This window comes from Haliotis rubra, unplaced genomic scaffold (assembly GCF_003918875.1).
Source record: "Haliotis rubra isolate DU_JTF1 unplaced genomic scaffold, ASM391887v1 Scf605, whole genome shotgun sequence".
In the NCBI taxonomy this organism is placed as follows: domain Eukaryota; kingdom Metazoa; phylum Mollusca; class Gastropoda; order Lepetellida; family Haliotidae; genus Haliotis; species Haliotis rubra.
In genome coordinates, this window is record NW_025767308.1 from 179,750 (window position 1) to 308,752 (window position 129,003).

The 129,003-nt window shown below is 42.2% G+C and overlaps 4 protein-coding genes across 4 annotated transcripts; 1 reads left to right on the forward strand and 3 right to left on the reverse strand.

Annotated features, from left to right (window-relative positions):
• Positions 1–2,765: 2,765 nt before the first annotated feature.
• On the reverse strand, positions 2,766–33,295 carry LOC124255666 (cell wall protein DAN4-like). The gene is made up of 4 exons (XM_046689562.1): positions 32,863–33,295; positions 11,172–11,265; positions 8,769–9,410; positions 2,766–2,845 (listed from the first exon to the last, which is right to left on the reverse strand). The coding sequence occupies exons 1-4, from the start codon at positions 33,142–33,144 to the stop codon at positions 2,766–2,768; spliced, it is 1,098 nt and encodes a 365-aa protein (XP_046545518.1). The 5' UTR covers positions 33,145–33,295.
• Positions 33,296–73,385: 40,090 nt separating this feature from the next.
• Positions 73,386–86,373, reverse strand: LOC124255667 (putative ankyrin repeat protein RF_0381). The gene is made up of 5 exons (XM_046689563.1): positions 86,138–86,373; positions 85,874–85,979; positions 84,919–84,981; positions 84,367–84,598; positions 73,386–74,692 (listed from the first exon to the last, which is right to left on the reverse strand). Exons 1-5 carry the CDS (start codon positions 86,371–86,373, stop codon positions 73,386–73,388), a joined length of 1,944 nt encoding a protein of 647 aa, XP_046545519.1.
• Positions 86,374–105,984: 19,611 nt separating this feature from the next.
• LOC124255679 lies at positions 105,985–110,550 on the forward strand. The gene is made up of 2 exons (XM_046689572.1): positions 105,985–106,471; positions 108,616–110,550. Exons 1-2 carry the CDS (start codon positions 105,993–105,995, stop codon positions 109,535–109,537), a joined length of 1,401 nt encoding a protein of 466 aa, XP_046545528.1. The 5' UTR covers positions 105,985–105,992; the 3' UTR covers positions 109,538–110,550.
• A 2,839-nt stretch (positions 110,551–113,389) lies between these two features.
• LOC124255668 lies at positions 113,390–116,129 on the reverse strand. Its single transcript, XM_046689565.1, has 3 exons — positions 116,072–116,129; positions 114,929–115,115; positions 113,390–113,570 (listed from the first exon to the last, which is right to left on the reverse strand). The coding sequence occupies exons 1-3, from the start codon at positions 116,127–116,129 to the stop codon at positions 113,390–113,392; spliced, it is 426 nt and encodes a 141-aa protein (XP_046545521.1).
• Positions 116,130–129,003: the final 12,874 nt, after the last annotated feature.

Genomic DNA, 129,003 nt, shown 5'->3' on the forward strand with positions numbered 1-129,003 from the left:
AATATTTATGGGATTGTGTTGTGGAGCGATTCATGAGCTTATTGCAGAACAGCGAATGTAAACAATGCAATGACTAAGCAATTATACTCTCCCGTAAAGCGTTCTTTGTGTTTGCTTAGTTGTAAGAAAGTCAATCAAGCTCACACATCGATATATTGCCAAAACATTGTTACTGAAATTATTCACTATAATAAGGGGCGGTGGGGTAGCCCAGTGGTTAAGGCGTTTGCTCGTCACGCCGAAGACCCGGGTTCGATTCCCTACATGGGCAAAATGTGTGAAGCCCATTTATGGTGTGCTCCGAAGTGATATTGCTGGAATATTGCTAAGAGCGGCGTAAAACTAAACTCACTCACTCACTATCTAAAAAGTAGACATTCTAGTTTTAGTTTATTCGGGAACGAATTTGTATGACAGCATAAGGGATTAGAAAATGGTCATTCCATTCCCAACGCTTTCAATTGTTTGAGCTTTAGCATGGTCGGGGAAGAATTGAAGTAAAACGTGCCAGTGTGTGGCTGTACATATCAGTAATATAGAACTAAACTGTTTTGGGTTTTATTGTTTACTTAATTAAACATAATGGCGAGGAAAACAGACGTCTATCGTCTGTATTATTTAACCGCTGTCAAAGTAGCTCTCAGATTGGAGATGAGCTTCCTAGAAGACCACCGATACCGAACCTCGTCCAAGTGCCTGGTGCAGGTATGTTCCAGCATCAGAGACACTAAAGATACTGTGTACTTGTGTGGGAATTGTGGACAGATATATAGTGATCATTGTGTTGAGGCTGTCGTGCAGTGTGATAACGTACTCTCTATGAGAGATCAGCTGTGGTGTGAACTGATCAACATTGGCCCTGTGGACTTAAGTGTATGTTTCCATAACTTGTCAGACATTGAGATGGTGTTGTATCTTCTCTCATGCAGACCTCATTACAGACTGAAGACGGTAGACTAAATGTGGCTATAAAGTACATTCATCTGATGTACAGAGAAGTCACACAGCACCAAGCAGTGCATCCGGCTTTCTGAGAGGCGTTATGTTACGTAACGATGTGACAGTGGCGTAAATATTATCTCTTTCAATTTGTATTTTACTCTCCCAACTTGGAGGATAAAAAAGAATATATATATATATATATATATATATATATGTGTGTGTATGTATGTATGTATGTATGTATGTATGTATGTGTGTGTGTGTGTGTGTGTGTATATATATATATATATTCGACATCCACATGTTATCTCACGATTGACGGAACGTCACATTACTGCGCGTCAATAGCAACCTATCTCTCAACGAACTAGGCTCTCCCATGATATCTGTGGTGCATTTCCCATTGCATTGTTACATGTTGTTACCTTTAGTAACGCAGGTGCTTTTGGTTTTCACTCTCTGTATTAACGTCAATGAGTACAGTTGCCTAATGGATGTATAGATCAATGGAATATGTTTGGAGCTAATGACAGAAAACTTTGTGTGACTATTAATTTTTCTTGTTAATTACATATTCCAATTAAGAATTCCACCCATTTGTTACGGCATGTGGTTTTTCCATTTGATACATGTTTTTGAGAATTTTTAAGACAGCAATGAATGAGACTTAAAAGACATGCAATGGCAACATGACTTATTAGCTGAATGAAAAGCAAAACGTAATTAAGGCATTAGCAACTTGAATAGTATGTGGACAAATACTGTTTCTGACAGGTTCTAATTATGTTTTAAAGCATGCTTTTTTCAGTAGAAACAACAAAAACATAAAAATGTATTAGCGATTCATTTTCGATTTCACAAAATGATATTTAACTATTGTATTGCCAGTGTATACATATCTGTATATATACCAAAAGGCAAAAGAAACGTCGTAATATTGGAAATGAAATTTAAGTATCAATGCAGTATTTGAACCAATTTATTTTTTTAAATATACACAAGAAGTCAATTCGAGGAAACATGAATCGTGGTCGTATAGCCTGTTGTGCGCCAAAAAGTATTGTTTGAGATTGAGGTTAGAAATGTTTTTGTTTGTGGAAAGGGAACAATTCGTGCAAACACAACATTGGAATCGAGATGCCCATGCAGCATGCATGTACTGAGGCATAATTGTAGCCTTGAATGGCAATCGTTCACTTGATTTCTGAACACAGCAGCAAAGCAAAATGTAAAGTAAGCGAAAAAGCATGCGGCAACGATCACTATAAAAAGGAAAACGTGGGGGGCGCGGTGGGCGATCTGGCTAAGGCGCCAGGTTAGTGATCCAGCGAGCTTGAGGTGTCGGGATCGTGCCCACCTGTGACCGGGTGTAAAAATCCTTGGAGTCAACTTTGTGCGCAGACACTTTCAGTGTTGTCACAACCTCTAGTGTACAGTACACAACCTTGTGCACTTAAAAGAACCCACGAATCCGTTGGTATATGACCAGATGGTGGCCACATGAATACGTGCAAACACCTAGTTGCAGGTACAGCAACGTGCAGTGGACTGGGACACAGTACTGTGACTATGTGTTCCAGTCCACCCAGCTGTGAATGGGTACCTCGTTAGGATGAGAAAGCGACAATAACTCGGTGCGTCTAGTGGCTGCAGGAGTTGTATACCCCCCAAGGAGTTGAGATTGATAATACGATGTGGCGTTGAGATTGACATTCAATGATCGATGGAAAAATACCAGTGCCTTGAGCATGCACTAGTTGCCTTGATATGTGCGCTATATAAATATCCTATCATAAAAAATAAATAAATAGTGTTTAATTTTCTCATTCATCATCATGCCACGACTGAGTGCCGCCAATCGAAACATCTCCATAGGTTGCCTTGAAGCTGAGGGGGTCGAAGTCTGCAGTTGCCCAACATTTCAACGTTCATCAGAGCACCATATCTTGCCTTTGGGATCGTTTCCTGAACACCAGTTCCGCCCAAGGTCGCCCGAGAAGCGGCCGTCCAAGAGTTACCATCCAATCCCGGGACCGCTACATCTGTCATCGCCTTGCCACAGCCATGGAGACTGCACAACGCTTACCTGGTTTGAGAAGAATTTCCGATCAAACTGTCAGGAATCGATTGCATGAAGTGGGGATTCGACCAAGAAGGCAGGTTGTCTCCCCTGGTTTGAGAGATTTCAATCGGCACAATCGCTTGCGGTCGTGTGCTGAACTGGAACCTTAGAAACTGGAAGCGAGTCTGCTTCAGTGAAGAATCACGATTTCTTCTTCACCGGCGAAGTCAGGGGAATTTAGCAGCAAATTGGAACATCAACGAAGTCATTGTACGTCCCATGCTTTCGACTATGGAACGACAGATGGAGTTGTTCCAGCATGACAAGGCTACTTCACATACAGCACGCATCACGGCCCGCTACATTGCCAATTCAAACGTCATGGCCTTGCCATTAGCTTCCCGATCACCAGATCTAAACTCAATAGAATACCTATGGGATGAACTCAATCGACGTGTACGTCAACGTCTAAACACGCATCAGACACTTCCACAACAGACCATCGCATTGCCGGGAGAGTGGGGAAGAATTCCACAAAAGCGACTTCGTCAAAGTATCCAGTCTGTGCCGAGACGGTGCCGGGCAGTAACTGCTCCCAATGGTGGCCATAGAGTACTGACTTTGACGCTATCTTGTGTACTCAAGGAAACCAAAACACAACAATAATGGCTGCTGTTGTGTTGGCGAACTGTGTCTCTATAGACCTGTCAAGTGTCACCTTTATACCTAACCATTGCAATTACATGAAATAATGGCTCTTAAACTAACGCAATAAATCTTCCAATAATGGCTTATGCCTTCCTTTTTTTTGAAGCGTGTATCTCTGTAACCTGTTTTTGAGCCAATCCAGATTGCTTTAGTCCTATCTATATTTATCCTTAACCCTGACATATTGTAAAGGGTATTAATGGTCCCAATAACAGCAGACAGCCTTTCATCTGAGTCATCCAAAAATAAGTCGGTATCATCAGCATATTGTGGGAAATTATATTCTTGATCATCAATTATAATACCCTTTATATCATCATTTTGTCTCCATACATCCAAGGATGTACAGCTACAAACAGAAACAAATATTGCGATATTAGATCGCCATGCATGCATCCCCGCTCATTAGGAATGAGTAAGTGAGCTATGTTCTGAGCCGCCTTTAGCAATCTTCCAGCAATATCACGGCGGGGGACACCAGAAATGGACTTCACACATTGTGTCTATATGGGGAATCGAACCCGGGTACTCGGCGTGACGAGCGAACGCTTTCACCACTAGGCTACCACACCGCCTCCTTTTGGGAAGAAATCAGAGAGATGTCCATTCTGAATACCACATGAAGTTAGCAGATTAATCCAGCGTATAATCTGTAGCCCGTAACCAAATTTTAGTGAGACAAAATTGATAAAATCTTAGGAAACTGCGTCAAAAGCTTTTTCGAAGTCGATTAAAATCTCTTTTCTTAGTTTCAAACATAAGATCATATAATAACCTTGTATTTTTACTGAGTGATCTACCCGGTATAAATCCAGTCTGGATTATGTATCAAAGAATCTAAGGTGATTTTTAACCGGCTGGAGATACATGCACTAATTATTTTTATACAGAGCATTTAGGTAATTGGTCTCTAGTTCTTAATAAGGCCCTATTTTTATTAGCTTTAGGTATGCAAGTGATAACTCCTCAGTTCATGGTAAGAGACATCTTTTTCTTCTAGAACTAAATATCTTTGATAACTATAAAAATCCAAATGTTAAGTTCTTTCCAAAAGTACTTGAAGAAATCTATAGGAAATTCACCAATTCCAGGGCTTTTGTTCTTCTTCATGCTTTTTTACTGCCAATCATATTTCATTCATGTGTATCTCCTTTTCCGGTTTGTCTTTCAATTGGTCACGCAAGATTGGAACTAACACACTTTCTAAGTGATCATCATTTTTATTTTTGTTTATAAAATTCTTTCAGTTCAAAAAGCTTAAGATCGATTTACTGTCAGTAATTCCCTCATTCCTATCCGCACTAATTCTATCTATTGATTTGCTGACATGATTTCTTATCTATTCTTCTTTAATTTGTTTTAAGAATAGATGAAGAAAAGAAAAGATTTTCCTCTGACTTTTGGCAGAAAAGCTTCCAAGGATAAGCTATTATCAATCTTCAGTTTAACATCAGAGTCATCAACATTTTCACCATTAGATTCCGTTTCTAAGTATTCTTCAACTGTATCTCTCAAGATGTTACACTTTCCATTTTGTTCACAAACATGTTTCGTTCACAAAGGTAAAACCCCAGTCATCTTCTGTTATGGGTTGTTATGGCGTTTCCAATCACATTTCCTTACATCGGAAACTCTTGAACCGATAACACCTCGAGCACGTGAGCTTGAGGTCTTTTTGTCTGTAATACCCAAAGGAGCAATATCTGGATTCAGGCATTAGACGTGTTTTTTACGTTGATCAGTCACGTGTTTCACATGCGGGTGTCAGGTGCACCATACTCTCAGCTGTAATCGCACAATGTCGGCCAGTGGTTGAATGTTTGTAACAGTGGCATTCTTCTGCGTATCCACATTAGTGTCATTACGTCAACTAATATCACTTTAAATTGAAACACTGAATTTATAAGCAACTATGCAATATGACAAAAGCATGACGTCTAACAAAGAAAGGACACACGTTCCGGTTTGAACTAGACAAGTGTGTGAGTTAAGATTTATAGTCACATTAGCAATAAGTCAGCCATATCGTGACGAAAACAATTTTAATTTCACCATAAATACATATAAATTATAAAAAACTGTCAACGAAGAATAGTAAAACCAACAAGAATATCACAGATATGAATATAAAACTAGTATGTAAATCTACAAGACGATGCAATATAAAACAAACAGGGCATAGAATGCCAACAGCTGAAGGTAGATCACCATACTAGGGACCATGGGGACTTACAGTACCTTTGTTTCCTGCATGGACCCTAGCTGGAATTACACCACCCTATCAGCTGTTAGAGCCAAGTACTGTAACTGTCAGCTTTATGTAATTTGCTTTCTGTGTCCCTTGGGAATGGGCTCGTGCGCTGTGATCTAGTAAAACTACCAGTGTGAAAGTGAGTGGATAACTTTAATATTCGTGTGCGTGTTGTGCTTGTCTGTGTGGGGATGTATGTATGATGGGATGTGGTACTACTAGTGTTAATACGCAACCGTTGTTTTTCTGGTGGTCCAATGTCATTATCTAAAGTAGTTTCGTGAACGTCTGGCATGAACCATATATTTAACAGCATATTGAAGAATTGATCTTCCACCTTGTCCGTTAAATATTAATGTGCTGCATTCGATTATTTCAATGTGTTGGTCTGAAGCTATTTATTCTGTTGTATCTGTATTAACTTTTAGGTCTGCCTTTCCTATCGATTTCACTGTTCAGCTGAATTACTTGTCGATAATGAATCGTTTTGTTAAGCAGTTGTTGTCTTTCTGAGTTTCAAATAGGGTTCCTACACTTGTTTTCAACAATCCATCAGCAGTGATATATAGCAGTAAAAACAGGCTATAGATCGCCAACAACTAAAGGTAAATCACCATACTATGATGTGAAGAAATGTCATGTGTATTAAAGTGTAAGAAATCATGTGCAGTGCAATGATGCATCAGGTTTCATATGTATTGTAGTGACGTAACAAATACCGGTGGCGTCATCTGTGGTGAAGGCGGGACTGTCAATGTGTCCCGTGTTGTGTTACACACACAGTACTGCACCTGCAATGTATGTATCCTAGTTATTGGGAGCGTGGAGTGCAGATAGATATAGAAGCTAGCATGTTGGTGATGGTGCGAAAACGCACGTTTTGACGTTATTGTCCCATTCTAATCCCCCTGCACACGTCATCTCCACCAGACCAGTGACAGCACAGACAACGTATTTGCTGCAGGTTTCGCAGTGCGGGTGCTTTATGTTTGTCACCTCACCAGTACAATCGTCCAGGCAGCTCTCTGAAACACGGAAAGTTCAAACTGTACTGGACACACACGCTACTATCATAAATGCAGTGTTTTCTAGATAATGCTTACACGTACTTAGATATCTGGAATTAGGGTTCATTAAATGTACTGTACACACACGCATCGGTCTTTTACACACTGGTCACTAAATGTGGGGAAAACACACGCAACTTTTGGGTACACAATGTTATGTAAGCACAGTTTTCTGTTACAAAGTCTGTAAATGAGGTGGACACATGCAACAATCCGTTACATATTTTTTGTACACATACGGGTATGTAATAAAATGTTTTCTATGCAAAGTGTTCACTTCTGGAATTGTAAAGTACATGCACGCAGCTGTGTGTTGCACAGTGTACTTTGAATGTTTTATACACAAACAGCTGGTACACCGTGTTCTCTGGATGTGGTGTTCACATACATGGCTATCTGGTACACTCTGCTATCTGTATGTGGTGTTCACATACGAGGCTATATGTTCCACAGTGTTCCCAGGATGTCTTCACATACATGGCTGTTACACAGTGTTATGTGGATCTGGTGTTTACATACATGGCTATCTGCTACACAGTGTTCTCTGTATGTGGTGTTAACATACATGGCTATCTGTTACAGTGTTCTATGGATGTGGTGTTCACACACATGGCGATCTGTTACAGTGTTCTCTGTATGTGGTGTTCACACACATGGCTACCTGTTACACATTTTTCTCTGATTGCGGTGTTCACACACGTGGCTATCTGTTACACCGTGTTCTCTGGATGTGATTTTTACACACATGGCTATCTGGTGCACAGTGCACTGGAGTGTTTTCTGGATCTGTTACACAATGTTTCTGGATGTGGTGATGCATATGGCTATCTGTTACGCAGTGTTTTCTGGATCTGGTTTTCAGATGCATAGCTATCTGTTACGCAGTATTCTCTGGATGTGGTGCTCACATATATGGCTATCTGTTACACAGTATTCCCTAGATGTGATGTTCACAAAGATGGCTATCTGTTACACAATGTTCTCTGGATGTGGTGTGTACACACATGGCTATCTGGTACACAGTGTTTTCTGGATGTGATATTTACACACATGGCTATCTGTTACAGTGTTCTATGGATGTGGTGTTTACACACATGGCTTTCTGTTACAGTGTTCTATGGATGTGGTGTTCACACACATGGCTATCTGTTACAGTGTTCTCTGGAAGTGGTGTTCACAGATATGGCTACCTGTTACACAGTTTTCTCTGGTTGCGGTGTTCAAACACATGGCTATCCGTTACACCGTGTTCTCTGGATGTGGTATTCACATACATAGCTCTCTATTACACAGTGTTTTTGAGATTTACTGTACCCACACGTAACAACCGGTTCACAGTGGAAGAATACAGTGCAGTAACAAACCTATATCTCTGAGTGTAGTGTACACTAAAATAGAGTGTTCGCACATATCTTTGCAACAACTTCACCAGGTACAACAGAGGGTCTTCGCTTAGTACTATCATCCCTGATTGACTGTGTTCTCATGTTAGTTCAGATTGTACTTTAGTTGGTCACTTTTACAATTGTGAAGGGGAATCAGCATGAATACTGAATTAGCCTATTTTGTAAGTTTTCACCACAAACATAAATAATTAATATGTCACAGAAATTACTAGTCTTCATTAATAATGTAAGCAGTATTTTTTTTTAATTAAATACAAATAGGATAATATATATTATTTACTGTAAAAATGTTGTCATCGATATATAACCAATGCTTTCGAAGAAATACATACTTTTACTGAGAGTAGTGGGTGTCGTTGTGGTCGTTGAAGTAGTCGTCGCAGTAGTCGTTACGGAAGTGGTTGAAGCCGCCGTACTGGTACTAGTAGCTGTAGTAGTAGTAGTAGTAGGTGTAGTTGACGTAGTAGTAGGTGTAGTAGACGTAGTAGTAGTAGTAATAGTAGTACTAGAAGGAGTAGTAGTAGGTGTAGTAGTAGTAGTAATAGTAGTAGTTGCAGTTGTAGTTGTTGCAAGGACTGTAGTTGTAGTAGTTTCTGCAGGTGTTGTCGTTGATGAAGGCACATCTATTGTCGATGTCGTTATCGGGGGTGTTGAAGTTGAGATAGCTGTAGATGTTGCCCTTGTAGTTGGAGATTCAGTCGGAGTTGTTAAAGACGTCGCAGTTGTGGTTGCTGTTGTAGTTGTAGCAACTGTAGTTAGAGGATTTTCAGGTTGCAACGAAGTGGCTGTAGTTGTTGACTGAGATGAGGTTGTGGAAGCTGTAGTCTCTTTAGATGACGTTGTCACAGAAGAAGGGAGGACGAATCCGTTAGTTGTAGGCAACGTTTCTTGCGCAGTAGTTGACGTGATGGTCTGTTGCTCAGATGTGGCATGTGATGCGGCCGAGGATGTTAAACTCAGCTCACGTACCGTACCTAAGATGCAAATATGTAAGAGTCATGTATGGATGATAATATTGATGAAAAAAGAAATCATGGTGAGGACGAGCAAGAACAGGTAGAGGACGAGCAAGGTGTGGGCTGAGGTGAAGCCTATACAATGCGAATCCAACATACCTGACCTTGTCTTTTTTAACAAATCTAATGAAAACACTTTCATGTATCTTTTGACACGAATTTAATTGGCAATACACTGGATATACGTCAAATATGCTGGTTTCGCTTCCAAGTTGTCCGACTCCCCAATATTCCAGCTGACTTCGAACGTCCCAAACTGTCGATGGACATTAGTACACCAGTAGGGTGTGCTGTCACGAACACAGCCCTTCTCACTCTCTGGTAAGGCAGGCGGATGCAGCGTTGAGGAGTCTACGCATTTTCCAGAACGTTCTAAATAGGTTCGTCTGGGCAGCGTATCTTGGAAAGGTCGCTGCCTGGGGTGCGTTTCAAGGGAACAAGGGCCCTGGGCCCCGTTCCACAAACCGATCGTAGTGCTACGACTGTCGTAAGTCTATGTTAAAGTATGGGGTCATCTTACGCTACGATCGCTTTGTGGAACGAGACCCTGATCTGTTGATAAACCAACTTGACTGTGGCAGGATCCAATGAAACCTCCCTGTTACATGTATGGATATATTTCTATCTGAGGAGATATAACAATCAAGAGCGCTGTTTAAATTTTCTACCCCTAAGAAAAAGGAGCTTAGAGAAAGAAGCATTTAACGAATCTATGAGATTCCAGAACTGCCCTAGCCAGTGTCGCGCGGGTAACCCCCCATTACCCCTACATGCCACTACCCCTACAGCTTATAACAACATAGTTTAAGGTCTGTTGCACTGTTAATCCACTGCCTGTTACCTATTCCACACAATGGACTAATCCACTTAAGAGACATAACAACACACAACTAAAAGGTTGAGAGAATGATTTTAATGAAAAGTGATCATCATTTGTCATCATCAAGATTTTAATAAGAATTAACAATAATTCGTCATCATGATTCTTTGATGGACATTAACAATTAATTGTTAACATTCAATGTTAACATAGTCATTTGTGTCAAGTGTTTCAGTCTATGAACATTCAGTGTTTCAATCTATCCCAGCTTAAGCAGATAGCCGACGGCGTCCAAGAACTGAAGAGGTGATTTCTGTCCAAGCCATGTTAGTTTGTTGTCAACAGCTATATACTATACCGAACTATTTCAATTTACTTTCTCGTCTCACCTTCTCATTTCCCTCCACTTCTCAATAATACTGTGTATCTTATATCATGGCACTAAAACAACTTAATTTCAACATTTAACAACCTACACATTATCCAATTTGTAAAATTGTTCTACTCACTAGAGGTTTAACTTTCATCATGAAACTAAAACAACTTTTAGCTAACCCCAAATTTCCTTGACACAAAATACTAAAGAACAGTTTAATCCCTCCTTTGATCTCATCTGTATACTCTATGCACTAATCTCTCTTTGGGTCAGTTCATTATGCCAGACAGGTAAATGCCGTGTGTTGTTTTAACTAATTGTAGGGGTACTGGGCTGTAGGGGTAGTGGCATGTATGGGTTATGGGATACAACCGTCCCGCGTATATCTACCGTTGATTCCACTCAAACCACTTCCAACCATAATTCATTGTCAGCTCCTTCATCTGCATCCTACCTCAAATCCACACCTTTCAGTATGTGTGTAGAACACTGATACACATATATGCATCGCTATTGTTCCTACCTCCTTCCAGACATAGGTGCCCACTGGCTGCAGCTACGGGCACACACACCTCACCTACATAACACGGTCGTCGTGCACAAGGATGGGATTGCTTCTGGAAATAAAGAAACGTTTGTGCTCAGAACAATATACCTTTATAACTATAACACAAGTCAGTACATTGTGGCTAAGGTTTTCGTTACGAAATGACCATAAAGAGCGGAAGATCAAAATGTGCAACAGCAAATTGTTCAAGATTATGGCAAAACAAAAAGATAATATACCTAAAACACTGCCCTTCAGTGAAATAAAACGGAAATCAAGCATGTGCAGAAATGCATGGATAATTTCCTTGCATTAAGTAAAACTCATCTTTGCAATGTTCAGGAGCAGCCGCCATATTAACAGCTCTTAAATACATAAATAAACACCCAAAAAATTAAACTCTATATAATATCTTACGGATTCACTTTCGTGCCTTCAGAACATTAAAATTGTCTTGTAAACATCCACTTTTTACTGAATTATATACTTCTGGAATAAACTAGCTGTGCAGTATTTGATGTTATGCCAATTTTAATGCAAAAAGATAATAAAATGATGTGTTAAGCTGGTGTGTTCCGTAACCACTGTGTAAGTGTTGACAGGATAATATCGAAATCCGTATGATTTAACACTACGCATCGTGACACACCCTTGAACAGGTGTGGTGTCAAAAGTCAGTTCACAAATTTAGTATCGTGTGTGTCCACCATTGGCGTTGATGCAGGCTTGACAACGACGACAGATAGACGACACTAGGCAATAGAAAAAAGCTTAGGAAATGTAACGTCAATGGCGATATGTGAACGGGCATTATCTTGCTGAAGCGTGAAGTTACGTCCCTGCCCTCGAATGAACGGCTACACATGAGCCCCATTAATCTCATCCCTGTATCGCAGACCTTTTAGATTGCCATTGATAATGCACTTAGATGTTCACCTCGTCCGTTTGGACACCTCTTGCCCTGTCATCTGAGCTGTCCAGATGAAATCTCGATTCCTCAGTGAACAAAACGGCATCTTAATCTTATCTCCTCTACCGTAGATGCTGTCTGCACCAGGCAAGACGTGTCTGTGAAATCGGGACGTATTGTAGGCCGTCGAATCCAGATGTTGTGATCCCTCAGTCGGTTCCGTACAGTGCTGACTGGACGTAAGCCAGTAATTGGTCCGAGCAGTCAAACTAGCAGTCTGGAATCGATTCCTTACATGGGACAGCCGATTCTAGTCGACTTACTGACGTGACGTCACGCGTAAACGGCGGTCTGAGGCAAAACTCTCTTGTTCCCATTGTGTCGAAAACATCTCCATCGACATGGACACCGAAATGTCTTCCCACTTCATTTTAAGCCATTCCAGTCCCCAGCATGCCCATGGAACGGAAACTCTGATTTTCTGTAAGAGATGGCATGACGTACGCGCTGCATAGTTAGAAATGAACGTGTTTTCCACAAAATTCAGAAGCTGGAGAATAATCAACGGTTCTTCAATGTTCAATATCAGGTATGTGAACTTCAGGATACGTGACATCAGAGTGCTTCGCTACACGTTTATTTAGGGTTATTTTTATAACCTTTGGATGAAGTTTTATTTTATGCAAAATAATGTTATGAACAGTTACTTTTTTCCGTGAGTATACACGTATAATGATCTTGCTACTGGCCAATCCAGCCATTTTGGAATTTCTGGTAACACTATGGCCAATTCTGCTGCTAAAGCAATATTCAATACATCTGTGACACCACTTCTCATCGCAGTCTCCGAACTGAAAAACCGTATTTAAATCTAACGCAGAAGACGTGGGACGCCCAAGTAGGTACCAATAAATTACATCAAGTAAAGCCAACTGTGGGTTACAGTTATTGGGACTGTCAGTCCAGACTTGATGAGGTCATTATGTGACGATACACTCATGATAATTTATTAGTTGAGTTGAGTTGGGCTTTACGTCACATCGGCATTATTCCAGCCATATAGTGACGAGAACAAGTCTGCATTAATATACATTGTAAGTACAAAGTGGTTTCATTTCAAAGACACACATTCGTTACATTGTCATTTTGGAACAGAATGTCATAGCACTAAATTGAAAAGCAGGTAAATTCGTTAGTGACATTACACAATTACAATTTATGATATAGATCAACTTCCCTCAGGTAGTTCAGTATCAGATGAGCGCTCACGCTGGAGAACAGATCTTTCAGATTGGTTGCGTGATAATGCGAGTCCCTTGCAGATGTAAAGTCCACACAGTCAAGCAGAATATGCTTGACGGTGAAAGCCTCATCGCAGGAGAGACATATGGGGGGGTCCATCCCCATCCGTTTTTTAGCAGATAGTCATGTGTAAATCGACTGTGGCCAATACGACATCGTCGTAAAATTACTTCATCACGTCTTGACTGGCATCCCAAGTAGGTATAACCGATTGTTGGCTTCAATTGGCTTCAATTCGATACATTTTGTATCTCTTAAAATTGTGATGAAAGAATCACAGTCAAGCATGTACTTGTTGACTGTATTGATATTTCTATTATTAGGGATCATGCTTCTGATCATCATATATGAAGGATCTTTTCACTGATATTTATTCTCATATAATTATTTTTGTGTAAAACAAATTTATTTACTGATAAATTTTAATATGCATTGCAATTAGTAAGTGTGTATTTATTTGTAAGAATGAATAAAGAACTTTGACTGACAGTGGCAATACCGTCAAAGAGCATAGTTGCCACCCTTAGAGGGCATGTATGTCCCACTTCATTTTCGTTCTGATTGTAAAACGGTATGTGTTCTTTTGTTGTATAGCTAATTTCCTCAAGATCACAAACACCTGAAGGATGATGTAAATTCAGCAGGAACCATCGGTACCGAAAGTCCCCATGGTCCCTAGTGTGTTGATGTATCTTCAGTTGCTTCTGTAGCCCGTTTTTATATTGTTTTGACCTATATTGTTATATAATGTTTTATGATGGCGGCGCCCATAGGGCGCGGCCATCTTGGATCAATCACTTCCGGTCAGGGGAGATCACTCGGGTTCCGGTTCCGGTGCTTCCGGTTCCGGTGGGTGCGCACGCATCGCGATGACGTCACGTCCGGTTCCGGTGGTTGCGCGCGCATGACGATGACGTCACCTCCGGGCCAAGATGGCGGACGCGTTTCAAGATGGCGTCCCATCCGGTGGGATCGCGTGAGATCTCGCGGGATCTCGTGGAGTCTCGCGGGATCTCGCGAGCGTAGACGCCTTTCAAGATGGCGGAACGGACGAGCGGCGGACGGGACGGGACGGGACGGAGAGGAAGGAAGGGAGGAGAAAGGAGAGGGAAGGAGGGGAGAGGGGTGAGGCGGACACGATGGCGTGGCTAGACAGTGTGTGTGTGTGTGTGTGTGTGTGGTTAAAAAACATTGGATGGAGCATTCTTTCGAGCGAGGTGGGTGGCCCTGAAAAGGGCCGTTGGTATGAGTGGGTGAGAGATCACCGAGACATCTATGGTGGTGATGGTGGTGCACTGGAGGCAGTGCTACTGGAATCGTCCATGGGTTCGACAAACTCCAAGATGCGTTGAAGTAGAGAGTACATGGTGTCTATGCGATCTTGAACGAGGGAGGACCTTGTCATGGAGTAGAGCCAGTAAATGTTGGCTTTCACGTTTACTCACTTTCTTTGGCGGTTCACTTGGCTGGTAGGTGGATGCTGGACGTTTCTGGCCCTTGTTAGAGCAGTTCATACTCTTATGGTCCTCTTGACCACAGTGACGACAGGGATGTGGACAGGCGTAACTGAGATGACCTTCGTTTTTTCCACAGTTGTAGCAGGTGTTGTTATCATGCTTGTTGTTGTCCTTGGTCTTCTTGGGACATACGTAATAGCGATGACCTTGAGCACCACACTCGGTACAAGTCACCTTGGGACAGTGTAGATAACTGTGGTCATCTGTTTCGCACAGGCGGCAACGGAAGGAGGCGGAGGCGGAGGGGAGACGTCTGCATGCTTCCAGTTTCAGTGAGCAACTGATGAGGAGTGCTGGAAAACCTTGAATTTATATAGCTGGGGTTGATGACGTCACTTTGACGCATCTGGTTCGCACCGGTTGCATCCGGTTCGCACCACTCTCCTCCTGACTCAACAGGCTAGTGTGACGTCATGGGGTATGACATCATTCCTATAAATAACACATGAGCTCATGGTGCGCACTGGCACGACCTATTGTGACGTCATAGGGTGACGTGATGTATATAAACCAGGCTCAGCGTGGGTCTTACCAGTTCTCACCATGCCGTCACCACGAATGAACGAAGATGAACTTGAAGAGGAGCCTGTGCCCTACGAGTTGGAGCGGACGACTCAAAAAACAACCAAGAAATTCCGGACTGGTACCCAGCGCTACCACCTGAAGTTCAACCCTGTTTGGCTGCAGCGTCAACAGCCTGAAGACCTTCCCGTCGTTCTCAGAGAACAGTTTGATGCCGTGTTAGCAGATCTGAGAGACGATGTGGGTGGCCAGGATGGTGATCGCGTGGGATTAACCCTGGAACACCCGCCCTGGATACAGACATCCGAATCACGTTTCGGCGGATGGGTGACCTCCAGGGGGAACACATCATGGCCGAAGTGGAAAAAGTACAACAAAGCAACCACGACTTACATATCGATGACACCATGGACATTTTCTTACTGCATGTAGAGGATCCTGATCGTATCGGTGAGGGACACGGCCGGCCAACACACCTCGTTGGCTTAAACGCTTTCCTGGAAAAGAAACAATGCATCGTCCAAATCAAGAATGAGGATCAGCTCTGCTTTGCCCGTGCCCTGGTCGTGGCCAGTCACCACGCACACCAACCCGATCCTGTGACCAAAGAATGGACGAAGGAATGGCGGTACCTGTGTGACCATCGTAGACCAGCGCAGTTGAAGGCTGCCAAGGGCTTATTTCGTCAACTCAAGATCCCGAAGGTCCTTGTACAGGGCGTGCCACGTGGGAGTTGTTCAGTCAACGTTTGGCCTTACTATCAGCTCAAAGTCTACTCCCAAGAGGTGATGAATCGACTCCTGTACAAGAGTGAAGTGGCTCAACCCACCAAGATCCTTCACCTCTATCATCACCATCACCATTACGATGTCATTACCTCCATGCCTGCTTTTACAGGGTATAGTTACTATTGTGAAACGTGTGACCAAGGCTACGACCACGCTGAAGATCATCGCTGCACCCGAATTTCGATGTTACTGGTGCCAATGTCTTGGATACTGTGGCGACGTGGTCAGTGAAGGACTCTCCTGTCTCCAATGTGGCGGATGGTTCGAAACCCTACCTGCTTTCAACGCCATCGGACGGCCTCCGCCAACCATCCAGCACCTGCTCCACCATCCACACCTGTCATCGTTGCTATGCCAAAGTCAACGTGAGAAAAATCCAGGGCATGGTCAACCACCAGTGTGGCACGAATCGGGACTGCAAGATCTGCAAAGAACCCTTGAAACCCAACCACCAGTGTTACATGTCCGTCATCGAACCACCGAAACAAAATGAAGACGGTGAAAAAATGGATGAAGACAAGAACGGCAACAGCGTCAGTTCATCTTCTATGACTTTGAATGTACTCAAGATCAAAGGGACTCATGTTCCCAACTTGTGTGTGGTGCATCTAGGATGTGGAAAATGTATTTCCGAGGCCTCGGATCAGTTGTGTGACAAGTGTCCCTGGCGTAAGGAAGGAGAAGGGCCTAGCCGCATCAAAGTGTTTCGAGGGGATCGACGACCTTGAAGGACATGGGCGACTGGCTGATGTCCCTGGCGGAAAGAAAAGAAGCAGAAGAAGAAACGTAAGGCATCCCAGCAGCAGCCGTCAGGCCGTGCCTCGAAACAACCCAAACTGGTATCACCAGAACCCGATGATGATGATGATGTAGAGAACAAGACAACAACGACAAAGAACAAGGCGGCGAAGACGACATTTCCCCTACCATTGATGATGACGACGTGTTGGTCATTGCTCACAACTACCGAGGGTATGATGGACACTTGCTCCAACAGTACTTCCATCAACATCTCGTGAAAGCACCCCAGGTCACACTTCGAGGGAATCACATCTTGCAGATGACCGTGGGACGTCTTGTTTTCAAGGATTCCCTCAACTTCCTCACGATGGCTCTGAAGCAGTTTCCAAAAACGTTTGCATTGACGGAACTCAAGAAAGGCTACTTCCCTCACTTCTTCAACACCGAAGCTCACCAAGGCTATGTGGGTCCTTATCCTCCCGTGTCTACTTACGATCCTGACAGCATGTTTTCTGCCGAACGCAAAGCTTTCTTGGCCTGGTACGATGCACGGGTGGCTGAAGGGACTGTCTTTGATCTGGATGAAGAATTGTTGACTTACTGTCAGAGTGATGTGGACATTTTGCGTCGAGGCTGTGCTGCATTCCGCAACATATTCATTCAACAGAACAACGTGGACCCTTTCTATGAAGCAGTGACTCTACCCATGGCTTGCATGCTCACCTTCCGAAAACAGTTTTTGGAACCCCGCACCATCGCCATCCTACCTACTCAAGGTTATCGTCCCCAGCGTCGCTACTCGCTTCAGTGTCTCCACTGGCTCAACTGGGTCATGCATCAACACCCTGGGGTTCACATCCAACATGCTCGGAATGGTGGAAGTAGGCTTTGACTGTGCTGACGGAAGTCGTTACATGGCAGATGGCTACGACGCCAAGACACGCACCGTGTACGAATACTTGGGCTGTTTCTGGCATGGCTGTACTCGCTGTTACAAGACGGACCGATGTGAACGCCATGCTAGCTTGGGTACCACCCTTGGGAACGATACCATCATACCATGTACCGACTGGGTGTGTTACGCCAACATCCGACATCGGCCAAGTGGTGACCCTCTGGGAATGTGATTTTCTGAAACAACAGAAAGACAACGGTGATCTGAGAGCCTTCCTGACTACCCTGCAAGGACCCCATGCCTACATGCCTGACCGTTGGATCCTAGAGATGCTTTCTTTGGAGGTCGTACCAACGCCACCAAACTGTACTACTGAAGCCAAAGAAGATGAAGAAATCAAATATGTGGACGTTTGCTCGCTGTACCCTTACATCTGCAAGTATGGTACTTTTCCGTGGGACACCCGAGATCAAAGATCATCCTCCGTGTCTGACTTGTTTGAGCTCCACGGCCTGATCCAGTGCCGAGTCTTGCCACCCACCGACCTCTATCATCCTGTTCTTCCTTACAAGTGTCAAGGCAAACTGCTCTTTCCACTGTGCCGTACGTGTGCTGAAGAGCAGTTGGATGCTCCTGCCCCACGGGGATGAAGACCGGGCATGGATCGGTACCTACGTCAGCAAAGAGCTTCAGTTTGCTGTTGAAAAGTGCGGCTATCAAGTGCTTCACATCTTTGAGGCTTGGCACTTTGACACGCTTGCCACCTACGACCCTGACACCCAAGAGGGAGGACTGTTTGCCAAGTATGTCAACAATTTCTTCAAGATCAAGCAAGAGGCCAGTGGCTACCCGAAGGTTGTCCAGACCCAAGCGCCTACATCCACGAGATACAGCAGAAGAGGAGTCACCTTGGATCCTGCTCGCATTCACAAAAACCCAGGACTACGTGCCTTAGCCAAGGCCTGCCTGAACAATCACTGGGGCAAGTTTGGTCAGCAGCGTTGGGTTTGCCAAGGCGGAATATATCAGTTCCCCTGAGGAGGTACTTTGCCCTCCTCCGGGATGAGCGCCGTGTGGTGAAAGACATTAACATCATCAATGAAGACCTCATCTGTGTCACTCATGAACCTCAGGCAGACTTTCACGACCCTCATCCAGCCCACAATGTGGCCATTGCAGCCTGGGTGACAGCACAAGCCCGTCTCAAGTTGTATTCTTATTTGCAACCGTTGGATCGACGTGTCCTCTATTTTGATACGGACAGTATCATTTACATTCACCGTCCACGAAGTTACAACCCGCCACTGGGAGATACCTTGGGGAGCTGACTGATGAACTGGGAGGGGGCAACAGCATTCAAACCTTTGTCTCGGCAGGACCCAGAATTATGGCTACAAGCTGCGCCATCCTCAATCTGACGGCAGTGTGGGCATCAGCAAGGTCCGAGGATTTACTTTAAATCACAGGGCGAGCCAACATGTCCACTTTGACAGCATGAAGAACCTCGTCTGTCAGAGGATCAAGCCAACATCACGGTCCCGTACCCACACCGCATCATTCGCGGAGGACTTCGTCAGGGCAACGTGTTGCTGTCCAAGGACACCACCAAAACCTATCGCTTGGTCTACACCAAACGCCGAGTGCAGTACGACCCCAAAGGCGTCCCCAGGGGAAACTCTCCCCTATGGCTATAAAAAGAGTGAACCCATCCCTCCATGGACTTTTGATGTAGACATGCTCTGATCGATTGATGTTTAACCCATAAAATGTGATTGCCTTGTTCATTTGTTGTTCTATCATTCAATAAATTGTAATTGTATTGTACTCTTGTGTTATGTCGTCTCTCTCTTCAGGGCCAGACCTGGTGGAGTCCATGGTCACCCTCAATCCTGTTGTACCCTGTTCTTAGACTCAGACCTGGTGGAGGCCATGGTCACGTTTATCATGGCATAGGTACTGTCACAAAAAAGGGAAGAGAAGGGAGAGCAGAGTGGCGCAGTGGAAGCGTGCTGGGCTCATCACCCAGAGGCCCGTGGATCGAAACCACGCTCTGCTAACGACAATTTTTTCTTTCTAGTTTGACGTCACACACCCTATGACGTCATCACGACCCTGTGTGTATATATAAAGAGACGTTTCTGTCAGAGTCATTACAGATTCTGTTGTCTAAGAAAAGAGAAGGATGGAACCCGTTCACTGCGATAGGCTTAGGGAGAATCGTTGTGGTCTCGTGCTCGCTATCAAGCAGGTCGAAGCCGTGGTCGACAAACTGATGACGTTTAAAGTCCTGACCATCCTCATGAAGGCAGAGATTATCGAAAAACCTCGGACCTCCTTTGACCGTGTCAGAGAATTGTTAGACATGCTTCCCCGACGTGGACCCCAAGCTTACTCCCTCTTCTGCAAAGCTTTGGAGGAATGTGGAGAAACAGAAGCCATGACCTTGCTGGGTCTCAAGACTCCCACGGACAAGGCACAGTCACAAGTGACACTCCCTGGTTATTCTTCTATGGAATCCAGTCACCGTTCAGCAACTTTCATCCAGCAGTGTTTACCTTGGATGGTGTTACATTTAATTGTGTTGAACAGTGTTACATGTACTCTAAAGCCATGTACTTTGGAGATTTGGACAGTCGCGGTAGCGTATTCTGCAAGAGGCTGTTCCAGCAAAGCAAAACGTCTGGGGCGATGTGTGAAGGCTTTACTCAAACAGTGTGGGACACGGTCAGTCTTGAGGTGATGACCAAGGCGATCACGGCTAAATTTTCCCAGAACAAGGACTTGAAACAGAGATTGATTCAATCCTACCCAAAGTCGTTAGCTGAAGCTAGCCCCTACGATCAAAGATGGGGAATAGGAATGGGTGTATCTCATCCGAATATTGACAAGCCCTGGACATGGTCGGGGAAAAACAAGTTGGGAAAAGCGCTCATGCATCTTCGTGACACGCTGTTGTTGTTGTGAGTGACGTCATCCATGGACCAACTCCAATGACGTCATCCATGCACGAGCCACGTGACGTCATGGGCAAGGCGCCACGTGACGTCATCCATGCACGCGCCACGTGACGTCATCCTGTGTATCTCTATAAAAGACTCTGACCCCATCGTGGTTCGTCATCATGCTGTTCACGCTGCTCTTTGTGCTTGCCACCTATCTAGAAGAGAGACACTTTTAGAACAGTTCAGAGAAGCAGTGCAAGAGGCCATCCAGAAACAACACGATCGTGACGTCATTTGAAGTGACGTCATTTGAAGTGACGTCATAGCTCGCGCTGCTGGTGTTGCCTATAAAAACGCAGGATCGATTGAGCGGGTCATCAGTTGCATCAGTTCAGTCGTTGAAGATGGCATCTCCAGGCAACCTCCCTTCTTCCTTCGTCAACTTGGCTTCGCAGGCAAAGGACCTTGCTTCTGACATGGCCCATCTCCACAACACCATGATGACTCAAAGCCAGTTATACAAGACCAACTACATGGATCTCCAGGACCGGCTGCGTGTGATGGAACAAAAGTTGCCGTCGATCATCCGCAAGCTGGCAGATATTCATCCGAAAAGAAACACTGTATGGCATGATGGGTCGCTTCTGTGAGTTGACTGAGGAAGACTATTACTGGATGGCGTATCACCAAGACCACTTGCGTATCCTCTCCGACAGCGCCAACAACTCTGTTCGCTTGATCCTCATCGGTATCAACGATGCTTATGCCAAGGAAAATGCAGGGGAGACCTTCCTCAACAAGCTGTTCCACATCGTGTTCAAGTTGAGGAATGGACGTCCTATGACCTATGACCATGGTGTGCTGTACAGCAAGCTGCTGGACAAACTCCAGGTGAAACTCTGGCCTCACCCACCCAGCTATAGTCTTCGATATGCCACCTGCACTCTACCTTTGTTCTCCAATGATCCAGAGGTCACCGACATGACGCCCAAGCCCGTGCCTCGAAAAAGAATACCTCCCAAGACCACGCCTGCCAAGACTTCTCCAAAGAAGAAGAAGAAGAAGGTCTCCACCCCACCCCTTCCCAAGGCACCCACCAAGATGACGTCACCTCCCCAGGGGACCCTGACCCCGGCTTCTCCAAAGAAACAGAAGAAGAAGTCAAACAAGGAGGCCCCCACCAAGACAGTCACCAAGAAGACGTCCCCTCCCAAGACACTCACCAAGAAGGCACCCCCAAAGCCTAAGAGTCTCAAAGCACCCCAGACTCCGAAGAAACAGTTGGAGATGACTGACTTGTGGGAGAGCGAGAAGGGTCAAGGGATCAGTCCTGCTAGCCCCCAAGAGATCCCCAGGCAGAGTTACCTCCAGATCTTCAAGACTTGTATGATCTACTCCCGATGGCTGTCACCATGGAAGCAGAGCAGACAACTCCAGAGAGGGCTCCAGAGACGACTTCAGTGACGGCTCCAGAGACGGATCTGGTGATGGCTTCAGTGACGGCTCCAGAGGAGGAGCCAGAGACTTTTGCCGACATTCCCATGTTTAACGATGAAAACCATTTTCATCCCGGTCAAATGGACTTTTTACGGTGTTCGACCTGCAATCCCGAGGATCACCTGAACTGGTGGTGATCTGTGGATGACCTGTTGTTGTTGATCTGTTAATGCATCATTATTGTTGATCTGTTTGCCATGTTGATGTTGTTCCTCAATAAAATGTGAATTCCATGTCAAAGGGTTGTGTCTTCTATATCTTCAGGGATCTTAGCTCTTAGAGGTCATTTCCGGTGCAACCCGCAGGGTGGTAAGACGTGTGTCAGTATGTCAGGGACACTATCAGGGACAGTGTTAGACTCAGACCTGGTGGAGGCCATGGTCACCCCACTCACGTTACGTCATCCCTTTACCATGTTAATTGCAGGCCCTACAGGGTCAGGTAAAACATCGTTTGTCAAAGCCTTCATGGAACATGTGTTTCAACCGGGGATCCTTGATCTTCCACCTCAGGGCATCGTGTGGGTGTACAGTGAATGGCAACCCATGCATGAGGACTTGGAAGTTCTGACTTCGAGGTTAGGGATACCCCTGACGTTTGTGCAAACGATGGGGGGAAGCCAACACGCAGTTACCTGCAGGGTCTGGGGCTAAGACCGAGAAGGGTTTGCCTACGCCCCATTGGTTGATCATTGATGATTTGCTGGGCGACAATACCAAAGAGGAAGAAGCCGAAGTCCTGCGATGGTTTACCAAGAAAAGTCATCATCGCAACACGTCCGTGTTGTACTTGACACAAAACCTCTTTGCTTCATCGCCTCATCATCGCACCATTAGTTTAAATGCCCACTACATGGTGCTGTTTAAAAACCCCGAGGGACGCCTCGCAAATGGATCACTTGGCCAGACAAATCTTTCCAGGACAGACGGCCTTCCTTCGGGAAGCCTATGAGGATGCCACTTTGGCTCCTTATTCCTATTTGTTTCTGGACTTGAAACCGACCACGGCCAAAGAGCACCGTGTACGGTCCCATCTCTTTCGTAATCCCACCATCCTTTACATTCCCAAGTCGTGATAAATAGAGATGATCGTCTACCCTACGGCCAGTTGACCCAGAGCTGCCATGGGAGACAGACGGAAACAGACCCAGCCCCGCAAACGTGCTGTTGCCACAGGGTTGTTTAAACCGATCCATAAAACACTCCTGACCACCTTGGGTCGTGATCCCACCGAACAACATCGGTCGGGTGTGCAACGGTTGTACGAAAGTCTAAGTGCTCCTCCTCCTCCCTCTGCTTCCTCCTCCTCCAAACAAAGACGTTCCTTAAAGCAGTTGTACCCCACAGCACCCACCATGAACACGTTTGTCCCTGTCAGTACGTATCGTGCCTCTCCTGCTGCCTTCTCTCCCCCTTCTTCTTTTCCGGCCTCTCCCCCTTCATTCCCATCGTCTCCCCTCTCTCCCACCATGATTCAACCCTTTCAACCCTTGACCCAACCTCGTACCACCAGCACCAAAGGCACCAGCAAGAAACGCACAGGTGCTAAACGCCCCAGCCCGGGCACCCCACGCAAAGGAAGCCACAGAAGCATGCCCGCCCGCAGAAAAGTCAAACCCATCATCGTGAAGAAAAGACTGCCTTCGGCAGAGAGCGTGGCTGTCAAAGGACGTCATCGGCTGTTGCAATGGTTTGTCATTGCCGTGAGAAATCTGCGAGCAGGACGTGTTCCTTTGAAGACGCAGCACAAGACCTGGCTGTTGAGACACCAAGACATGCTGACCAAGATTGCGAATCCACGACTACCTATGGATGAACGCCTGAGTTACCTGATGAAACGCAGTGGAAGTGGTACGTTGGCTGGTGTGTTGACCCGTATCTTGCTGAACTGGCAGTCCTACCTACAGGAAAAACAGCAGAAGCCCTCAGCACCTCGCCCCGCGCCGTGCCCCCAAGCAACCCCAGGGGCGTCGCAAGTCACCCACCCGACAAGAGAACAAGAAGAAGAAGAAGAAAAGGGTCACTTCACCCTCAGCCCCAGGTGCAGCCTTGACCCGGATGGTGTTACGAAGTCAAAAGAAGAAGAAGACGACAGCGGCATTACCCCCACTCCCTCCAGCGACATTACCATAAATAGAGGCCTCCCACCCCATCCTGGTCAGTTCAATGGTAGCAGCTGCAGGGACGACACCATCATCATCATGTCGGCACGTTTAAAACGTCACAAAGAAGCGCTCTGTCATGTGTGTAGTCCTTCTGCGACACCAGCCATGCGACAGGCTATTTTGAAACAGGCCCCATCGGAACTGATTCAAGCCATCTGTGAATGCGTGGTGAATTTGTATGGAGGCAACATTCCTATGACAGCACAGCAACGTCAACGTTTACAAAAGCATGGGTCACTGATGCATACGTTGATGAAAAAGAAGGTGTCTGTGTCCAAGAAACGTCAACTTTTACAGCAGAAAGGAAGGGGATTAGGTCTCTTGTCTGCCTTGGCATCGGTGGTGGGTCCCTTGGTGTCTGGCCTGTTGGGTAGATGATCCTCAAGGAAGATCCTCAAGGAAGATCCTCAAGGAAGATCCTCAAGGAAGATCATAAATAGAGGGCGCATCCTAGATTGGGGTTAGTTGCATCTGCACCGTCCTACCACCAAGATGAAGCATGCACGGAAGATGGTGATGGTCCCAGAAGAGGTATGGCAAAGTCTGCAAGAAGAAAAACGTCAACGGCATTTGCTCAAGTCCAACCTGTTGGAACAGAAACGCGTGCACACGCTTCACGATATGGATACCCTCGTCCGTGATGACACGGTTCCTTTTAGGGACCGAGAGCAGCAGTATAACACCTTGTTGCAACACACCTTGGCGTTTCAAGATCAAGCCGCGGTCAAACCTTTAGGGGCAGCTGACACCCCCCAGGACGGGCACCCCTAGGACGGGCACCCCCAGGACGGGCACCCCCAGGACGGACACCCCCAGGGCTGGATCTCCTCACCGTAAGTACGGTTGACTTACTGAGTCGTGTATCTGCATGTCCCGCGTAGAGGTCGCCTTCCTAAGAAGGAGTCCGCGAAGCCGGTCGTAGAGCAGTGGCTCATGGTTTGTTTGTTCTTTTTTTTTTTGTTTCAGAACCCGATGATGTCGAAGCCATTCTGAATGAAGTCGTGCAAACGGTTCCCAAAACGCTACAGACCAAGGCCAGGCAGTTGATGGCCCGTATTCGTGCTCATCCCGACTTGGGTTGGAATGAGGCGGGTCAATTCGTGGTGGAAGGGGAACCCATGCCTGGGACGCACATGGTGGATCTCATCAATGATCTTGTTCGACAACGTACCAAATTAGGCCCTCCACGGGGTTGGAATATTCTGGGTCAGTATCTCGCTTCCAGTAATGTACCCCATGAACTGATTGGTAACCCTCTACGTTGGTCCTGGATGATGAAAACCAAAGGGTCATCCACCCAGCCTCCTGACACCCCCCGTGAAGCGTCCACACCCTCCACCCGCTGACTTGTTTTTGACACCCCCCGCATCCAACCTTCCTCGGGAACCCCAGAAGAAGAAAAAAGCTGTAGAGACCCCCTCCTCCCCTCTCAACCGGGTTCGTCAGTGGATTCACTTTTAATAAAAGGGAGCAGAGGGTGATGTCAACGACAGTGTCATCATGAGACGTCCAAAGAGAAACAACAACAACATCAGCAAAGCATCATCATCGTCTCTGTCTCCTGCATGGACACGATGGCTCCACCACACCTATTATGATCCCAAACACCCAGCAGGCTATGGAGGGTGGCTTGCCTTGTAGCAAGCAGCAGGACATCAAGCCAAAGCAGGACATCAAGCCAAAGCAGGACCCAAGAAGGGGGGGGGGAAGCAAAACGGGGCCAAGGCCCACCCAATGCCAGGTGCGCCAATGGTTGAAAACCCAGGACACGTACACCTTGCACAAACCAGCCCGACGCTCGTTTCCCAGGGATCATTACCGTGTGGGTGGCGTGGATGAATTGTGGCAAGCCGATCTGAGCGATCTCCTTGCGTATCAGAAAGAGAACCAAGGCAACCGGTATTTACTGTGTGTCATCGATGTTTTCTCCAAAATGGCTTGGGTGCAGCCCATGAAAGCCAAGACCGGTGCCACTTTGATAGAGGCCTTTCAACGGATCCTGAAACAAGCCAAAGGACGTGTCCCATCCCAGTTACAGACCGACAAAGGGACTGAATTTGTCAATGCCCCTTTTTAAGCCTTCCTCAAGAAACGAGGTATTCATTTCTACACCAGTCAAAACCCAGAAACCAAAGCCTCTGTGGTGGAACGTTTTCAAAGGACGTTGAAAAACCGTATGTGGCGGTATTTCACCCAACAGGGAACACGCCACTACCTGAAGGCCTTACCCCAACTGATGCATTCCTACAATCATCGTGTCCATCGTACGATTGGACAACGCCCCGTGGATGTACGTCCTAACGCTCCCTACGATGAAATTCGGGTGTTGGATCACATGGAACGCCAGAAGAAGCAGAAGCAGCGCCAACTCAAGACAAAGAAGAAGAAGAAGAAACACCCTCTCTTGTTACCTGGGACCCGTGTCCGTTTGAACAAGACCAAGGGCACGTTTGACAAAGGGTACCTTCCCAACTGGACCACCGAACTGTTCACCGTGGATCGGGTGGTGAAAGGGCGTGTTCCTCCTGTCTACCAAGTGAAAGATGATCATGGAGAAGTGCTGCAAGGCACCTTTTACCCGCAAGAACTGCAACCCATTCAGAAAACGGATGACGTGTACACAGTGGATCAGGTCCTGAAACGACGACGTCGCCAAAAAAGAGATGAAGTGTTGGTGAGATGGTCAGGATACCCTGCCAGCTTTGATTCATGGATCCCTGCGGCTCATCTGGTCTTTAAATAGCCTGGCCTCCAGTCACCCACCGTCAGTGGAGCCTCCACCATCATGCAGAGTGAACCGATCTCAAGGTGCAAGGAGAGCGGCAAGCCATCCCCACGCTGGTGTTGCTTTGGCATGGACTTGCCACGAAGTGAAGTGGTGTTTTTCTCCCAAGTGTTTCTGATATATGGCGTGGTCATCATGAGCATGGTTCAGTTGGCATTGGACCACGGTGAGAAACAGTTGTGGACAGCTTTGTTGGCCAGTGGCTTGGGGTACTTGCTCCCACAACCCACGTTGGCGTCGTCGTCGTCGTCATCATCCACGTTGTCACCTTCCTCGACTGCATCTCCAACCCCCTCTGTATCCAGTCTGGTTCCCTAAGAGAGAGAGAGAAAGATGTCGGTGTCTGTGTTTTCCAAGCGGGACTTTTACGTGACCTTACCCAGCGATGCGTCCATGGATGTTCATCCCGACAACAAAGTGAATCATTATGAAGTCAAACTACCCTTTCCCATTCAAGTGAATCGTCAGGAGTGGGAAGTCGGCGTCAGTGAACTTCATTTCCCCATGACATGGTACAATGTGTCGTACCCCCTTCAACTGGTTTGTCCTTCATGTGAACTTGGAACGCATGACCCAGACTTACAGTTCAGCAGAACACGATGCGACCGTGATAGAAGAGAACTCAGGCATCATCAGAGCCGTCAGCGAAAAGGTCATTATTCCAGAAGGAGTGTATTCCAGTCGCCAACTGGTCCAGAGACTGAACATCCTGCTTCAACACACCTGTACACGGCTGTTGGCCAAGCATACGCAACATGTTTACCAACAGGATGCTCGAGGTCGTTTCACCGTCACCGTGAAGTACCCCAAAGAAGACCTCCGATTTGAAATGCGTGGCAAAACGCATGTCAACTTTTATGCTCCCACCCCGAAAGACATGTGCAGAGCCATCACGGGTTCCTCCTGCAGAACCTCAAGCCAACCTGACCACGATGCCACCAGGTCTGCCTACACCACCCAATTGGTGTTGCCTGCTCCTTTAGTACGTATGCTGGGATTCATACAGCTCCCCATGGTGGATGAAGCAGAAGAAATAAGTCAAGTCTCTGCTCAGCCTGTGCAAGTGGCTGTGTTTGATCGTCCTCTCGTCGTGGGTGAACAGGAAGCACACCATCTGGCTGGTTTTGATACCGTGTACGTCTACTCGGATGCGGTGGAAGATCAAATCGTGGGGGATACCATGGCTCCCTTACTGATGTATGTCCCCGTGTCGCGCCAGATGATGGAAGACAGCGTCGTGATCAAAACCCCTCAACACCTACGCTACATGGGATTGCGTCAGGGAACCACGGATGCCATTCGAATCTATTTAACGGATGACGTAGGACGTCTTGTGCCATTCCAGACTGGGAAGACCATCGTGACACTTCATTATCGTCCCCGTCGCCTGGGTACGCCTGAGACTCAGCATGGTAGGACACCAGTGTATCAGACTCCGCAGCGGTAGCGGCTTGGGTGGACAGCAGCGAGGAGGAGGCGGCTTAACCGTGTACCGAGGACGCCATTCATCAACGAGGGAGAGGTTTCGGTAACATCTTGGGAAACTTGGGACGTTCAGCACTCTCCATCCTCAAGACGGTGGGAAAATCAGCTCTCAAATCAGGCGTCAAGATGTTGCCGGGATTGGTGCAAGATATCAGTTCAGGACACCGAAGTGTGGGGGACAGTTTGAAACATCATGGGAAACAAGCCTTACTTGCCACCTTGCGACAGCACCCACCACCAGGATCACCCGCTCGCAAACGAAAACGGAAACAGCCTGTGGGATCCACCAAGAAACGTAAACCCTTGTTTTGAGAGAAAGAGATAAAGACCCACCCCGATGGGAAAGGAGTTCAGTTCAACACCAGACACCGTAGGGTCAAGACCTGTTGTGCAGACCTGTGGTCCAGATCAGCTGTCAAGATGATGCGCCGAGATGCCTGTGAATGCTCCAAGGCCCAACTGGATCTCTTTTCTGTGCCCCCTGTGGTGACGTCCATCCAAGAAGGTCAGTGGATTCGATACAGCCCTCTGGCACCTCCTTCGGTCGCGGGCCCCCTCCAATTTAACATTGCTAACCCTGTCAATGCCTACATCGATTTGAGCCAGTGTTACCTCCGCATCTGCCTCAAAATCAAGAATACAGATGGTACGAATGCAGTTCGTGATGGCGATGACGCACTCGCCGTGTCCACGGTGAACAACATGATGCATTCCCTCTTTCGTGAAGTGCGTGTGCAAGTGGGACACAACCAACTGGAAATTACTCCTTCCATGGGTACCTATCCCTACCGAGCCTATTTGGAAACGTTGCTGAGTTATGGGAAGGCAGCCAAAGGGACCCATCTCCAGTGTCCAGGATGGTACACCGATGAAGCTGGAAAAATGGAGGACTTTAATGCTGTTGCCCAGAATGCCAACGCCGGACTTGTCGCACGACGAGGGGTCATTCTACCCACCCGAGACGTGGAACTGACAGGACGTCTCCACTGTGACCTGTTTCTCCAAGACCGGTACCTGGTGGATGGAGTCCCCATGAAACTAGAACTGATTCGCAGCCGAAAGTGATTTCTACTTGATGAGTGCTGGAGACGTCGAGTGCCGATTTGAACTGACCAAAGCCGAGAGTTTACACGCGCCAAGTCAACATTGATCCTGCCATACGGGAACAACACGTGAAACACATGTCACCAGGAGTCACGGCCAAATATCCTTTGACCCGAGTCCAAGTCACAGCCCACGACATTTCAGGAGGAGGACGCGATTTCCACAAAGATCAACTGATTGGAGGCCAACTGCCCAAACGAGTGGTGTTGGGATTGGTGGACAATGATGCTTTTGCCGGCAGCAAGGAAAGAACCCCTACCATTTCAAGCACAACAAGCGTGACCAGTCTCAAGCTGAAACTCAATGGGCAAGAAGTGCATGGCACCGAAATCAAAAGCGACTTTCAGGACAACAGTGCCTCGCTCAAACAGTTGTACATGAACCTGTTCCGCAACACGGGACACCTGTGGCAAGAACATCCCTGCAACCTCACCTGGACGAATTCAGGAACGGATTCACCGTGTGGGTAGTGGATCTGACGGCGGATCTGGGCGCAGATGAAGGGTATAACTACCCACGACAGACGGGCAAGTTGGGACTTGAACTTCAGTTTGCAGAACCCCTACCACACCCCGTCACGCTCGTCTGCTACGAGGAATACGAAAGCGTTTTGGAAATTGATCGGTTCCGCAACGCTCTGATGGTCTAAGGATGGACGACGACGACAGTGGCTTGACGACCAGACACTTGAACGCCTACGTACAACAGGATCCCCTGCTGCGACCCCTCTACCAAGGTACCTTTGCCCGAGATCACTTTGCCACCACCGTGCTGTGTGAACAGCAGGAGGGACATTATCCTAAAGCCTACATTGTCAACACGGACCCCAGCCATCTCCCAGGACAACACTGGGTGTGCGTGTATCGTCCAGTACCAGGTGCCATGGACTACTTTGACAGTTATGGACTTCATCCCTATCAACAGCATCCAGACTTTCGGAATGTCATGACCTTCGCCAGATGGCTCCAACAACAGTGGAATGGCCAATCACTTCAACCCTGGTTCAGTGCCTCTTGTGGGATGTACTGTTTGTATGTACTGGCTCATCGTGCCCGTGGATGGTCTTTTGACGAAGTGATGGAACAGTTTGATCCCTCGTCAATGAAGAACGTGTAAGACGTTGGTTTCAACCCACACGCCTGACAGACAACAACAACAACGCTGGCCATGATCCACACCCCTGCCAAAGGACACAACCTTATCGTTCTGATGTGATGATGTTACAGTTCTGATGTTACAGTTCTGATGTTACAGTTCATACCGTTTGTAAACAAAAGATCAGGGACGCCCCTAATCCTGTCTCTTTTGTCAAAGTGTTCTTGTTAGCGGGGGAAATAAAACGTTTGAAAAAATGTCAACCTAGTGTTGTTGTTCTTGTTGTTGGCATTGGAATGAAGCTTTCTTTTGAGCGAGATGGATGGCCCTGAAAAGGGCCGTTTTTTAGAATGTACTTCACTCCAGGGACCACAGTGGGGTCATACATTGGCAGGGATGAATGGCCATCTTTGTTTTCACGGGGCACTTGCTCCCATGAGTCAAGCGCCTGATGTATGTGTCCTTCAAGACAGTGCCACAGTAGACACATTGGAAGGTACCACGATAGTCATCAGTCCCATTGGCGTAAACAGGCAGGCAGCCATGACATCGTTGGCACTTCCATGCCGGCAAGGGGGGTGGTGATGCTGTCTCCAAGGACATGAGTTCCAGATCCCAGTTTTCTCCAGACATGATTGCTGGTTGTAACACTGCTTCCGTCACCCCGCTCATCCTATATAGTGAGAGCTCACGATCATGACGTCAGCGGTGCCACGTCATCGATACCACGTCATCGACGACACGTCATCGCTGTCTGGTCGCCCATATATAAACTCCAGCATGGGTCAGTGAGAACTATCTTCATGCAACATGAATACAAGAAAAGTAGAAGTCATGCGACCGACGCCTTACAGGAAAAATTGTGGTAGACGGCAATGCTTGCGATGCAGCCCTACCTTACAAGGGAAGGCTGACATCAAAAGGGAAGAGGCAACAACAACACCTGCAGAACCGATACCCACAACGGTAACAGAAGCAGCGGCAGCCCCACCACCACCACCTACGACAGGAGACACGGTAGCGCCACCACCACCACCAACAACAACAACAACAACATTACCAAAATGGTCATCCCAGTGGCGCCTGATTATTTGCCATACCTGTTTTAAAGCGTATCCTTCAAATCGCTTTGATGTCGTGCCAGGAGCAGACTTCTACATATGCCTCTACTGTGGGGAAGGCATCATCAAGAGAGGTCAGCAACAACACGATGATGTGTGCCCCGGAAAATTTATTTTTCGGGGTCTCCAGCTCCTTTGTGAATGCTAACCTGGCTGACTGATTCACCTACCAACGGCCCTTTTCAGGGCCACCCACCTCGCTCGAAAGAATGCCACAATAATTTTACAGTATTTTAACCCAACTAATAATCTCAGTTGCTAATTCAACTATACCAATTATAAAATACACGCATCTACCAAACATATTCAAAACTTATAAATAATTCCTTTAAAAACTCAAGTTTAAAATAATGATAATTACCATTACTAAAAAGATCCTTTAATGTTTTCACTTTGAAATATTTATCACAAATGATTGATATACTTGCTGCCTGTTTTAATTACATTCGAACCTGGTGACTATATTCTCCTGGAGAAGTTGCAGTGCTTAATTTTCAAGTCACTCAACAGATATAGTGGTGGTTTGTATGATTAGGGAAGTCCTCCCTTAATGCTATGTCTTATCCCGACGCTTGATACCATGAATACAAACATTTTACACGCAGGTGTATGCAAGTCTTTTTCAAATATAACATTTCAACTGCATCACAGCCATCCCAGTAAAAAAATCAAATATGTTATGATTTGATTAAAGATTTAATCAACACGGCCACATGACCCACACAAGTTAATGAAATAACAAGACAAAACAAAATAAGGGGGGAAAACAAAGACGATACAAGAAAACATAGCAACATACCAGTCCAAGAGAAGCCATGACGTCCGAGTATACATGGTGGTTTCTGGGAGAGAAGGCGGCAGGTGAAGAGCTCCTGGTGACACTGCTGAGATGACACAAGCCTGTCTCTGTAACCCAGGTGTAAGCCCTACAACGAGTGATGTACCAACACAGAGACTGACACAAGGTGAAGCTCGGGACATGAATCTCTTTGAACACACCAGATACGAGTTGTCCAGAGATGACATTTCCATTCACATGCCCTACCATGTATAGAATCATCAATGTCATGTAGCCAAACATGTCTATAGCCCAAACTGTGTACACTACGAACTATAGCTGTCACCTGCGATGTTCCTCTAGGTATCAGTGTTCGTCAGTGACAATGTCACGACAAAGAGAAAAGTAATTATAACCCTTACCTCAAGACCCCACGTTCCCATGCGTGTTATCCAATCTCTGTAATTACTATTGATGTAACCGGAACTTCACTGATGTGTGTTTGTTTGTTTACTCAAGACATTAAACTTTAAATTACCCATTAACTCCATGGCTGAATCAACAGAAATGTGCTTCCCCGTTTCCATTCGCCTAGGGAACTAATCTGCTTTCAAATCCATTTTCGCATTGTCTGCTTACATATTATCATTAACTCTCTTTGCGCTTCCATTTACAAGAACAACTCTCACTTTAGTCTGAGGACTATTGTTTTCCTGAACCTGAAACCGTCAACAATCAGAAACTCCAGAATCTGTATGAAATAGCTTTGTTCGCTAAGATGATTGCAGTTATTGACAAGCTTTAGTTTCAATCAAGTACATATCAATTACGTAGAAATATATTGTCTTTCTATTATGTTGCCCCGTCATGACGACATCGTCCATAGGCAAGGAAACAGGGATGGATTTCCTGACAAAGGTTTGAGGCAATAAAATTGTTAAAACTGAATACTCTATGTTTGGGTAAAATAAGTTGATAGTTTGTTTATGGATTATCAATTATTGCGACCGTAAAACCTGCTGACAAATCACAATCAAAGAGTAGGATATTACTGACATTCAAAATTAGCATGTAAGCATTAAATAAGAGACCAATGGAGACTTACATTTCTTTATGCTACCTTCATAGTACCCCAGATGTATTTACACGCTTCCATTGGCAAGAACAAATCCCACTTCATCTGAGAAGTATGTCTTGTTCTATGTCTCTAAGAAATAGATATTTTCTCAGATAATTGCGTGAGTGAGTTAATATTTAGGGTTACATCGGCAATATTTCATCCAGACGAGAACAATTTGCATATTTTAACGCAATACACTTAGAACGGAAATAAACAGTCTTCGATGGACAGTAAAACTGCTAGGCTATCACAGGTCTTAAAAATGTGGTAAGCTGTCATAAAAAGTGTAACTACAGACAACAATACAATATCAAAACAGGCTATAAATCTCCTGCAACTGATGGCTGATCGTCATACAAGGGACCAGAGGGACTTACAATAACTTTCTACCTGCATGGGCCGAAGCTGGATTTACATCAGACAGACAATACTTTATTACCTTAAAAGGAATTCGTCTTGGTTCACAACATAAACAAATGACATTCCTATTCCATCCATACATCAAACTGACAAAAAATCTACAACGATAGACATACATTGAAAGATGCGGTATCACGTACTTGCTTCGGAGGACAATTGTTTTACGTTACTTCTCTCTATTTGATTGTACAGCCACTAACAATCAGAGTTGTTTATTCATTAACTTTAAGATGCTTGAGTTACTGTACATGATCAAACTTTATCATTTAAATCAATTCATTTAAAAAAAACAACTAAGAATTAAATGATGGCTTAAATTAAAAATATACCAGATGATTGCAATAACGGTTGTTATTTTTAGTGAAAGATACAACGATACTAGAATCTGTATCAAAACGTCGCATCTCCCGAATAAAGAAGTTGTTCTTTTAACGAATTCTGAATTCTACCAAATGTAAACTCAAGACTATACGCTTCTTTGATCAGGCAGATATATTTCGGTTTTCGGAAACTTTAATCAAATCGAGACCACACATATCTGTATTACTTGCCAGTTATTTAGTGTACTTGCTAGTTAGAATATTGATCTTCAGTGACTCATGCTTGTTGCTCGCGGACTTGGTTGACACATGTCATCAGTTCCCAATTGCGCAGATCGATGGTCATGTCGTTGATCACTCGATTTTCTGGTCCAGACGCGATTATTTAAAGACCGCCGCCATATAGCTGGAATATTGCTGAGTGCGGCGTAATATTAAACTCACTCATTCACTTTCCAACATTTTGCCCTGTCCTGAATATGATGAGTGAATGAGTGAGTGAGTTTAGCCAGCCTGACCACCCGATCCCGTTAGTCGCCTCTTACGACAAGCATGGGTTACTGAATAATATGATTACATCGTGCAAAGGTAGCGAAGCACGGATATCTTGTTCACGTTTCTAATAGTCTGAGGTCGGGCAGTGTGTGAACACGGTCAATGCTGAAGATAATATCCTGCTTTGTTATGTGGCTTTACAAAGTAAATATCCAAATGACGTCTGAGTGAGTAGAGTTGGAGTTCTTGAAAGGCCTTTAGAATTTAGAATACATGACAGTTCTTCAAAATTCAACGTGACATTTTTATGGATAACATCTTCAATCTACTTTTTTTTATCACGACTCTTCAGAGCTATTCCTTGCTCCTTCATCAGGTGATTGCTGGGAGATGATCTGAAGTAACGCATCTTGCATGGCAATATATTTAATGTAGGAATGGTGGACATCAGTTAAAATACCCGACCATTTTATGAATAATTCATAACCAAACGGAGGATATATTTTTTTCCTGATCGTTCTGACAATGTATAGATCAGATACAGATATATAACATAACATAAGGAATCAAGCCTAGATGAGCAATTATCACTCATACGAATGGAAAAAGAAAGAAGTTAATTTCCAGCTATGAGGTTACAAGACGAGATTTCTGTGAACGAATGCTACCATGTTTCAAGGACAATTGTCCTTGGTCCTGCTAGTTGGAGGAATTAAGTTAGTCTTTAGCCGTCTTCATGTCACTCCATGGTGATCGGAGGCGGTGAATCATATAAATAATAATAAACATGGCACAAATAGATGGCTCCAAACGTGCTTCATCAGAAGAGGATAATCTTTTCTGAAGACTGCTTCGAACAGTTGGTCTCCATTTGTAAAGGCCACTGCCTTTCACGGGACACTATTAGAGTTGAGTTGGGCTTTTCGTCACATCGGCATTATTTCAGCCATAAAGTGACGAGAACAAGTCTGCATCAATAAACATTGTAAGTACAGAGTCAAATGAGTTTTATTTAAAAAACATATATTCATTACATTGTCATTTAAAATCAGTGAGTGAGTTCAGATTTTAAGTCACATCGGCTATATTTCAGCCATATAGTGGCTATAAACAATTTATGAATTCACCATAAATACATATAAATTATAAAAAACCTGTCGACGAAAGACAGTAAAATCAACTGGAAAATATCACAGCACCAAGGAATAAAACTAGCAACTCTCTCTAAAATTGGATTTCAAATTAGGACACTACAGTATAAAAGTGGGCTATAGATCGCCAACAACTGAAGGTATATCACCATACTAGGGACCATGGGGACTTACATTAGTTTTGCTACCTGCATGGACCTTAGTTGGATTTACATCATCCCTTCAGCTGTCAGCAATTTTTGACAATCTAGACGTAAATTAAAAGAACATATATGCTACGATTAAAATAACAGTAGGTTTAAATCTACCTAGAATGTGTTGGGACTTACGTACCCTCTCAGGAGGACAATAATAACCCTTAACCCCCTCTTGAGGATACAGCCACTAACAATCTCAGTTGCTAATCTAAACTACCAATAATAAATTATGTATCTATTTACAAATCAGTCAACAAATCTAATTCTTTTTAAAATGCAATAATTAAATGAGAACTGACATTATTAAAAGGATCCTTCATAGTTCGTGATTTTATATAGTTATCCACTGTGATGGAATATTCAATGCAGTGGGGCAAGACATGCTTGATCGTGATTCTTTCATCACAAGGGATACAAAACGGAGGTTCCTCACCTTTAAGCAAATATTCATGTGTATATCTTGTGTGGCCTACACGACATCGTTGTATGATGACCTCTTCAAATCTGGACTGACAACCTAAGTAGGTGTAACCATTGTAGGGTTTTATTTCATGTAGTTTATTTATACCCACTTTGGCGTCCCACGCATTACATCACGGATATAAGATCTGATGACAGCTTTATAATCAGAGTATAGGATAAGAAGTGGTGTCACAGATTTGTTGAGTGCTGCCTTGGCAGCAAGATCGGCCATTGTGTTCCCAGAAATGCCAACGTGGATGGGTAACCAACAAAAGACGATGTTGTATTGGCCAGTAGCAAGATCATTATATAATTCAATAATTTCAATTAAAGGTGGATGTTTGCGAGAAGATTTTTAATAACCTGAAAGCACGAAAGAGAATCTGAACAGATTATAAATTGTTTGCATTTAGGGTGTCTTTGAATATATGTTAAGGCTGTAAAGATGGCGTTTGCCTCTGCTGTGAAAATTGAGCTGTGGTCTGGTAATCGAGAAGATATTGTTCTGGATCCAATGACACTGGCGCAAGCCACTGCGCCACCATCCGTAAATAAGGATTTGTATTTATTATTTTTAGTTTTTAATTGATTATATTCTTGTCTATATTGCAATGCATTGGTTTCTGACTTTTGAAACGTTATCAGTGTTAGGTCAACTTGTTGCCTCACCAATTGCCAAGGAGGAGAAGAAAGAAGATGGGAAGGAGCTATATGTTCTAGCTCAATGCCAGCAGAAGAAAGGAAAGGTTTCACTCTTATTCCAAGAGGTGGAACAAGAGATACAAATCTTCATAAAGAGGACGAAAGACACAGTTATATGCAGGGTTTGTCTCGTTGGAATATAGTTTTGTGATATACTCTAAAGTTAATTTTATACAGCATTGGCTAAGAGATGGCTCATCAGCCTCGACGTAGAGGCGGTCAACAGGTGAAGTTCTAAAGGAGCCAAGACATAGTCTTAGACCTTGGTGGTGGACAGAATCTAAACGATTTAGGTTGCTTTTGCAGGCTCCACCATATACGATGGCGCCATAATCAAGTTTTGAACGGACCAGTAATCGATATAGATGGAGGAGGGTAGCTTGATCCCCTCCCCACTTAGAATTGGAAGCAACTTTCAACAAGTCAAGTGCCTTCAGGCATTTAGTTTTAAGGGACTTGATATGTGGAAGAAAAGTTAAGTGTGAGTCAAAAATTAAACCCAAGAACTTGGTTTCCTTAACATCTTTGATTGGAGAGCCATTTAGAAACAGTTAGGGGTCTTTATGCGGTTTATATTTTCTACAAAAGTGTATACAATTAGTTTTTAGAAAATTTAAAACCGTTTTCAAGACACCATTTATTTATTTTGTTTAAACACAACTGCATTTGCTGTTCAACTGTATGCATATTTTTTCCACGACAAGAAATATTAAAATCATCCACGAATAACGATCCATCAATTGAATCGTTTAAAACTTTTGATAAACTATTTATCTTTTTTCATACTAAAGAGTGTGACAGACAAACTACTGCCTTGTGGAACACCCTGATACTGATTGTTATCATTAGACAGGGTAGAACCCACGAGGAACTTGAAATTGTCTGTCATTTAAAAGGTTGGCTGTAAATTAAGGCAAACGGCCTCGCAACCCAAAGTCATATAAATCTTTTAAAATGCCATATTTCCACGTAGTGTCGTATGCTTTTTCTAGATAACAAAAGATGGACACAGCGTGTTGTTTGTTATTTTGCAGTATTACAATTCAGTTACATCTGCAATCTTATTTACCACACAACAGTTTCGGTTTTTTTCCGCCACCTGCTCCAGTTATTACATCCGGTCATTGTTTGTACAAAACACACACTCATGAGCGAAACGAAATATTCCGCATCTGACAATACCGACACGACATCCCTCCCCCATCAGAGAAATGTAGTAATTACTGTATCCTTATAGCTTAAACAAATATTAACATAAACTGACAATTCTACAGAATCACGAAGTCTGGACAACTTGAGACAAATAACTAAGCATACCCCCAATACTCTGCTTTATGAACTCCAGCTCTCGTGTCTCAGTCATTATCAAAATATTCAGAACTGAAATTAAATGTTGCAAACTACTGAACCAGGTCAAAATATTATGAATACTTATGTCCATGAAACTGAACTCTCAGTCTATGCTGAAACAGTAAAAACTACCAACTTAACAATGGTTAAGCAATCAGATCCCCGATCAGTCAAACATAACAAAGTCATCAAATTTCTTTGGAACAGACTTCTGTCTATCAGACCTCCTTAGCCACTGATTAATATCCACTGTCTCTGGTTGGCTAGCTTTATTGTCATCAACTCGTTCACCGGTTTGTTCTGTCAGATTGTTCAGCTGTGACTGATATGGCTTCACATGCGAAGTATTACGCCTATACTGAGCACCATCCTTACTTTGCACAGTCACCATGTTTCCTGTCTTAGAAACAACTTCAACTGGTGTTGGGAAATAAGGTGTGTCTACCTTACTCAAGTGTTCCCTTTTAAGCAACACCTTGTCTCCAGGAACAATTTTGGACTCTGTAACATGGCGTTTTTCATCGGCGTACAATTTCGATGAACCTTTCTTTTCGGCGTCTCTGTCACGAACCTCATAGTCAATGGCCTCAGAAATCAAAACAGGTAACTTAGTTCTCATCTTCCTCCCGAACAACAGTTCAGCTGGGCTTTTCCCTGTTACAGTGTGGGGAGTTACACGGTACTGAGTGACATATACCTACAATGCCTCTTTCCAGTTTTCCTTTGTTGCATGTGCAATCTTTAATCTCTTCACTAGAGACTGAGTTTGTCTCTCCACCTCACCATTAGCTTGAGACCAACGAGGTTTACTCGAGGGGGTGTTCAACACCATTGTCTTTCAGATAGTCTCCCATCACCTCAGACATGAACTGAGAACCGTTGTCGGAGTAAATTGACACGGGCAATCCATGTCGTGAGAACATACTTTTGAGAACATCTACAGTTTTCTGTGCTGTGGTTGATTTCATCGCCTTGTATTCATAGTATCTACTATGATAGTCAATCACCACAAGAATCGATTCACCAGGTGGTAGTGAACCAAGGAAATCCATTGCAAGGTTTTCCCAAGGTTTTGTCTGAATAGGTTCTGGAGGACTCGACTGACTGACTGACTGAGTTTGGTTTTACGCCACTTTTAGCAATATTTCAGCAACATCACGGCGGGGGACACCAGAAATGGGCTTCACACATTGTACCCATGTGGGGATTCGGGGATTCGAACCCGGGTCTTTGGAGTGACGAGCCAACGCTTTAACCACTAGGCTACCCCACCGCCCCTCTGGAGGACTCGGTTTACTCACCAGCTGAAAACCGTGAATGTTTTGCAGAACCTTTCTGCATCCTTATCCATATTTGGCCACCACACCTTGGATCTCACGTTCTGCATTGTACCAGCAACACCAAGGTGTCCTTCATGTGCAAGTGACAAAACTCTGGGTCGCAAACAAACGGGAATCACTGTGCGATTACTCGCAACACCAACTTCCCTATTCTGCACAATTCAGAACTCACAAACACATATTGTTTCAATTCACAATGATTCTAATCACTAGAATCAATACACTGACGCACCATTTCCAACTCATCATCCGTTGCAGAAGCTCTCTCGACTTCTCGAGTTGTTACAGCCTGAGGAGTTGCATTCACTGCTACAAATCTCACATATTCTTCAGCACTACTTGACACAGCTTGAGGTTTCACTAACTGATCTCTCGACAACCTGGACAACGGATCAGCTATATCGCTCCTTCCTGGTGCATACACAACCTTGAAGTAGTATTGTTGGAGGCGCAAAACCCAGCGTTCTATTCGAGCACAGGGTTTGGACTTTGGTGAATATATTGCTTCTTGTAGTCTGTGACCAACTCAAATGATATCCCATATATGTACGGATGAAGCTTCTCACACGCCCAAACTAAGGCAAGAGCCTCTTTTTCAGTTCGTGAGTACCTGCATTCCACATCACTGAGCGAACGACTTCCATATGAGATGATCCGCCATGACGTATCCATCTGTTGCTGAGCAAGGACTGCCCAAAGTCCAACATGAGTGGCGTCCGCAATAACTCTTGTTTTCGCAGCTAGACAATAGTAGCCTAGGGTTTCACTACTTGCAAGGGCAGCTTTGAGCGACTCAAATGATTCAACTTGATCCTCTTCAAACACAAACAGCTGTTTTTTTCCTTCTTAGTTGTCTCAACGGCTCTGCTAGTGTGGCGTAATCAGGGATGAAACTAGAGCAGAAGTTTACTAATCCCAAGAAACTTCGGACTTCGCTCGCATTTCCAGGCTGTCTTGCACTCACAACAGCTTCAACTTTGTCTTTGGTGATATCAATCCCCTGATCTGACAAATGGTGCCCCATAAACATATACTGGACTTCTTGAACTCACACTTATCAACGTTTAAGGTTAAATTTGCTGATGAAAGTCTTGCTCAAGTCGTTTGTCATGCTCATCTGTGGAAAGACCATGGACAACAATGTCATCTGATATATTGGCAACCCCTGGGATTCCTTGCAGGGTTTTCTGGATTTCATGCTGATATATCTCAGGTGCAGCATTTATACCAAACAGCAGCCGCTTATACAGTCCAGAATGAGTCACACAAACTGTAATGTTACGCAATTCAGGATGTAACTCCAGCTGATGTGAAAAGATAAAGACTTATACATGTGGTATAGATAATCATTTGTGCACTGAGGCACACAACAATCATACGCCGCCATATTGATGGCCGTGTTTGCGTCCCCAGCCTCGCTGTTAGTTTGAAAATGGCATAGCGTGAATAAGGTGTATAGAGTGCAGTGCCCCTGCCGTCCTCGCCGCCGTTTAAGGTGATGGGTGTAATACCGCATACTAATTAGTTATCTAACTTTGAAAAGACTCTACTTTCACTCATGTCCTGTAACACTTCATCTATTGTAGGTATAGGGTGCCTTTCTCTCAATATAGCTTCGTTGGCACGTCTCATATCCAAGCATAGCCTTATATCACCTGAGGGATTTGGTACCATGACAACATGAATCACCCATGGGGTCGGTTCTTCCACCGGCTCAATAATATCCTTCGCAATAAGTTCCTGAACTTTGGGCTCAACTTTTCTGTGCAGTCCAAATGGAACACGTCGCATTGGCTGAGCAATGGGATTAACTTGTGGATCAATTTTCAGCTTGATCTGCTTATTTTTCATTTTAGCAAGTTCAAGAAATACTTCAGGGTACTTGTTGAGGCACTCATGAATCACTGATGGAGAATGCACTGAATTGATATTAAGTCACAATCATCAGCGCGCCAATCTTCATAGCGGTTTCTTTGCTGAGGAGAGGTTCTGCCCTACAATCAATCACAGTGAACATGGCATCGGTCATGTGATCCCCAGCTACTACTTCTGCTGTGAAAGTGCCTAGAGTTTTCACTGGTGTCCTACTTGCATATGGAAACAACTTTTTGCCACCCTTCTGTGACACACACCTGATGTTCTTAGACTTCAAATAGTTCCACAAGTTAGCATCAATAGTGTTCCTATCACTGCCTGAGTGAACACTAATGTAAATGTCAACACCACCCACAGACACTGGAATGACTTCACTGCTATCACCATTGCCTCTGTTCATGCTGAGGCTAACGAACCTTCCCTTGAACAAGGCCGCATTAAACTTTCACAGAAGTATTTCACTAAATTACGTTCAAGTCAGTCCAATCCAGCATACATTTGTGTTTTCAATCCTCTCTATGAAAACCTGTTTCCTAAACTGCCAAGCCCGGTTCCACCACTTGGAATCAGAATTCAACCAATCTCAATATCATATAACCTTACCGACTCCTGTCTTATCCACCCTGGCAGATGGTAAGACCACAGGTCGACCTTACCCTCACTAAACTCAAAAAGTCCAAACCAAATCCGTTGGTGTTCAAGCAGGAATACAACCACTTACGTTCCAAATATGACACCCATAGATCCATTTTCACAGACGGATCCAAGGATGAGGGCCAAGTTGCCAGTGCTAGTCATTGGATCTAAGACTGTCTCCTCTAGGATTCCCGACAACAGTTCACTGTCGAGGCCAAAGCTATCCTCTCAGCTTTGACCTACATTAAACAGCAAAATCATTCCAAAAACTTCATTATTTTTACAGATTAATTATCTTGCCTTCAAGAACTTCAAAATGTTACTTCAAGTCACCCAATCATTCTGGACATTTTAGAACTTTACAACGACCTTTCTACTGGCCAATGTGACATCGTCCTCTGCTGGTTGCCGGGTCACTTCGGCATAGCAGGTAACACGAAAGCCGACGCTACAGCTAAAGCAGCTCTTGACAAGCCCTTATCTCCACTGCTGATCCCGTACAGTGATTTCGAACCCACTATCAAAAGCTATACTCGGGACCTCATGCAAAAGAGGTGGGACACTCAAGTAGGAAGAAATACACTGTATGAATGAAGCCAACAATTGTTATACCTACTTGGGTTGTCAGTCAAGACGTGATGAGGTAATTTTACGACGATGTCGTATTGGCCACAGTCGGTTTCCTCGTGACTATCTGCTCAAAACGGATGGGGATGGACCTCCCATGTGTGTCTTGCGATGAAGTGTTCACCATCAAGCATTTTCTGCTTGACTGTGTGGACTTATCGTCTGCAAGGGATGCACATTATTACGCGAGAAATCTGAAAGATCTGTTTTCCCGCGTGAGCGGGCATCTGATTGTAAACTACCTGAGGGAACATGACATGTATCATAAAGTGTAACTATGTAAAAGAGAATTGCTTGCTTTTGTATTTGGTGCTATGCCATTTTCTGTTTTGAAATAAAAATGTAATGAATATATGTTTTTTTAAAATAGAACTCTTTTGAACCTTGGACTCCAAATGGTTATGAATGGAAACTTGATCTCGTGACTATATGGCTGGAATAATGCCGATGTGACGTAAAGCCCAACTCAACTCAACCCATCCATCCGTCAGGGGAAGCATAAATATGAGATAAAACGAGTAATCCGGCTATTGTCATTCATCGTTAGACATTGATGCAAACTGCTCTTCCTGACAGGATGAGGTAGCCTAGTTGGTAAAGCGTTCGCCGAATACCCGGGTTTGAGTATCCCCGTGCGTACAGTGTGTAAATCCAGTAACCTGAATACAGCCAAAAGAGGCGTAAAGCAACAAAAACCTCACTCACACACTAATCCAGTGCCTTTGCTACCTGCATGGACCCAAGTTGGATTTACACCATCCCTTCAGCCGCTGGCGATTGTAGAAAAGTTTAGCCGAATTTTAAAGGAACGAATATACCACCTTTAAAAATATGGTAAGCAAAACTTTAACTTTGAAAGTTTTAGGACTTACGTACGCTCTCAGGAGGACAATAATTTTACGATACCCATACTTTTGTTGTGCCAGTTACAAACGATAGAGAGCTGTGATTACCATGCTGAAATAATGGCAGCGCTAATGTATCAGGGGTGGTCGAGGGCTCATAAGGACAGGAAGCAGGGGATGTATGCAAGTTTATCTGGAATGTGCTTTATGCAAACTGATAAAAAAAAACTTCCCTTCAAGTGAGTGAGTTGAAGAGGCAACCGTACAATCACTGGATTACGCAAATAACAAGGTGCGTAAAATCTCTTCTTCGTAGTGTTTAGCTATGATGCAATCATATTTACAAATATACAACTACAGCAATTACTTGTGGTACCTAAGCTTACACTTGGCACATAAATACATCTGTTTATATCTTGAATGCACTGACTATTACCATAACTCGGGTTTCCATCACAGGTGCCCGTTATGGCTATGTAGGTTAACCACAGATCCACACGCACATCATCTATGTAAACAGTGTTGACATTGAGCCTTTTTTACTGAATGTGGTGGCTACAGACATTGTTGCACTCACTACCTGAGGTTCACAGACACACACAAAGTTGCACCCAGATGGGAACTCGTGATCATAAATGCACTGTTTTTGTGTCAGAACTTAGGCAAATCATTACATACATGCCGCCAACAGTACGAGTCTGGCCAACAAAAGTCATTTTACGTGACATTGTGACGTTGGCAGCAAAATACAAATTTGGAGTTTGACCCATGACCCTCTTAAACGATGTAGCACGCCACATTAGCTTCATATACTCTTCAAAAAAGAGTACGGGAACTTCAGTTTTAATTTACGATGAAAACAGTTGAGAGATAATTGTATCGGAGTCAATTAATGTTGTGCATCATCACCTGCACTTCCTTATGACCATAGTTATTTGTTAAGAAATCGGTCTGGAAAGATCATTGGTGTATGACGTGAAATGTGAATGGGTACGCTTTTCATTTCCAAATAGAAAAACACACGACTGGAAACAAACACCACAACTGTGGGATGCAAGATGATTGTCAAAATTAATGGTCTAAAGTGATTGATCGACCTTCTTGAAAACCGCCAAGTCCAGGAATGACACTCCATGCACGTGTATCAGGCCATTGCGTTGTACACGTGCATCTATGCATTGTGCTCATCATAAGATATCTTTGAAAAGTTTGATAACGCATATACTTTCTTTCCAAATTGAAGTTCAGGTTCTCATACCCTTTTGAATAGTATTGTAACTACTCGATCCCATAATAGAGTGTAATGCCGGGCTGTTATGATCATATTATATACTTGACAATACAATATCGATGAGTGGGAGAAATAAACAAAAGGATCACAGGAAAATGCAAGTATTCCTTCATTATTTTCCAGTTTTCATCGCAACACCGCTATTCAAAGCTGGTGATGAAAACTGGAAAATATTAAAGGAACGCATGGCTTTTCCTATGCTCCTTTATTTGTTTCCCTCAGTATATGTTAATGGTTCCCACTAACTTCTGCATTTTTGGAATAGTATACATGCGTATGAATAGTTCATGTCGTACATACTTTCACTTTGCTCAGCTGTCAAATCGGAAAATTGTTGTGTGGGCAAAAATATGTATAGCATATACCACACATTCAATACCACTGTCTCCGTCACACAAACAAATCACGCCAGTGCGCTCTGTGGAACATATGCCGTATATGAAACTCATTTAGAAGCATCACCATGTGGTGCAAGTTACTAGTTTGCTGGCAATGGTGAATATATACCCCAAAATCATTTTCCGTGTTAACAGTGAAAATAAATCGACTGTTTGGTGACGCCCAGTTAAACAAAGAAGTTTTGTTTCCAATTTTTCTTCCAGCTAGGGAAGTATTTTTGTTCTAATACAAACCTTCCCCTCCTCCCTTCACCACACTTTTCATATCATTGTTTTACACTTTTTTACTTGGTTTTAGATTTTGGATCTTCATCTCCACTTGCTTAAACATTTATGTGGAATGCTTATGGCAGCTAGTTGCACATACTTGCCACAATGCATGACGTTGTTTAGACGAAACTGGCATAACTGGCATAGCTGCTGAGAGATGTGAACATAACATTTTTAAACACATATACTCACACAGAATACCAAGCAAGAAATTCATGTCCTCAAACCCGCGGTTGACAGAAACCAATCTAAACGTATGTTATACTTTACCATTGAAGTTCATCTGTACACAAAGTAGGTTATAATATTTCACCAGGCAATACACCTTTACATAAGTGAGTACACCCAAACGCTACGGTTGCCAGAAACCAATCTAAACCTATATTGTAGTTCACAATTTGGATTCATAAAGTGATAAAAATATTCATCTAGGAGCCACAGTGAACTGTTTGTGAGGCAATCTAGAAGTTGAAATCAATAAGAATGACAAGCTTAAGTCTGACTTACTGGTTTTACGCCGCTTTCAGCAATATTCCAGCAATATCACGGCAGGGAAACCAGCAATGGGCTTCACACATTGTACCCATGTGGGGATTCGAACCCGGGTCTTCGGCGTGACGAGCCAACGCTTTAACCACTAGGCTACCCCACCGCCCCGACAAGCTTAAGTGTTTATGGATGATCAGCTTCTTAATTCTACAATAGCGGCATTTCGGTATAGGATGCTTATACCGTTTCAAGCATGAGGTGGTGGTGATGATGATGATGATGATGATGATGATGAGTTGGAGGTATAAGAAATGAGTAAATAGGTGGGCTTATATGTAGTTAATACAGATGGGGGTGGGAGCAGAGAGGGCAAGTTGGCTTGGTTGGGTGGGTGAAGAAGTTTAGGTGATTGGCCTTGACTATGATGGAGAGAGGCATGAGGTAGTTGATGGCAGTTGAAGGGGAAACCGGATCCACATTGCAGTCCACAGGTGAGGGCGCGGACGTCGGAGATGACAGTAGGTGTTGGGGAGAGTGGGTTTCGATCCTATTGAGGTATGTCCTATTTCGATCCTGTCACCAAAATGTATACATTTGTGTAATCATTGTGATCTTCATATGCCGTTGTCTTACGGCCTGAAAAGCACTAAAAGTTCTGTTAGTGGAAAGCTATAGCGTGGACGGGCTCTCCCGTCCACGCTATAGCTTTCCACTAACAGAACTTTAGAGGTGGTTGAGTTGGCAGTGTGGAGGTGCGGCGCACGGAGGTGGTGATTGAGTAAAGCAGGATATATATAAGGTACATGAGGGCTAATAAAGACAATGAATGAAAAAACAAGATGATTAACAATGAAAACAAGCGTAAGTATACATGAGATAAGCCGAGACAAGATAATACCATGATGAATAGGACAACCGTGGGAGTGGGCATAGCTAATTAGGTGAAGGGATTATACTAAGAGAAGCCAGCGAGAGGGAGTTTGGATTAATTAGTTTTGGAGTAGGCGGTGGTAAACTGAAGGGATGAAATAGCCTTGGTCCCTGTTACGTTTTGGGCGGTGTCTTTTTATGTGTAGTCTTTCGGTTGTAGTGTAATCATGTTGATTGTTTGCTAGTCATTTGACAGTGTCCCAATTGATACACCAGGGAGAAAATCCTTGATGTCGTAAAGTTCATTTTAAAGCCTACAAGAGTTGCTTTCCAAGCTCCGTACCTTACTACATAATGTAACACCTATTTTATAATTATATTATCAGTATTAGGAAGTTTTTTCTCAATAATTAGTGTGAAAACTGTATCACGTTATGGACTTTAATTGAATTTCAGCAAGGACCCCATCCCCAACCCACCCGACCCCACTCCACCCCGTAATGGTACAACAATTACGCTGTCTGATAATAAATCACATTAGAGACAGTGTTACAATGCACCGGATTTCTAAGATGTAAACATCAGGGACCAGCACTCTAAACGAGAATGTTCCTCTTCACATTGTATGCATGTGGGGAATCGAATACAGGTCTTCGGCGTAACGAGCAGCTCTTTAACCACTAGACCACCCCAACGACCAAAGGTGCAAAGTGTTGACAACAGTTGATGAACTAACAATGAACCAGCTGACAGACAGACAGTTTATTCAGTAAAGAAGCAATTGGCCCGTAATGCAGGCAATGTTTTGTTTTGAATAACGCATTAATTAATGCAATAATTATGCTTTCCTTGGCTCTTGGAATCGATCCACTCCTGTTGGGATACCTTCATCAGATGATAACATATCTATATGTCTCTCATGTGCTTTTGATGGTGCTACCAGGGTGTAGGGTGAGTGTCATGTTGTAGTAATATGACATGGTTATCTCCGTGTTCCACTCCAGAAACAAAGGAAATACAAAGAGAAATGGCATGCTTGTTTTGCCCATGCTGCTTTTCTCAAGAACTACAGATTTCAGAGGTCATTACACTTTGACAATCATTTCATCTGATCCCTTATGTTGTAAACATTCCTTACAGTTCAGATGATGTAATTCATAGTTCTTTAAACGACATCAATATGTTGTCAGAGTAAACTCAAATGATAAGTTGAAAATGAAAAAATAGCCTTTGCTTATGTGCGGCAATTGAAGATACGAGTATCTCCTGAGAGACAATGGATAATGATTTGTTTTACATATAACTTTTGACAGTAGTAGGTATGATGAAAAACACCATAGTTGAAAAGTCATGCTGTCATAGATGCCTGTAATCCTCACATATGTTTTATGATTAGATTTCCCATGTGTGACAGCACATCTTACAGAATGTGATCATATCCATGCGAAACACGTTATCAAAATCATAAGTTTCCACTGGGACATCAGCTCCTCTCTCTATCAGTAAGTCAAACACATCTCTATCATCCAGTTCTGTTGCAAGCATTACTGGAGTATACCCGTCAAACCCCTTACTATTTATGTCAACTACATTTAGGTTAAGAACATATTTTACTGTGTCCAGATCTCCTCCTTCACAGGCAACATGAAGGATGTTGTCACCATGGTCATCTACTACCGACAGATCCGCTCCACGTTTCACAAGATAATCAAATAATACTGAGTGGCCGTAAGCAGCTGCAACCAATGCTGAAGTTCTTCCGTCAGCCGCTCTATCGTTTATGTGCTCTATGTTAAGTTTGAGGACATACATGACTATGTCCATATTTCCTCCTTGACAGGCCAAATGAAGGACGCCGTTTCCCAATATATCTACTGCCAACAGATCAGCTCCCTTTGCCACAAGATACACAAATGCAGCCCTATTCCCATATGTGACTGCCAGTAACACTGCCGTCATGCCTCGACGCTGTTTACTGTTTATGTCCACCACATTGAGATTGATTATATATTTTACGATCTCCTCATCCCCACCTCGGCAGGACAGATGAAGAATATTCTCAGCGCTATCATCCAACAATGAGACATCCGCTCCCAATTGTAAAAAGAAACTGAACACCCCGGTCTGTCCGAACAATGCAGCCAGCATGATTGGTGTCTTCCCATGAACGCCTCTACTTTCAATGTCAATGATGTTCAGTGAATGGACGTACTTCACTATCTCTAGGTGTCCTTCCTTAGAGGCAAGATGTAAGATATTGTTGTGATCATCATCCAACTGAGACAGATCAGAGCCTTTCTTCACAAGTAATTCAAGTATCTCTCTGTGCCCCTCCTTTACCGCTATCATTGCTGGTGTCCTGCCATACTCCCCCCTTGTATTGATGTTTGCAGTACCTTGTGACAGTATGTTTTTCACTTGAAGCAGATCTCCATTTCTGCAGGCATCAGTGAGAGTAGAGTTACCAGTGTTCTGATGTTGAGCCTGATCTCGTCCACCTGAAAGGAGGTATACAGAAATGGTCACACGTTTGGAGCACAATTTCCCCGTGTTGCTCACCATTTGTATAAGAATACATGAAGTTAAGTACCTTTGACACAGGAAATTTGACCAGCACAAGTCTTCAGGCATCTTATCCCTTGGCACGTTTTGAAACCACAGTCGCCATTTCCGACCTGGAAACAGACAGTAGGGGCATTAATGTGTTCCTTGACTGTGTTCTATGTAAGTTTCATTGTCATCCTTTTGCATGAATTGGGCCTCCTACTGTGTTATCTTTGTACATCAACACACACCACACCCACTCTTGGCTTTGTCATTATAATACATTGTTATCGTTGTACATTATATTGTTATCTTTGTACAATCTCCACCTTGCATTGTGTAATGTCTTAATCTATTTATCTATCTATATACGTGTCGACATATTGTTGGAGGACACTCTGTAACTTTCACGAGACACGGAGAATTTTGACTGCTTTTGCAAAAACATAATATATGTCATAAGATGCACAGGCTGTAATGAACAGTATATTGGTCAATCAGAAAATTTAAGAGCCCGGGTTCGTGTCCACAAACAACAAATAAGGTGTCCTCAAATCCGATGTATCCCACTGAGTGAACATCTAGATGTCTGTGCGAAAGGAAACGATGTTAAATTTACAATATTTCCTTTTTTATCAAATTCAAACTTCGGACAAAGTAAAACAAAGTTTAAAAGAACACTACTTCATAGACAAGTTCAAACCAATGTTAAACCATTGCAAGCTGTGACCTTGTCGCTCTAGAATGTTGTCCCTATTGTGACGTCACAATATATATGTAATGACGTCATACTGTAACCGCTACAATCTCCCTGAAGAGTAAAGGACGAAACATGTTGGAGAAAAGGGCATTCTGTTTTTATTTATCTATGTTATATTTATGACTGAATACCTGTACTATTTCTGACATTTTGTGCGTATATATATATATATATATATATATATATATATATATACTCTTTGCACTGACTCAGCATTCATCTGATAAAAGAGCAAGCATTAGCTCTGAAACGTTGTATAAAGGAATAAAAAAAGAAGTCGTTATCCTTGAAACCTGACACGTATTAACCATGCTAATTGCAACGAGTGCGGTCTGCAAATCTTCGAGTCTGGACTCCACATTATTCCGTTAGTTGCCCCTTACAACAAGCATGGGTTGCTGAAAAACAAATTTAACCCGGATATTCTTCATGGGTTACAAAAGGATATATTGTGCATTAACAACATATATAAAGGAAATGATTGAAGGCATTATGTGCAAGTCTTACATCTGAAAGATCCATAGGTCCACTGTGTTGTCCGGTCTCCTCCATCATATTTTCCGGGTCCAAGAGTTGACAAATTTGGTTCTCAACGTTGTATTTGACACCGAGACAACCATACTGTATACACTTGATTAGACAAAACTTGATGCCAATATTCGTAAAGGTTATTAACTCTACAAGCTGCAGTTGGCACAATAGCACTCCAAATGCAAAAGAAATTGTTAGAATGTGATAGGTCTTGGGCGTATTCGCTGTAAATGTCATGCTTAAAGGTGTATGTGATATACACAACTAGCAGACCTGATACAGTGACATACAGTGGACGTTTTTGTCTCAAACCTTTACTTGGTATCTTTATCTTGGGATGAACCATAGTATCAAATTCAATTGGTTGATAGCCTTCCTCCCACCTACAGCTGATTGGTATTCAGAGGACTTCAAATGAATTAATGATGCCAATGTCGAGTGGAGATAGTTTTAATAACGTGAAGCATAACAGGTTTATCGACGTTCGGAATAGTATTGGTATTGCTAGAAATGCTAATTCATGTTCCAGTATTTGTAATCAATTGGTTACATTTCCATGTTTACCTAGTTTGGGTATCTTTGAAAGTGTTATAGAAATGTACCTCTTTACATCAGTGTCTATACCTTTCCAATATCCTGACAGAGCTTATTCACAATACTTTAAAACACGTGGCAGCAAAGATGGAACAAGCAAATGTCACGTATACGCCCTTGATACGATTTCATGCAGTTTGTGATCTATGTCGTCAAGATGAATTGATGATCCGAAGGTGTCACATTGGACATTTCATCATACACATTCAGTGTTATTGACTGAAGGATGCGCCTTAGTGTGTTCCGCGTCACAGTCCCCTGACTGTGAAACACATTTGTTGGAATATCTTGATTTTTCGCTCATTCACCAACAAATATATACTGTTCAAACTTGTTCTGAACTTTTAATTACCGTATATTATCATTTAGTTTTACCATATTTATAAACAACAACAACCATATGGCATATGGTGTGGATTCTAAATTCTGAATGACAGTGTTTACTGTTTACCGTGAAATGTACTGAAGTCTTAGTAATATTCATCATCACTATTATGGCATTTTTTTTTCCATAGGAAATTATTTGTTTTTTTCTTGCCACTTATAGCTGTATTATTGTTGATGCGATTTACTCACTCACTCGGTCAACTAATTATTAGAAAATAGAACAATTTTAAATGTTTTTGAGCTGGGCTTTACCTCACATCGGCATTATTCTAGCCATGTAGTGACGAGAACAAATCTCCATTATTCAACATTGTATACAGGGTCAAAATGGTTTATTTAAAAAACATATTCATTACATTATCAATTAAAAACAGAAAAAGTCATAGCACTAAATCTAATAGCAGGCAATTTGTTAGTCACATTACACAGTTACAATTTATGATACTGATCAACTTCCCTCACTATCAGATGAGCGCGGGAGAACAGATCTTTCAGATTTGTTGCATCGTAATGTGAGTCCCTTGCAGACGATCCACACAATCAAGCGGAATATGCTTGATGGTGAAAACCTCTTCGCAAGAGACACACATGGGGAGTATAGCTTGTGATAGTGGGTTTGAAATCACTGTACGGGATCATCAGTGGAGATAAGGGCTTGTCAAGAGCTGCTTTAGCGGCGGCACCGGTTTTGTGTTACCTGCTATGCCGAAGTGACCCGGCAACCAGCAGAGGACGATGTCACATTGGCCAGTAGAAAGGTCGTTGTAAAGTTATAAAATGTCCAGAATGATTGGGTGATTTGTAGGAACATTTTAAAGTGCTTGAAGGCAAGATAGTGAAGCTGTAAAAACGATGAAGTTTTTGGAATGATTCTGCTGTTTAATGTAGGTCAAAGCTAAGAAGATAGCTTAGGCTTCGGCAGTGAAAATTGAACTGTTGTCGGGAATCCTAGAGGAGACAGTCTTAGATCCAATGACTAGCACTGGCAACTTGGCCCTCATCCTTGGATCCGTCTGTGAAAATGGATCTATGGGTGTCATACTTGGGACGTAAGTGGTTGTATTCTTGCTGGAACACCAAAGGATTGGTTTCGAACTTTTTGAGTTTAGTGAGGGTAAGGTCGACCTGTGGTTTCACCATCAGTCACGGTGGCGGTAGGGTGCCATGATATTGAGATTAATTTTAGCTGCAGATATGTGTGGTTGAATTCTGATTCCAAGTGGTGGAACTCGGCTTGGCAGTTTAAGAAACAGGTTTTGAGAGAGAGGGTTGAAAACACAATTGTATGCTGGATTGGACTGATTTGAACGTAATTTAGTGATACACTGCAGTGAATGTTTAATGCGGCGTTGTTCAAGGGAAGGTTCGTTAGCCTCTGCATATAGACTGTCTACTGGAGAGGTCATAAAAGCTCCCACGCAGAGCCTCAATGGCGGATTGAATATAATTTTCTAAATTGCTTTTGCAGGCTCCACCATAAACAATGGAGCCGTAGTCTAGTTTAGAGCGAACCAAAGATCTGTACAAGTGAACGAGGGTGGTTTGATTCCCTCCCTACTCTGTATTTGAAACGAATTTTAGTAAGTCCAGAGTCTTCAAGCACATTGTTTTCAAATATACTGAGTCAAAAAAGAAACTTCACAAAATGTAATTTGAAAAATAATGAATAATTTTTCTCTGATGATACATCTATGTATCCGAAATGGGATCCCTATCTGTCGACTCTAGAAAAACGTTAGCAAAACCCACTCAAACCCATCCATTCGTCGTGCAAATGACGTTAGTGCCAAATTAGGTTTTGCACGTGCAGTCGATCACGTGATCTTCACATCGAAGTTTTCTTCATATGCACGTGTTTGCATTGGCCTCAAGAATTGATAAAAACACTTTTAAACCACAGTTCTAACGGTACTTGAAATGCCACGATTGTCATATGTGCAAAATGAACGTGCCGTTGGCATGTTGCAAGCGGGAAGATCAGTTATTGACGTCGCAAGAGCAATGGGATGCAGCCGTCGTACTGTGTAATACTTGTGAGGTCGTCTTCAACAAACTGGCACCACTTCTCCATTCTCGACGTCCATATCGTGGGCCAATATTGACGCCGTTTCATCAACGTTAACGTCTGCTTAGGGCCAAACGTCACCTCCGATGGATCAGGAGAGACTGGAATCGAGTCGTCTTTACCGATGAATCCAGGTTTGCCCTCAGATTCGCGTACGGCAGGTATAGAGTCTGGAGACGACGTCGTGAACGGTATGCCCAATGTTGTGTACAGGAAGTCGACGGATTCGGGAGCGGAAGTTGCATGATGTGGGGTGCTTTCTGTGGGAACAACCGTTCCCGACTTCTGGTCATCCGTGAAAACCTCACAGCTGCTGCTTACCCGATCAGGTGCTCACCCCTGAACTCGTTCCTTTCATGGCGGCTCTTGGCCCAGGTCTACAGTTCCAGCTTGATAATGCTCGGACGCATACCGCGATGTTGACACGAAATTTCCTTCAAAACGCCGGAATCAACGTCATGGACTGGCCATCGAGGTCCCCTGACCTTAATCTAATGGAGCACGTTTGGGATGCACTTGGGAGAAGGCTTCGTGGTCTTAGGAACCAACCTCAGAATTTGCAGGAACTTGGCGCTGCCTTGTAAGAGCAATGGCGCAGAATCCCCAACCACGTGTTCACAAGCATCATGCAGTCGATGAGGAGACGGTGTTTGGCAGTGGTGAATGCGCGGGACGGCCATACACAATATTGAACTGAGAATTTCGCATTTTTATTCTTGTGACTTGACATTCTGTATACCCATGTTTTGGAACAGCGGTGTAGCCTAGTGGAACTTATGGCACTGTCAGTGTATCGAGTACATCACACAGATCTCAGCAATGAAATAATAACAATTTCACCATCTTACCATCTCTTGTTCTTTTATAGTGCCCTGAAGAAAGAACGTGAAGTTTCTTTTTTGACTCAGTATTATTTATGTGTGGTAAGAATGTCAGGTGACGGTCGAGTATGAGTCCCAGGAATTTGGCCTCTTTTACTACCTTGATGGGAGTACCATCTAAAGATAGATATGGATCCTTGTGTGTCTTGTATTTACGACAAAAGTGAATACAATTTGTTTGGATTTTGAAAACTTAAAGCCATTTCCATTGGCCCATTTTAGGATTTTGTTAAGGCAGAGTTGTAGCTGCCTTTCTGTTATGTGCATGTTCTTACCACGACATGAAATATTGAAATCTTCCACGAAAAGGGACCCATCAACACAACTGTTCAAGACGTTAGTGAGGCTGTTAATTTTGATGCTAAAAAGGGTGACAGACAGGATGCTGCCTTGAGGGACGCCCTGATCCTGGTTGAAATAATCAGACAATGTGGAACCTACCCGTACTTGACACTGTCTGTAGTTTAAAAACTGAGATATGAACTGAGGTAATCTGCCCCTCAATCCAAATTTATGTAATTTTTTTAAGATACCACGTTTCCACGTTGTATCTATGCTTTTTCAAAATCGAAAACGATAGATACTGTATGCTGTTTGTTGACAATGGAATTTTTATAAAAGATTCCAGATGCACCAGATGGTCAATGGTACTTCGGTCTTTTCGGAAACCACATTGGAGGTCACTAAGGAGGTTATTGGTCTCCAAGTACCAGATTAATCGATTGTTGACCATGCGCTCCATGGTTTTACAAACACATCTAGTTAGTGATATAGGAGGGTAGTTTGAGGGATCAGTATGATCCCGGTCAGCCTTTGGTATAGGGATTATAACGGCATTGTGCCACGAAGGAGGAAAGTTGCCGGTTGTCCAGATGTCATCAAATATATTGAGTAGTGTTTCCAAACTTGAATCAGGGAGATGTTTGAGAAGTTGATAATGAATATTATCAGCTCCTGCCGCAGTGTCGTGACCCTGCCCCAGGGCAGTACGTAATTCATGGAGAGAAAACATTTTAATTGTAATCCTCACCATTATCAGAGTTCAAATTGTCTTATGTCTTTTCTTGTTGCTTTTGGTATTTCTGGAATTTGGGGTTATAATTTGTGGTTGATTTTGGACACATATTTCCTCCATGATCTGCGTTTAGTTTGCTTAAAGGTACGTCTTGTCCTGGCATTTGTAATTTTAACAGTATTCAGGTTATGCACAGAAGGATATTGTCGGAAATATATTTCCGCCTTCTTATTTTTTCTAGCTTGTTTGCAGTTTGTATCAAACCATGGTTTGCGTATGTGCGGGTTTGCAGAGGACTTAGAAGTGGCTTTGTCTCCAATGCCATGTAGGACGTCTGAAAATAGTTCCATGAACATTCCTGAAATTGTCAGGTTTAAGGTTTTCAGAACATAGGGTTTTACAATTGGCCATAGTAAAATTCCACCTTGTTGAAGGAGGTTCATCCGCGGGATTGATAGGAGTAAGGATTGTGTCGTTTAAAAGATTACAATCTGTATGTGATAGATCAAGAGCAGAGTATGTTCCAGTCGCAGGATGGAGATAAGTGTTTGATCAATCGTTGGAGATGCATAGATCATTACTTGAGAGAAAATCTTCAAGAACTTTCCCCTTGTTGTTTGTATCGGAACTCCCCCATAGGGGGGTTGTGGCCGTTCAAGTCGCCCATGATTATGCAGGGCTTTGGGAGTTGATCATACAAGTTCTAAAGATATGCTAGGCGGATAGTTGAGGAAGGAGGAAGATAGAGTGAACATAGGGTATGTTCAGAGTCATGCGGACAGCAACAGATTGTAGATTGGTGTTAAGTGGAACAGGGCTCTGGAGGATGTCCTGCCTCACCAAGATAGAAGTGCCTCCTGTAGATTTAACACCGGGAGGAGAAAAGGAGTGGTAGGAACAGTACCGACGGATTACAAATTTATCAGTCCTTTTTAGGTAGGTTTCTTGGAGTCGAAACGCGGATGGTTTGAAGTCTTGAATCAATAACTGTAATTCGTTCTAATTATTCTTAAGTCCTCTGCAATTCCATTGAATCATTGAATCAATATTTTGTTGATTCACAGTGCTTTCACTGGTGACATGTCACGTGACCTTGAGGAAGCGTTTGAAGTGGTGGAGATGGAGTGACCTCCATATCCAGAGGGCCAAAGGAGTTATGGACCTCGACGGGGACCTCTAAAGGAAAGGTGGCCTTTGGTTTTGGGTTATGCAGTTGCTGAAGCTGCTTTAGTCTCTGTAGCTTCCTTTTTCCCCTTTTGTGAAGCACAGTTTCTGTTTCTGGCTTTGGCATTTGTTCTGGTGTTTTTGATTCAGAAGTTTTGACTTTTGGTTTGGGAGATGGAGTGGCTGAGATGGGCTGAGTTGTGCTGAGTTGAGTTGCCTGAGAAGATGTGACCCATGTCAGATCGGTCTGACACGAGATAGTTGAAGTAGTGGTAGAAGGGCGGGAGACAGCAGAAGAGTAGGTATGATTGAAGGGGCTACAGTTAAACTTGCAACCCTCTTCTTAGCTTCATGAAAGGAAATATTTTCTTTGTGCTTGATCTTTAGGATCTCGGATTCGCATTGCCCCACTGGCAAAACTTTGAAGAGGCCACACGGTTACCACTGCAGTTTGTGCACTTGACTTTCTTAGCACAGTCATTGTTCTCATGCTTGTCACCGCAGCGGTAACAAACAACAGAGGAACGACAGGACTTGGATCCATGTCCAAACTTTTGGCAGTTGTATCACCAGAGGGGATTGGGGACATACACCTCCACACCAATGCTGCAATAACCAGCTCTAATCGAGTCAGGAATCTTTTCGAGAGCGTAAAGAGATAGGTGTTTGTTAGTTGAGAAACACCATCCTTTTTGAAAGTGAATCGTTTTACGGCTGTGACCGACTGCTGGGAGAGTTCTTCGACAATTTGTTCTTCAGTCATGTAAGACAGGCATCGAGCTCTGTCCCGTACAATGCCTCTACACGAGTTAAGTGTTTTACACTGTTTCATAATAACTCACATTACAGACAGTGTTAGATTGCACCCGATTTCTAAGATGCAAACATCTTACATGATTCTTCTACCCGAATTTTTTCCAATGAGTAACCGCCTGAGACCAAAGGACTAATCTTTTTTCACTCAATAGCGTAAAAAACAAAACAAAAAGAAAAACAAATCCAGTGCCCTTAATCACCGGAATCCTTTATTCCACCTCACAGGAACGAATCCCAAGTAAAACGGATTGCCCAATTCGGTCACCTTTTACGACAAGCAATAGGAAGCCGATGATTAGCATTACCCAACACTGAATGTTGATCTTCACATTGAACCCATGTGGGGAATCGAATCCGGGTCTTCGGCGTGACGCGCGAACGCTAATAATTACAATAATAATAATAATAATAACGAGTATAGAGCTCACTTAAAGAGTTCAGAGCTAAATGCTCGAAACAAGGTCAACGCCACCAATACTTTTGCTGTGTCAGTCTTTTGTTATTCCTTTTGAGTAGTTGATTGGACAAAACAAGGCATCCAGAGTCATGACCGCCTGACCAGAAGGATCATGTCTGATAACAGAGCTCACCACCCTCGTTCCTCTCTTAATCGTTTATATATGTGAATCAAATCTGGAGGTTGGGGTTAGATTAATGTGGAGGCTCTTCATGATAGAATTTTATTGTGTACTTTTGCACATATTTGTTTATCGGATGATCCTCTGGTGATGCATGTTAAGACTCATGATGAAAGCATGCAATCCCACAGCTATTTTAAGCGTGCCAAGGTTGTTGGACAAAATCTGAAATTTGAGATTGATTTTGCTGATGGCGTTGTACTGCTGGACAGAGTCGGTCTTTTGTGGGGAAACTTTCTGAGTAACCATTGCATCGTGTGTACATGCAGTGTGTGGAACAGAATAGCAATCCCACCGATTCTTTCGCCTGGATGAAGTTGGCTGGTCTTAAATGTGAAACTAAGGGCTTCCTGTTTGCTGCTCAGGACCAGTCACTTCCCACTCGTAATCGCCAAAACGTGAAGAAAATATCAATTTGAAATGTCGACTATGTAATGAATTTACAGAGAATGTCCAACACCTTGTCAGTGGATGCCCTTCTTTGGCACAAACAGCATATCTCAAACGACATGATGGCATGGCTCGCTGCTTTTACTACCGTCTCCGCCATGTCTGTGGCTTTGACCCCGAGGTCCATCCTTAGTACGACTCTGAACATGTCCAGGGCGTCATGGAAAATGATACTTTCAAACTTCTGTGGAATAGCCCCATATAGGCCTATATATCTTTATGTAATTCTTCAGTAGAAGATGAAGCACGTTTTACCTTAACTGTCCATTTGATGAAGATTTACGTTTCAAGTATATCCAAGGACGTTATCTGTCGGAACCACCACTGATAGCTTTTACCAGTGTATTAACAACTAATAATGAATCCACCCTACGTAATCTAGCTCTCTATGTTAAATATGCAGATATTCGTCGTGAGGGGCATTTTAAGTTAACCATGTCTTAATGTATGTAACTCGGCCTAAAAAAATAAATAAACGATTGTCTTGTCTTGTCTACAGCCTCAGAAGAATTCCTGCCAACAAACCTGATCTTGTCTTTTTTGATAAAGCCAAAGAATTAATTTATATCATTGAATATTCTGTCCCTTTTGATAGCAACGTGATTGGCAAGATTCAGGAAAAGCATGATAAACATGCGGACCTTGCCTTTGAAATGTCTGGCTTGCATTCCAAGTACACTGTCGTCAGACTCCCCATTGTTCTCGGTGCCCTTGGTGCCCTTGGTTTGGTACCTCCTGATCTCTTGGCGCACCAGGAGCACAGTCCTACTGACAATCTAGGTGATGCAAAAGGCTGCAGTGTTTGGGAGTCTACATATTCTCCGGAAAGTTCTTGGTGGGTTCAACTAGGCAGTGTTTCCTGGTAGAAGTCCCATTCGCTGTCTGGGCTGCGTGTACATGTAGAGGGGGCAAGGGCCCTGAGCTGCTGCTGAGCCTTACCAGTCTGACTGTGCCAGGGTCACCCGAACCCTCTCTGCTGCATTTTCATCTTTACTCTGTAAAACATAATAACAAAAATAATAATACCGTAGATGTGATAAGCGCCAAAACTCCAGGCACTTGGTGTCTGCTCATGGCCCTTCACAATCTTTTTAATGGAACTTTTAGAAGAGATGAGTCTTTAGGCAGCTTTTACAGACTGATAATGATTGGGATTTCTATATTCCCAAGGTAAGATCGAGTCGGGGTCACGTAAGCAAATGAAGTAACTGATCAGCAGATCTTAGCGTCCGAGAAGGTTCATATTTCTCAATCATTTCTGTCAGATAGGCAGGAGCTGTTTGACTGACACATTTATATCTCAAGGTGAGAATCTTGTATCGGACTCGAGCTTGGACTGGGAGCCAGTGTAGGGAAGTTAGCACTGGTGTTATATGTGCACACTTCCTAGTTCGGGTCACTATCCGTGCCACAGTGGTTTGGACCCGTTGGAGTTTGGCAAACTGTTCCTGGGTTAAATTTCCCAACAAGCTATCTGCATAATCAATACAAGTGTTCTTGCTAGCATATGCGTCATATCACTGTGGTATCAATTATTCTAGTATGAACTATCCCAAACTTGGCCCCAGTGCTATGTATAGTATAAGACATGACCATTGTCTTGCTATGCTTGTTAAGTAAGTCCATCTTGAGCTGGAATAAACCCACATAATTCAGTGATAGTTGTCCTTCATAACATAATAATCAGAACAATGGTGTCAGAAGTGGTTCAAGGCTCATTACGGCAAACGTTCAGATCACTCCACGTGAATCTTTTGACTTTTCTAACCCTGAAAGTTGGACTTGTTGGATCAGAAGATTTGAGAGATACCGGGTCACTTCCAGGCTATCTACTAAGGACTCTACAACTAGGTGAATCAGTTATTGTATCCAATGGGTGCTGAAGCAGATGATATTCTCCCCACATTTTCTCTCAGTGAGGATCAAGGTTGACTAAGATACAGTAAAGCAGGACTGTGATGATTATTTCTCAGTGCGCAGAAATGTGATATTTGGGAGGGCGAAATTCAGTCAGCGATGACAAAACGAGGGAGGGCCTGTTGATTCCTTCATTACTGATCTGTATTCACTTGCTGAAAATTGCGATTATGGTTCTCTTTATGACGAGATGATCCGAAACAAAATAGTCGTTGGAATTCGTGATATGAGACTGTCAGATAAACTCCAGCATGATTCTAATCTCACTCTACAGTCTGCTGGTAGTCAAGTGCGCCAGTCAGAAATTATTCACAAACAGCAACCAGTCATTCGTGGAGCTACAAGTAAGCCTGATGTAACTAGCAATTCCAATGTGGAAGAAGCTGTGTCTCCATCAGCAAAATCAAAGAAATCACAGCACAAGACAATATCAAAGAAATCTTGTCCATTCATTTATCGCTCCAAGCCTAAACCACAAAACATTGTGGAAACATTCTCATCCTAGACGTGAGGGTCCAGCATCTAATTCTACGTGTCGCAAATGTGGTAAAGCTGGACATTGGGATGTTGTGTGTTGAAGTTCAAAGTCTAGACTGTCAGAGGTCAAATCTACTCCGAAGTCTACAAATGAGCCTGAGTATGCATTTGTCGTGGTGCTCAGGACAAGTTCATCTCTGTCATGGGCTGTAAACCTGAAGATAAATTCTTCTGTCACAGAAGAATTTAAGATCGACAGACGAGCTGACGTTACGGTAATTCCCTATGATGTCTACACATCTCAGTATCCTCCCGTCTGCGGAGAAGCAACAAGAGACTGTATGGTCCCTCAAACTCCTGCTGGAGTGTTGCAGGAAACTTTCATAAATTGCATAAATTTTAATTGCATAAACAGGGATGTTGAAAAAGAACAAGACATATGTGTCGCCAGAGGTCTCAAATGTTCTCTACTTGGTACACTGGCAATCGAAGGACTGCACCTCATCGAACTCATTGATAGTTTTACAGGTGACAAATGTATTTTTGACTATTTGCATCCTCCAGGGTATTAATACCCTTTAGGTTAGACCAAAACGCGTCTATCGAAGGGAGCTCCGTTTCCTACCGAGGTACTCGTAACAAAAGAAACCCTTAGACTGAGAAACATTGAACGTAGATAGAAACTGGTCATAGCTTACTCCGGGAGGCATAAAATTCGAGATATCTAAAAATGTTCAGTCTTTGGGAAGCGATGCTGATATACTGATCGTTTCTCTTGATGATGAAGTTATTCTCGTCATGGACAATGTTCAATGCCCTGGCTGATTTGATCTTCCATAAATTCAAATCGTATTTGGAACTATTGAATCCAAAAAGAGCGAGTTGATTACAATAGTTGGTCACTTTTCGTAACAAAGAAACCAGTGCCTCGAGAGTCCATTCATCACTCGGCATCCACACATGAGGCATCGTGGATGCTTGAACGTCTGCTTTGTTGAAATCTTCCCATTCATTGTAGTTGATTTTTACTGCCGATGAGTCATCGCGCAGTCTCTGCAATATGTCTCTGTACACGTTCGGTTTTGAGAGTCTATTGATCATGGTAGGAGATGGGTCTTCGTCATCATCGTCATCATCATCATCACGTCGTTACTTTGTTGCAACGTTGTGGTTTTTCCTACCTCGTAAATGATCAATTTGCTTCCGCAATTTGACCAAGGCTGGATGTCAGTTCAGTTAATCTTTTCGCCTCCGTAGCTATCTCCGTGACATAGTCCACGACCTGAGCGAGTAAACTCTCCGTTGCTTGTGTGACAATACACTTGGGTTCTTTGTAACCGCGAACGTTGGAGCACACGGAAATGGAAAGGGGATGATGTCGGGACGTCCACGTGGTAGACGTTGTATTGCTCTCATGTATCAGGACAGAATCACCATCACACAAACACAGCGTGATATTCATATAGTCTTTGATCTGGCGGAATGTAAATACCGCATATTTCCTTGAGTTCTTCAAATATTGTCTGTGGCGGTGAAAAGTAACCACCGGGAAATCTAAGCATGCTTTTCTGACAACAACCACTCTTTTCGTGATTTCTCACGTGGGACCTCCTACGGAAGCACATATCGCAGTGTCGGCACTTGAATCGTTTAGCATAGACCTCGATATCCATGATGCGGTCTTTATGCAGTTTGTATTTACGGCAGAAATGTATACAATTATTTTTGGATTTAGAAAATTTAAAGCCGTTTTCAAGACACCATTTATCTATTTCGTTCAAACACAACTGTATTTGCCGTTCAAGAGTACGCACTTTTTTACCACGACAAGAAATATTAAAATCATCCAGAAAAAGTGACCAATCAAGTGAATCATTTAAAACTTTAGATAACTGTTAATTTTGATGCTAAATAAAGTGACAGACAAAATACTGCCTTGTGGCACATCCTGATCCTGATGATAATGATCAGATACGGTCGAACCCACGCGGACTTGAAATTGCCTGTGAGTTAAAAAGTTGGATATGAAGTGAGGCAAACGGCCTCGTAATCCAAAATCATGTAAATCTTTTAAAATATCATATTTCCACGTAGTGTCATCTGCTATTTCTAAATCGAAAACGATAGATACTGCATGTCGGTTATTTATAATTGCATTTTTAACAAATGACTCCAAGCGGACTAAATGGTCAACAGTACTTCGATTTTTCCGAAATCCACACTGAATATTTGTAATGAAATTATTGGATTCCAAATACCATATTAATCTATTGTTGACCATTCGTTCCATAGTTTTACAAACGCAACTAGTCAAGGAAGTGGGGCGATTATTCGAGGCATCAGTATGATCACATCCTGCAGGTTTTGGTATGGGCACAACTATGGCATCACGCCATGATGATGGGAATGTACCAGATGTCCAAATATCATCAAATATATTTAACAAGGATTGTAAGCATGGTTCTGGTAAATGTTTCAGGAGTTGATAATGGATGTTATCAGCTCCTCTAGCAGTATTATGAGCTTGTTCAAGAGCATCATGGAGCTAATGCATAGAAAAGATTTCGTTATAATCCTCTCCATTATCTGAATTGAAATTAATAATTTTCTTCTCTTGTTGTTTTTGATATTTTTGAAATTGAGGGACATGTACTGAGTCAAAAAAGAAACTTCACAAAATGTAATTTGAAAAATAATGAATAATTTTTCTCTGATGATACATCTATGTATCCGAAATGGGATCCCTATTTTTCGACTCTAGAAAAACGTTAGCAAAACCTACTCAAACCCATCCATTCGTCGTGCAAATGACATTAGTGCCAAATTAGGTTTTGCACGTGCAGTCGATCACGTGATCTTCGCATCGAAGTTTTCTTCATATTGACGTGTTTGCATTGGCCTCAAGAATTGAAAAAACACTTTTAAACCACAGTTCTAACGGTACTTGAAATGCCACGATTGTCAAATTTGCAACGTGAACGTGCCATTGGCATGTTGCAAGCGGGAAGATCAGTTATTGACGTCACAAGAGCAATGGGATGCAGCCGTCGTACTGTGTATGACTTGCGAGGTCCTCTACAACAACAGAAGACAGTCAAATCGTCCTACGTCACCTACGTGACAGGTTTCTGCCGGCTACACGTACCAGGGGTGAGATGTTTAGAGGTCGACTGTCCTCACAGACCTTTCGAAATTGGTTGCGGGCTGCCAATCTCAATTCTCGAGGTCCATATCGTGGGCCAATATTGATGCCGTTTTATCAACGTCAACGTCTGCTGTGGGCCCAACGCCACCTCCGATGGATCCAGAGAGACTGGAATCGAGTCGTCTTTAGCGATGAATCCAGGTTTACCCTCAGATTCGCGGACGGCAGGCATAGTGTCTGGAGACGACGTCGTGAACGGTATGCCCAATGTTGTGTACAGGAAGTCGACGGATTCGGGGGCGGAAGTTGCATGGTGTGGGGTGCTTTCTGTGGGAACAACCGCTCCCCACTTCTTGTCATCCGTGGAAACCTCACAGCTGCTGCTTACCGCGACCAGGTGCTCACCCCTGAACTCGTTCCTTTCATGGCGGCTTTTGGCCCAGGTCTACAGTTCCAGCATGATAATGCTCTGCCGCATACCGCGTTGTTGACACGACATTTCCTTCAAAACGCCGGAATCAACATCATGGACTGGCCATCGAGGTCCCCTGACCTTAATCCAATAGAGTACGTTTGGGATGCACTTGGGAGAAGGCTTCGAGGTCTTAGGAACCAACCTCAGAATTTGCAGGAACTTGGCGCTGCCTTACAAGAGCAATGGCGCAGAATCCCCAACCACGTGTTCACAAGCATCAGGCAGTCGATTAGGAGACGGTGTTTGGCAGTGGTGAATGCGCGGGGCGGCCATACACAATATTGAACTGAGAAATTTCGCATTTTAATTCTTGTGACTTGACATTCTGCATACCCATGTTTTGGAACGGCAGTGTAGCCTAATGGAACTTATAGCACTGTCAGTGTATCGAGTACATCACACAGATCTCAGCAATGAAATAATAACAGTTTAACCATCTTACCATCTCTTGTTCTTTTATAGTGCCCTGAAGAAAGAATGTGAAATTTCTTTTTTGACTCAGCATAGTTAGAAGAGGAAGAGTGTTTAGCAAGAGTTTCGCCCAGTTTATTCGCAATATCGGACTTTTTGGTCAATAATGGATCTCCATTGTTAAGATGGTGGATGCTCGATTTAGTACCCTTATCTTTAATTCTTTGTATCATGTTCCATACCTTGGACATAGGCGTTCATGAATTGATTTTCGACACATAATTTCGCCAGGATTGGCGTTTATTGTGCTTAATTGTACGTCGGGCTTTGGCATTGGAAATGTTATATTTATTCAAATTATCCACCGTTGGATGGCGACGGAAATAGTGTTCAGCTTTTTTCCGTGCCTTCCTAGCTTGCTTACAGTCATTGTTATACCACGGTTTATGTATGTGAGGATTTGTAGAGGACTTTGGAATACATTCGTCAGCAATTTTGTTTAGTTCATCAGAAAAGAATTGCACAGGGTCGGAAACATCTCTAAAGAGTTCAGGATTTAATTTGTTAGATAACATTATTTCAAACAAAGGCAAGTTAGCACTTGAGAAATTCCATCTGGAACATGGAGGAACATCAGACGGAGCTTTTAGAATGGTTGGAAAATGGTCACTTCAACATAGATCGTCTTGGACTCACCAATCAAACCCATTCAGGAGATCAGAGTCTGATATGGATAAATCGAGAGTAGAATATGTACCCGTTCCAGGATGTAAATATGTGTTATCATTAAAGGGACATAGATTGTTGTTAGAAAGAAAGTCTTCTAGTACTTTCCCGTTACAGTTTGTATCTGGACTTCCCCAAAGGGGAATGTTGCCATTCAAGTCTCCCATGATGATACAAGGTTTGGGAAGCTGGTCATAGAGTTCTTCAAGATCAGCAGGTTGGAGAGAAGAAGACGGGAGCACATAGAGTGAGCACAAAGTAAAACAATGTGCATGGTCACACGAACAGCAACAGATTGAAGTGCAGTTTTCGGAGGAACAGGACTGTGTATTATGTCCTGCCTCACTAATATCGAAGCCCTCCAGTGGCTTTTGGCCCTGGGGGAGAATTATAATTGTATGAATTATACTGTCGTACATCAAATCGATCGTTTTCTTTGAAACAGGTTTCCTGTAACAATGCTGACGGTCATAAATCGTGTATAAGTAAATGTAAATCATTAAGATTATTCCTTAGTCCCCTACAATTCCACTGAAAAATGGTTTTAGAGCTCATGGAGGCTTAATTGGAGTTCTTGATCGGGAGTGGGGCTTTTCCCATCTACTGGGGTTGTAGGACCGACCTCCATCTCTAAATGTTCAAATGGATGTGAACCTCTACAATAGATGGCCCAGAAGTGCACCTCGACGTGCTGGAGAGCCCTGGTCTTTTTCTTTATTGTTTTTTCTTTTCACTGTTCCAGAGTTGATGTCTACTGCATGCATCTTTACCAATTTCCAAATCTGGTTCAGACGTGACGTCACTTATGGGTTCCGACAATTTCTCCGTCTGAGAACATGACGTAGATGTGTCTATCTGTTTCGTTGACATCTGAGAAACATCATCTAGAATGAGTTGGTTTGTAACCCAGGAAATTGATGTCTGACACATGACGGAGGTTGTGGCAACTTTAGCTACTGGAGGTGGGGAAGAATTGACAGTTGAATATTTTATGGTAGGAGTTTCAGAAGGATTTGGAACCAATTATTTTACTTCAAGAAAAGAAATATTTTGGGTATATTTGATTATAAGAATTTCAGATTCTCGTCTGAAAAAGGTACATGTTTTTGAGAAGGCCAACTGATCTCCATTGCAGTTGATAACATGTGTGCACTCAGTGCTTTCAGTTTTACCACTGCAACGGTAACACACCATGTTATTTCTGCAAGTTTTTGTTCCATGTCCAAGTCGCTGGAATTTATAGCACCGGAGAGGATTTGGAACATAAACTTCCACACCAATATTGAAATACCCAGCTTTGATTGATTTTGGAAGGACTGCAAGGCCAAAAGTAAAGAGATAAGTGTTTGTTTTGACAACTTCATCATTTTGTTTTCTGGTAAAGCGGTTAACGTCCGTAACTCCTTGATTCTTTAGTTCAGCTGCAATTTCTTCCTCGCTCATGTCTGACAGACAATGAGCTCGGTCCCTGATTATCCTTCGACATGAGTTCAGTGTCTTGTGCTCCGAGACAACAACTGTAGTGTTAACAAACTGTTTTAAGGACAGCAGATTAACTGATTGTTGTCTCCTTGCACATTCCACTAGGATAGAACCACCTCGGAGACCTGAAACATTCTTAACATCGCCACAGACACCTTTGATGCCTTTAGCAATGACAAAGGGATTAAGTCTTAACGGATTTCCATCTTCAGATGCAATGATGAGAAATCTCGGCCAAGAATCTGTGACGTTTTGAAGGATTTCTTCGTCAGATGATAAACCATCAACATGACGGCGTTTGTTCTTAGATGAACCAGGAAAGGTATTGTGAGCCATGGTTATAGTAATATGATTCCACACCTCTGTTCCCCATGCACCATGGAGTGTTAACAAGGACAATGTTGCAGCGGAAACCAATCTGCAACATTAGGGCTACAGGAGCGTTATACTCCAGATATAAAAACATGAAAGCTGCAATGACTAAAAGAAGAAATGCCAGGCTGGTTCGGCCCATGACAATTTTCCCAAGAAATACAGAAGTCAGAGGTTCGTATAGCCATATTGGCCCATGAGCCACCGCCTTCTGGCATTGGACTCTAGGCAATTTAACAAAACACAAAAATCACTGGTAAGTAGTGTTAGATAGACCTGCCGTGAACAACAGATGTTAACAACACGCTGTCCATATTCAGAGCATGATAGAACCGGGCCAGTTCTACCTCCCGTCTAGGTGAAGTAAGGGGCGAAGTGGTGTGTTGGGCAAAAAGGAACACGGTTCCAGGATCCTATTGCCCTCAACTACCCGACTCCTGTCCTCCACCGACACAGGGGCGCAACCCACGGCAAACGGGTTGGTGGACCAAATATACACCCGGGTCCACAACGGGGGGGTTGAAGAGCGTTTAGCGTTACCCAGCACCCACCACGAGGAGGTGGCTCTTCACGGGTGCCTTGACTCATTGGAATATAATTTTGTTATATACATGTACTGTAAGTTAATTTTATACGACGTTAGTTAAGAGATGGCTCATCAGCCACAACATAGAGGCTTACAACAGGTGAAGTTCTAAAAGAGCCAAGACAAAGTCTTAGACCTTGGTGGTTGGCAGAAACTAAAAGTTTTAGGTTGCTTTTGCAGGCTCCACCATATACGATCGATAAAATTTAAGGAGGGTAGCTTGATCCCACTTTGAATTGGAAACGACTTTCAATAAGTCAAGTGCCTTCAGGCATTTAACTTTAAGGGATTTAATATGCGGAAGAAAAGTTAAATGGGAGTCAAAATTAGGCCCAAGAACTTGGCCTCCTTTACAACCTTGATGGGAGTGCCATTTAAAGATAGTTCAGGGTCCTTATGAGGCTTATACTTTCTACAGAAATGTATACAATTAGTTTTGATTTAGAAAATTTAAAGCCGTTTTCAGACACCATTTATGTATTTTGTTTAAACACAACTGCAGTTGCCGTTCAATAGTATGTATGTTCTTACCGCGACAAGAAATATTAAAATCATCCACAAAAAGTGATCCATCGATAGAATCATTTAAAACCTTGGATAAACTGTTGATCTTAATGCTAAACGATGTGACATAAAATACTGCCTTGTGGGACACCCTGCTCCTGATTATAATTGTCAGACAGGGTTGAGCCCACTCGGACTTGAAATTGCCTGTCGATTAAAAACTGTGATATCAAAACAGGTAAACGACCCCTTAAACCAACATCATGTAAATCCTTTAAAATGCCATGTTGTTTATTTACTATTGCATTTTTGAACAAGGATTCTAAACGTACCAAATGGTCAATGGTACTACTATTCTTCCTGAAACCACATTGGATATTTGTTATGAGGTTATTGGTTTCAAGATACCATGTTAACCTATTGTTTACCATTCGTTCCATGTTTTTTACAGACACAACCCGTTAAAGAGATTGGTCTTTAATTAGACGGATCTGTATGATCCCGATCAGGTTTTGGAATGGGGACTACAATGGCATTACGCCATGAAGTTGTGAAATTCCCTGAAGTCCATATTGAATCAAAAATATTTAGAAGTGTTCCCAAACATGATTCAGGTAAATGCTTCAAGAGCTGATAGTGAATATTATCAGCTCCTGTTGCTGTATCATGAGCTTGCTCAAGGGCAGCGTGGATCGCATGTAATGAAAATAATTCATTATAGTCTTCGCCATTGTCTGAGTTAAAATGTATTCTCTTTTTCTCTTGTTGTTTCTGATATTTTTGAAATTCTGGTACATAACTTGACGAAGAAGAATGTTTGGCGAGAGTTTCACCAAGCGTATTGGCCATGTCAGACTTATCAGTTAATAAATTATCACCGTCCTTCAGATGGTGGACAGTAGATTTGGAACCTTTGCCCCTTATTCGTTGAATCATGTTCCACACCTTTGAAATGGGTGTGCGTGAATTTAACTTGGAAACATAATTTCGCCAAGACTGACGCTTATTCTGTTTAAAGGCACGTCGAGCTTTGGCACTATTTATTTTGACAATATTTAAATTGTGAACTGTAGGATGCTGGCGAAAGTATTTCTCTGCCTTCTTCCTACACTTCCTGGCCTGTTTGCAATCATCAGTAAACTATGGTTTACGAATTTGTGGTGTCGCATTGAGGACATAGGAATAGTTTCATCAGCTATTTGATTCAGTTTATCCGAGAACAACTGAATAGGATCTAGAGCATTGACAAAAAAAGTCAGATTTCAATTCGTCAGTACAAAGGGTCTGATATAGTGATCAGTTGGCCTTATTGAAATTTAGCCTTGTTGCAGGAGGATCATCAGTTGGATTGATAGCTGAAAGTATTGTGGGGAAATGGTCACTTCCCAACAGGTCACCATGAACTGACCATTCAAATTTGTTATAGATATTTGGGTCTGTTAGTGATAGATCGAGTGCAGAATATGTTCCTGTACCATGGTGTAAATACGTGGCTGATCCATCATTAAATATGTTCCCTTTAATGTAAGTATCAGTACTTCCCTACAAAGGGTTATGACCGTTAAGATCACCCATGATAATACAGGGCTTGGGAAGCTGGTCGAATCGATCCTGAACATCAGACTGCTGGAGAGCTGAAGATGGAGAAATGTACAATGAACAAAGAGTGAAGGTTATTTGTAACGAAAGACGGACAGCAACCGCCTGAAGAGGACGTTTAAGGGGGACAGGGCCATTAATCACACCCTGCCTCACCAAAATAGAAGCGCCGCCGGTGGCTTTATTACCTGGAGGTGAAAACGAATGGAATGAATTGTATTGACGAAATTCAAATTTGTCTGTATTTTCAGGTATGCCTCTTGTAAACTAAACACAGATGGTTTATAATCCTGCGATAATAATTGTAGATCCTAAAAATTGTTCCTAAGACCCCTGCAATTGCATTGGATTAAGTTCATAAAAAATGCTTATGGTGGTTTGAACGGAGGAAAAGAACAGAGTTGTGGGAAGAGTGATAGCGGAGGAGAGACGATTGCAAGAGCCTAGTATAGGAAGCGGGCACGGAACAAGATTATGGTAAAGTACGTATTATTTAATTATTCATCTAATAACATAATGCTGCTCGATTTTCCAACATAACGTCTTACACACACACACACACACACACACATACACACACACACATGAATTAACTCTTCTACTACAGATGTTGATGTTAATAATATTACGGAAAAACATTTTCATGAAGTGTTTATCAAACCACGCAATTATTCGAATATTTAATATATCACCTTTCCATGCATCAAACATTTCTTCCTCTACACAGACTAATGATATTAATATGACAAAGGAATCTTCTCACATTGCGTACTGATAAAAATGTCTTACCTCATCTTTTCCTGATATTAATCTTCCTTCTCAATCCCCATGCCCTAGTTATCGTTGTAGGGATAGGTTTTCTGCGATCTGCTTAAGATGCGTGTCTATAGGACATTGCTTCAGACGATGGTTTTGTATGAACCTATGCATGAACAGACCTTTGATCATGATTCTTTTTTTTTCCTTTCAGAGTCCCACTGATGAAGACCTCGCTTTGATGTCATGGTCGTTTTGGAGTGATGTATCGATGCGGACACAAACCATACGTCCGCTAACTTTAAGATGAACGAAATGCGTGAAAAAAAAAATATATATATATAAATGCACTTCCTAACAGTACCTTTCGTTGGGTTGTTGAATAGTTGTGTATATGTATTCACTCGAGAATATTTGGAGCTTTGGTTGATATGTACAGTGACCGATGGCGCTAGTGGAATGACATCTGTCTAGTCTCAGTACCTACACCAAAATTTCATGGTTAGTCAGTGTAGTGCACTCTCTGACACGTGCAGGAGTGAATCTTAGAAGACACCTTTTTCTTCACAACACACTTGTTGCTATGCATTAAAAAACGATGGTATGTGTATCTCAATTTGGTCTTGCAATACACACAAGGAAATAGTCCTTGATAATCTTCACCGTTTGCCTCCACTGGAAGCAGACCAGAATACGCGTCACACAGGTAGGACATTTTAAACTTAAGCGTAAGCACTCTCGATTGGCGTTGGCGCGCTCGCGCAACGCTCCTTCACGAGATGTTCAAACTCATATGTCTCGACTTTGTCAGGGCTATTGTATCGTCCATCGGCGGTGCCATTTGAAGTTCTAAAGTTAGGTTGTTATGTACATACTATGAGACTCTGCGCCTATAACTAATTAACTGCCGATATCATGAACATTTTATTTTCGTTTCAAGCTCTACAGTGTGGTTGTTCTGTTCATACTATAAGACCGCGTGTATATCTAATTAATTAACCGCGGTCTCATTAAAATAATTTTAGCTACGAGTCAATGCCGACTGTTTGTGTACTTTTCTCGGGACATGTGTTAACCTACGCGGCGATGTGTTTAATCTGTGGACGGTCGTCTGTACTTTTTTCGGTAGCTTCCTGGGGTTGGTGTTTGCCCTACGCGGCGATGTGTTTAATTGGTGGGCGGTGGATGCGCGCCGCGGCAGAGCGTGCTAATTGGGGGACCTCTTTTTATCGAAAATGTTAACATGGAGATGCCCATTCAAAAAAGTGCAAGCGTGACCAATACATAACTACTCTTGGACACTTGAGGCAGTAATAATTATAATGAAAAACATCATAGTTGCAAAGTCATGCTGTCAAAGATGCTTTTACTCATTAAATGTTTTGTTATTGTTAGAACTGCCATGCTGTGTGACAGCACATCTTACAGAATGTGATCATATCCATGCGAAACACGTTATCACGATCATAATTCTCAACTGGGACATCAGCTCCGCTCTCTATCAGTAAATCAAACACATCTCTATCCTCCAGTTCTCTTGCAAGCATAAGTGGGGTATACCCGTCAATCCCCTTACTATTTATGTCAACTACATTTAGGTTAAGAACATACTTTACTGTGTCCAGATCTCCTCCTTGACAGGCCAAATGAAGGATGTTGTCACCATCTTCATTTACTGCCGACAGATTAGCTCCACTTTTCACAAGATACTCAAGTACTGCTAGGTGGCCGTAAGTAGCTGCTATGGATGCTGGGGTTTCCCCGAAAGCGGCTTTAGTGTTTATGTCAACTATGTTTTGTTTGCATACATACTTCACTATGTCCATATTTCCTCCTGCACTGGACGAATGAAGGATGTTGTCACCATAGACATCTACTACCGACATATCCGCTCCAACTTTCACGAGATACTGAAATAATGCTGAATGGCCGGAAACAGCTGCAATCGATGCTGGTGTTCTCCCGTCAGCCCTTCTACTGTTAATGTCCACTATGTTTTGTTTGACGGCATACTTGACTATGTCCATATTTCCTCCTTGACAGGCCAAATGAAGGACGCTGTTCCCCAATACATCTACTGCCAACAGATCAGCTCTCATTTCCACAAGATTATCAAATGCAGCCCTATTCCCAGATGCGGCTGCCAGTGACACTGCTGTCTTGCCTCCAAGCTGTTTACTGTTTATGTCCACCACATTGAGTTTGATTATATATTTAACGATCTTTTCATCTCCACCTCGGCAGGACAGATGAAGAATATTCTCAGCGCTATCATCCAACAATGAGAGATGAGCTCCCATTTCTACAAGGAAAACAAACACCCCCGTCTGTCCGAACAATGCAGCCAGCATGATTGGTGTCTTCCCATGAACGCCTCTACTTTCAATGTCAATGATGTTCAGTGAATGGATGTACTTCACTATCTCTAAGTGTCCTTCCTTAGAGGCAAGATGTAAGATATTGTTTTGATCATCATCTAACTGAGACAGATCAGAACCTTTCTTCACAAGTAATTCAAGTATTTCTCTGTGCCCCTCGTTTACCGCTATCATTGCTGGTGTCCTGTCATACTCCCTTGTATTGATGTTTGCAGTACCTTGTGACAGAATGTGTTTCACTTGAGGCAGATCTCCATTTCTGCAGGCATCAATGAGAGTAGAGCTACCAGTGTTCTGAGTTTGAGCCTGATCTCGTCCACCTGAAAGAAGGTATACAAAAATGGTCACACGTTTGGAGCTCAATTTCCCCATGTTGCTCATCATTTGTATAACAATAAATGTTGTAAGTACCTTTGGCACAGGAAATTTGTCTAGCACAAGTCTTCGGGCATCTCATCCCTTGGCACGTTTTGAAACCACAGTCGCCAGTACCGACCTGGAGACAGAAAGCATTTATGAGTTCATTGACTGTGTTCTATGTAAGTTTCATTGTCATCCTTTTGCATGAATTGGGCTTAACCCTGCTAAGTGGCCTCCTGCTATGTTGTTATCTTTGTACATCAACACACGCCACCCTAACTCTTGGCTTTGTCATTATAATACATTGTTATCTTTGTACGTTAATCCAGTCTAATTGGCCTCGCAATTATATTGTTATCTTTGTACAATCTCCCACCTTGCATTGTGTAAAATGCTTTAATCTATAATATATATTTACTCTTTGCACTGACTCAGCATTCATTTGATAAAAAGAGCAAGAATAACCCTGCTAATTGCAAATATAGAGGTCTGTAAATCATCGAGTCTGGACCAAACACACTGAGCATTGATCCCGTTAGCAAGAATGGGTTGCTGAAAATGAATTTTGATTAAGATCTTCTTCAAGGGTTACAATAAAAAAAGATTGTGCATTAACAACGTATATAAAGGAGATGATTGTAGGCATAATCGTACATCTGGAAGATCCATAGTTCCAAAAAGTTGTCCGATCTCCCCCATCATCATTTCCAGGTCCAAGTGTTGACAAGTTTGGTTCTCAACGTTGTATTTGATACCAGGACAACCATACTGTATGCACTTGATTAGACAAAACTTGAAGCCAGTATTGGTAAAGGTTATAGACTCTACCAGGTGCAGTTGGCATATTAGCACTCCGAATACAAAACAAACTGTTACAAGGCGATAGGTCTTGAGCGTACACACTGTAATTGTCATGCTTAAAGGTGTATGCGAGATACACAACTAGCAGACCGGATCCAGTGACATACAGTGGTGATGATTTTGTCTCAAACCTCACCTTTTTCTTCAGTAACATTATCTTGGGATGAACCATAATATCAAATTCAGCTACCTTGAGTGCTCTCCTCTCAACTTTAATATAAATAAATAATAAATGAATGAGTATTTCTATAGCGCCTTATCCACAAATCCTACGCTGAAACCTTTAGGTGATAGGTAATCAGTGCTGTTCAAATTAATTAATGATGTAAATGTATGGTGATTATAATTTTAACGGTACGAACAAAAATATACTTATCGACACTTGGAATAGCATTGGTATTTCTGGAAATGCTAAATCATGTCCATGTGTTTGCAATCATTTGGGTATATTTCCATGTTTACCTAGTTTGGGTATCTTTGCACTAGTTATAGAAGTGTGTTTCCTGTTTACATCAGTATATATACATGTCAAATATCGTGACAGGTGTATTATTATTTCGTATATGCCAAGGGTTAGTAGCGAGAAACCTACTTAATGACATTTCCTCGTGTGCACATACCATAAGGATTATTTTGGACAGTTTACTGTTGCAAACCTTCAGAATAAATGGAAAAAAAATCTATCAAATTTCGACTGTCGTGACAAAAAGATGAATACTATTGAGAGACATGACTTGCCTGAAAAAATTACACAAGTGTTCACTGGAAAATGGATTTACGTTTTTCAAAGCCAAAACATGTTGTTTTCATATTTGTAAATAAACACAAAATACTCAACAACGCAGACTTATTTATAAACTCCAACGAGACACCATTTTAGGAATAACCTTTAAGAATAAATTGTATTTCATACCTCATATTCAACTTATTCAAGATACTATACCACGCCAAGATTCTCTAAACATAAATAATGCTTTTCTCTCAATAATACTAACTATCAGCTACCATAAACTTGATTCCAAAAACAATACCGTATTTAGATTACAATATTAAATCAAAAAGTTAGAATGAATTAATGCAACCTTGCATTAAATCCACTCTCGCGTCCTCAAGAGGCCGAGGCGAGGTGGGGTAGCCTAGTGGTTAAAGTGTTCGTTCGTCATGCCGAAGACCCAGGTTCGATTTCCCTCATGCGTACAATATGTGAAGTCCATTTCTGGTGAAATTTTGCTAAAATCGGCGCAATCCTCATTCACTCACTCTAGAGGCCGAACATTATTTGAAGCGAACCTCATAGAGTTCTGTCCATTGGAGCGCTCTTTACGGACAGTTTCAAATGCTAAATGGGTTGGAGTGAACTAGAAAGTTAAAATCTGTATTTATATATAAAAAAGATCATACTCCAATCAATTATAATGTTATATCTTAAAATCTGTCAGCGAAACACAGTAAAAGAACTAGAATATCACAGTTAGAGATTTAAAACTAACATGTTACTTAAAGTATATTACCATTACAATATTTAAAAAGGCTATAGATCACCAACAACTGAAGGTCAGGACCATGGGGACTTAGTGCTTTTGTTACCTGCACGGACCAAAGCAAGATTTACATCATCCCTTTAGCCGCTGGTGAGTGTAGTGAGATTTTAGCCATTATTTAAAACAACAACTATTAAAATTTTGTAGGTCGAAATTGACCTTTTGGGGGACACGTACCCGCTCAGGAGTACAACAATTTTACAATATTTTAACCCCCCTTCGAGTATGCAGCCACTGACCATCTAAGATGCATCTGAAACTCCACAAATATTAAACATCAACTGCCTACACATTGTGTTAGCCTACTTATCATTTCAGTTTCGTTTAATAATCTAAGGATTAAATGAGGACCAACATGATTAAAAGATACCGTGTAGATAAAACTTTGAAATATTATCCCTTCTGATAGAAAAATCAATTAGTCAAGAGGGACATGCTTGACTGTGATTCTTTCACCACAAGGATGAAAATGGAAGATTTTACTAATATTCGTGGGTATATCTACAGCGGCCAATGAAACATCGTCGCATAATGACCTCTTCAAATCTGGACTTACAACCCAAGTAAGTGTAACCGATGGCTGGTAAAGTTTCATGTAACGTATTGATACCTACTTGGGTGTCCCACTTCTTTTGCATTAGATCGCGGATATAGGTTTAATGACAGCTTTGTAATCAGAGTATGGGATTATAAGCGGTGTTACACTGAGTGCTACCTTCGAAGCAAAACCGACCATAGTGTTCCCAGTAATTCCAAAACAACAGGGTAACCAAATAGTTTTCACAGTTGAGCAAAAACTTATCAGAATTATAAAATGTGAGTGAATCACTCTGAAGAGAATAATGCCGATTGGGATAAACATAAACTCATCCTGTAAAACGTTGACTAAAAACGTAAACAATAAGACCTCAATCCCCAACCTGTTGGCTTATAAAAAAAAAACGTAGCCATAACAAAAATATTTTACATGATTGGCCCAGCTTGGCCTCTTTCTCTTAAAAAAACAACAACAGCATATTATAAAATGGAAAGCATATTTTGGCGTTGCATTGTTAAAAATCGTAGCCAATACTTAATACATGTAATATGATAAGAAACAAAATGGATAGCTTCCACACTCCCCGTATGATACAGCATTCGACGATTAATAACTAATGTGGAGAACGACAAAACTTCCTATGGATAGTTTCAATATTACTCCTTTCCTCCCAACCCCAAATTGCAGCCCCTTATGTTAGAAATGGAGTAGTCGTTTTATCAAATAAAAATATAGCATCTTTTAATGAAAAATCAAATCGTCTGATTTTATATGCCATAAATGCTTTACTTGCTTCCTCCGCTAGTGATTTACAGACTCTAGTCTATATCAATTTAGGCGTTATCAATAAATCCAGTTATTTATATGCGTTAACTGTTTCCATTGGATTCCCAATAAAGAAGACTTGTTCATATTTTGACAGAGGCCCACCCATTTTAAAGACAATTATTTTACTTTTAGCTAACTTGATATCAATACCCCATCTATAAGAATAATTATATAGAGCATCCAATCGTCTTTACACTTTTACTACACTATCTGCAGTAAGTATCAAATCATGAGCAAACAGCAAAGCAATACGCTCCAACATTTCATTGGATATAAAAATACCATCACCATTAAATGGGCTTTGCAAATCACACACAGGTTCATTTACGAACAGCGAAAACAACACTTGGATTAATGTACATCCTTGTCTGACACCACCGGAATTGTAAAATGTGTTTTTAATTGTGTACCATAATTAAAAGTAACTGTAGATTTAACACTTTTAAATACATATTTGTTATGACCTCGAAAACAGCTTATTCTATTCACCATGTCGAACGACCTTCTAAAGTCTATAAAGGCACAATATAGTTCCCCTTCTTTCGAGAAACATATTTAGTCACAACTGCCTGGAGGATAAAAATACTGTCAATCAGTGTTATCAGCAATAAATGAATGATCTTTGCGAAATCCTCCTTGGTCAAAATCTGCAATAGTTATATTTGTCGTCCATTCATAACATAAACACAGAGTTTACTACTGATGTTAAGCAACGATATGCCCCGGAAGGTTATAAGGGTTGCTAATGCTTCCTTTCTTTTGGATGGTATTATGCAATGGATGGCTAACGGGTTTATGACACCAATCGATTTGGTGTCGAGAACCTGTGAACCATCTAATTTAGCGCTTGCCCATCATGAAATCCTAACATCAAACTGTGATGCAAATTTAATTCAAATTGGAGCTTTACTAGCGTGATGACGTGGTGACGCTTCGCAGCTGAAATGGAAGCCGCTGAAGTCGATCTGAGCCAAATGATCACCTATGATCTTGATCGCAGATATGTTGCATACCCCTACTCAATCTTTGGTGTTAAAGAGCGAAGATCTACTTCTACTCTATGACCAATATAATAGTGAGGGTTGTGGTCCAGCAATTTCGAAGGACGAATTGACAGAACGCGTAAAAGATTGGATACCTAAAAAAACGCGCGCCAACAACGAATTTGCAACAAACACCTTTCGCAAGCGGGCAAACTCCCGGAATCAAAACCTTTTTCGAGGGTTATTATGCTGTTCCACCTGCTTTGGGGAAAACTGAGGAAAGGAAAATTTCCTACAGGCTGACACGTTTTGTTATAGAAGTTCGTCCCGAGGATGTGAGTGATTACTCGCCTCAAACATTGTACCACTTTGTGATGGGTATTCAGCGCTATCTACGTGAAGAATGTGGGCGTGTCCTGAACTTGCCATTGGAAGACGACCATTCGTTTCAATCATTGAGACAAACTTTGGACCCGCGAACTATATGGAAAGGCATTTGGTGTAGGAAAACGAACTGATCCTATCACTGAGGAGGCTGAAAATAAGCTGTGGGATTCTTGTGTGAAAAACTGAAAAATGCAACGGGTTAAGTCACGGTGTGTTTTTCTATTGTGGAAAAGTGTTTTGCTGTTAGGGGATACAGTGAGCACAAGGAATGTCACGTGGAACAGTTCAGTGTTACAGTGGATTCTAGGCGACAGAAACCATTGGTGTACCAGGAACATGTAAGTGAAACTGTTCAGGGGTCTGAATCACCGAAAAGCTGAGACGAAACGTGTAGTGCAGTATAGTGACGCCTCTAGCCCTCATGATTTTGTTAACCTGTATGAAACCTAAAGTTCCTAGCTCTGTAAATGTCGTTGTTATTGAAAAAATATCGAGGAAAATAAAGCTGTCACTGTAAAAGTTCTGAAATAAAACGTGTTAATTTGTAGCATGGCTTGTGCTTTCCGTAAACACGTGAAAAACACGTGGTAACTCCTCGGTGTAAACAAACTACGTCAGAATGATTCGGCCAATGTAGATGTCCAGTTTTCACCCAATACCAATCACATGGTTTGCAATATCAAACATCACGGGAGTGGGTGTTGGCGAAAACTAGCCATCTGATTGGCTAAAACACTTAGGCCATGCGCTAAGATAACTGACGTCCATGCATCACAGTACACACCAGGGTTCAATATACTATTGGAGAGTAGTAAAATATAGGGTATTGGTATATCCTCCGCTGTTTTATAGAATTCAGAAGGGATGATTTTCTAGTTTTCAAGTTCCACCTTGATGATGGTGGAGTGTCACTTGGATGTACAGTTGATAAAACAGTAGGAAAATGGTCGCTGCCACAAAGGTCATCGTGACGCGACCATATTAATTCATTAAATAGGTTTGAGTCTGTAGAGCAAAGATCTATTGAAGAATAACTTACAGTTCCAGGATGCAGATAAATATGGGAATTATCGTCGAATATACATAAATCATTATTGGGGATGAAATCTTCAAGTATTTTTCCATTAGTATTTACAACTGTACCACCCCAAAGTGGGCTGTGGCCGTTTAAGTCACCTGCAATAATACAGTTAAGGTGAGGTGAAATTGGGTTTAACGTCGTGCTTGAGAATATTTCGCTCATATGACGACGTGCATGCGTGTGTATGTGTATGTGCGGCTGCTTGTACTAGCCCAGACTGAAGCTGGTTTATAGTGATAGCCCACTGAGATACCATGCCGCAGAGAAGCATGAATACCCCACTCTGACACATTATACTGACTCCGAGCCGACCAGTCCTTGTTGTACCCATTAATGCCGAACGCCAGGCAGGGACCAACAAGTACCATATTTTAACGTCTTTTGGTATGACGCGGCCGGGGATCGAACCCGCGACCTTTCGCTCTCCGGGCGGACGCTCTAACCACTACACCACGGAGGCGGTCGCAATAATACAGGGTTTAGGGGAGTTGATCATACAACTCTTGAAGATCTGATTGCTGAAGACATAAAGAGGGTGGAATATAAATAGAACATAAAGTAAAAACAAAACTAAAAGGAAGCCCGACTGTAATTGCTTGCAGAGGGGTATTAAGTGAAACAGGACTATGGATTATACCCTGCTTCACAATAATTGAAGACCCTCCAGTAGCTTTATGACCTGGACGGGAGAAACGATGATATGAACTATACCGTCGTATAGGGCTGGGACGGATACTCGGGTACTCGAATCCGGGTCGGGTACAGCTGGAATCGAGTCACATTTCAAGGAATCGAGTACCCGGAAAGGGAGAGAACTCAGTAATGACAAGGGCAGGTAACTCTAACCTAGAGCAATATGGACGACACGCATGCTAAGTTGAGTGTTTGGCAAGAGAACCGAATGCCGACTCTGTGGTATCATGTCTGAAATTGATAGTAGTCTGCTTATGGTTTTGAGATTTATAAGTGTTAGACTCTGCTGGTGAATTCTACTGAAGTGGCGGAGGAGTGGGACTTGCGCTACTCCTGGGCTTCATCCCTTATGAAGCTGACACGCCAAGGTCAGGATATACTTAATCTCATAATTTAACACAGTTACAAATTTGAAGACCCATGCTAATTTTCAATCGCATATGTCAATCTACTGCGGAAGCTGTACAAGGTCAATGCAAAAACATCTTGCACTAAAACACAACCCAAGCAATAAACGCGTTCATTACATTGTGTACTTGTGTTCATTGCTTATCAAGCTTTTAAGATGACATGTACATTGAATTTTTTCTTTAGTTTTTATTTTATTTCAATTTCATGAAACACAGCTTTTACATTTGCGTTTAACATGAATACATTGACTATTAAAGAGATTGCAATTAAATGATTGTATGTGTTGGGAATATCAATTAAAACTAAGGAATTAACATTCTGATTTGCAAATACAATGTTCGACTGGTTATCATTACAATAAGAAGAAAGATGATCAGAAATAGAAGCAGAACTCACGTAACATATACATTTTATAGTTTAACAAATAATAATCAGCATACAGTTATTCCAATGAAGATAGATACAATTTTAGAATATCGATTTAACAATAGTTTTGTTTTTCATTTAATAGGGAAACTGTAATGCAACTGAGTTTTGCAACAGAGCAAAATGACCAGTCTTCCCAGATGCGAGCCAAGCATTTTGCTATATTGCTTAACTCAGTTGCATTACAGTTTGCCTGTCTGTATATCTCGTACAGAATTCTCCAGTCAGTAAATACATCAATCAAATTGTATTCTATGCAAGTTTACATAAAGTCTGCATGTAAAACATTATAGGTTCAGTTAGAATATCACACATGAACGTAGTTGTCTACTGGCTGAATGAATAACTGGTCTTTTTCATTATTAACGTAACACACATTTTTGGCATTGTCCAGTTAATGGAGGTTATTATCAACGACGGTAATTTATCTGCGCATGAGCAGTGAGTAGTCAAATCACAATTACAGCAGGAATGAAAAGTTCTGTGTTTTAACAAATGTTCTGTGTTTTAAGTAACAATGTAAGTAATGGTGTTACTCTTTATATTAGTTATAAACAGACGTAAATCAAATAACCTAAGATCAGTTTCTGTTATAAATGTCTCATTGCCATCCTTTGAAGCTATGTTTTCTGTTATAATATCTGTCAAATCGCCCTACAGTGATTGAATATTCAGAAAGTTGACTGAAATCTATGTATTCCTCTACAGTTCCTTACATTTCCGAGGTAGATCTCGATTCCGATTCAGCAGGTAAGTACATGTGGCCTGCGGGTGAAGACATTGTGAAATATGTCTGTCACACTGCATCAAAGGTTAACCACTAAGAATAAGCAGGGACTGAATGCAGCTATGATAACGAGGGAAAAGGGATACTCGTCGATAACAAAGCTTCTGTCACAATTATCCCAGTGATGTGTATAACTCCAGTCATGTAAGAAAGTCCAAAGTGATTCTGTGTCGTACAACACCAACAACCAGCCTTTATATAGCTCTTACTCAGTTCCAGAACATTCTACCAAAGTTAGGATGTATCATTATTCTCTCAGAGCTTTATGGAAATCTGTAGAAAACTCGACGACATGACAAAGTCAACACGATAAACAACCAGCAAAGGGAGGCAACTCTGAAGCACTGTCTCAAAAGGCGTACCGCTACAAATACTACTGCAATAGATCATATATGATGCGAGATGTGAGCCAAAACCCACACTCAAAACTTTCAACATTGTGACCCAATACTATCTCTTAATCAATGATATTACAAATTTTAAAAAATCAAACTCTCATAACACTCTCCCCGTAAAGTCAAGGGATTGTGATCAGTAAACACTTCAATTGGAAAATAAGTGATACTTAGGTACACTTCAAAAAGCTGCAAAGCTAGCAAAAGACCCTATAGCTCTTTCTCGTTGGTAGTATAATTTTTTTATGCTTATCAAACTTCTTGGAAAACAAACAAACTGGGTGACCAATTCCTGAATCATCCTTGAATCAGGACAGCACCTGCACCTACATCACTTGCATCAATTTGTAACTTAAATGCTTTCTCAAAATTTGGCGCCTGCAATACCGGAGAATTCATGAGTATGGCTTTGACCTTTTCAAATGCAGTCTGTCAAGTGCTATCCCACAGGAATTTTACCTTTTTCCCAAACGGTTGGTAAGTGGTGATACAACATCTGTGAAATTTTGACAAAACCTTCTATAATAGCCTGCCATACCCAATAATCTCATGAGCTCTCTCTTAGACTGAGGTACTGTAGCTTCAACCTTGGCATGAACTGGCTGTACTTGGCCATGCCCTGCAACATGCCCTAATAGTTCAACTTGTGCCTTCCCAAATTCACACTTTGCATGATTTACAGTAAATTTTGCTTCAGACAGACTTTTGAAGAAAGCACGTGTTCCCTTCAGATGGTCTTCCCACCCATTGATGACATCATCCATGTAAGCTTTGACACTATCAAGACCAGAAGTGACATTGTTGACGAGTCTCGGGAACGTCACTGGTGCGTTCTTCAGACCAAACGGCATCACTTTGTATTGATACAGTCGATCTGGTGTAGCGAATGCCGACATCTTCTTTGCATGGTATGCGAGTGGACTATGCCAGAAGTCCTTCAATAAGTCAAACTTACTTATATATCTAGTTTGGCCAATGCGATCAAGACGTTAAAATATGGTACTTGTTGGTCCCTGCCTGGCGCTCGGCATTAATGGGTACAACTAGGACTGGTCGGCTCTGAGTTAGTATAATGTGTCTGAGTGGGGTATTCATGCTTCACTGTGGCATGGTATCTCAGTCGGGTACCACTATAAAACCAGCTAAGTCTGGGCTAGTACAAACAGCCGCAGATACACATACACACGCATGCACGTCGTCATATGAGTGAAATATTTTCAAGCACGACGTTAAACCCAATTTCACCTCACCTCACCTCATTTTCACTCTCCTTCTCCTCCTCAGATATCATTTGTATGAGCATGTCGTCCAACTCAATCTTGTAATACATCATTCTGTTTTTAAATCTAATATAATAAAATCCGACATCACCCAAACAGAATGAGATGAATGTCAGGTAAAGCAACACGAGAATTTCAAACATCGTCATGGTTTTTAATCTATAGGAGGTATACATTTAATTTTTGTGAAGGAGGTTGCTTGATTTTGCTTAGCAGGTAGCTTGATTTTGCTAAGCTATCACGCCGCATAATCCACGGGTTCGTCTGTTTTCAGAAAGAGTTTAGTATGTTTTGTTTCTGCTAACAAGGTTTTCCCTCAAACATTCCTCGAACGAAGTGAAACGGGGCGACCCATCGCGTCAGTTCCCTCAGGTCTTTGAGGACCGAGTTGATTTTTTTCGCTAGGACCCAAACGCTTTGTTTCATGTGACGTCCCGAAAACGCTAAATACGATAACATGTCTCTCTTTTTGGTGATCTCTTTATTCACGCTGCAATTGTCTAGGATAAACAGCGTTGATTCTCCCTCGCCCTTCTCATGAAAGGCTCGCAACCAGTCCTGTAAATGTACTCCCGGGTCAATTTTATACACCTCCGGGTCAATTTTATACACCTCCGAGTCGTTCATAAGCCATGCTGTCTCCGTGTACATTTTATTGACGCGTATCAATACGATACGATCAAACACATCCGATAGTACCCTTCCACGCTCTCGACGGTCATCTCGACTTTTGTGATCTCAGGGTTCCAATACTTTTCGTTGACCCTTCGAAACGGCGTAAATTCGGCAGGATCAAAATGCCCTTCATCAATCACGCAGGTACGTTCACGTTGATGATCCACAGAGGGTCGCTCTTGATCGCGACGATATTCCGGTGACACAGCACGAGATCGTACAGGATGGCTAACATGCCAATTCAGGATTCGTCACCTTGTCAAACTCCAGCGAAATGTTGTCGATGGTGTAGCGACCCTCCTCGCCGCTCTCCATCATGATCATGTTGCTATAATCGTTAAACGCCAGTTCGTACTCCAGCCTGTCGCCCAACGCGGCTTGGTAAAAGGCATGTGACACTCCAGCAACTCTAAGTCAAACGGGATGCAAAATCGGTTCCCGAACGCCTCAGCGATGGCCATGTGTTTTTTTCGCCATTGCGGCGAGTTTGGATACGCGGCCGGACAAATCCCTTGGTACTTCATGTTTTCCCGTTTGCTCAAGGTTCTCCAGAGGTCCGTGTAGCTGAAGCTCAAAATTGCATTTTCGCTGATTTTGAAGGTTGTTTTCTTCACAATGGTGCGACCCAGGTTCCCCACGACTTCTCGCTTATTATCATCGGATTCCAAACTGATCTGGAAGGACAAGCGAGCCATCGCCAGGGGTTTTCTCAATTTTCGGAAAGGATCGAGTTTTCGTGCGTAGGCCAACGACATCATTTATACTGCAAGTATGTTTTTTATATCTTTAATAGAACCATGGCTGAAGGTGATTTGGCGGACGATAGAACCCCTTTGCTCGATGATGATGAATATGCAGACACCTCATTCCTGAGTTAAAGCATAGGCGATACCATGTTAAAAACGGCCGTGGACGATTATTACGACACCATAAGGCGAGAGGAAAATCTCACCCCTCTTTCTTGTGATTATTCGAAGTTCGAAATATATGATCGAGGGATACTACGGCTGAAAGAGGATCCGGAGTTCGATCTCATGAACAAACACACGAGAAAACATCTCACCTTGTCCACGCTGGCCGGTCGTCACAGTGCCCCCTCTGTCCGAGACCGATTAAACATCCGAGGGTACGGCGGTGGACGACCAAATCAACTTCCCTCGAAGACCACCCAGGCTTTACACATGGTGCGGACCGAGCTGAATGCCATGGCGAATGCGATTAACAAAACGATTTACAAGACTTACCGCAACATGCGCAAGAAGCCTTGAATGACATCGAAACAATATTGGCCACGTACCGTTCGAATTTCCCTTTCGGGAACTGCGGGGGCTAGACAAGGCCTTGTGAACCATTCGTTGATCATTTTTGGACATGGCTAAAGTGAAAGAACTCAACGATCGTATCGCTTACGAAGACAACCAAACGCGAACAATCGGATGATATGATCGCCGATATCAGCCAACAGAAGCCTCGTCATACAACCGAGAAGCCTTTCAAACCCAGATCAGTAACATTCGCGATACCATCGACCGAGTCCTCATGGAGGACACCACGTAAGCCGAACGGCTTAAAACGTTATTCAGAGAATGAGGGGTTACCATCGCCAGCGTTCTAATGGCTTTGAGTTTCATCATCTCAACCCTGGTCCTAGCACTGACAGGTGGCGACGGAAGCACACCACCAAGCCCAGCACCACTACCCAAAATAGGTGGCAATGTCAGAGACTGGATCAAAAAACATTTGAAATCGCTCAGCCAAGGCTTTGCGAGACTGGCCGAAGCCCTGCCAGGCATCTTGGGCAGCATCGCGTCTTGGTTGCTCGGCTTGTTGTCAAAAACGGTCACATGGTTCGGTCAAACCTGTGGGCTAACATTGTCGGCGGGACGGCCTGGTGTTGTTGATTTTCAACCATGACACGTACGGATGGGTGTGGTGGGGATTGACCGCTGGGCTCCAGCGATGGCGGTGACGTCACTATCTCCATTTCACCAGTGCTGGTGGGTGGTGCGACGTGACTCTGATCGGCGTTTCTGATCGGCGGTCGTGAAGACGATTTCGTTGTTGTAGCCCACCACTCTGTAGATCCTCAGTCGTATCTCTCTCGGAGCCATGTACAGTCCCACGCCGAACACGTAGTCGATTTTCGACTGAGCGTATTCCAACGTGTCCTGGTATCACTTTATGGCACTCGGTAAATACAAGCTATTCATCGATGGCAATCGCCATGAGTTGTCCACGGTTATTACAGTGTGTGCATGCCTACGACGAAATATTCAAACCCACGGGAGCCAGCCTCAAACTCAACGAGTCGAATGGTAGGCTGACGTTCACGAATGGGGAAAAACCCATCCGATTCGGTAGGCCCTTGGCGAGAACACTCGGGTTTTCGTCGAACTACGTACAACCGCGAGACACCATCACCGGAATCGTTTTTGATCTTACAGTACAGAAAGTTAACGCGCGGAAACATAACGGAACTCAAAATATCAGTTTTATGCATATCGGCTATCTCGGCGCCACGCTGTACATCAAACAAAGATGCCTCAAGCTTCGGGTTCCGGAACGGCCATGCAAATTAGAAAATGCCCTACTGCAGCGATCTCTGACCTCGGGGGACACGCGAGGATTCGATGAACCAGGTACAGAAAATGCATTGTACGTATTGCAATTACAAAACAACGTATACCAACGACGAGAAATCATCGTCGAATTGAACTGGATCATCAATATCGTCCTGACCTACCCTATCTCGTCATGGATCAGGATGGTCATAACCTTGAACTCAAAAATAATGGGATTCTACTGGGAAGTTTTATTCCGTTTCATAAAAAGTGAATGTACGCATCACCATTACCAGATCAAACGGGTTATATGCTAGTCCCTCACTCGGAAGACGCATCGAAATGGCTCCATTTACAATGATATAGTAAAGTCCCAGACTGATGGATCAGTGTGATACCAGGTTCTACCCTTATTATCGACGTCGTTCTTGGAAATGACTCTTGACAATGGGTGGGTCTTCTGTCTCGGTTAAACATAGGCTGGCACGATCGCAATAAAAATCAACAATGTCGTATATACAACAGCTTCCACGACAAGCCTTGAGGGAGTCGAGGTTTTTATTGCAGATGAAATTTTACTCTACCAGGCTTTTGCATCCGACCACATGTACGTCATCATCTTAAAGTACATTCATCAAATATTGACGGCGGATCAACTGAAGCTTATTTCCTAACTTATAATATACTCGAAATGGGATTGTATCCGGCCATGGACGACGTGGCTGAAACGCTCGATAACGTGGACACATCTCTTATGGCAGTTAGCATGGGATTAGGCATAGCAGGCGTTGGCTTATTATCCACCATCGTGGCAGCATCAATCGTCCTCGGGTAAGAAATAACTGCCGGGGAATTGGGGCTGGCAGGAGTAGCCCTTAATTTCATTTCACGTCGTCTGCAATGGAAATCGCTGAAGCATGTTGAGATCAGGGTTCTGGCCGAAGCCAAGTTAAACATGATCAACGATCACATTTCCACTGCAATCACTGATAGCAAATTCTCCGAGGTAGAGTTTCGTTTGGTGATGTCGGAAATTCCGAAATACCACCGCATGAAAGAAGCGATTTGAAAAAACGCTGACATCGGCGAAGACGAGATAAAAAAGCTTATAGAACAGGGTCAACAACAAATCATTCAAGCCTTCCAAACCTTCCTTAGATCTCATCAAAGATTCACCTCAAACTGATTTGTTGATGTAAACATAACCTAGTAAAAAATATTAAACCCTCATCGTACTACTCCTTTTCAAGAAACCCACATTAGGTAAACCCGACTGTAGGCAGTAAGGCAAGAGCACCTAGGCAACAGCTACTGTTTACATCAATGCATATTAAGCAAACTGTTTTCTGTAGATTTTAACATCGCTATACATAACTCATACGCTTTCCAAGCTTATGTAACCTGATTTTAAAATAATTGATTGTGGCTTCTAAAAATGTTTTCAGCGTCTAGTTTCAAACATCCTTTTCGCTACAACCAGCCACCAACCCTAATACAGCTGTGTGCCTTGTTTCTATTCAATACCCGCGTCACAGACCACAGCCAGGGAAATACTCTGACATCAGGCCTAGACGGGGTTGCTAAACTCGGACCCCATCTTTGTTTGGCTTAGCAACGACGGCCATACATTAAAGGATGTCTATCGATAGACACGCCGTTTCTAAGGGGGGGCTGGGAGGCTTATTTCCCACAAATAAGCCTCTAAGCCGCATGTGCGGCAAAAAAAACCTCTACTACTACTTGGGGTGATCAAATGAATTAATGATGTAAATATTTAGTGAAGATAACACTGGGACTCTCGGGTTTCAAGACGTCCTGATGCCAGATTGCGATTGGAAGTAATCAGTCTAGGCATTTTACGACAACAACTCGTAGTGAGTGCTGGGTAACGCTAATAGTGTCTCCTGCGTGTAGACCTGGGCCTAGATTTTCAAAACGCGCATAGCGCGAAGATAGTCGTGAGTGCTATACATTAACATTAACTTACGCCTATCTTAGCGCTAAGAGAGCTTCGAAAATCTAGGCCCTGGGGTAGAAAGCGTCCACAGCACCCTATTGATGGTCCAACAAGGTGATCAAACTGGGCAACCAGGATGACTTGTACAGTTATGTCACAAGTTATTACACATTCTGTTTGCCTGAACTTTTGTGCCTGACGGATAAGGATCAGCTAAGACAATCCGGTGATGCTGACCTCTGAATAATGTATGTCTTCTGCTGAGTTGGTAGACAAATACAGCGATTCGTGTCATATTTACTTGAGCACAACACGCCTGTACCAATGGGTGCCGTTGTACAAAACAACCTTTACTGAGTTTGAACTTAGTTACTAATGTTAACCTTAGATAACCTTAAAAAAGGTCTGTCCTTTGCTCAAAGCTCAAATCTTTACGCTGGAAGGATTTTTAGCGGCAGATATCTCTTAATGTATATCTCTTAATGTTTGCTTGTTCAACTATTCCGCAATGAATTAAAATCGGATATTTTAATATCGGAGTATGTCCCAAACTACACCGATGTTACACATGTCAACATTTTGGTCATGGGTTAAAATCGTATCGTAATTCTGTGGTATAATTCTATGAAATCAATGATGTGTGTCACAGAGGGTAGTTACCGGTATATCATCATGCTTGTCATGCTTGACCTCTCAGCGGCCTTTGATTCCATCAGTCTTCTGTCTCGTCTACGTCACACCTTTGGTACTACAGGTGTGTTGACGGTTCTACATCAAGATCAGTAACAGCCCAACATGGCGTCCAACAAGGATCTGTTTTGGGCCCCATATTGTTTTCAGTATATATTCAGCCTCTAGGAGATATAATCAGGAGTCACTCACTGCTGTTTCATGGTTATGCTGATGATCAGCAGTTTCATATAACCATAAAACCGACAGATGTGTCAAATGTCCTTTGTCACTTCAAGATTAGATTATGGTAATTCCCTTTTGTCCAGATCAACTGTCATCTCGCACCTTCAACGAATCCACAACAAAGCAGCACGAATATTCATCCGTACTCGCCCAAATGAACACATCTCACTCATCCTATGGCAACTCCACTGGCTTCCTGTTAAGCACCGTATCACATTCAAACGTCTTTTTCTCACGTACTACACACTTAATGTGGACTCCTCACCACAGTATCTCAAAGACCTTCTTAATCTTTACCAGCCCGCAAGAACTCTCAGATCCTCAACCAAGCAGCAACTCTCATCCCATCAACGTCTACTCAACTCGCTGAAAATGCCTTCTCTGTATATGCTCCTCGACTCTGGAACTCCATCCCAATGGACATGAAATCTGTTGACTCAAAAGCGCCGTTGAGCAGGCCTAGCCTGGAAATTAGGCGCTATACAATTGAATTATTATATATCATCACCGTGGAGACTGGAACGAGGGTATGATTTGTGAGGATGATTGCAAATGAGCGAAGTGAGACGGCTCACATCCTGGGTCAGCATTACAGGTCCTTCAATATGTTTCAAAGCAACGTGAAAATTATGAAACTCAAGTGTGAAAAAGCCATTTCATAGTTTGAAGCGATTTATTTATGCAAATCAGACTTCAACTCTTTGAATATCACATCTCAGGCTGCTGTTTTCTCGGGCGCAAGATCCTCAGACTGACTTGATTCGGATCAGGTAAGGAAAACCTATTGTTTGAACCACTCAGTCTACGTCTGTATGTCAAACATTTATTCTGAATGAGTGAGGATAGCTTATCGCCACAAAATTATTGTATTCAATTGAATGTTTTATGGATAACATTAGTATATGAACAAACCCGTGCAGGTCCGGGTTAGAATATTGGCCTTCAATAACCCATGTTTGTCGTAAGAGGCGACTAACGGGATCGGGTGGTCAGGCTCGCTGACTTGGTTGACACATGTCATCGGTTCCCAATTGCGCAGATCGATGCTCATGCTGTTAATAACTGGCTTGTCTGGTCAAGACTCGATTATTTACAGACCGCAGCCATTTAGTTGGAATATTGGTGAGTGCAACGTAAACCAAAACTCAAACTAAACTCACTCACTCACTCACTCACTCACTAATGTATGAACAAGATAACATTAGAATTATATTTTACCAGTTTCGTTTTTAAAGGATCTAGTGCATAAATATTTCAGAGAGGAGATAAGCATGGTATAAGATAGGAGAGCATTTGTATCAGATATACAATATTAATTAGTTGAAACACAAGTAGGGATAAAATTCGAACTGTGAACTGGATGAATATTTTATCGAATAAAAGTATTTTTGTTTCCTTTAATTTGAATAATGAATATTGCATACGTTACATCTAACTCACTTCGCTACATCTACACAGCAAACCCATAGCTTTGTGTGCGGAACGTATGAATATTGTATACATGGCATGTCCCTGGCTGCCTTCGCTACATTTACAACATCACACACATCCCTTTGTGCGCGGAACGTATTAATATTGTATACATGACATACCTCTGACTCACTTCGTACGTAGGTCCCAAAACATTTCAAGTAAATTTAAGTCTACAAGTATTTTTGTCATTTTAATATATGGCTAAATCTCAGCATGAACATCAATGACTTAAGGGATGGTGTAAATCCAGCTAGGGTCCATGCAGGTAGCGAAGGCACTGTAAGTCCCCGTGGTCCCTAGTATGGTGATCTACCAACAGTTGTATGCGATCACTAGCCCATTTTTACATTGTATTGTCCAAAAATAATTTTCTACTTTTAACTCATTTTGTGATAATCTAGTAATTTTACTGTCCTTCGTTGACAGGGTTTTACATATTATACATATGTATTATGAATTAAGAAGTAGTTTTAGTCACGATATGGCTGAAATATTGCCGATGTGATTTAAAGTTTTAACTCACTCACTCACTCACTCACTCTGACTCACTTCCCTACATCTACATATCAAACCCATCGCTTTATGTGCGAAACGTATGAATATTGGATACATGACATACCCCTGACACACTTCCCTACATCTACATATCAAACCCATCACTATGCAAGTCAAAACATTGATTACACAACAGTCTCGGTTCCTGTTGACTGGGTTCCGTACTGTTGCGCACCTTAGTACAATAACCAGTTCAGAATTTTGAGACCAATTCATTCAGCTGGATACGTAAATATTTATCAGTATTATATGATACATCTAACTTGATCTAAGCATGATCAGTGTTTCATTGAGTACTATTTGTTTAGTGGGGCGGTGGGGTAGCCTAATGGTTAAAGCGATGGCTTGTCACTCCGAAGACCCGGGTTCGAGTCCCCACATGGGTACAATGTGTGAAGCCCATTTCTGGTGTCCCCCGCCGTGATGTTGCTGGAATATTGCTAAAAGCGGCGTAAAACCAAACTCAGTCAGTCAGTTTAGTAGTTTTCGAGTTAGATTGCAATTCATCGATCCCATTTTGAGCCAAACGGACTATAGTTATAATTTAACTGTGATAGTCTAGGTTTTTTACTGCCTTTGACGACAGGTTTAATAATATACACATACTCTTTATCAACGTCAAAATTGTTCTCGCCACGATATGGCTGAAACATTGCCGATGTGACGTTAAATATTAACTCATCACGCTCTGTGTGCGGAACGTATGAATATTGTATACCTTATATACCTCTGACTCACTTACCTACCTCTAAAAGTCAAACCCATCTCTATTTGTCCGGAACGTATGAATATTGTATACCTTACATACCTCTGACTCACTTCCCTAACTCTAAAAGTCAAACCCATCGCTATTTGTCCGGAACGTATGAATATTGTATACCTTACATACCTCTGACTCACTTCCCTACCTCTAAAAGTCAAACCCGTCGCTATGTGTCCGGAACGTATGAATATTGTATACCTTACATACCTCTGACTCACTTCCCTACCTCTAAAAGTCAAACCCGTCGCTATGTGTCCGGAACGTATGAATATTGTATACCTTACATACCTCTGACTCACTTCCCTAACTCTAAAAGTCAAACCCATCGCTATTTGTCCGGAACGTATGAATATTGTATACCTTACATACCTCTGACTCACTTCCCTACCTCTAAAAGTCAAACCCGTCGCTATGTGTCCGGACCGTATGAATATTGTATACCTTACATACCTCTTGTTTGAGTGGCATTTTAGAAGTTGAGACGTGCAATATGGAACAAGTTTTTATGGATAACAACTTCTTTATTTCGTGATTGCGACGTTTCGATACAGATTCTTGTACCGTCTTGCTTGACAACGGTACAAGAATCTGTATCGAAACGTGGACAAAGGGATGCCTGTTCTACTTGAAATCACTTTAGCTGATCTGATGTCCTTATAGTACTGTAAACTCAAATTCCTCTTCTCTAAATCATCCAAACTGAGGATCACTGAAAATGTCGTCTGCTAGCAAGTAAACAAAGGGGGATAAATCTTCACAAACTAATGAAAAAGAATTAACGGAGTTGTCTCTCTTGAATAAAACCAAGCACTTGATAGCTGGTCAAGTTTTTTTATACTAGAAATCCAATTAAACATATTTCTAAAACTAATAATTTCTGGTCATACTAAACAATGCGATAAGGCGTTTGCCAAAATACTTTTCAAAGATGATGCAAATTTCAGTGCCTTCTGATGAGGAAATGGCTTTCTAGTGGCTAAAATAGTTTTGTTTATAATACGCCTGGTTTGGAACGTACATGCAGGATTCTGGCACGCCCGGGCGAAACATATTTTCGGGGGCGGTGAGGTAGCCGAGTGGTTAAAGTATTTGCTCGTCACGTCAATGTTCCGGGTTTGATTCCCCACATGGGTACCATGTGCGATTTGCATTTCTGGTGATATTGCTGGAATATTGCTAAAAACGGCGTTAAACTAAACTCACTCACCTACTATATTTTCTGGTCATACTATACATATTTTACGCCACTTGACGTTATTGCGGCATTTGCTTATGTAGTGATTGTACGGCCTCTTCTTCATTCAGTTCACTCTCATTCGTACAGTTAGCTGTGTGAAATTATTTCGTCAATGTTAAAACCACGTTTTGAACTTGTTGAAATGGTGTACAACATATTCTGGATAAAGTCGCCCTCATCCTCTGTTTGTTATATTAATGAAGTAATGAGTTGGACCTGCCGTTATTTCCACATTGTAATCATACCTTTATATCGTTTGTGACGGACATAGTCGCAGTGACATTACATGCACAACTCTCCCAGTGTCTGTATAAATACACGTTAGTATCTGCTCTCTTGTATGTTTATAACAATGAAATACCTTATATAATTATATAATGCATTGAGACAACAATGACGCAGCCACTCGACAGTATCCATTCACAGGACTAATTTGTCACGTTGAGTGAGTGAGTTTAGTTTTACCATATTACAGCTATATGGCGGCCGTCTGTAAATAATCGAGTCTGGACCAGACAATCTAGTTATCAACAGTATTAACATCGATCTACGCAGTTGGGAACCGATGACGTGTGCCCAACCAAGTCAGCGAGCCTGGCCACCCGATCCCCTTTGTCACGTCTTACGACAAGCATGGGTTACTGAAGATCAATTCTAACCCGGATCTTCAACGGTTGGTCAAGGTGAGGTTGTGAAACGTTCATGTCGTATAGGTCATATTTACCTCACCCATTCCTATTCATTACAAAGAAAAGACCAACCGCATTGTAACCGTTCCCACAGATCTACAACGATCAAGCATATTAGGCTTGACTGTGTAGATTTTTCCACATTCAAAACAACGTTTTTGTGGTGTACTTTATCTGAAAATGTGTCTGCCCCTGATGGAGTGAGTGAGTTAAGTTGAACGCCGCTTTTAACAGCATTTCAGCAATATCACGACAGGGGACAGCAGAAATGGGCTTCACACATTGGACTGATATGGATAATTGAACCCGGGTCTTCGGCGTGACGAGTGAACGCTTTAACCACTAGACTGCCCCACCGCCCCAGACCCTGATGGAAACATACCGAGGTCTCTTGCCGTTATGTCAACCCTCTATGCATTCACTTCCTGAATCTTGTGATTTAAGCGTCCTGTCTGAACTTATGTATTTAACGGCAGTTATGTCATTGCGCTCTATATAATGAATTTTCGTATTTTGTGGTACCTTTTAACATTAATTAATTAATCAATTTGTTGAAACCATTTCATTAGTCACTGACGTCATATTGCTGTAATGGGTGTAAAAGCGGCTAAAAAAATGTAACGAACTGATTTCAAAAATGAAATGCAACTTTTAATCCGCCCAGACATGACGGAACTATGGAATTAGTAAATGATAAAACAAACTCAACAGACAGTCAATGGCAATGGTATTCTGCCCCGGGTCCATACCACGAGGAGGGTGCTCTTCACGTGTGATGATCTTCATTGGTTATTAAAGTTTCTCCTCGCTATTTAACGTGGATCTGTTAAGTATATTTGTCATACTGCTTCCTGTTCTAACCAACTGTTAGCAACATTTTCATATACTTTAGACTATGCATGTAGTTTTAGTATTGCCATTTTACCGTTTCACTAATCTGTGGGCTGTACTACATTATATTAGCATCTTTTTGTGATGAAAGAATCAAGGTCAAGCATGTCTTGCTTGACTGTGTTGAATATTCCATCACAAGAGATAACTATTTCAAATCACGAAATATAAAGGGTCTTTTTAATAATATAGTTCTCATTTAATTATTGCATTTTTAAAAGAATTAGATTTGTTAAATGACTTGTAAATAGGCACATATTTTATTATTGGTAATTTAGATTAGTAACTGAGATTGTTAGCGGCTGTACCCTCAAAGGGGGTTGAAGGAGCGTAAAATTATTGTCCTCCTGAGAGGGTACGTAAGTCCCGAAACATTCAAAGGAAATTTAAATTTACCAGCTGTTTTTAATGTAGTATTTTTGTCATTTTAATTTAGGCTAAATTTGACTTCAATCGCCCGCAGCTGAAGGGATGATATACATCCAGCTAGGGTCCATGCAGGTAGCAAAAGTACTATGAGTCCCCATGGTCCCTAGTATGGTGATCTACCTTCAGTTGTTGGCGATCTATAGCCAGTTTTTATATTGTATTGTCCAAAGAGTGCTATTCCTTTAAATTTCCACACTAGTGTTAGTTGTAATTGTGATACTCTAGTTGTTTTACTGTCCTTTGCAGACCGTTTTTTTGTAATATACACATATTACATTTCACTGTCAAATATGTTCTCGTCACGATATGGCTGAAATATTGCCGATGTGACGTTAAATATTCACTCACTCACTACTACATTATATTCATTATTACTCAATGTCGGTGTCGCATTGAAACACCTATCTCGACTAAAGTGTATTCTGTATACAACGAAGGTGGTGTTAAACCAGAAAATTTTAACAGAAATAGATATTTCTTTTTCAATAATATGGATTTGTGTATTAGTAAAAATAACAGAGAATACAAGAATTACGAGCTACAACTATTTTGTAACAGGAACATCTCGGTATAAATTTGCGGGGATGACATCAAATGATGACCCGTCAAATTTACCCCGTTCTTGGAGGGGTGTAGGAGCCGAATTGGGGTGAAACCGCTTAATACTGGCAGATTCAACCCATAGTGTTGTCTGCACAAGACCCAGTGGTCAAGTTGATAAATTACCTTAAATTATTACTATATCTATAACTTGATGTGACTTAACTCACTCAAGTTGGTAAAAATAATACCAAGGAACTTGGCTTCTGTTTATTTTGAATAGGCGTGTCATCTGATATTCATTTTTCCGGATCTTGGTGTTTACATTTCTTACGACAGTCTGTACAATTAGTGTCTTATTTTGAAAACTATTGATCCAAGACTTATGTGTTTAAATATGGATACATTTAAATATATCTTTAAATGCCCTTCAATAGTACATATAAATTTGACACAAGGAGTAATAAAATCATCAACATACAGAGGTACAGATAAGCTGCGTATCACGTAAATATTTATGTGAAAACTCAACTCCTGTGAGGACTTTTGGGTACAAGTACTCTTGACGTTTTGAAAATACTCAATAAATTTAATAATAACATTCGTACAAACAAAACTAGATAAAATAACTGAGGTATATTGAGAGGTTCTATTTCAGCACCTGAACCTACAGTTTTTATTATCGTTTCTCATATTACTGATCAACTATAAATAACAAAGATGTAAACCAACATTTAAATACCGAACTGAGTTTGAGTGAGGTGGGTACATTTATTTGATTACTCAAAGGAAAATTAGGATACCCAATTGAGATGCACACAGTACATAACTGACCAGAAAAGTTATCTGTAGCTCTGACAGAAAGCGATTCACTCAAGTAATCGCTTCAAAGCCTTTCACAAACCAGTGAGATTTATTGCTAAATAGTATGACATCTAAAAACTACCTGTGGGCTCCGTGACCTCAAAAGGAGATTGTTCTCGAGATTGGTTCATAATTGGTATGGTTTTATCTTGCAACACGTATCGATAGATGAAAACGTTAAATTTCATACAATATGTTTAGTAGTAACCATAATTCTGGTAAATGTTTCAAGAGTTGGTCATGTTTGTTATCGGTTCTGGGGCGGTATTCATAAAGCTTCTAAGAATTTTCTTAAGTGTTAAGAATTCTTAAATCCACTAAGAATTCTTAGTTTCCATAACAACGTTCTTAACTTGTAAGAAAAAACTTAGACAAGCAATTTTGTTCTTAGTTTTCTTCTTAACTTTCAGAAACCTTATGAGGACACCTAACTAGTTAAGAAAATTCTTAGTTATCCAATATGGCGGCTCACGGAAACGCAAAATTTCACACTAGGAAGAATGTTTTTGATATGTACACCGACAGAGAGTTATTACGACGTTATCGTCTTGACAGAGGAGGGATAGAGTTTGTGACAGGCTTGATATCGGATGAAATCGATGCACTTACCTTTAGAAACCGGTCCTTACCAGCCCTATACAAAGTGCTTGTAACATTGAGGTTTTTGGATACAGGCATAATGCAGCTTTGCAATGCAGATGACATGGATATTTCACAACCAACAGTAAGTCGGGCTGTAGCGCAGACGTGAGCTGCTCTAAATGCACCTCATATTGTGCAGAGATTCGTCTCGGTTCCATTGTGTCAAAGACAATTAAACGATAACGCTAATGAGTTCGCTCGCGTTGCAAACTATCCAAATGTGGCCGGTGTCATTGATGGGACCCATGTTCTAATAATCGCACCACACGTGAACGAACCTGCGTTTGTGAACCGAAAACACTACCACTCAATCAACACCCAACTAGTTTTTGATGCGCATTACCGGATTACCGACGTCGTCGCCAAGTGGCCAGGATCAACACATGATGCACCGATCCTTCGAGAAAGTGGCCTCCAAGTTCTCTTTGAAACAAGGAGGGTACCAGGCAACTTTCATTTATTAGGAGACAGTGGGTATCCCTAAAAAACTTGGCTTCTGACACCATACCTCCGGCAGAACAATGCTCACCAACTTGCGTATAACCGGTAAGTTAATTCAATTAGACTTACTTCCCTTATTTTAGGAATGTCAAAAGTTTAAATGGGTTATTGCAAAATTATGATCTCGAAATGAAATGTGAACTTGTTCAAATAAAATGAATACAATCCAGTGTTTAATTTGAGTGTAATTGATTTATTACTGAGGCAGTATATTTTCAAAGCTTTATTGGACATTTCACGCCAATAGAATTCCATTATGATTTGAAGATATATGTTTTTGCCACTTTTATATGTCTATATCTTCAACTTTGAATTGTCAAAATTATTTATGAGACACTCTTACCAATTATTTGGAACATTTACTCAAATGCATTTTGTTATCCCATGAATAATACCTGAACGTGATAAATACAATAGAATGCATTTATTGGTCTTCACAAGGATACATTTAGATGTTTCTTTACTAGACAATATAAACTGGAGGCCATACAAAAAAGTCCTGCTTTATATCACTGTTTAAAGATAATATTGGTCAGGCAAACTAATTTTAATTTGTATTGAATATTATATTTGTTGGGTCATCTTGAATGAGCATTTTTACCTTATCCTCAAAGAAAAATAAACAAAGGTCTGAAGTGGAAAAATCAATGTCCATTTTAGGAAGGACAGGTTTCTCTAGTGTAGCAAAAATGTGATCAAGGAACTGTAATGTGACACAAGAACATATTTACACGTGGCCATGTTATCAATTCATGATGTCACATTGATATGTAAGTGCTTTGCAGGTATATTGAATTGTTTCATTGTGTGAAATGCAAGCTAAATTATTGATGTGTTTTTCTAGTCCTATTGCAATTTGATTTTTTCAACAGTTCCCACAAGAGAACCCGAAGGGAATCAGGCAGTTGAAGAGGCGATTTCATGCTCTTCATGTTGAGCTGAGGCTCAGTCCCCATAAAGCCTGTCATGTGATTGTGGCCTGTGCTGTACTACATAACATTTGTAAAGCCAGGAACATCCCTGACCCGGAGGAAAGCAATGACATCCCCCCAGACACCCCAGCTTGTACCCTAATGGGAACTGAGTGACGTGAATAGGCGTCCGTCAGGTGAAGACTTCTTCTGGTGTTAAACGGGTCTTTTTGGTGTTTCGAGTCTGACCTGATCTTTGTCACAGGTTCCAAAATATCGTTTTGGTTCGCTAAAACTATATCTGACTTTGAAATCATGCGTGTAGTGATTGGATGAATACCTGGCAGCACAGATTGGTGACTCAACCCGTTACACTGATTGGTTAATGTAAGCTTACTCACTCACTCCCGTAGTCTACGGCCAAATCCCGTTTCTCTATTGATTTCTTGGAAACTCGCGACTTTCTGCCTCCATTGCGTGCCTAACCGTTACCACTCATGAGAATAACCGCAAATATCAAAATACGGAATCTGATGTAATAATTATTCTTTAATGATTTAGGAACGCATTTTTACTTAATAACACTGTCGATTTAGTAAACTACTAAGCGGCATTATATCTGCCACAGATGGTTTCTGGTAATATTTCAGTGATGACTGTACTCCAAGTTATATTTAGTTTCAGCTCTCAAAGCATCCATTGCAGTGGCTCTCATAACGTAGTCCTGCGTTAAGGACTTGACAAGTAGGTATCTGTCCGTATGTGTGTGTGTGTGTGCCTATGTGCGTACGTGTGCGAGTGTCTGTGTGTATTTAATCGCCATCTCTGTCTCTCTCCAAACATGAATATACATACACACACATACAGTAAGTCTGCAAACATCGATTTCGACGCGAGCCTAGTCAAACACTGATAAGCATTATATTACCATCTGCACGTTTGACCATCGATTAAACTACACTTAAAGTCCAGTTTTATTATTCAATACTAATGCCATTTTCCTACCACTAACTTTGCCTAGTCAATTTCATCAGCAGAGACCGTACTTTGAAATTACAACATATTTGCAGAGATTTGGGATATATAGCTGCAAAAGTCTCTGTCGCACTCAGTCATGACCAAACCCATGTACTCTACATCCGTCTCTTTCGTGGTTTTAAGGTAAAAAATATTTACATTGTAACGATAGTCTAAAGCAGAGGTTGGTGGTTTAGTTTAGTGTTTCCAGTCGTGAAGGACTCGTTAATGGTTTCAAGGTAAAATATATTTACATTGTAGGGATAGTCTAGAGTAGAGGTCAGTAGTTTAGCACAGTGATCTCGGTCGTGAAGGTCTCCTCTATTGTTTCAGGGTAAAATAACCCGTGAAGGTCCGGGCTAGAATGAACCTTCAGTAACCAATGCTTGTCGTTAGAGGCGACTAACGGGATCGGGTGGTCAGGCTCGCCGACTTGGTGGACACATGTCATCGGTTCCCACTTGCGCAGATCGATGCTCATGTTGATCACTGGATTGTCTGGTCCAGGCTCGATTTTTTACAGACCGCCGCCATATAGCTGAAATATTGCTGAGTGCGGCGTGAAACTAAACTCACTCACTCACTCAAGGTAAAATATATTTACATTGTAACGATAGCCTGAATTAAAGGTCGGTGGTTCTAGTGTTTTCTGTCGTGAAGGTATCCTTCATTGTTTCAAGGTAAAATATATTTACTTTGTAATGATAATCTAGAGTAGCGGGTAGCCTAGTGGTTAAGGCGTTCGCTCGTCACGCCGAAGACCCGGGTTCGATTCCCTACATGGGTACAATGTGTTAAGACCATTTCTGGTGTCCCCCGCCGTGATATTGCTGGAACATTGCTAAAAGCGGCGTAAAACCAAACTCACTCACTCACTCACTCTGTAGAGTAGCGGTCGGTGGTTTAGCATAGTGTGTTCGATCTGGAAGGTCTCCTTCACTGTTTCAAGGTAAAATATATTTATACTGTAATGATAGTCTGGGGTAGAGGTCGGTGGTTCTAGTGTTTCTGTCGTGAAGGTATCCTTCGTTGTTAAAATATATTTACATTGTAATGATAGTCGAGGTCGGTCGTTTAGCAAAGTGGTTTCAGTCGTGAAGCTCCTGGTCCAGTTCTATTGGGAACAACGATTGGACCCAATTAAAGGCGATATTAAAGCGGCATAAAACAATTGTCTCTTACACATTGCCATATGTTCCGTATGAAACGGGGGCGGTGGGGTAGCCTAGTGGTTAAAGCGTTGGCTCGTCACGCCGAAAACCCGTGTTCGAATCCCCACATGGGTACAATGTGTGAAGCCCATTTCTGGTGTCCCCCGCCGTGATGTTGCTGGAATATTGCTAAAAGCGGCGTAAAACCAAACTCAGTCAGTCAGTCAGTCCGTATGAAACAGCACTCACGTATAAAGACGCAGTGTGATGCGCATTTGATTTGATCAACAGCCATGTCAGCGAGTGCGTGAGTGAATTTAGTTTTACACCGCACTCAGCAATATTCCAGCTATATGGCGGCGGTCTGTAAATAATCAATTCTGTACCAGACAATCTGTTGAGTCTACTTGGTTTATCAACTAGGTTTCTACAGTCAATTGGTCATATTTTCATCACCAGGTTGAAATATGACTATAAGGATCGGGTGGTCAGGCTCGCTGGCCTGGTACCCGTGAAGGTCCCGGTCAGAATATTGTTCTTCAGTAACCCATGCTTGTCGAAAGAGGCGACTAACTTGGTTGACCATGTCATCGGTTCCCAATTGCGAAGATCGATGCTCATGCTGTTGAATTCTTAACAGACACTTAAATATACACCAAAACGCAGTTGTTCACATGCACCATATTTGCACATGCTTTTCAGCATTTTGATGCATGATCCTCATGCAATTCATCTGCAAAAGGTGTTCAGTTGGTTCCCCCAAGTTAGGCGAATGCTGTAAGTGAGTCTAAACGTTTGATGGGTAGTATATGAAGCTTTGTAACCTATCGTGCTGACACGACAAGAAATGGCTTGCTACGCATCTGTTATATTATGTCAAACATTATCTAATTCGAGTTCGAAATATAGTGTTACATTACTAAAGCGATAATACCTGACCTGTTGGCTGCGTAAATACGTTGAAGACAATTATTTGAACAATTTTGTGATTACACCTGAAATATATCCAGAATTAATGGCTGATATAATTTCATCAACTTTTATGTCAGTTATGTCTGTGCCATGTCAGTTTTCATGGCCACTGTGTATCTAACTTTCACGCTACGACGAGGGAGAAGAGTCGCTCGCTCGCTCACTCACTCACTCACTCACTCACTCACCTCACCCACCCACCCACCCACTCACTCACTCACTCACTCACTCACTATGGTCCTATGGCTTTGTACCTTCATTTCCTGGCTCTCTACAGCGTGCTTTGTAAATTGTAATGTCTTCTATAGTTTTTTGTATTATTTTCATACTAGTTTCATATCTATAGCTGTAAAGGTTTAGTTGTTTTTGCTGTCGTTCGTTGACAAGGTGGGTTTTTTAAAACATTTTTACTAATGTACTATGAATCTAAACCTTTTTTTAGTCACGATATGGCTGAAACACTCCCGATGTGACTAAACATTCGGTTCTGAAATATATAAAGCAAACATTCCCCCTGATGGACATCTTCTATTTGGTTAAAACAAAAGAGTATTAATTTGGGGCTTTTGAAATATTACTTGGTACAAAATCAGTGACAGTCTCTTAGAGTGAGATGAAACACAAAGAATGCAGAGGCCATTCCAAAAGATCAGATAATTTATTGCTTATCAGTGGACGCTGTACGTACAAGAAGTATGTAATTTGATTCCTTAGTTTAGTGTTAAGGGTACGGTCACACTGAACCGCGACCCCATTAAGATCGTGTCACGACCATCGTGATCGTGAACTCGCAGAGGGTGTCGTTCTTTGATCGCCATTTGCGGTTACACCAAAATTGCGACTGATAACAGGAAATTCGCCAGTTTTATTGCAACCTGATTATTGCAACCTGATTATTAGTCTCATATACCTCAATCGGGTTTCAATAGAATCGCTTCTAGTTTGCGAGTCTATATGCGAGTGTGCTACGACCCAGTTGCGACCCCCGTGCAACCAAAAATAGACTTGGTACCGCACTGAGAGTGCTGTACGAGCCCTGTGGCGTTCTGACCATCGGTGATCGCTGCGAGTGTATGCGATCGAGTTACAGTTCAGTCGGGATTAGTAGGAGCAATACTAAAACATAACAACTAAAACATAATACCTAAAACTTTGCGATCATTGATGGAACCAAATGGGGAGTTTGCTACGATCAATGAGACCGAATTGAGAGGGCATTGAGACCAAAGCGATCTCAATGCGACCACATTTGAGACCTCTTGTGACATCGGTCGGACATCTTTTGCGAGTGTGTTTGACAGTCAAAAACACTCGCAAACCCCTTTCCGACCGATGGAGAGTAATTGCGGCCACAGAGACCATGCTTGAGTCTATGAAGACCGTTTTGAGACTAATTTGCGACCGTATTGCGAATATTAGCGACTGATGGCGAGTATTGGCAAATTTTCGGTCATAACTCGGTCGGAAGCCCGGTGTAACCGGGGTGTTAACGCCACACTCAGCAACATTACAGCTATATTGCGGCGGAGTTTGGACCACACAACCCAGTGATCATAAGCCTATATCTACTCAATTGGGATACGATGACATATACACAGCGAGCCTGACCACCCGACCCCGTTAATCGCCTCTTATGACAAGCATGTGTTGCTGAAGACCAATTCTAAGCCGGATCGTCACAGGAAAATGTTACTGTAATAATCCAGCGAAACCCTTTCCACATCCGCCCGACACCACTACTCATACCAGAGTCGTTTGTTCGATACTGTCTTTGTGTTTATGAATTACTTTAAACAAGTGGTGATACTATGTGTTCTATAAAATGTGACGTTGTAAAAGTAATGTATTCTGCTGTTTCTGAAAATTGTCAGCATTTCACACTCAACTCAAACTAGTATTAATTATTTTGTGATAGTCTGGTTGTTATACTGTCTTTACTCTGCTGACAGCTTTTTTGAAAGTACACATATATTTATTCTCAGCTTATGACTTTTTGTCGTCAAAATATGGCTGCAATATTGCTGATGTGACTTTCAGGGATTCGATTCTAATCCGGGATTCGAACCCACACCCTCAGCGTCAGGCACCAAAATCGCCAGCACACACACAAAGGTTAAATGGTGAAAGAATTGTATTCGGTATCCCTACTCCCCCACCGAATGGTGTGCGGCTGGCCCAGTCCTGGTTATAGACAAGTGGTCGTCACATATTTAAACCTTGTTATGCTCATTTGTTCTTTTGAATTTGCAGGCAATGAAATCATCTGTTGCCTGATCAAAGACATGGCTATCGACCAAGGGAAGGCCATGGCGGTTCTTATCATACCATTAACATTGTATCTCCTCATTTTCCTGTATAACAACCAAATATGGTATGGAAAAGAAACGAAAAGCAGAACACTTACACAAATGAAGATGACTTGTGAAGTCCAAGGACTGGGCACATCTAAACAAGGCTACCTGCAAGGTTCTCTTGGAAATACTGTTGTCGATGAAGCCAGAGCATCTTCTATGGCTTTGCTTCAAGGTGCCAGAGATGGCAGAGAAAGGGAAGAAGCAAAACGAAGATTTGGGGGATTCCAGTGGGTCAATGACAACGTCACTTTTGTTTATGCCGGATACAATGACAACAAAGATGGACTGCCTGTTGTCCGAGTCATCGCAATGATTCGAAAAGACATCAAGCATAAGTTCACGTGCATGCTTGAATACCACAATGGGAAAACTGTTAGAACAATTGGTGTCCAACAATGCAACAGCTATCCAAGAAATACAAAGAAGAGAATGTAAGTTGAAACTTTAATTCCTCATCAATTTCAGTGACTTTGAGTCATACATAACTGTCTCTAAGGGTGGCAGGACTGTTAAAGGTGCCACGATGCAATATGTCCCGAACAATTTTTTCATTATGATTGGTTTGCTGGTTGGGTTGTTGTTGATACTCAGAAATAGTGAGTGAGTGAGTGAGTTAATATTTAACGTCACATTGGCAATATTGCAGCCATATCGTGACGAGAACATATTTGACATTGAAATGGAATATATGTATATGATAAAAAGCTGTCTACGAAGGACAGTAAAACAACTAGAATATCACAATTACAACTTAAACTAGGGTGGAAATTTAAAACTAAAAGCACTATTTGGACAATACAATATACAAACTTAGTATAGATCGCCAACAACTGAAGGTAGATCACCAAATTAGGGACCATGGGGACTTACATTACTTTTGCTACCTGCATGGACCCTAGCTGGATTTATATCATCCCTTCAGCCGCGGGCGATTGAAGTCAAATTTATCCAAAATTAAAATGACAAGAATACTACATTTAAAACAGCTGGTAAATTTAATTTCCTTTGAATGTTTCGGGACTTACGTACCCTCTCAGGAGGACAATAATTTTACGCTACTTCAACCCCTTTTGAGGGTACAGCCACTAACAATCTCAGTTACTAATCTAAACTACCGATTATAAAATATGTATCTATTTACAAATGAGTTAACAAATCTAATTCTTTTAAAATGCAATAATTAAATGAGAACTAATATCAGTAAAAAGATCCTTCATGGTTCGTGCTTTGAACTAGTTATCCCTTGTGATGGAATATTCAACACAGTCAAGCAAGACATGCTTGACCGTGATTCTTTCATCACAAGGGATACAAAACGGAGGATTCTCACCTTTTAATAGGTACTCATGAGTATACCTTGTGTGGCCAATACGTCGTATGATGACCTCTTCAAATCTGGACTGACAACCCAAGTAGGTGTAACCGATAGTTGGTTTTATTGCATGTAATTTATTGATACCTACTTGGGTGTCCCACTTCTTTTGCATCAGATCACGGATATAAGATCTAATAGCAGCTTTGTAATCAGAGTGTTGGATCACAGGTGGTGTCACAGATTTGTTGAGTGCTGCCTTGGCAGCAAGATCGGCCAATGTGTTCCCAGAAATATCAACGTGGCTGGGTAACCAACAAAAGACGATGTCGCAGGGCCAGTACACACTCAGCAATATTCCAGCTATATGGCGGTGGTCTGTAAATAATCGAGTTTGGACCAGACAATCCAGTGATCAACAGCATGAGCGTCGTAACATATGCAGTATTTGGAATTGCACTTTCTTAATGAAGTACAGTTTCAGGCGCGTAGCAAGCAAATTGTTTCGTGTAAGCCTGATTGAGGTTGCAAAGTTTTATATTTAGGAAGCATTGAGAGCTTGCTCAACTTAAATCAAAGCGTTATCGTTTGACGTTGTAATCTTATCAATATTTCGAAACCATAAGGAGAACTTAGAGTAGTCCACCATTTATTTCAGACAGAATAATCATTTGATTGAAATGTGACTTCCTCATGTGCAAATATGTTTTGACATTGTTTAACGCATGTTTACTGCATTGATACAATACAATACGTCGAGTACTTATTTGGGTATATTTAATGAAATGATAAACACGTGAAAAACATACAACGAATGGCGATTGTAAATACCTACATTTCAGTTATGATTCACATATAATCATGACTGTAACAAAACATTCACATACATGTCGATGGAAAAACAATCATCACTGAAAAAAGACAACTTTCAAATTTATGATATGAAGAATAACATGTTTGCTGTACACCGTGCCTGTTGCTTAAAGCGGCGTAAAACCATACTTATTCTCTCACCCAAATGATTGCAGTACGTTTATGCTGGAAATATTTGTATTCAAGATCCGTTGTCAAAATAGGGGAGGTTTTACCAGTTTTATGTCACATAATTATATTCGTGATTCGATAAGAAAATGTCCGTCAGCATTTCTGGACATTTTTTTAATGCTTGTACATGGATCTTTGTTTTACATAGAATGATAAGTTACAATATGGGGCATTACTACCCTGGCGGGATTATCACTAAAACATGTATTTCTACTTCAGATACTGTAACGGCTATGTGATCTGTCCTCGCCCATTAAGAGCTGGTGAACCCTCTTTTCTCTCCGTGCACAAATACGGGGATATCTCTTCAAGGAACAACATCACCGTGTGGTATCCCAGGAAGAAACAAAACAACATAACAAGATGTTGCAAACCCTTTGGGAACAATTACAGTAATCTGACACAATTAATCTGGAATATTGAGCTTAGCCGTATATTTGGAATTGACAAATTCATCTTCTATCTTTGCTCTCAGTCAAACGATGCTGTGCGAATCCTACAAGAGTATGAAGCTGAAGGTATAGTTGAACTGAGAAACTTTACTTTGCCTGCAAGTCCGATCCAGAATTACACACAGGGATATGTTCATTGGTCTCAAATAAGCACCCTTCATGACTGTCGTCTGTCCCAAATAGGAACGGCCAAATATGTAATTTACCATGATTTTGATGAAATCGTTGTTCCAAGGAAGCATAAGAGTCTTGTTGATCTGGCAGATGAGCTAATGAACAAATCAACTGATGGCCAGGAAGCAACTGGAGCTCTTCTCTTCCGAAACGTGTACTATCCTCTATTCGCAAATAGGACAACAGTCGACTTTCCTCTGAAACAACACGCACTTCGATATGATATCCATCCGCTATTATATGTGACGAGAAAAAAAGCAAGTCGTGTAACAAGGTCACCAAAATCGATGATTATTCCTGATGCGGTGGAAGAAATGAGCGTCCATTACGTCCGACAGTTTAGGCCAGGTTATCAAACCCAGGTAGTGAAACAGTCCTTGGCTAATTTGCATCATTACCGCAACCCGAAACAGGAACACACAACTGATTCTGTTTCCCAGGACCTCTTCCTACACCAGTATGCTCATGTCCTTGCAGGGGCTGTGTTGAACAGATGTCGAAACAAAGCATGCTAAACACAAAATAGCCATCGTATCATATCATGACTTATTTCATCCATGCGCCAAATATGGACATACTAGTATCCACCCTATTTCAATGAGCATATGATCCCAACGTCATTCAATAAATACGTTTACTTATGTTCAAATATAGCAAGCAACAAAATATGCTGTAATACTCACCACCTCGATAAATATGCATCACACTTCGCACTGCACTTGTCCTATAAACAAATACGCCATTAACTGATTGTTAAGGTATTGCTTGAATAAGTTTGAAGTGGGACTTGTTTTCACCGAGTTCAAATTTTGTATTTTTTTATATTTCATGATGAATTAAAAATATATTTAATTACTCTGCACTGCAACTCCCCCATGAATATGAAGGTGATCTAACAATTTGAAAACAGTCCATTCAAATGTGTTAATGTTATGGCTATTTCCTTAGGTTTTTTAGTTAAAGTTGAAAATATGTATACATTCCAATTTAATAAATTAGAGAATCGCACCTCAAACAAGTTGTTTTCCATATTTGAAAACGATTCGACCAGTACTTATAAACCTACTTGGTGAACACACTTTTCTAAGTCCAATTTTTCAAAATGTACAAATTCTTTAAAACCAAGTATCACCTCACTTTCTTTCGACAAAGAATGCAGTCTCAAAATTTGAAAACAATCTGTTTGACTGGCATTTTAAAAGTTAATGAATAACAAGAAAGGCATGGTACTTTATGGATAACAATTTATTTATAATATTAAACACACCAGACGTCCACAAGATGGTTTAACAAGATCCTCCAAGACCCCACCACCAACCGCAAGAAAGATCCCACTGCAAAACTCAACCGCCAACACAAAGCCAGTCTCAAACAACTTTAGGATGAACATGAAATCAGCCCGGAACTATGTTTCAATCTTCCTCTGTGTCTGTTATCTGTTGCTTGTGCAAATTTAGATAGGGGGTTTTATAAGTTGTACGAACTTGTCTCAGATACTAATCACTTTCTGAATAAAACATGTTTAAACAAGCTTACTACATCCACTCTACATCCACAAGACCCCACCCAAGGCCAGACTGCGTGTGCGCTCTAGAGACACAGAGTTCTACAGTACCGTTTAACACGTCACAAAAAAGCCTTGCCCCAACAGGATAAACTAATTCGCTTCTGACCAATCTCCGGAGCATTTTAGCAACATTAGCGCTACGCCAGTCGTACGTCTGTGTTAAGGCATGGGAGTTACGATCACCTTAGCGCTAAGCGCTAAGCGCTTTGTACAACGGCACCCTGATCCATAGATATGATGTAGTGGACCTCATCATTAGTGCCCCTATCGATGAAATCCTCCACCGCGACATCACCGACCTAGACACCCCTCACCAACCTCTCCACTGATTATATTGTCAACCTGACTTCCGTCTGCATCACTTCCACGTACTCTACCTGGGGAGATGCCTACTATGAGCAGATCCAGGTTCTGCCCATGAGTTCCCCTCTGTCCCCAATCCTCACACATATTCACATGACCTCTTTTGAACAGCAAGCACTAAGAATGGTGTCCATCAAACCTATCTGCTGGTACAAGAAAGTCACGATGACACCTTCTTCATCCTACAACAAGATTAAGACCCAGAAATCCTCCTGCAACGTATCAACAAACACACCGTCACGTCCAGTTAACCATAGATAACGACATACAACGCCCAGCTCCCCTTTCTAGATGTCCTCGTGTCCAGAATCCCACTCAGCAAGATCCAAACCAGTGTCTACAGAAAGCCAACCCACTCCGACCAATACATACACTTTGACTCCAACCACCCCCTGAGAACCAAAACTGCCATAATCTCTACCCTCACCAGACGATCTATCAACCTCTTTTCTACCAACCCAATAGCAGAAATCCAGCACTCCGCCATGTTTTCACCCAGTTTAACCACTACCCATCCAAACTAGTTGACAAAATTATCAGCATCACCGGCCGCCAAAACACTCTAACCTGCACGCATCCGAATCTATCTCCCCTTCATACCAAAGACTTCCCAGCACATCAGCCGTTTCTTGAAACAAGTAGGCCGACCTCGAAACCTATTTCACCAGCTCTACGCCATACAAAACCCTACTCCAAGCCAATGGTAGGAAAACCTCTAAACAAGAAACACCCAAAGATGCTGTCGACAAAATCAACTGTGACTGCGGCGAGACTTATGTAGGTGAAACTGTCCGCACCATAAACCCCAGAATCAAAGAACAATTAACTTCGGCCAAAAAATCAGCCCGAAAATCAAGCATCTCAGATCACATCATCAACTGTCCTAATCACACCATTAAGTGGGATAATGTAGAACTATTATCAAAAAACCTCCAACACTTCAAGACAAAAAAACTGGCAGAGCAGTTCAAATCCGACACAAGCCCTCAATTAACAAAGACCAAGGGTATGTCAACCGCCTACAATAAAAACATCAGATCAAAGCTCTCCAGCCATCACTGCTAATTAATCGTGTCTGCTATGTTTGTTCTGCCTCTTCAACAGTTGGCTTCTTCCTATTGTTACTGCGTTATTACCAAAATCCGTTGTTGTTGTTGTTGATCCCTTTGATACATACCTTCATGTTGTCTTACTTAATCCATGGACCCGTGAAGATCCGGGATAGAATTGGTCTTCAGCAACCCATGCTTATGGTAAGAGGCGACTAACGGGATCGGGTGGCCAGGCTCGCTGAATTGGCTGACACGTGTCATCGTATTCCAATTGTGTAGAACAATGAGCATGCTGTTGATCATTGGATTGTCTGGTCCAGACTCGATTATTTACAGACGGCCGGCATTAAGCTGGAATATTGCTGAGTGCGGCGTAAAACTAAACTCATACACTTATGCGAGCTGCACCAGGAGAAGCAGGTTATATCAGGATAATAGTCATCCACTTAATAGTGAGACTGATAGTGACATCTCATAGAAGCCATCCATATGTTGACTTCGTTAGTCCTTTGCGTGACGACTGTCGCTTTAACCAATACGCTACCTCACAGGCATTTTCTGTAATGGAGTGAGTGAGTGAGTTTAGGTTTACGCCAGCTTTAGCAATATTCCAGCAATATCACGGCAGGGGACACCCGAAATGGGCTTCACCATTGTACACATGTGGGGAATCGAACCCCGGTCTTCTTTGATTGAAGAGTACCCGAATATCGCTTGTCGGTAAAAAATATTAAAACAAAACAGAACTTCAAATGTCATTTATTTGTTCAAATAAATTGCATAATACAACTTGCCTGCGTGATAGTTGTTCCATATGAATGTACAAACAGATATTGCTGCCATACGTGGCCACACGACAACCGTTACGTAATAACGGTACACAAATTATTAAATTTGACATTTGTACGTCCAATATCAATATGCTTCATTTAATAATTACTATTAGACATTTCAAAATAAATAATACCAGTTTACAGTCGTGGGTTGACTCGGCGAGATTATATATTATTTGTTTATCACTTTGTGGTAGATAATCCGTAGATTATATTTTAACATGGACACTTATCTTCACTGATTTTATTTTAAAACGAAGATTTCCCAGAATAATGAATAAATCCCAAAGTATAGTTACAGTATCTTTTCCCATTACATGAAGACCAAGCAGTATATTGCCCGTTATAAAGGAAAATACATTACGATACGATACGATACGATACAATATTGGGATGACGGTCTGCTTGCTGTTACCTCGTCAACAAACTCGCCACAGAATCACCAAGAGGTTCCCATCAAGAATCTACGGTAGTTTTAGAAGATCACGGAGGTGGTGTTTGAACACAAGCTTTCACAGATGACGATTATGAACACACCAAAGAGACGGTGTCTTAAGAGCAGGTTGTAGATGTCCTGGCACAGGTCTTGAGACTGTCGTCCCATACAAGTGTAGGTGGGCAGGGGCGGTTGTCGATGAGGTGGCCACCATTGCATGTGACGTACACGTTGCACCCGTTGCAGGATTGGTAGTCGCCAGTGGCGACGCCGTTGCAGGAGCTAACGCAAGGGTTCCTGTGGTAGAATGAGATGTATAAGCATACATTTTCTCGACATGTGTGTAACATTCGTTGACTTACATCGCCAAGAAGTCAGGATTCCAAAAGGGAAGAACTGCTAGGCTCCAGTCTACACAAACTGAATCTTTGAAGGGCATTTAAAAGTGGAATGCATAAGATATACTGATGAAGGAACAAGCATACACTCTGAAACGTCGTGTTATTCACAATAAAGAAGTTGACATCCATAAATTTGGCTTTTCGTATGTACGAACTAGTTCATAGGTTTTGGTGACGCTGTACCCTGCCACTGGACGACTCTGAACACTGCATTTTTTTTATCGACAGATCAAATATATACCAGAAGTGGACTGCATGAAAATGTACGCCAGGAAAAATATACACATCTACCGAACAGTTTATGTACATTCTATCATGCATTAATTGCGCTATTCTACCTGCGCGAATTATCTGTGAAACCAGTTTTAAAAGGTAGAACGTCAGCCTTCCATTGCTGGTATCCACAGGTGTATTCATACTCCCGTCACTGATTCAGGTAACACTCCACTTACTGAATAAGTTATATATGTAGTATATTTTACAGATAGTTTTTTGCTGTCGCTGAATTCAACTTGTTTGTATACAAAAAGCCGAGTAGGAACATTTCGCATCAATCGGCAGTACCAGTCAGTGTGTAAGTCAGCATGCAATATAGTATCGTGCAAGGCTGAAAAGAGGTTCAAGCGTGACGATCCATACCATCGAGATACAATGACTAAGGGGAGCCTTATTGCGTAGATCGATGCTCATGGAGTCAGTCACTGGATTAGATCAATATTGCTGAGTGCGGCGTTAAACAACAGTCAAGCAAACGAGAAAAAATGAGACATTCAGATCGCACATGTAAAGGAACAGGGGCGGATACAGCTTTCTGGAAACGGAGGGGTGCACACTATTGAGAAAAGTGGGGATGCGCACTTTATTTTCACCCGAGTTTCAATGGTCATTTAAGAAACTTTCAGGACAAAAAGGGGAGGAATGGTACGCACCCCTGCACCCCCCGTCTGGATCCGCCTATGAGGAACAACCCTTATTGGGCGTATTCATTATTGTTTTCAAGACCCTCACTTGATAGTGAAGGGAGCTAAGGCGTGGCAATATGCTTTGCAGAGTTGCGTCCCCTGGGATCAAGAAAGAAGCTCATGAATTTTACCCAAATCTCAAAGACCAGCAGCATTTCATGCTTTCCTCCCCCATCAACCTGAGAATACTTTTTAAAACGACAATACACTTACTCACTCACTCACGGAGGACATAGACTCACTCACGGAGGACAGGGGCTCACGCACGCACTCACTCACTCACTGTACTCACGGAGGGCAGGTGGTTGAAGTCATCTCGCAGCGTTTGAGGGTGTCATCCCACACTGTGCCAGCAACGCAGGGTCGGTTGTCGTACATGTAGCCGTTGGAACACGTCGCGTACACGCTGCATCCGTTGCAGGATTGATAGTCTCCGCTGGGACGACCTGTACACGCCGAAAGGCAGGGGTTGGATGCCACTGAAAGGGGGAAGATATCTCAATGATGTGATCACTGCGTTGGTGTCAGATGAGTACATCTGTATTAGTATTTATCTTCGAGGTGGCGTTATAATGAAGGATGGACAACACCATCGTGCGGTTTAAGATATTGTCAACGTTCGGCATCCACATTGTGCTGGACAGGCTCATTAAATACATTGAATCATCTATCATCTATCATCATCATTGATCTCATTTTAATGCAAAATTGCATTGACGCGCATGGGCCTGGGCAGTGAAAAGACGGACTTTTTTACATTTCATGCCGGACGAATTCATCCAAGTAAATGATTCTGCATGGTTGCTGGTCTTCTCAACAAATCGCACAAAACTCAATGTTTGAGTGAGTGAGTATAGTTTTACGCCGCCTTTAGCAATATTCCAGCAATATCACGGCAGGGGACACCAGAAATGAGCATCACTTATTGTACCCATGTGGGGAATAGAAACGGGTTTCGGCGTTACGAGCGGATGCTTTAACCATTAGACCACCCCACCGCCCCTCAATGTTTGAGACTCGAGACTTCATCCCTTCAGAAATCCGAGCTTGTCACTGAACTTGGTTTGCATTCATATTTGTTCTGGCTAGTTTAACAAAACCTGACGTGACACTGAGTCATATTAATCAGGAATCTGGTCCTCTAAACCCGGATCCTGCCACAGCCAAAGGACAGAATGTAGCGTAGACACTAGCAACGCTAACATAATGTGGCTTTTCTTAACCAAAGTGCATTTCCACTCAATATTAATAAAGTACCGGAAACAACAGTGTCTGTAACAGGAATATGTAAGTGTGTATGACTTCATAACTCTATTCAGCAATATGCTGAAACTAAGATGGCCATGTCGAGTATAGTAGAATCAAACCCAGACCTCTGAAATGAGGAGCGGATTCGTTGATCATTTGTCTGCCAGAAACATAATAACAAACATACCGGTAACTGCGAACAGACTGTAGATAACAGCGATGATGAGAACTTGCCTGGAACCCATTCTGAGAAATATTTCTGCAACAAGAAAATGTGTAAAGCATAACATAATGTATATCATAGAAAGCCGATTTTCATTTTGTCATCGGAGAATCATACGAATAGCTAAGCAACAAGTACTCACAAAAAACGAGTTGATTTGTCGACAGAAGAAGTCAGCCATATTTTTCGGATAAAGATTTGGAGTAACTGAAACCATTTTATCCGATCCCTCTCTAAATATTGGGTTACAACTGATCCTTTGTAACCTATTCTGGGAGTGTGATGCGACATGGCTTGAAGTCGTATTAAAGTACCCTGTATGTGTTGGGGTGGCCCAGTGGTCAAAGCGTTTGCTCGTCACACCGAAGATCCGGGTTCGATTCCTCACATGGGTACAATGTCTGAAGCCCATAGCTGGTGTCCCTCGCCGTTATATTGCTGATATATTGCTAACAGCGGCGTAAAACTATATTCACCCATGATGTCAACCACTGAATTGTCTAGCCCATGGTTTTAACACATGCGGTCACATTGCGGGAATATTGCAGAGTACGGCGTTACACACACAAAAATTGAAATATACAAGAAATATGTGAAACGATGCAGCAGCTACTTACGGGTGAATGTGTGTGAAGACGTCGTGGATCAGATCAGTGATGCACCGTTCGATTCTGTATCTGTATTTATACACCCAGACAAACTTATCTTGCAGCCAATAGGATCGTTATTACACACAATAAGCCTGAGGGAGGATGATATCTACATGATACAGTTGGATATTACCCCCCTGGCAGGCCCATAGACTTGAGATCGGCGGGTTACGTCAGGGCAATCAGCAATAGAGGTAACGGATCGCGGATACCTGAGTCTTTGTAAGGAACTTCATATTAGATTCGTGGAACAGACATTCTCTTCGGGTTCACAAAGTTCACAAACCAAAAATATATTATTTCAAAGATTATTACATATGATATATACAAAACTGAAAAAAGGTTTTCATTAGGAACGACAATTTATATATTTAAGCAACACGACGATGTGTTCTTTGACAGAAATTTTGGCAAAACAAAATAAATAAAATAATTCAAAAATTAGATGTAAGGTTTATTTAACGTCATTTAGAACAGAACAGAATTTATTCCGTATTTTAGCAATAGAGTACAATTGTAATTGAAGTTGTTTTGACAGGTCACATGACAATACGACTTCTAGAATTAACGCAAAGCAAACACATGTTTCAAGTTAATAGCAACACTTCACATTGCTTCAATATTTTAGCTTTAGAAGACTAACCATATTTACATTAGCAGGAAGGTATTTTAGGCGTAGGGATTAATATTTTTCACAAACATGTAACACATGAGATTCGTCAGCTATTGCTCCAAGTTTACATGATGTACATATTACATTTGAAGCTTCATCTTCTTTAGATTTACGATAATTGTTATAGTCATGTGAAGAAATTCTAAATTAGAAAAAGCACGTACTAATGATTTATCATGTAATTGTGTTATATGCATTTCAGGTTGAAGGAAAGATTTATTTTCATTATAATGTTTAAGAAATTTCGAATTCTGTACATGCCAGTTATGAAAGAAATTATTGTTTTCCGAAATATACTAGTATATAAACACGACATATATCCAACATCTTGAACAATCCATACAAATGAAAAACCAGTTGAACGGCGGTTAGAAGTGATACACATTAAAGCAAAACGTTTATGGATGTCAAGTTCCTTATATTGAGGAACACGATGTTTCCGAGTATCTTACTTATTTTACTATTGATAGTGAAGGTGACATAGGCGGTTAAGAGAACGCCATTTTCGCAAAAGATAAGCTGAACTAGATATATCTTTCCAGACCAGGACAAATGTTTTTGGAGTTGCAAATATGTTAATGCTTTGCGTTGATAAATATCAGTCAAGTATACTTGTGTGATACACAAGGATATCTGAAAGAACTTCTCCAGAAATATACTTCATGCAAAAACCTGAGATCCAATGATCAACTTTTATTTTCACTCCCCAGGACCAATCTATAACCCTTCGGCCAGAGATCATTCTCACTCTGTGCTCCTTCTCTCTGGAACTGTCTTCCTTTTGATATCAAAACCTCCCCATCTTTAGCTGTCTTCAAGTCCAAACTTAAAACCCATCTCTTCTCCTAGTACTATCCTTTATACCTGCGCTTTGAGCAACCGCAACGGATGGAAAATAGCGCAATATAAATGCACTTATTATTATTATTATTATTAAAAGTCTATAGTACAATAATTATTGTAATTGAAGTTGTTTTGCAACATATTACATGACAGTGTGACTTTTATGATAAACGAAGAAGGCGGTTAAGAGGAGTGACTGGGTCAGTTATCTGAATGTTTGAAAAACAGTTTTTCATTTGGGTATAGGTGTGGCAGGGTGATGCGGCACTGTATGACGTATTGCATTTGCTTGCGAGATGTCATGTTTTAAATTGGTGTTAGAACTGTTCTGTTCCTTGCTCATCAAATATGGTTAACAGAGTCCCTATAAACAAGAACGTAGGAATGTACGCTCATGAAATGTATTCCATCGACGTATTCTTGAAGATAACGGATGAATAAAATATTGTGGCCACGTTTATTATACACAACACATGCTATATTTGGGATTACACTTTCTCAGTAAAGTACAGATTTCAGTACACTTGGGGGTTAGGTCCCATTCGGGATTCGAACCCACACTCGTTACTACGGCTTTACTCTGAGAGAGTGGGTAACTATACTGTAGGAAGATAACCATTTTGTGTACGCAAAGCCAGCAGACTCAAGTACCTGTGTCTTGTAGCCCTCTGATAAGTTACAGATGGGAGTGTGTGCGCGTGCGTGTGTAAGTCAGTGTGTGTATGTTAGTATGGCTGTATTTTTGTGCAACTTCACAAATGAAATGTATAATTTCATTTAACGAGAATGGGGAATCAACTCTCTCAGCAAATCTACGTCTCTACGCGAAGAACAGATCCTAGGTTGGGCCCCACCCGGACTCGAAGCCACACAGCTGTCACGCTAGTGTATCGCCGTTGTGTAAATGACACGTATGAGTGGATAACGGTGAATGATATAGATACGGATAAAGGTATATAACGCCTTAAATGTGGTTTCCTTACACCCTCTGATCGGCACAGTAAGAGATACTGACGCTGTGTTATGTCAGACGTGCATTATCAATATGCCCCAGGTAGGTTTAAGATACTGGAACGTGGCCCGTTGGTTTGTTATACACCATTCTTTAACAATTTTCAATCCGTAATATGTCTCATGGAACGTTTTAAATATATATGAAGATATGTTGATATAATTTAATAACGTTCTGCTAAGGTCCTTCTTTGATATGAAACCTTCTAACAAATTATATAATTATATAAGTGATAAAACCCAAGGACATCCGTAAGAAGTCTCTGCTTAAACCTGGGGAGATTATACCCACATATTATGAGCATGTGTTTGTTTCCGTGTTTGACGTCTTACTCAGTAATATGACAGTATGATAGCGGTCTGTGTGAGTGAGTGAGTTTAGTTTTACGCCGCACTCAGCAATATTCCAGCTAAAAGGCGGCGGTCTGTAAATAATCGAGTCTGGACCAGACATTCCAGTGATCAACAGCATGAGCATAGATCTGCGCAATTGTGAACCGATGACATGTGTCAACCAACTCAACGAACCTGACCATCCGATCCCGTTAGTCGCCTTTTGTGTCAAGCATGGGTTGATGAAGACCTATTTTACCCCGGATCTTCACGGGTCAATAGCGGTCTGTAAATAATGGAATTTGGACCATGCCATGCAGTGACTGACATAATGCGATACGACGACAGAGCATGCGTTTATGAATCACTATAATAGAGTGATGCTACCCGGTGGTCGCGAGAAGGTGGGTGTAACCTGCCCCACCACAGGTGTCTACGACTTCTGAATATAGCTGATCATCTTCATAAACATGAGTTCTCGTCACGATATGGCTGAAATATTGCCGATGTGACGTTAAATATTAACTCACTCACTCACTCACTCATAAACATGATAACACATGCGTCGCATTGACCGGTTCCGTTATTTCTGTATGTCAGTATATTGTTTGATTTCGGCCTGAATGAATTGCAGTAAGGCCATGCCAAATTCCACACATGCGTCTGAAACAAAAATTGCGTTAAAGTAAATGATAACACTGTTTGTTTTGATGACTACATGATTAAGATAGCATAGTACTAAGTCCCTGGGCGGGGAAGCACATATCAGATCCACCCTCAGGCTAGGGTAACTGTCCCGGGGCCGTTACATTGGGCAGGACGCCAGGTGATAGAGCAATGTACAGCAGCATATCTCCATGCCTTGTCAGCACAGTGTAAACCATCTATCAGATCACCATGGCCCCTACAAACTATTTGTTTCTTTCGCACAGACGTTTTGCATATGGTTCAACAGGGTCGATGTTTATGATGGCGAACTGAATTCCCACAGTTTCATCATAGCTGCCCTTTTCATATTGCATTGTTTTCTGCAGTGATACATTTTATTATAGCATTCAGGGTCTCCTTTCACAAAGCACTAAGGTGATCGTAAGTCACTAAGGTAACCTTAGTGCAATGTTAAAGAATGGGAGTTAAGGTTAACCTTAGTAAAGGATGCTTCGTGAAAGGAGCCCCTGGTTATCAAATCAATGATTTTTCTGTTGTTTAACTGTCCTTTAAGGGCAGGTTTTTATGGTATAGATTTATTCAGGTTTGATGTATAAATTATTCTCGGTACCGTTGAGATATTGCAGATGTGACATTAGATATTAACTCACCTCACTCACTCATGCACCCTCTCACTCATCACAGGCTTAGAATGTATTTATACGTGCTCTTCTAGAGAAGTTGAATGCATAAGAAAAGCAAGATTTATGGATGTCAACATCTGTATTGTGAATAACACAGCGTTAACGTTTCGGGTTGTATGCTTGCTCCTTCATCAGGACCTCTTAAGCATTCCAGAGATTCAGTTTGTGTAGACTGGGGCCTAGTAATTCTTCCCGTGTGGCATCCTGACTTGTTGGCGATCAGGTGATGAAGGAGCAAGCATACACTCCGGAACGTCGTGTTATTCACAATAAAGAAGCTGAAATCCATAAATCTTGCCTTTCTTACTTGTTAGAAGCGGACTCTGGGCATTTTTTCAAAACATTGTAATTTAAAATTAACAACTGCAATCTGGTCCAACGGTCACTTGATAAAATTGGTCTGTTTACATTCCGCCGTCGCTCAGGAGTCCTGCTGAGTGGGGTCGGGCTGTGAGTACGTTCTTCGGCACATTGTGTGAATAGCGAGTGACGGACATGTCTACCCTTTTCGTAATTAGATATGTAGGTAATATGTTGTGACAGACAAATGGCACTGAGTGAACTTTGCTTTCGGGTTGGGGAATCGTGCCAGATTACGTTTTGTCAGATGTGTACACAAAGTACGTGGTCCTCGACTACCCGATGTCCGACTTCCATTTTTGTGAAACCCACGGTGGCTTATAATAGTGACTTAGAGAGTGGGTTCGCAATAGAACTTGCATAGTACTTGACCACTTTCTAAGTAGAACTCTGGGCGTTGGGGTAGGCTAGTGGTTAAAGCGTTGACTCGTCACGCCGAAGACCCGGGTTCGAATCCCCACATGGGTACTATGTGTGAAGCCCACTTCTGGTGTCCCCCGCCGTGATGTAGCTTGAATATTGCTAAAAGCGGCGTAAAAACCAAACTCAGTCAGTCAGTCAGTCTAAGTAGAACTCTACTCTAAAGTTAACTCTAAATGGTACCATAGCATGGACGATGGAGCTCATATACAACGAAAGAAAGTGCTCAATGGTGATATTTCATATATTCCAGTTATTGCTCAGCATGTCATCCTGATGTGGAGGGAAAGCTCCATGTGATGCAAGACGGCTGTCATTTTGCTGAAACCACAATGAAGATGGCATAATGGTAGTTGAATAGTATTTCTTAGATTCGAACCCTAAAAGACAGTCCTTGACAGTCTGTAAATAGTCAAGTCTGCACCAGACAATCCACTGATCAATATTATGAGCATCGATCTACGCAATTGGGATACGATGACATTTGTCAACTAAGTTGGCAAGCGTGGCCACTCGATACCGTTAGTCGCTTCGTACGACAAGCATGATAGCCGAAGATCAATTCTAACTCGGATCTTCTCAGATCTTTACCTGTAAAGACCTACGCGTGAAAGTACAAGATTAAAAACACACCTTAAATTAAGACCGGTTACAGTGCTGCCGATGATTCATCGACTGACAAATCTCGCACAAATATATCCCTGTATGCAGAATTCATTTCAAGTCATCCATTTATCGCACTGCTAATCTTGCTTTCCAAGCAAACTGATAAACAATCGTAGCGTTGCCTGGATCTACTCAATCCTCATACAAGCACAATGAGTATGTCGATCTGGGCAACGCTTCTCGCCGCTTGTTGCCGTCGTAAGTAATGTGTATTTCATATTGTCTGCTGATTACGACTGTTGCTGTTTTCAGCGCTGAGGCTATGCAAGCTGATTGCATGTTTCGTGATACTCCGTGGTAGAGAAGGGTTGCGTCCCTTTGATGTGAGTTTGAATCCCGGTTCAACGAGATTATGCTTCCAGGTTTTCAAGCAATATACTATGTTTTCACGACACCAACGCAGTAACATTCTGTGACCTGCATGACAATGGACTTTCGTCCCTTATCAAAGAGTCAGTGAGTATGGTTTTACATCTCTCAGCAATATTCCACCAACATCACGGCGGGATCACACCAGAAATGGACATCACACATTGTACCCATGTGGGGAATCGAACCCGGGTTTTCGGCATGATGAGCGAACGCATTATCCACTTGGCTACCCCGCCCATTTTTAAACTGACAATATGTGAATGGACTGCTGTTCAATGCGGCCTTACGCCATTCTCACATTTGACACACACTCACAGTACGATATCACATGGTGATATGACTTATATACAAATGTTACGAATTGGCTACCTTCCATTATTTATATTGTTTTCCCTGGAATTCTTACATTCCCTGACATTGCCCCGGGGAGCATGAGCATGCAGGTTGGAAGCTTGTCACGCCTATCCGTCTGATCCCACTTATATACCATGCCTCAGTTCAACATAGTTACACTACTCAGACACACGATACTGATTCCAAGTCGACCAGTCCTTGATCCACATTCTACTATCCAGTGCCAAGTAAGGTTACAAAATGTACCATCATCGGGGCCATAATCTGTCAGATCATGGAGCCGCTCGACCGCAATAGAGATTGGAGATTGCACTGTTTGACCTGGTTTATTAGGTCATCGTAACCCGAGGCTGACAATCGTTCCTGTGTGAACCCAGTGGTCATCCCAGTTATATCTGGTAGAGATAGCCGGACATTGTTGGAATATGACATAAATAACATTGTTTTCTCATTTACTCACTGACTGACCACTGGTATTGTTGTAAGCTGATTGTGAAAAAGTCTGACTGTATTTACTTCACAAAGGGAAACATTTTCCTTTCTATTTTGAGTGCCTCCGACAGTTTCTCTGATAACCTATTATAGCTTCGTTCGTGATGCTTGGTGTGTCCCTCCATAGTACCTGTAGATATGGCTTACCACAATATGCTCTAACTCACTCGGATCACCAGGGCCCCATATTCACAAAGCTATGGTAGCAAAGCCGTAGCGTCTATGGCTTAACCTGTACTTACGACATTCGTAGCTCTTATTGCTAACCCTGGACACACAACAGCCCTCGCTCCTATAGTTTAACGTTGACTTAAGCCGCAGCAACTATAACTTAACCTTGGCCCCATTCCCCAAAGCGATCGTAGCGCTAAGATGATCGCAACTCCCATACTTTAACATACACTTACGACAGTCGTAGCGCTACGATCGCTTCGAGGAACACCTATAGCTAAACCAGGACTTACAGCAGCCCTCGCCCATATAACTTAACGTGGACAAGATATCTTCAGAACCTATAACTTAACCTGGACTTACGACAGCCTTAACACCTATACCTAAACAGGACTTACAATAGCCCGAGCCCCTATAACTCCTTGACTTATAACAGCCGTAACTACAACAGCTTAACCTGGACTTACGACAGCCGTAGCGCTAAGAATACTTTGTGAAATAGGACCCAGCCTACTAACGACATACGGCTCTTTCACCTGGTTGGCCCACTGACCGGAGCTGACATCATTCCACCATCGTCGATTTATTCTGGCGAGTAAGTCGGCAGCTTTTTGACCATCGTCATTGTAAAGGCATACAATTGGTCGAATGATGTTGATGCAAATAGTATTGGAGTTGCAGTAATTTTAATGCTTTGTATTGACTTTCGTTAGTCTCGTCAAAAATAACCCTGGAATTGGTTCATATTAGAGGGTGTTTCAGCTCATTGCTTTAGGCTTTCCGTCAATATTAAATAAGTTGACGTGATCTGATATAACTAGAATACTGTTGAAAACAATCTAATCACTCACTCACGTGGGACAATGTGAATCCTGGATTCGAACCGACACTTACAGGTACGGGAAACATCTCTGCAATATGCATGCACCTACACCAGTGAGACACCGAGGCGTACAGAGCGTACTAAACACGTATGATGATTGTCGTGGCCTGATCACAATACTCGCTCTGTGTTCGGGGGCTGCACTCCACAAAGCAATAGAGGACACACAGAAACTGGGAGTATGTATTCCATTTGGGTTTCTCTCTTGTCGGTAGTCTGGTTTTGTGAATCAGGTGCGTATATAGATTACTTTAGACCCGTAAAGATCCGGGCTTGAATTGGTCTTCAGCAACCCATGCTTGATTCTCGTAAGAGGCGACTAACGGGATTGGGTGGACAGGCTCGCTGCGTACATGACATCGTCTCCCAGTGGAGTAGATATATGCTTATGATCACTGGAGTGTCTGGTCCAGACCGTAGTCATATAGTTGTAATATTGCTGAGTGCGGCGTTAAACAACAAACAAACAAAGGTAGCAAATTACATAATTCCTTGTACGTAAAACGCCATCTGCTTAGAAGTAAGGTATTTGAGGACCTTAGGAATGCACTGTACATTATTTATGTTTCATCTCACTCTAAGAGCGTGTCACTGATTGTGTACCAAGTAAGTTATGCCAGAATGTTTCAAAAGCCCTAAAATGAATATTTTTTTAGTTAAGATGTTTAGTCATGTCGGCAGTATTTCAGCCATATCGTGACTAAAAAAATGTATAGATTCATAATACATAAGTAAAAATATAAAAAGCTAGATGCGTCAACCTTTCTTTATTTTTATGCAGGAAGTGAACTTTTATTTACTGCCGAACCACACCACCTACGTTTACACGGTCGTTCTCCGCCTTGGTTCACGCTTAGCTGTTCAATGAACAATACTAGTGACGTCAAAGACGTGTATATTATCGAGATCGGACGCCACGCCGAGTATCCAATGGCATCCCTATCTGCCTTGGATCCCCATACAGCTCACGTCCTGGATAAACCCAACAGACACCGCATGACATCCCAAGGTAGAATCGAAGCAAGGTCATCACATCTTCAGGTCAAGGTCACCAATACCCGTTGTGAAGACGTGACGTCATACTATTGTGTGGCATTCTTTGTTATCTCTTTGCGGAAAGGGATTCAAGAAGACAGAAGGATGCTGTCAGTCAAAGGTTCGTATGTCGACCTATTGAGTGAATAAGGAAGGAGCGAACGGTTCGGGTTTAATGCTGAACAATATTCCAGCTATATGTCACTCTTGAAGAAACATCGCTTTAAAGACAAACTTCCATTTTTCAGCATCAGTTAAATGAAGAATAAACATATTTTTAAATATATTACTACGTTACTATACTTTGATAACTTTCGTGTTAATGTCTTAGAAGGACATTAAGAAATAATGCACATACATGCAAGAATTTTATGGATATCAACTTCTTTATTTGACGAACAATGTTGAAGGCGTAAGACAATACTGTCGTGTTCTTCGAAATAAAGAAGTTGACATCCATAAAATTCTTGCCTGTACTGTACTCGTCTTAATGTCTTTTATCTGTCTTTTAGTGCACTGTTTTTGTACTTTCACAGGATCTGATGTCACAATTGAAATATCGCCGTCCACCTACGTCCTGGGCCAGACTACGAACATGTCAATAATGTGTATCTTTGAGAGGCTTACAGCAAATGTGCATTACGTTGAGTTAGGACGGGAACTGAATGGAAAGAAGTCCCCTATTGCAACCCTCAACACAACCCATCGTATTACTGTGGGCGGGTCCATTTCAAAACGGTTAACCTTGATTGGTGGAATTGAAAATACGTCGATGTCACGGTTGGAAGTAAAACTGTCACCGGTCGTGTGTGATGACGTCACGGGATATTACTGCATCGTGAAGTACACTTTAGGGGGCGTGGTCAAAACAGCTGAAGACACTTCTGAGCTGATGGGACAATGTTACGGTAAGTCACCACAGACTTTGCTAATTGTCGGACGTCCCTTCATCTTTCCCGCGCCATTAGATCGTCAGTGCGAACACAGGGTCGTCCTGATACATTTTGAACCGTGAAGATCCTTGTTAGAATTGATCTTCAGTAACCCATGCTTGTCGTAAGCGGCGACTAACGGGATCGGGTGGTCAGGCTCGCTGGCTTGATTGGCACATGTCATCGGTTCTCAATTGCGCAGATCGATGCTCATACTCTTGAGCACTGGATTGTCTGGTCCAGACTTGAATATTTACAGACCGCCGCCATATAGCTGGAATATTGCTGAATGCGGCGTAAACCTAAACTCACTCACTCACTGATACGTTTTGTAGGTTGAGAAGCACAGTACCTTTCTTTGTTCAGGGATTTCACCAAGACCAAGACCCTCGACCAAGTAGGTTGAGGGTAGGTAGGTAGGTAGGTAGGTAGGTAGGTAGGTAGGTAGGTAGGTAGGTAGGTAGGTAGGTAGGTAGGTAGGTAGGTAGGTAGGTAGGTAGGTAGGTATATTTATATTTATTTAAGTTATGCCATACCTCTCTCTTGAATGAGGAAGCCTAATACAGCTCTTTTTTAATTGTAACCATGTTACTCGAGATCCAGACATTGTTTTTCGTGAGTCGGACATTCAACGAGATAGTGCTGCACGTAATCCGAGATTGCATGCTGAGTAGTCTCCCTTAGCCAAGTGATGGATTCAAATCCAATAATCCACAAAATGCATGATAAGGTTTAAGATTTACGGCCTTTTCCCTCATATCTCCAATAAAACAAAACGATCATAAACGGACTGCCGTTTCGTACCGGACTTATACAAGAACACAAGTACACACAGACACATAGACACGTCTACAGACACACACACAGACACACGCACACACAAACACACACACGTCCATGCACAGATAAAGACACGTCCACACACACACAAACACACACACACGTCCACAGATACACACAGAGACACGTCCACACACAGAGACACACACACGTGCATACACAGATGAAGACACGTCCAGAGACAAAACACACACACACGTCCACAGACACACGCACAAACAGACACGTCCACACACAGAGAGAGAGAGACACACACACGTCCATACACAGATAAAGACACGTCCACACACAAAACACACAAACACACAAACACGCCCACACACACACAGACACACACACGTCCACAGACACACTCACACACAGACACTTCACACACACGCACACACGTCCACAGACACGTCCACACAGTCAATAATAACCTGCATTTCACCTAGCACCCCTGAAGCTTCACCACCTGTCACAGCTTGGAGAAATCGGTAATGAAACCTTAAATATATTCTTAATATAAGCTATCATGTTAATTACGTGGTGTAGTGGTTAGAGCGTCCGCCCGGAGAGCGGAAGGTCGCGGGTTCAATCCCCGACCGCGACACACCAAAAGACGTTAAAATATGGTACTTGTTGGTCCCTGCCTGGCGCTCGGCATTAATGGGTACAACAAGGACGGGTCGGCTCGGAGTCAGTATAATGTGTATGAGTGGGGTATTCATTCTTCACTGCAGCATGATATCTCAGTGGGCTAGCACTATAAACCCAGCTTAAGTCTGGGCTAGTACAAACAGCCGCACATACATATACACACGTCATATGAGCGAAATATTCTCAAGCACGACGTAAAACCCACTTTCACCTGACCTCACCTTTTATTACACGAGGCCAGAGAGTATTCTAATCAGTTTGTTTCCTCCACAGATACAACCACGAGCCGCCTATCGACCACATATTCACGTAAGGCCAGCCATATTTGTTTCCGTTTTTCTATCTGATTAGAACTCGTAATGTGGGTTATTCTTGTAATTCAATATTTTTTTCGAAACTTAGAAAAACATTGATTTTTTGTTGCTTCGCTTTTATTTTCAATAATAATATTTATTTTTGTAGAATTTCTTGGTTTCTCCCGTTATGCAGTTCAGATATATCCGTTCCTCCGTTCCTTGAACTAAAGAGAAAATAATTTGAAAAGGTATACAACGTACCTATATAGTGTCCTGCTACCGGCATCGTTACACTGTCAGCAACACTTGTCCACATATTTTATGTTTTTAGTTTCAACAAACTCTGAAGCCCCTCCGAAGAGGCCTCCAGGTAAGCTATGGGAGTACATTTGAGTTACAAGTTTTTTTCCAAAATGACATGAATAGATCTTCCCGAAGGGGAGTTAACTGTTGAAGTGACATTTCAGAATAAGGCGGAAATGTTGCTGCTAGATCGTGGCGCCATGTGATCTACCTTCAGTTGTTGGCGATCTATAGCCTGTGGTTTATACTGTATTGTCTTCTTTAATTGGAA

Bases quoted from the DNA above. Each gene is read 5' to 3' on its own strand.
- LOC124255666 (XM_046689562.1), bottom strand. From the start codon at position 33,144: ATGTTTGGCTACATGACATTGATGATTCTATACATGGTAGGGCATGTG. The intron at 11,266-32,862 runs GTATGTTGCTAT...CTTTATTTCCAG, and splicing joins TCATGGCTTCTCTTGGACTG to AAGCAATCCCATCCTTGTGC. The intron at 2,846-8,768 runs GTATGTATTTCT...GGGCAACTGCAG, and splicing joins ACCCACTACTCTCAGTAAAA to ACTTCGACCCCCTCAGCTTC.
- LOC124255667 (XM_046689563.1), bottom strand. From the start codon at position 86,373: ATGTCGTTGGCCTACGCACGAAAACTCGATCCTTTCCGAAAATTGAGA. The intron at 85,980-86,137 runs GTACCAAGGGAT...GTTGGGCGACAG, and splicing joins AGCAAACGGGAAAACATGAA to GCTGGAGTACGAACTGGCGT. The intron at 74,693-84,366 runs GTCTGTCTGAAG...ACCTTCTTTCAG, and splicing joins AACACGTGCTTTCTTCAAAA to GTGGACGAGATCAGGCTCAA.
- LOC124255679 (XM_046689572.1), top strand. From the start codon at position 105,993: ATGGCGGTTCTTATCATACCATTAACATTGTATCTCCTCATTTTCCTG. The intron at 106,472-108,615 runs GTAAGTTGAAAC...TTTCTACTTCAG, and splicing joins AGAAATACAAAGAAGAGAAT to ATACTGTAACGGCTATGTGA.
- LOC124255668 (XM_046689565.1), bottom strand. From the start codon at position 116,129: ATGGGTTCCAGGCAAGTTCTCATCATCGCTGTTATCTACAGTCTGTTC. The intron at 115,116-116,071 runs GTATGTTTGTTA...TCCCCCTTTCAG, and splicing joins CAGTCTGTTCGCAGTTACCG to TGGCATCCAACCCCTGCCTT. The intron at 113,571-114,928 runs GTGAGTACAGTG...ATTCTACCACAG, and splicing joins ACTTCAACCACCTGCCCTCC to GAACCCTTGCGTTAGCTCCT.